Source organism: Balaenoptera borealis, assembly GCF_965194805.1.
Source record: "Balaenoptera borealis genome assembly, chromosome: 3".
NCBI lineage: Eukaryota > Metazoa > Chordata > Mammalia > Artiodactyla > Balaenopteridae > Balaenoptera > Balaenoptera borealis.
The window spans coordinates 8,462,886-8,607,064 of NC_138866.1; the positions used below are offsets into that span (position 1 = coordinate 8,462,886).

At 46.7% G+C, this 144,179-nt stretch overlaps 1 protein-coding gene and 1 long non-coding RNA gene across 3 annotated transcripts; both read right to left on the bottom strand.

The window, feature by feature from the left end:
- Window positions 1-5,634: 5,634 nt before the first annotated feature.
- Window positions 5,635-56,259, bottom strand: TUNAR (transmembrane neural differentiation associated intracellular calcium regulator). Of its 2 annotated transcripts, XM_082384641.1 has the most exons (3): window positions 56,120-56,259; window positions 55,521-55,844; window positions 5,636-8,615 (listed from the first exon to the last, which is right to left on the bottom strand). In XM_082384641.1, exons 2-3 carry the CDS (start codon window positions 55,530-55,532, stop codon window positions 8,430-8,432), a joined length of 198 nt encoding a protein of 65 aa, XP_082240767.1. In that variant the 5' UTR covers window positions 55,533-55,844; window positions 56,120-56,259; the 3' UTR covers window positions 5,636-8,429. The 2 variants fall into 2 exon arrangements, with proteins under 2 accessions (XP_082240768.1, XP_082240767.1); XM_082384642.1 differs by lacking the exon at window positions 55,521-55,844 and having other exon boundaries at window positions 5,635-8,615; window positions 56,120-56,207.
- An 81,345-nt stretch (window positions 56,260-137,604) lies between these two features.
- On the bottom strand, window positions 137,605-142,506 carry LOC309625316. The gene is made up of 2 exons (XR_014242457.1): window positions 138,176-142,506; window positions 137,605-137,883 (listed from the first exon to the last, which is right to left on the bottom strand). It is a non-coding gene; the product is annotated as an uncharacterized lncRNA (long non-coding RNA).
- Between the last annotated feature and the right edge of the window lie 1,673 nt (window positions 142,507-144,179).

The window sequence follows — 144,179 nt, forward strand, 5'->3', positions numbered from 1 at the left end:
CACACACACACACACACATACACACCTTTGTCTTCCTAATAATTATTTCTCTTTTCATTTTCTTTGTGAATAGAAAACAGAGCTAAAATTTCAAATTACTGATGGAGAGCTGACTGTGCCCATATTTTAATATGGAGTTACTTCCAAGTCCCTAATATTTAGTTTTTCAATTAAATAGACCTTTGCCATCATCCCAGGTGAAGCTACACTTAATTTCGTCAGTGAAAGGATTCTGAAACACCACTGAATCTGATTCTTTTATCCTTATTATTATTCCTTAGTGCAAAAAAAGATTTTAAACACACACCTTTTAATTGCTCTTATTAATAGCTAACAGAAGCTTACATTCCTTACTTCCCAAAATGCTATTACGTAAAAATGTAATCTACACACCTACACTGAGAGACCAGATTTATTAAATTCATGACATGAAAATGAAATATTCTTTCAGAAATATTGAGGGTCCGGTGCAAGATCAATAGTCAATCGGTGGCAGAGTTGGGGCTTGAACACAGATTTTCTGGTTTTGAGCCCCATTCCCATTTCTGGATGATATCCTGGTCCTCAAAAAAAGCGAGACGGTGGCCCCTGGTGAGGAGAGCGAGTGATGGACTTTGTGCACACACTTATTGCTCAAATACCCACAGGCCATGGAATCACCCACCGACTTTTCTGGGGGAAAGTGTGGGAAGAAAGAACTATCGCCCAGCTCGGGTGGCCAAGCCAACATCAAGCCAGAATATTGCATTGAAGCTGAGTTCACATGTCTCTTTAATACAGAGGCAGAATCTTTAGAGCTTTAGAACCCAAAGTTCTGCAGCAGAGTCTTCAGAATCGAAAACACTAACGTGGACTCTTTAGAACAGAAAACAAGGTACCAAGGAAAAAATATGGCCAACATTGTCAGGTAATGACCTCAGAGGCTGGGACAATAGGGACTCAGCTGGCAAGAAGGTGATACAACCAGGGGAAGGACAAGCGCATTGGGGCGTGTTGCCCGATTCCTGTTCAGAATTATAAATACAAGTCTCTGGGAACTGATCAAGGGGTTAGCTAAGCTAACATGTATGGACACTCCAGTGGAACCTACAAGTTTATTCTGGAATATACAAGTTTGCGAGGAAGTGTCTGAAGTCCACCTTTCCTGGGCTGGAGGTCCCAGAGGTTCAGTGACCTATAGGCATCTCAGCAGCTTTAATTTGTGGCTGGTCCACACCAGTGGGTCATCAGTCTGTGCTTTTGGCCTTTCATGATAGAAGCGTCTTCGTGATTAAGAGAAAGATGTCAGCTTACAGGTCAGGGAGATTTGAGGAGCAACCTTTGGATCTTGGCAGAATTAAGGCTGGCTCACCTCTGCTTGATCTAACTTTGATTCTTTTAGTCCCAATGAGACAGGTACTAGTTAAAAACATAGTCCTTTTATTGCTTACTAGCTACAGTGCTTAGAACTATTCAGCTGTCACTCTTTGGCTTCCTGCCCTTGGCTGGGGGTGGGACACTTTGACTCTCTGAACAGGACTTTGGGTTGTGCTATCCTGCAGCGATTAGGGGCAGGTGACAGAGTTGAACGTCTAGGCTTTGGAGCCAAGTTTCTGCATACCTGGCAGGCTGCTGTCCCAGATAGGGAGAGGTGTGTTAATCCTTTACTACCTTGCTGTAGAGACATCCGATCATGACTCTTACCTCATTCTGCATTCCCCATTATTGTCTAATAGAAATAGAGTAAATAAGCATACCTCTTAACAAAGAATCTTGTATGAAAAATTATATATTATGTGATCTTATTTCTCGTGGCAGCATGTAGCCCTTCTGTGAAAAGTATACACAGTTTTGTACAACTTGTTTACAAACAACAGAAAATATTAACAGTCTGTTCATTCCATCTGCTTCCCATGAGAGGAAAGAATCATTATGTAATGATGTCAGAGGGTATTCCAGCCCCCAAGGGGATCTTTCTGGAGGCGCCTCATATAGAAGTCCTTCCTTTAGCGGGTGGGGGCCAGAGGGTCTTCTAGGAGAGTCTCTCAGAAGAAAAAGCAAGAATCTGGCCTCTGGAACTTTCTCTTCCTAATGTGTGTCATTATAATAGCCAGTCTGGGCTCCCAAAGCAGCTATTAGGAAAGTGCTTAGATGGCCAATGAGATTGTTTCTATTAAAAACAGTGAAACATGGAGATGGGTGGGCTTTCTGGTGTTCTTCAGGCCGTTGATGGAAGAAGAGAGCCCTAAGTCTAAGCATGGGTGATGGCAACAGCGAGGGAAAGGAAGCAAGCTGGGGTTTAGAGGAGAGAGAGAGGGAAGAAAGAATGGAGGGAGGGAAAGAGGGAGAGAGAGAGAGAAGGAGGGTGAGAGGGAAATGTGGGAGAGAAAGAGACAGATAGAGAGGCAGACAAGAATTGTTCCTATATTAGATACACATAGGTGTTTGTTAGAAGGAATATGAAAGAAAGTTTTTTGTTTTTTTAAAAATAAATTTATTTATTTATTTATTTATTTTTAGCTGTGTTGGGTCTTCGTTTCTGTGCGAGGGCTTTCTCTAGTTGTGGCAAGTGGGGGCCACTCTTCATTGCGGCGCGCGGGCCTCTCACTCTCGCGGCCTCTCTTGTTGCGGAGCACAGGTTCCAGACGCGCAGGCTCAGTAGTTGTGGCTCACGGACCTAGTTGCTCCGTGGCATGCGGGATCTTCCCAGACCAGGGCTCGAACCCGTGTCCCCTGCATTGGCAGGCAGATTCTCAACCACTGCGCCACCAGGGAAGCCCTGAAAGAAAGTTTTGGCCCAGCGTTTCTTTAGTAAATGGTACTCATACGCAGTGTGTGATGCATGAAGTGAACTGTTGATAAGATCTATAACTTCAGTGTTTCTACGGGCTACTTTCCCCTGCACTGAGCGCAGAGCTCTAATAGCGAGCAGATGTGCCAGCCTATCCGTCCGTGATTTTGCCACGCAGCGATGTGCATGGCTTTCTGCTGGGAGCTGTATCTGCCTTCCGTCAGCTGACTTTCATAATGACCTGTGATGCAGACGTTGCGATCAGCTTTTTATAGATAAAGAAACCCAGGTTGAATAAAGATGAAGTGACCTGTACAAGACCAGCACAGCCACCAGAGTCCCAGGGGCTCAGAATCAGGTCCGAGCCCAGGGGGTCATCCTGGGTTCACCTGGATCAACATCTCCAAACATGCCTGATCATCTGGGAGACTCATTAAAAAGACCCCAGGCCAGGCTCCACTCCAGAGCTATTAACCAGAGATCTGGGGGAGAGGCCTGAGAATAAGCATTCTTAAAAAGGCATCCAAGTGATCCCCACCTTCATTTTAGTTTGGGAAACAATGACTTATGGGGATACCACCTCAGACCACTCTAAGGGGTGCTGGGGAAGGTAAGGGCAATGCTTGGGATTTTTTTTTTTTTGGAAGTATAGTTGATTTACAATGGTATGTTCCTTTCTGCTCTACAGCAGAGTGAATCAGTTATACATATACATATAGCCCCTCTTTTTTAGAGTATTTTCCCATATAGGTCATTACAGAGTGTTGAGTAGAGTTCCCTGTGCTATTCGGTAGGTCCTTATTAGTAATCTGTTTTATATACAGTAGCGCATATATGTCAATCCCAATCTCCCAATTTATCCCTCCCCCCCTGGTAAGCATAAGTTTGTTTTCTACATCTGTGACTCTATTTGTTTTGTAAATAAGTGCATTTGTACCATTTTTTTAGATTCCACATATAATGCTTGGGATATTTTAAAGAGCAAGGCTGAGTAGGTCGTAGAAAACACTGACAACCACCTAAAAAGGCCCAACAGTGAGAGAATGGGGAAATACGTGATGGTACAGCTAAACAACAGAATACCAAACGGCCCTTACAAGTGGTTTGTCTAAATAGATTGACGAATAGAGGCGCATATTCACAATTGTTAATGAAAAAATATATGGGGGCAATGTTGACAGCATGGCACCATTTGTGTGAATTGTAATATTTAACCTACTGTTTATAGGGAAATGTCTGGATGGCCATTGAGGATGGCCATCTAGAATGCTTTTGGATCTAGCAAGTAACAGAAATGAGGGAAGCTGTCCACTGTCACAGGGAACGTGGGGACAGTGAGCTAAAGAGTGGCCCTGCCTAAAGGCAACGGAATTTTAAAACTTCAAGGAAAATGATCTCACCAAACAGATATGCAGGCCACCTCGTCTATAATTTCTACGCTAAACGCTAGCAGTGGTTGCCTCTAGGTGGTGGTATTTGGGGATTCTTAATTCTACAGAAATTAATTATTTTAATTCTGTAGAATTTTTTTAACTGCAATTTTTTCAACTGTTACTATGCATGTGTGATTTATGAAAAAAGTAAGAAAGAAAGAGTAGTTCTGAGTTGCTTGTCCATCAGCCCCCTTTCGTTGTTGGCATAAAAGGCCTCTCTCCAGCCCCCTTGCAGGAGAGGGCACCTCAAAGCTGTGCACTTTGGGGTTAGGTTGTCACATTTCTGAGGACGAGGCAGGGGCAGAGCCCCGGATTCTCTGAGAGGCCATTTGCTTTGCACAGAAATCCCAGAACAAGCAATGGGAAAGGTCTTGTGGTCCAACACCCAATAACCAACAGCCCTTTGCATGAAAATAAATCTCTGTGCATTTTCCTTTCCCCGGCTACCTTTGAGACCCCTGGACTACAGAGCTATGTGATTTTGGGACTTCATCTTGTCTGGGCCTCAGTTGGTTATTGGTTACTAAAAAGAAAAAAACAAAACAAAACATAGAAAAAGGGTCTCTCTGCCCTGTCCTCACCCCAACCTATAGAATCACAGGGGCCTCAAGCCCCTCTTCTGCCTTCCCACAGTCCGGGTGCCTCACACTGAACTTCAAAGTCTTTGAGGAATCCTGTCCCCAGCCCCCTGAAACTCAGGCCCCCTGGAGATCTTTATTTCGGGCTTTAAGTATCATTCTTTGGCTGTCAAGGTGAAGGCAGCAACTTCTGGAACCACTGACGTCATGGTCCCCAGGCCTTTGCTAAGTCAACTCACCTTTCCAGGCCACGCTTTTTCCATGAGTTAAATGAGGTTAAAATACCTACCTGATGGGATTGGGGGCTATTAGCGCCCCTCGTTGATAGATGAGGAAAACCGAGGCACACAGAGCTGGTGTGAATTGCCTGCCATCACCTAGATCACATGAGGCAGAGATGGGATTCAAGCCCAGGCTGTTTCTGGCCGTCGGCAAGCGCCTTGCAGCCCCAAACCACCAGGGCACACTGCGCCATGCGCGCCTGGCTCTCCCCTGCCAGAGGCTGGGCTTTCTGAGTCGCTTTCTGGGGTAGAAGTTAAAGGCAACGATTCAGCCACACCGACCAGGCCAGCTGCCTTGTGACGAAGGAGAGGCAGGCGTGGTGGGAAGCTGTGTGCTGGGACTGGACTAGCCAGACGGCTCCAGCAGAGCTCAGACCCACAGTCTGGACCACACGAGGTACAGACGGCACACAGATGCGGAGCCAGGTCTAATTCTACTGGCTTCTAGCTGTGCGACCTTGGAAAATCAATTAGCTGTTTTGAGCCTTTCTCTTTATCTTGTAAGATGGGGGTAGGCGCGCATACCTCACGGTGTTGATGTGGGGGTCCCGTATGCTGGCCTCATGTCATTTAGGTCGTTGCTATTGGTGCCAAGGCTGGGCTCGGCGTGCTTAGACACTCAAGATCCAGGGCCACGGGCTGCTTTCCTGTCACATCCCCTCAAGATGCCTTGGGATCCTGGGGGAAGCTGCGAGTTTGCCCAGTGCGTGTTCTCGGGCTTTCCTAAATTAGAACAGAAATGAAGGCCTCTCTCTGCAAGAGAACAGTGCTGCCACTTTCGTTGGCAGTCACTGAACGGGCAGCTTTATTTCCAGGCTGTGGATTAGGACAATCTAGAGGAACCACCGGGGAGCTGTTGAGATGATTGGAAAGGCAGTTCTTCCCCTCAATAAATTTCAAATTAGTACACTTGAAAACTCACTAGGGCTTCTACAGTCCAAACGAAACAGTTTCAGTTGAACAGAGTCACGTTCAGTTTTGTGTGCTTTTTTTTTTTAATGAAACAAAAATATGTATAGGTAAAGGAATGACACGGAGTTTGAAAAATACCAGGACGCTGCAGGGGGAAAAAGGACGTTGGTAGTTTTTTTTTTTTTTTTCCATTGCACCTTTATTGTTTACTCCGTTCACTGTTAAGAATTCTTATACAGTCTTTCTAGAACCACACAGAACCTGTGAGACGGCTCCCTCCCCTGATAGTCCATTATATTTCTAACCAGCCTCTTGGCCCTCGTCCTTACATGTATGACATTCTGCCAGGGTGCAAGGAGTTCCCAGGGGTTGTTTATTTTTATGAGGGAGGGATGGAGGGGTGCAGAACTGCCCTCAGCAAAGCCATGGTTTGCATCTGACCCCCGAGGGCCCTTTCCTGGGCCATCCCCACCTCTCCATTCCCTCTTTTCCTAGCATTTGACTGACCCTCACTGGGCTAGAGAATCAGACAGATCAGGGGTTTGCATCCTGACTCACCACCAGGAGCCACCTGATCTCAGGGAAGCTTCCCAATCTCTCTGAGCTCTCCTTTCGTCTTCTATAATGTGGGATAAAGACTCCCTAGCTCACTTACTGGGAAGATTCAGTGACTTAAAGAAATATAGGGTCTGGCACAGCGCCTGGCACATGTGTTCCCTGAATGCACATCAACTTTGTTTCTTCTGGTGGGGAAGAGAAGACACCTGATGGGAGCCAGGTGCTCAGGGCATTTGCTTTATAAAAGGGCCTGGTCCCTAACAGAGTCCAAGAAATGACTCTCTAATGGTAGAATTTCAGACACCACAACAGAGGGATGGAGAGATCTGGCGGTGGAGATCTCCTGGGCATCATTCGAATCCAACTAGGCAGACTGCTGCTTCTTTTGCCCACGGGCAAGGCTGACACTAGCAGAAGGAATTCTAACCCTCTTTTTTTAAGGCCGTGCCGCTGCAGCCAGTGAAAGGCCCATTTCGGGGAGCAGAACAGGGCAAATTCACATTTATTCAACTGTTCCTGCCAGGGAGGAAGTAGCTTCATGTGGGTGTAAACCAGGACCTTTAAGAAATGCAGCAATCTTTTAGGGTGATCGTTGCATACCCTTCTAGTGCCCTTGAAAAAGTCACCTGTCTCAGGGGTGTCCTCACAGCCTGAAACACCCAGGTGAGCTCCTACAGTGGGGATTCCATGTGCCATTTACGCCCCACCTACTTTGGAAAGGATCCCAGGCGGCTCACTAAGGAAGGAATTATGCACCTAAAGCTGAGCTCTCCCCCTTGTCCTTCCCATCTTTCATAGTATGTGGCCATTAAAATCAAATGTGCTCAACAAATGGTCACAAGAATGAAATAATAATGTTGCCAATGAGAAGCTGAATACTCCATCCTAGAGTCGATCTGCAGATGTAGCCGCACTCTTCCTCCATGGTAGTCCTTGTAAAAAAATTTTTAAAGCTGATCTATCACTCAGCCCTTGCTCATGCATAATTCTCAGTAAGGATATGGTGCATCCGAGGTCCACATGCCCACGATCGTTTTATATCTCCGATATAACAACAAAAAGCCGCTCAACAGACAATCTTAAAACATGCACCAACCAAGATCACGGCTGGTATTACGGAAAAACGTCCTCCAGACCGAGAAGAGCTAGAGGGAGAGAGAAGGTAAACAATACAAGATGAGAGAATTAGGACCAGAGTGATTACACAACAGAACATCTGCAGTCTAGGGGTTTAAGCAGGTAAAACCAAAGAAAGCTCTATGGATCCAGGAGCGCCTCTCCAAATATTCGGTTCATGCTGAAAAATAGAGCACATTTATTAAAAATATATATTTATAAACCTTGATATGAACAGATACACACGTCAAGCCAATGAAAAAAGAAAAATAAGTTATCTCCCCGGTATCAAATAGACACTTTTGATGAATGGGATGCTTGTCAAAGGATTGTCCCTGTGGTTTTTTGTACCAAATAGCTCATCGAGTTAAGGAGGAACTGCGTGTCCTGGGAGACACACCGTGAGCTGCGTCCACTGTGAGCTGCGTCCGCCCTGTTCCTCTTTTCGAACATGTGACATCCGTCAGCGACCTGGGATAATGAATCTCTGCACCCATCCGCTCCCAGACGGCGTCAGAGGCGAGTCTTCCAAGCGTTCTTTCGGGTCCCCTGCCGACGACGTTGAGTTCCTTGCTGTGTGAATGAGTTTTGTTGGATTCATTGTGCTTTAGTGTCTGATCGGTTTATTTTGGTGACCCTTTATCAAGTTCGAAGGTACATTTGATTGAACGGTGTGTGTAGGTCAACGCTGCTTGTTTGCGCAGTGTCCCGTCACTGACCTGCCGACGTACAGGACTCCCGTCTTTTGGCCACGCCAAGGCCTGAGGACCCTCTGGGCCATTCACAGAGTGGTGTATATGTATACAAATATGATGACGACGAGGTTCAGAATGGTCCCGATAATCCCCAGCATTGCCAAGACACTCTCTTCTTTGCTCTCTTTTTCTTGGCCTCCTCTGTCTTCATCATTGCCACTCGTGATTACCATCTTGGTTGCAAATGTCTTTATCTTCCTCCCCAGGCTAACCTGTAATTGGAAAGAAGCAGCACAAAAGATGATGGTTTATAAGCATCCTCTCCATAGCCAGGCAGATTGGGCAGGGCAGTGATTTCCTGTCTGGGGACTAGATCTCAGGTGGGGGTGAAATATCTCCCATGGAGCCAATCTTGGGACCCATTGCTCTTGGCCGTGGAGAAATGGCAGAGCATGACTGATCAATTTCAAGGATGAATGTCCTGACACTGGCATAAAGAGATCAGCCCTGGAGTCCAGCCTGGGCGCCACCCACTCTACTGAGGTTTTGTTTTAGCCCTTTTCCTTGAAGCAGACAGCTGCACAGTAGTCTGACTGAAACATGTGGGCTCTCCCACAGCGACGGCAATTTGACACACGTTCACATATCGGATCCCACCCTAGAAAAGTGCTGTCCGGCATATGCACGAAGTGTGTAGGAGGGCGTCACAGTCACACCGTGCTCTAAGCACCGGCTGCCCTGTGAGCAGGGGTGACTGCACCTAGGGAAGGTGATTAACTGAGACCAGACTGGATGGAAAGGAGGTGGGGAGAACATCATAAGGAACCTGCATCACCTCCAGCAGGAGCATAAATTGGTATAATCATTCTGGAAAGTTCCTTGGCATTACCTAGAGAAGCGAAGAGACATATATTCTACAACTGGGCTGAGCACCTGATCTCCTAGATGCCCACCCTAGAGAAACCCCTGCACCTGTGCACCTGGAGACGGGGACAGGAACACTTCTGTGAGCTTCATATGTGACAGAAGAGGACCGGAAGTTACCCAAACAGGCATCAAGAGTTGAAGAGACCAACACATGGCCCGTACAATGGGCATGTCCACAAAAAAGAATATTATATGCACTGAGGCTACACGTGACGGTGTGGATGAGGCCCCAACACTTCAGGTAGTGTGAAAAAGCATATTGCACAGGATACACACAGCATGTGTCAATTCATAAAGGCTCAAAACAGGCCAAACCAAACCTATATATTTAGAGACATACACTTTGATGTTTTTAAAAAACAAGAGAATGATTAACGCAAAATTCAGGAGAGTGGCTTCTTATAGGTAAGGACAGAGTGGAAAGCCATTGGGAGGAGCACCAAAGGCCTTCAATATACTGGTCATTTTCCATTTTTTAGGCTGGATGGGGGGTACACGGGGGTTCATTTTTATCCTTTTCCTTTCAACTGTTTCAGAGATTCTCTGGAATGTATGATATATTTTGTAATAACTAAAATCTTTTCTTTTTATTCTTTAAAATAATAAATGTGGCCATCCAGGGGGCCTAGTGGGCAGCTGAAGCCTTCTTTTCCACTGATTACTAATCCAAACAATATGTAAGAAATGACCAATGTATGTGAGGTATCAACAGCTTGTCTGTTTGATGGGATGTGACACAGACCAGGCCAGGGCCCCTGGCTGTGTCTCTTCCAATAGAGAGCTGTGTCTTTAGAGCTGGAAGGCTATTCATGCTCTAGAGTTGTGACAGTTAATTTTACATGTCAACCTGACTGGGTCACAGGGTGCCAAGACATTTGCCAAACATGATTCTGGGTGTGTCTGTGAGGGTGTTTCTGGATGAGATTAACATTTGAATTGGTAGACTGAGTAAAGCAGATTGCCCTCCCCAGTGTGGGTGGGCCTCATCTCATCAGTTGAAGGCCTGAATAGCAGAAAAGGGCTGAGTAAGAGGGAACTCCTCCTGCCTGACTGCCTTTGAGGTGGGACATCAGCTTTTTCCCGCTTTCGAATCCAAACTGAAACCTAGGTTCTTCCCAGGTCTTGAGCCTGCAGGCCTTCAGACTGAAAGGAAACCATCAGTTCTCCTGAGTCTCCTGGTTGCTGACTCACCCTGCAGATCCTGAGACTTGCTGGCCTCCATAATGACATAAGCCAATTTCTTATAATAAACCTCTATCTATCTATCTATCATCTATTATCTACCTATCTATCAACTATCTATATATCCATCTATCATCCTTCTGTTATCTATCTATGTATCTATTATCTAGCTATATATCCATCTATCATCCTTCTGTTATCTATCTACCTACCTATTATCTATCTATGTATCTATCTATCATCTTTCTGCTATCTATGTATTGGTGTATCTATCTATCTCTTATTGGTTCTGTTTCTCTGGAGAACCCTGACTAATCAGTTCAGGAGTCAGAGGATATCTCAGGACAAATATGTGAGAAGAATCACAAAAAGGAGTCCGGGAAGGTGAGGAGTGTGGCTGCAAGGTGAAATGTCTGCATGTCTCTTCCTCTGGGCACGGGAACCCCTGAAAGGGCCAGGTCATGCCTTGTGGATCAAGTCTGGATTCGGAACACAGTGTATGTGGATAGATGTCTGTATGGAGGAGAGACAGACAATAAGTGAAGACTAGGGGAATTAATGCAACAGGAATGTATGAACAAATGAATGTCTTAACCGGAAGTTTCATTTCCTTCACAACTTTGGTTTACTTGGTAGGCTCAGAGGGGGTTCCTACCCCCCCTGAAGTGATTGGAGCCAGACTTCATCTTTTCAGAGCTATCCACTCTGTCCTAGACAATGAAATGAAACTTCTTGGAATAACTCCTGTATGTAGGATGTAATTTCTAATTACAAATTGCTTTTAAAATTAAAAAAAAAAGCTTTGGCTAGGCAAACCTTCTAACTGGAACTGTTTGTCTTTCTTTCTTTTTCTCCCTAGTACAGTATTTAATGATGTATAATACACATAAAGAAAAGTGCACAGAGTTTAAGTGTACAGCTTGATAAGTGTTCATGTCTGTTAGCTGTCACCAAGATCAAGAAACAGAACCTTCCAGTACCCCAGGAGGCCCTATGGCCCCCTATTCCACTCACAATCTCTTTCTTCCTTCTTCTCAAAGCCATCATCCTGACTTCTAACATCCTAGGCTAGTTTTGCCTGTTTATGAATTTTATAGAAATAGAACCATACAGCATGTCCTCTTTTGACTCTCTTCTCCTCCAACGTTATGGTTGGTGAGATTCACCCATGTTGTGTGTAGCTGTGGCTCATTCTCAGTGTGAACAGTATCCATTATATAAACAGACTCACATATTTCTGCATTTATTTTACTGCTGATGGGCATTTGGGTTGCTTTCAGTTTGAAGCCATTATGCTGCTATGAACATTCTTGTACATTTCTGTTGGCAAACACACGTATGCATTTCCCCCAATGTTTTAAATGAAAATTTTCAACACACAGCAAAGTCTAAAAACAATTTATAGTGAGTACCCATACACTCAGCAACTAAATTTCACCATTAGCACGTTACTATACTTGCTTTATCAGACACCTATCCATGCATCCATCCGTCCATCTTTTGGGGGGTATATTTCAAGGTAGACTTCGAATATAATTACACTTCCCCTTAGATACTGCAGCATGCATGTATTAACTAGAGTTCAATATTTGTTTGCAATGCTTTCTTTCGATGTAAAATTTATGTGTGTGCAATTTCCTATTGGCTGCATACATCCAAGAGAAGAATTGCTGGGATATAGGGTATGCATGTGACAGTGCTTGTATCTGCTTGCTTGTTTGTGAGTGCTAGATTGGTCCCTTCTTTTATTTTGGTGATTCCATGGCCTAGCCTTTGCATGAAGTCACAGGAAGGCATAGGTACATCCACTCCTTTCTCTGCCCTGGGCAGACATCTACCCAAGCACCAGTTATCTGTTTCATGGGTCTCTTGTTTCTTGGAGTTTCCTTAGCTAGACTTCAAGCCCTGAGAGGGCAAGCTTTTGGATCTCCACCTCTTAAGCACAGAGCTTGGCAGAGACCAGGCATTTGGGTAAAGCATGCTGAATGAATGAGTGGGTACTGCAGAGGGATCTGGCATCCCCCCCTGCCCATCTTTGCAGGGCAGGGAAAAGATCACCAAGGTCGGTCTAAAGAGACACAATGAGTGCTGCCCTTAAAACCAAAGACCCATCACTGTAGTCACTCAAGCAAAACAAAGTGCCCGTCATGGAGGCTGCTTGGTTTCAAGGCTGAATTTAGCCTCTTCCCTGAGTTAACCCGAAATATCTCTGACTTAGGAGGAAGTGGAAGAGAATAATCAGGTCGACTGTGTTTACTTTCTGAGGTCTCTGCAGCAAACCAAGAGCCCAGAAGACGTCTTCTCTGACTCACAAAAGAGTTGCATCTCCAGAGTTTGCTTCCGAGGTGCTTGAGTTATCAGCCTGAATTTCCCCAGAGAAACCGTGTTGGGAGTGCAGCTAGATTCCCATGGGAGCTACAGGGGGCTTCCTCGCAAAGAAGTGGTTGGAACATTGTTTTCTTTGGGAAAAGTTGTCTGGCCAGGGAGTGGAGGAGAATGAAAGAGGTTGGAGATTAGCTTGGAAACCAGACCAGTGATAGAGATGGGAGGGGAAAATAAAACCAAAATAAAACAGAAAGCAAAGGCTGGGGCTGGGCAATGTCTGACATGAAGCCTGCTACACAGGTATAAATTCATCCATTCACTCACTCACTCATTCCTTCCTGCCAGGGGGCAGTGGGAATTAACTGCTAACGGGAAAGGTGTTTCTTTTGGGGGTGATAAAAATGTTCTAAACTTAGATTTTGGTGATGGTTGCCCAACTCTGTGAATATACTAAAACCACTGAATTGTACACTTTGAAAAGGTGAATTTTGTGGTTTGTAGATCATATCTCAATAAAGATGTTTATTTTAAAAAGAGAGCATCTGCAATAATAGCTGAAATATAAATTATCTAGAAATAAATCTAACAACAATGTGTAAATGTGTAAAATCTTTATAAAGAAAATTAAGAGTAGTTTACAAACAGACATAAAGGTACATCTACGTAAAAAGGTAGATATACATCTTCAAGGAGTGTGAGATTCAATATCCGGAAAACATGAGTTCTTCCTAAGGTGACCCATATAGATTTACTGCAGTCAAAATTTCTACAGGGTCTTTGGTGCTACTTGGCAGGCTGATTCTAAAATGTATATCAAAGTACAAAGAGATAATAATAGCCAAATTATTTACTAAAAAAGAATAAGGTAGGGGAACTTGCTTTATAAGACATCACAAATTACTCTACAGCTTTAGTAGTCAACCTTTAGACAAATAAGATAAAAGAACGGAAGTGGATCTACACATACATGGACACTGCTCATCAGTGGGGGAAAATGCGCCTTTGGATAAACAGCGCTGGAATAACTGAGTATCCATACGGAAAAGTAAATAAAATCAAACCAGTATTTCATCACTTCCAGTTGGATTATAGGCAACCGTGAAAAGGAAAATTTAAGAACTTTTTTTTTTTTAAAGGAACTCCTTTATTTATTTATTTTTGGCTGCGTTGGGTCTTCGTTTCTGCGCGAGGGCTTTCTCTAGTTGCGGCGAGCGGGGGCCACTCTTCATCGCGGTGCGCGGGCCTCTCACTATCGCGGCCTCTCTTGTTGCGGAGCACAGGCTCCAGACGCGCAGGCTCAGCAGTTGTGGCTCATGGGCTTAGTTGCTCCGTGGCATGTGGGATCTTCCCAGACCAGGGCTCGAACCCGTGTCCCCTGCATTGGCAGGCAGATTCTCAACCACTCCGCCACCAGGGAAGCCCAAAAACTTTTATAAGACAATATAATGAATATCTTTATGACTTTGGTGTAGAGAAGGATACCTTAATAAGACATAAAAGCTCCCCATGCGGAGCTTATAAGAGTTGTCTTACAAAAGTTCTTAAGTTTTCCTTTTCACGGTTGTCTATAATCCAACCGGAAGTGGTGAAATACTGGTTTGACTTTATTTTTCCATATAGATACTCAATTATTCCAGCAGGATATATGTATATGTATAGCTCATTCATTTTGTTGTAAAGCAGAAACTAACACACCATTGTAAAGCAATTATACTGCAATAGAGATGTTAAAAAAAAAACAAGATCTATGCATATGCATATTTGCCATACTGATTTGTATAATAGATTGAAAAAAAAAGAAACAATCATAATGCACAACAAGGATTGGTTAAATAAATGATGGTAATAAAAGAGGGAAAAAGAAGATATAAAATCTCAAACTATAAAGGAAAATATTAATGAATTCAGTAACATTAAATTTACTACTTCTGTTTATCAAAAAATGTCATAAAAAATAGAGTTAAGCGACAATCTGGAATATATGTGTGTGTGTGTATGTACTATGTGTCTATCATATGTATGCTATATACACTATATATATCATACATATCATGTTAGTGTCAAGTCAGTAAGAAAATGATACATTTCCAGTAGAAAACTGGGCAAAAACCATGTCCAGGCACTTCTCAAAAGAATAAATAACCACAAAGAAGCTAAACTTCAGTAAGCAGAGAAACACAAACTAAAACACAATGAGTTACCATGCAACAGCCATCAGATCGACAAGAGCTAAAAAATTCGAGATCACCACTCAATACTCACAAGGCTGTAAAGCAAAAGGGACTCTTATACACCAGCTGCAGGAGTACAACTTGGTCTCTGTCACTTTGGAAACCAGGATACTATCATCTTATAAAGATGAACATACTCAGACCCTGGTGACCACCATCCCACCTGCGGGCACACACCTGGATACACCTGCACCGCTGTCCCAGGGTATGCAGCCAAGAATGTTGACCAACAGCAATGTCAGTGTTAGCGACATGCTGGAAACCACACAAATGTCCATCCATGGTGGCCTGTCATCTACCCATACACTGGAATTCTACATGGCATGAAAAGGAATGAAATGCTGCAGCCTGCAAAAATGAATCACGAATACAATGTTGCATGAAAAAAATGTGTCGCCAAAAACTACATAAAGGATGTTTCCATTTGTATGAAGTTCAGAAACGGGGAAAACCTAACAATGTGTTGTTTAGAGATATAAGTGTGATAAAATTACAAAGAAAAGCGAGAGAATAATAAACCCAAAAGCCAGGGGAGCAATTACTACTAAGTGCAGAGGGGAAGTGGATGGGATCAGGATGGGGTGTTCCGGGAACCCTTGAGGTACTGGTAATATTTCTTAAGTGGGGTGGTGGGTACATGGGTGATTGTTCTTTATACCTTATATTTTCTAAATAGGCTTTTGTTATCTATCCAATAATTAATACATCAATTAATGAATAAATAATTATTTCAACTGAATACTCAATAATAAAACAACGCTTACAATAAAAACAAATTTATAATTTATTAAGATGACTTTAAAAAAAAGATCCACAGGGTTCTAAAGACTAGGGGTATTGAGTGTCATGCTAAGTGCCAAGAGGAACCCTGTGCTCTGTAGGCAGGAAGGGGGCCACCCTCTCTGCAAAGGCAGAGCATCCCTAGAGCGCGATGGACAACGCGGTTTTGGACACGGCTCTCAGCAAACTGGTCCTCCGCTGGGCTGCTTCCGATAAACACACTTGAGAGTTTTTAGTAGTTGGCCTACTTAGTATGTCTTGGACAATCAGCCCCGTGCGTCTAGGGTGCTGGATATGGCCTGGGTGTAGAGGCTGCTGGGCCGGCAGGGAGAGCCCTGAACACAAGTCAGGGCTCAGTGTGGTTCCTGGAGACACAGCGGCTCAGGGCGGCCAGGTACCCAGGTCGCTGTGCAGTGCACACGCCCAGCGCCCGTGCCCTTCCTGCAGCATCAGTGTGTCACTTTCCCTCTGGAAAGTTAACCTCTCAATGGACGCTGTCAATCAAGGTACCAAGGAGATGGGCCTGGAACCAGGCTAAGCCCATTTGAGGCTTTCTCTGGAACTCAGTCTTTGGTGGGGTGATAGAAGGTGGGGCAACCCTAGATGCTGACCATCGTGGCCACGGCACGGAATGAGATTCTACTAACTGCTGCCGCCTGGGGGCCTGGAGCCAGCCTGACTTCTGGCCTTTTTTTTTTTGTTTTTAATTTTTATTGGAGTAGAGTTGATTTACAGTGCTGTGTTAGTTTCTGCTGTACAGCAAAATGAATCAGTTATACATATACATATATCCACTCTTTTTTAGACTTTTTTCCCATATAGGCCATTACAGAGTATTGAGTAGAGTTCCCTGTGCTATACAGAAGGTCCTTATTAGTTATCTATTTTACATATAGTAGTGTGCACAGCAAGTCTTATACATATGAACGAGTTCCGTTCCGAGAGCACGTTTGTAAGTCCAATTTGTTCGTTAAGTCCAACAAAGTTAGCCTAGGTACCCAACTAACACAATCGGCTATATAGTACTGTACTGTAATAGGTTTATAATACTTTTCACACAAATAATACATTAAAAAACCCCACAAAAATAAAGAAAACATTCTTACAGTACAGTACCTTGAAAAGTACAGTAGTATCAGCTACATCACCACTGCTTTTATACTTGCTTCCAGACGTCCTGGGCTTGAAATAAAGATACTGTACTACTGTACTCTATACAGTACTGTACGGTAAAGTACACAAAAGCACAACCACATGTAGAGGATGCACGCACGTGACAGTGTACGCCAGACACGTGAACTAACTAACGTATTGGACACACGAACGCACATTCGAATCTTTGAAAGTTCGCAACTTGAAGGTTCGTATGAAGAGGACTTACTGTATATGTCAACCCCAATCTCCCAATTTATCCCTCCCCTCCTTTTCCCCCCAGTAACCATAAGTTTATTTTCTACATCTGTAACTCTATTTCTGTTTTGTAGATAAGTTCATTTTTTAAAGTTGGGTTCACCATTTCCTTCCATCCCATGAATTACCTCAAATTCCTGCAAAAATAGTGTGTTTTTGCTTAAGGCAGAACCCGTTTCTTACCAATACCTGCTGTTTACAAACAAAGACCCTTCACTCGTACAGAAGTGTCATTCAAGTTTATTTTGTTTGCTTCCTCATTTGACCTTTGAATTCCCCCTAGAAGAACTCCACTAAGTGTTCACAGGGCCTCGACTTGAATCCCTCTTGTCACTCTGGAATTTACCACCTGTCAGGACAGCTTATTCTACCTGCTGACAGCTCAGTCAGGAAAGTTCTTCTTTGCTTTAGAATAAAATATTCTCGCTGTAGCTCCCACCCCGTGAAACTACTTCCATCACTAGGAACCAGCAAAAATAAGTCCTTGTCATCTTCTGCAAGGCAACACCTCAGGTTTTGAAAAACTGATACTCAGTGGGAAGAAATGACAACTCTGGCCTCAAATACATCTGACATCCAATCTCGGCTCCGTGGTTTACCAGCTGGGTGACTTGGGCAAGCTGCTTCACCTCTCTCAGACTCAGTTTCCTTATCTGTAAAGTGGGGGTAATACTCAGCTTGTAGGATTAAATAGGACGGTTGTGAACTGCCTAGCTCAAGGACTGGCAACGACTATGGTTAAATGATGATGATGTTGATGGTGATCGAGGCTCGTGCTCATGCCCCAATGAGCCCCCTTTTCTCCAGCTAAGCACCCCCCGTCCCCCGCTTGTTTACACAGTCCCTCCTAATCATGATCCTTCTCTTGGAAAGGCACATCCTAAAATCACAGCATTTACAAGAAAAGCATTACTCCAGGAAAGGTTTTCCCAGCCCAGATGGGCCAGGGCTATCTCCTTCCTCATTCTGAGGCAGCACACCCATTAATGCTGCCCAGAACCACGCTGGCTGTGGGGCCACCGCACCGTGCTGCGGATTCGTGATGCTGCAAAGCCACGTGGACCTCACTTCCTGTTAGAGGGAAGTGAGTGTTTTGAACCCAAGCCAGGACTGAGTATTAGGACTGCATTACGTTTCAGCATCTTGGCTCCTAGATGACCTCTTCTCCCCAACCAGTCATTCTCCGCCAGCTTCAGACCATCCAAAAACTGGAGGTGCACACCCTCCGTGCTATTGCCTAGATGACTCACTTCCCAGTTTTCGACCAGGTTTCCAGGTTAGCGCTAATTCATTCATTAGCATCAGCAGCTGTTTGCCTTCTCCTCCTGCCCGTATTTCTCCATCTTTTCTATAAGATGCCAGGAAGTCCAGTTAGGACTTCTAGGTCTACCAGGCCAGTGACCTTGCCAGAGGAGGACGTGGCTGAGAGATGCAGTCCTAGGGACCCACGCTGGGTCCTGGCCCCCTCTGTCCCCTCGACTCACTTGTAGGGTCTCCTTCTCTACACCAATTTCTCAGAGCCTTTTATTGAGTCACAGACCTTCCTTCATCTGCCACTTGGCGATCAATAGCCAATAAGAAATGAAAAAACCCACAGGATTATGACCCACTGAAACATTGCACAGCAGTTAAAAATGATGATGAAAAGACCAAGTGGCCTAAAGGCAGATGCCCAGGCTAGGAGAAGGGGAAAACACAGGGCATTAAAATTCAGGTCTACTTAGGATTGCAAATAATAGTTTTAAAACCTCACTAGTATAGGAAAAAAATGCATGAGGAAGAATATTTGGGAATTTTCTGTAATGTAGTTGATTATGTTATTTTACTTTTATATTCCCTTTTATACTCAAAACACATGTATACGTACATAAAACCATGAAGACTCCAAGTGCTTCTGTCTTTCTACAGCCCTTAGAGAACCTTACCACCCAGGTGACAAGGACAAAGCATTTGATGCTGGTGGGCAAGCAGCCACCTCTGTGACAGTATCTCTCTGCTGGGGGCAAGGAAGGAGGGAAGGGGCTGGAATTCCAGCTGGGAAAGGGGCGTGGGTGTGTGTGAGAAGACAAATGATAAAGGTTCTGACAGCATTGCTATTACAACAGAGATATTCAGGCTGAATGGAATTGGCTTCAGTACCCTTTAATTCTAGTAGAAACTCATTTTTCAAAATAATGCCAGTCTTGGGACTAAATCTGTGCTCCCTGACATGATGAAAGGTACCACACATTGAAGACAAGGAGTGAAGGGACTATTTCATCCAAATTCTTTCCATGACTCGCTGACTGCCTTCTCAGGAGTGGCTCTGGCTCAACTGTAGTTCCTAATTTCTGCATCTCTGGGACAGTTAGATATCGTGGGGTGAGGAAATTTCATTCCAATTCTATTTAACAAGGATGAGCCTCTGCCTGGAAATTCAGAAACGCTGGGTGACAAATCCACTGGATGATGCTTGAGAATTAAGGAAGGAACGACTTCTCCCTGGAGAAGAGGCCTCAGTGGTCACTTAAATCACAGCATCCCCGGGCTTCCCTGGTGGCGCAGTGGTTGAGAATCTGCCTGCCGGTGCAGGGGACGCGGGTTCGAGCCCTGCTCTGGGAAGATCCCACATGCCGCGGAGCAACTGGGCCCGTGAGCCGCAACTACTGAGCCTGCGCGTCTGGAGCCTGTGCTCCGCAACAAGAGAGGCCGCGATAGTGAGAGGCCCGCGCACCGGGATGAAGAGTGGTCCCTGCTTGCCGCAACTAGAGAAAGCCCTCGCACAGAAACGAAGACCCAACACAGCCATAAATAAATAAATAAATAAATAATAAAAATAAAGGAATTCCTTTAAAAAAAAAGAAACACAGCATCCCCTGGGGAACCTGAAGGCCAGACTTCCCATGAGTATGCCCTGAGCATCCACATAGAGCAACGGGCATGCCCCAATGCAAGGCAAAGCCTTTGGCCCCCAAGCACCTCATGACCCAAGGAGGGGAAAACACAAACATCACTATTGTGATGTGAGGCCAGGGCATGGCGGGGGGCGGGGCGGGGGGCACAGAATGGCGGAGTCCTGATTTACTTGGGAGGGAAGATGGGAAGGAGCTAAGCTGAGACCTAAAAGGCTAGCAGGACTAACTCGGCCCGTAGTAGGAGAAAACTAGGTGTTAGGAGATTGACAAGTGCAAAAAACCCATGAATGTGTGGAAGGCTGCACACAGAGGCTGGCCGATGAAGCATCACGGTGAGTGTGGTGAGAGCTGACGCCGTGGGGGGAAGAAGAGGCCAGACAGGGGCTCTTGTAAACCACTCAGAGAGTGCTGGAATTTATTCAGTGCACCGTGCAACAGGTACATGGAAATTCATTTCATGTTTATTATCTCAACTATACATACACACTATTTATATAGCAGATACTCCATAATAAACTAAAAAACCCATTTAGCTCCTAAAAGCAGACAACAGTAAGTAAAAGTTGGTAACTTGATCTCCAAGATGAAATGTTTGGGCCAGGTGGACGCCAGCTCTGCCAACATTCCACAGTGAAGCCTCGATCCTTGCCTTCTGAGGCCTCAGGAAATCAGCTGGGAGCCACTCTCCGAATGACAGGCACCTTGCACCCAGGCAGGGTCCTCTGCAGAAGCTGGGCAAGAGTTCTCCAAAGGACCAGCTCTTCCCCATGTGCCCATGCCCAGCCTAGGTGGCCACAGAACGGTCTGAGTTTCATTAGATGCTACTCAAGGGAGATGGCAGCCTGGACATCCCTGGTGAATGTACCCCCATGAGCTCCAAAGAACCACTGAAGAGAGAACATTTGTAAAGCATTTAACCTGCTCAGCAAAGGTTTGCAATTGTTATTATTATTATTATCGAGTTCAAGCTTGTACTGCTCACCACATGACAGGCTAATAAATGAGAGACCAGTTGTTGGGGCAAGGAATAGCGACTTTACTGAGAAAGCTGGCAGACTCCTGTCCCAAAGAACCATCTTGCCTGAGTTAGAATTCAGGCTTCTTTTATACTAAAAGGGGAAGGAGTAAAGTCAAAAATTTCCTGGTTCCGGTCAGCCTTCGAAGGAGATGTGTTAATGTATTCCTTCCTGCAGTCATTCACAGGTGGGCCTAGTCAGGAGGTTTCCTGTGAGCTAAACAAAGATATTTTAGCTTAACGGTCATTATCTGGGAGGCAGAGTTCCCAGAGACGGGCCATTAGATATAATTTAAGCTTATAGGCAACATCCCTTTAGTGATTAACTTGTAATAAAATACAGAGATTCTTCCCTATTACATTATTATTATTATTATTAACAAGCTTAGCGTTGTCCCTTACTGTCAAGATATTGCTGGATCTAGCTTTGCACATGAGGCCTGTCATGATGTGACCAGTAACTACTTCTCCGGCTACCCATGGTGATAACAATCAGAGCTGCTAATTAGTAAGTACAAGGTATGGGCCAAGCTCTATATTGTCATCCAGCCTGTCAGCCACTCGACAAATATTTATTGAGCACCTGCTATATGCCAGGCCCTATTCTAGAGCATTGGGATACAGCAGCAGCAGCACAGACAAAAAGAAGTGCTAGTCCCCTTTAAGAGATAAGGAATTGAGACTAAAAATAGTTACTGAACACCTACAAGTACCAGGCACTGCCCTAGGTACTAGGGATGTTGCAGCGAATAAAACAAAAAACTCATCAAAAACTGAGTCAGGATTAAGCCCAGTCGCCGACGTGCTTCTCACCTGCTGCCTCCCTCTCATGCCCCTCGCTCTGGGCTGGCAGTCCCCACCCCCCATGTCCTTGCCGTGTCCTCTAACCGCAGCGCATCCGCTCACTCTCTCTTCCTGGCTTGGACAACCGCCACTCATCCTTCCAGGCTCAGCTCACTTGACTGCATCTCCAAGGACCCCTTCCTGACGTCGGGAGGCCCACTGCAGACTGTGTCTGAGAACCTCCAGCCCTACTCTGTAACCATCCCTTTTTCTGGGTCCTTCCCCACTAAACTGTGAGCTCCTTAGGCAGGGGACGGGCCTGGGTCTGATTCATCTCCGTGTCCCCCAGCCCTCGCGCCTGCCCTGGAATGCCAATGGTACTCAGTGTACTGAGACAGCAAGTGAGTGAATGAAAAGATGGACCTCAAGGTAGCCTGGGAAGCTCCAGCTTCCAGGTGAGGGGAGGAAAAGTCAGGGGGGACAGCTGAATGGGTGACAGGGACAGTCCAGCCCAGCGCACCCAGTTGGACCTCACTATAAAGAGACACGCCATGAGGAGAATCTGTGTTAAAAGAGCAGGCCATCTTTCCCAACTCTCCAGGCAGAGGCTGGTCGATGTGTGCGTGGGGGGACGCATGGTGGGGAGAGCGAGGGGTCATCAGCCCTGAGGCCAGGTCAGGGAGACCAGCCCTGCTCCAGCAGCTCCTGGAATCTTCCTTCTCTTGTCCACCATCTACACATGGCGACACCACTTGCACTCAGAGTGAGCGCTGGACAGACCGGGACCAGCTTCCTACCTGCTCCCACCTGGGGAAGAACCTGGGCAAATCTCCCTGGGCTCAGCCTGTCCAAGGGACCAAGGAGAAGTGGGCCCAGATGATAAGATATGGGGGCCCTCGGTCGATGTGCTTATTTTCTTTTCCACCTTGAAGTCCGATGAAAGGGAGGCTGTGTGGGGTAAGAAAAGTTTAAATACTGATATAAAGAGAAAAAAACAGCTCCCTGCACTAACAAACACTTAGGGGTAAATTAATCAGTATTTCTCTTGCTCAGAGGACAATACATTTTTTAGTTGTGGGGAAAATTAATTATACTAGCCTAGACTTCCCCGAGGAACACGTCATCCGGTAGCTCTGGGGTGAGACTGCTTAAACCCAGCAGTGGAAATGAGACACAGCTCCCCCAGAAACATCACATCCGCCTGCCTGCTACTTCTGCTGGGCCAGGTACCTTACTTGACAGCAGACCCCACCTCCAATTCCTGAGAGCAGCAGGATGTAGGGGAAGAGGCTGGGACTCTGGGGAGCTGGATGTGAGCTGCAGCTGGTCCCCCAGGGAGCTGTATCACCTTAAATACAGCATCCTCTGTCTCCACTCCGCATCTATAATTGACTCGAGATGGACACAAACCTCGACTTTCAAGAAACAAATATTTGGGCTTCCCTGGTGGCACAGTGGTTAAGAGTCCGCCTGCCAATGCAGGGGACGCAGGTTCAAGCCCTGGTCAGGGAAGATCCCACATGCCGCGGAGCAACTAAGCCCATGTGCCGTCTGCTGAAGCGTAAATCACTCAGTGCTGGAGGGAGAGGCACAGATGCTAAGGGGTCCGTCCTTGGTTACAAGGAGCTCCAGAATTGAAGGGAACTTATGGAACATTCTGTCCAACGTCCTCAGCCAGGGCTGGAGTCCTAAGGAGAAGGGCTCAGGCCCCGCAGGGTTCCCAGACTGGGCTGCCCCTCGGCTCCCCTACCCCTCTGCAGACCCTCCCCGCCCTGCTTCTCAGTAGCAACCAGGACCCAGGGCTACCATCTCTCAGGGGCTGAGTCTCAGGGCCCTGGGTTCTGGTCACTTTATTTAAAAAAAAAAATTATTAATTAATTTTACCTGTTTATTTTTACTTTTATTATTATTATTTTATTGGCCGCACACATGGCTTGTGGGATCTTAGTTCCCTGACCAGGGATTGAACCCAGGCCCTCAGCAGGGAAAGTGCTAAAAGCTTGGAGTCCTAACCACTGGGCCGCCAGGGAACTCCCCCGGTCACTTCAGATTCCTCATTTGCGGGCTGACCCCGGGCCTGGTCGGCACACCCCTGCGCTGCGCTTCTTAAGGCCAGGACTCTGCCTGAGCACAAGCTCCCACTTCCTGTCTGAGAAGCCCGCTTGGTGACCCCAGGCCTGGGCCACTGACTTTCGTGTCCGTCTCCATCCTCCAGGGAAAGAGTGTTTTGCTCTAGAACATGCCTAGTGGCTGGAGCTCTGCTCCTGAGGCCGGGGGGTCAGGCTACCACCTGCCTGAGTCCTGCCTGGGCCCACCTGCCCCTTGGCACGGCCCGTCTTATGGCATGAGCCCCACTGCCCAGTGCCCCACAGACCCCCGATGTCAACTGCTTACCAGGCCTCAGTGCATCTGCCAGACTGACTTTTCCCAGCTCCCCAGAGAGGCAGGTCCGGGCCTAAGCCAAGCACCCAGGCCAGGCGGCCTGCCTCCAGGTGTGTCAGACAGGGCCCCAGATCTATCCTCAGGGAACTCACAGAACCCACGTTACATGCAAATGAGCTGCCAAACACGTTCACACCCCACGCCGTCTGCCAAAGCCCTCTTCGCCAGCTGTGGTGAGTCACAGATGACCACAAAGCCTCTGAGACTCTCTCCCCTGGACGGGCAGGCGTCCTTGTCCCCTCCCCTGGGGTGACAGCACACAGTGGCAGTGACCCTGTGCCAGTTTCTGGGTCCGGCCTTAAGAGATGGACAGTTCCACCTCCTGGCCTTTGGAACGCTCCACTCTGGGGGAAGACCGGGGCCCTGTGAGAAGTTCAACTACCCGAGGACCGCCTGCTGTGAAGAAGCGCAAGCCTGGCCCGTGCAGAGGAACGAGGAGAGAGAGGCCTAATGGTCCCAGCTGTGCCAGCCCAGGTACCAAAGCCTTCAAAGCCAAGTGATGCCAACACAAGAGTCCCCACGTGGGAACAGCCCAGCCAAGCCCGCTCCACCCACAGAGCCTCGAGAGACAATAACAACTTCTATTTCAAGCCACGAAGTTCAGGCTGGTTATTCAGCAATAGGTAACACTGGCTAAAAGAAGCTCTTGTTTGCAATCCTTCAGGAAAAGGAGGTTTTTCTTCTTCAAGCAACAGCAAGTAATTCCAGTGGAATTTGATAAACAGGCAGACAGAGCCTTCTGGGGGAAGAGCAAAGCTCATGAACATCAATTTTCTCATCTGTAAAATGGGAGCCATAATTCCCTGGGGATTCGGATGAGACCTGTGTGAGCAGGAAAATGGACCAAGCTGACTGCATCTGTGATTTGCGTCCAATGTGTGTCATTGCGTGTGTGAGGAGGGCATTCATTCTGGAATCCGTGCACCTCAGTTCAAACAGATCCAGAGACCCAGCAGGGTCTCTAGGTATCGAGTCTGGTTGCCCCTCACCTGGACAATTCTGCTTGGCTAAGCCATCATCTCTTACTTCGTGGTAGCTCAGGGACCTTGGACACACTAAGGGCAGTCAGCAGAGCCTGGGGTGACGGAGCCCTTCCTAGGGGCTAGGCAGTGTTCTGGGCACTTTACATCCACTGACAATTTTAACCCTCACAACAACCAAAGAGGACGAGGTGCTATCATCATGTTTTATCAGTGAGCAAATTCGGGCCAGTGAGAGGAAGGGATGTCCCCAGGCAGGTCTCATGGCTGGCAGGTGTAAGAGAGCCGGACTTAACCCTCACATCTGGCCCCAAGCCCACGCTCCCAAGTGCCCTGTTCTATCGCTTCCTAGCAAAGGGCCACAAGACCCCCACCCTTCTTTCATCTCTGAGCCTCAGTTTCCTGGTGTACAAAATGCAGTGATAACACGTACCTGCTAAGTGTTATATGGATTAAATGAGAACTCATCCTCGGTGCCCAGCACACCTCTCTCCCTCTCCGCACCGCCACGCTTTATGGGTGAAGGTTGCAAATAAAGGGTATTTACTGAGAAAATGTATGTTCCTTTCTCTCCCCCAAAAATCCCACCAGGGAAAGGACAATCCTTTTAAGGAAATCCAACTTGAAGATCTTGATCAGATGAGAAACAGAAGAAGCTGAAGTGGTTGCAGAGGAATGTGGACCCCTCCCTGCTAGACGATACGGAGGCATCAGTCTCTATTCTTTGCCCCACGGTCCAAGCTCAGAAGTTTAACTAGACTATGATGGGATGTGGCCAGAAAGTCCTTTTAAGAAGTGGGTTCCCCACCCCGGCACTTGGGTGTCCGCATTTCTAAATGCCCCTGGGGAGATCCCACGGTTTCTGAAGGGCACAGCATAGAACGCCTGTAATTGAGATTTCTTAGCGCTCAGGTCTTGCTGAGCAAACAGCTCTGCCGGCTAGCTGTGGATCAACAGCCTGTATTTCATCAATATTTTTCTTTGGAGGGCTGTACCTATCAACATTTCACTTTCTCAGGAGCATTTGCATTTTAATGTGATTTTTTTGACACGACCAGACAGCTGGGTGGGTTTTACCATCTACCGAGATACCAAAATCCCATCTCTGCATATGGATCTCTCCAATGGTGTTTGTGTCCTGTCTGGAAATAGCATCCATCTGAATGATAGGTTTTTTGAAGAAACTGCTACTGATAGGCAGAGAGAAGTCAGGGTTACAATTTTGATCCAGTACTTGTCCAAAATTAATGGGGATTTTTTTTTTTAAATGGATTTTGCTATCAGGTGTCATCCTCTCCAAGATATACATAATGCAGCTCCTGCCTACCTGTCCAAATTCCTCCCACTCTCCCTCTCAGTCATTCCTGTACCAACTACACTAGCACCCTCCACCTTTTTTTGCAAATACCACCCCAGGGCCTTTGCACTTGCTGTTTCCCCTCTGTCAGAACACACTTTGCCCAAACTTTTGAGCTGACTTGCTCTCATAGTATTCAGGTTTTGCTCAGATATCGTGCCACCAGAGAAGTCTTCCTGGCCACCCTGTCTGTAAACATCCTCACTCTTTACTCTTCATTCACATGCCTACTTCATTTTCCTCCAGGTAATGATCACTACTTGAAAATAAAGTATTTTTCATTTCTCCTCCTCCTCACTTTGAAGATTAGCCACGTGAGGGCAATCTTGTCCTCCACTGGAGCCCCAGTGCCAAGAACAATGTCAAGTGTCCTGAAGAGACTCAATAAGTTGTTTTAAACAAATGCATAAGTGCCCATTTTCCAGAAGAGGAAGTTGTGGCTCACTGGGGGTAAGTGATCTGTCCATGACTGCAGGAGCCAGAGGCATCAACCCTTACACTGTCGTGAGCCCAAAGCTATTGGATTAATTCCTACATTCTACATTTGCATAATTTCTATTTCCTGACTCAGTCCAAGCACACCGGCTCCCTTGACATCTCCGCTACCATCTACATGGAGCTTGGCGCCCAGAAGATGCTCAGAAAACGTTTGCGGAAACAGGTCTGAATGCGTGAGCAGAACCCCCTTCCCCGGATTCACGTGGGGTGGGGTGGGGGAATGGGAACATTAAGGTTCTTCCCATCTGACCACTCGCTGAACACTCAGTCCCTCTTCTCTAATAATTTCCCCACATTTGCCCAGATTTGCCCAGATTTCTGTTGGAGCATCTCAGGGCTGCAGGAATCACTGCCTCCCATGAGCAATCGCTCTTGTCAGCGCCAGTCAGAAAGTTCTTCCACCAGCCAGACAACAGCTCGTGCTCATTTCTCTGCGAAGCACACGCCTTCTGGAGCTATTCCTTGGATCGCTTCCTACTCATCTCAAACGTTATGTTAGAAAATAAAAGAGAGAATCAATAGATGATCACTGAAGATAAAAGGCTGGGGAAAAAACATTCTTAAAAAAAGAGATAAAGAAGGCCAAAAAAAAAAAAAAAAGGAAAAAAAGGAATTAAAGGTACTTGTAAATCATGTGCCCTCAGTCCTGTCTCATGGCACATAAATGGGCCAGACTTCCCTCCACGGGCCTGTTTGTCCATAAAGTGGGGATGGGGGCCAGGTGGGTTTGCCCGTTCTAAAGGCATGTGTTTCCCTTCTGCTGCTGCTGTTTGTTAACGCTGACAGTACTTAGAAATCCAGCACCACTCGCCCTTCTGAAACTAGCACTGCCTGGGACCTTTAGTCAGCTTGTCATTCATGGTAACAGTTACCATGGATTAAGTGCTGACCTGTCCGGGCCACCCGCTCACTCCCCAGCACAGCCCCGTGCACGCAGCGGCCACTGCGCCTTCATCCAACAAGCTTACGGCTACCAAAGGGGGGGGGAGGGGGAGGGGGAGGGATAAACCAGGAGTTAGGGATAAGCAGATGCAAACTACCATCTATAAAACAGATAAACAACAAGGTCCTACTGTATGACACAGGGAACTAGGTTCAATATCCTATAGTAAACCATAATGGAAAAGAATATGAAAAAGAACATATATACATGTGTATAACTGAATCACTTTGCTGTACACCAGAAACTAACACGAAATTGTAAATCAACTATACTCCAATTAAAAAAAAAAGAAAAAAAAAAAAGAAAAGAAACCCAAGCCTCCAAGTGGCAAAGTCCTCCGCTGCCCTGGGCTGTGCCCGCTGGGTCCTGGCGACCCTGGAAGAGGCCTTGCCCTTCTGTACCTCTGGACCCCGGCTCTTGCTCTATCCTTAGCCATGTCCTGCTGTCCTCGCCTAATAAAAAAATTCAACTCACACTGGGCACAGAGGCTGAGACTCATGCTGAGGGCAAAGACTGTACCTTCCTCACCCCTTGTAATTAGCACAGTTTTATGCTTACAGAAGGTTTTATATACATTTGCTGAATAAATGAAAACCACCAAGGAACAGCGAAAATCTCCCAGTAAGTGCCTCCATCTCGGATCCCGTGTGATTTGAGGACCTCCCTGAAGCTCATGGACTGTTGTGAATTTCCTTTAAGTGATTTTACTGTTTCCTTTCTGCAAGTCAGAACATTCAAAGGAGAAAGTTCTCAATAGCAGAAGATGAGGGTAAATGAACTAAAATACATGTGGTTAATTTTATTCCACATTTTCCTAATTCTGCACCTTATCTGGAGTCATAAACCTCTTTGAATTCTTCCCTATGCAGGTAGAAAGCCCTGGGGGACCTAGGTCCCTCTAGGGGGCGCTGTTCCACAGGCTGGTACATGGGGGGGGTCCCTACGTGGCATCCCCAATGGGAGGGTCTCCTGTCCTGAGAGGGAGGAGCCTGGGTATTTTCTGGGGGTTTGGGGGACACTGGGAGTAGATTCTGCAGCCCTCACCTTTGGGCAAAGGACACTGGGCCAGGGAGAAGCAACCAGCCCAGGACTGATCTGCATGTTCCCTGACAACCACGGAACTTGGGAACTTGGAAGTTTGGAAGGAACTCAAGCAGGCCTCCTACTGGGGCAACAAAGACAAGCGGATGGGAAATCTGACACCAGTCAAAGGAAATGAGAGAAAAGGAGAAAAAAAACGAGGGTTTACACCTGTGTGGGGTGTGGGAAGAGTGTTGACTGGGCACCGGGTCTGTGATTGGCCAGCCGTGTGACTTCAGGCAGGCCACTCCCCCTTTGCAGGTCTGACTGTCCCCATCTTTAAATTAGGTGGGGTGGGCAAGATACCAGACAATCTCCAGGGTTGCTTCCAGCTCCTGCATCCCATTATCCAATAGTCTAAGTGGAGAAATATATGAGAGAGTAGATTGAGATCAGAAAGCCAGGCATGTATTGAAGCTACCAGGATCTGCCAGCAGAAATAAGTCTTCCTCCTTCGCAAAGAAGCTGGGCCAACTGCTTTCCCTGGTATCGCACACAGCACGCTGCTTCTCACTGATGCTCCTTGACTACCCTCAGCCTCTCCTGCTACACTCTGCAGAATGAGAAACGTGTCTTACTCCTTTCTGGATTGCCAGCACCTAGCACAGTGCTTGGCACACCGTGGGCATGCCGTAACGCCTGCCAGACAGACGGGTGGGGCCCTGGCAGATCTCTCCAGGATGGCTCACAACACCCTCTCTGGTGGAGACTGCTAACTGTCTCACCAAATCCATGTTCCACTTTTCCCTGGCCCACAGCCAGGCTTCATTTCCCATCTGCCTTGCAGGTAGGTGTGGTCACGTGATTGAGGTCTTGCCAAAGGGATGTGAGCAAAGTGACGTATGCCGGGGCTTTGGGAGGCCGAGCAGCCGAGCTGCTCTCTTTGTCCTCCCTCCAGCCTGGATGGTGACAAGGTCCTAGAGGATGGCGGAGACCCAAGATGGGGAAGCTGGGTCCCTGTGTCACTGCGTGGAGGACAGCTGTCCACCCACCAGGCACACCCACCCCACCGGGCTATTTACGCACGAGAAATAAACTTCTATTGTGTCTGAACCAGTACATTTTGGGGTCATTTGTTACAGTCCTTCTGCTTGCCCTAACTAACATTATCTTTGCCCTTTTAAAAATGGAAAAGAGGGGGCTTCCCTGGTGGCACAGTGGTTGAGAATCTGCCTGCCAATGCAGGGGACACGGGTTCGAGCCCTGGTCTGGGAAGATCCCACAGGCCGCGGAGCAACTAGGCCCGTGAGCCACAACTACTGAGCCTGCGCGTCTGGAGCCTGTGCTCCGCAACAAGAGAGGCTGCGATAGTGAGAGGCCCACGCACTGCAATGAAGAGTGGTCCCTGCTTGCCACAACTAGAGAAAGCCCTCGCACAGAAACGAAGACCCAACACAGCCAAAAATAAAAAATAAAAAAAAAAAAAGAATAATAAGAAAAACCAAATGACATTCAAAAAAAAATGGAAAAGAAAACTGTTGAATTGCAAAAGGGGAAGGTGACAGAAAAGCTGATGTCTTTGCAATTTTTTCTTTCTAGGGCTTTGAGGATCAAATCTCCTGTCCTCTTACTGACACACTGATGCCACCCTTCTCCCACAACCGACTATTAGCAGAAAATTCCAGTGCTCCAATGGTCAGCAAAGTGAATGAGTCTGGGCCTAAAATCTACCTAAAATCAATCGAGTCTTTTGGAAAACAGGTAATGAAGGCCTAGTAGATACAAAGCACTGGGATGGATGCCCTAAATTTGCTGTCTATTTTTCCAAACCCTAAATCAGTCAGCGTGATCTGAGAAGCACAAGTTCAATCAGCACAGTCAGAGGCAGCAGAAGAGAATAACTGACATTGAGAGAGTCCCAGAACCTCCAAGACGTATGGAAGCCAGAGGGCACGGTATCCAGACATGAAAGATCTAGGCCTTTTTACGGGGTGGGGTGGATAGCCACGTATGAAGAGAAAGTAACACCCAGCTACTGAGAAGCAGCGTTTCAGAGAAGAGCAGATCAGAAATCAGAGCGTTGGGATTTACCAGCTGTGTGCCCTTCCTCCCTGTGTGACCTTGGCCAGTTATTCAATCTTTCGGAGTCTGATCACTTATTAGCCAAGGAAGACACTCACAACAGCCGCTAGACTTTTCTCAACTCCGGATAAACAGGCACATAAGCAAATGAGCAACACGAGAGAAAGATCCAGATAAACAAACACAAAAAACTGACCTTAGAGGAGAGAGAAATAACTCACAGATTAAAGCAAATAAACAAACAAAAAGCTCTAATGACTATCCCCACCACTCAGTATATTAATGGCTGTAAAACAAAAACCGATTTCCTACTAGGAAAAGGAGCAATCAGAGAATAAGTAAAAGCTCTTAAGAATTAAAAATATCAGGGCCAAAGTGTTTTTTAGAAATAATTTTTTAAAAAGATGGACAGGAAAATGAAGCCAACAAAATCTAGAACAAATTTCTAGGAGAAAGGCAAAGAAATAAGAAAATACGAGAAAAAAAGGGAAAAGTACCTAGACCCATTCTGGAAGGTTTAAAAACCAACAAATAAGGGGTTCAGAAATGCGGAATGGAAACAAATTGATTTTTAAAAAATCAAGTATATTAGAATCTCCCAGAGCTAAAGGACCAAGTCTTCAGATTATAGGGATCTGTTAACTGTCCAGAAGAATGAATGAATGAAGGGTATCCTCATATAATGCATAAATGCCAAGGATGAAGAAAGAGTCCTAAAATCTGCCAGGAAAGAAAAACAGGAAAATAGAAAAACTACAAGGAACCTAGAATCAGACTTCTCATGGGCAACATGGAAAGCTCTCAAATCTTCAAGATTCTTTAGGAAAATCATTGTGAACCTGGAAGTCTGCCCTCAGTGTGAGTATAAGATACAGACATTTTCAGACAGTTTACTTTCCATGTATCTTTTCTTAGGAGGCTCCAACCCAGGAAAGCAGCAAAGGGGAGCCCAGAAAGATCTCTAGGGAGCAGGTGTGCAGAGGAAGCAGCAACGTTTGGTTCAGGAACAGAGAGGGTCCTGAGAGGATAAAAACGAAAACAAAAAACTGGGAGGGGCTCAACAGAACAGGTGGTATGAGAAAAGGGAGAGTGTGAAAAAAACGAAGATATGACAAAGGCAGATAAAGCAAGAAGGAAAAAAGAAAGGCAACTAGAAATTCCAGGGGGGAGGAAAAAACAAAAAACAAAACCCTTCATAATAAGGTCATGATCCAAACATGAAGCAAACGAAAATATGGCATGATTTTAAGCAATGGATGGAGTACAAGCAAAGAGAATCCATTTGAATCTGTTAACGGGACATTCTGCCTTGAGTGATCCAGGGGTTGTGACGCTGATCTCCGGAGGGAGAAATGTCATCCCAGCACATGGTTTAACCCAGCATCAGATACTTCTGATAGAGCAATAATTGTATCAATGTTGCCTGCTGTTTCTGATTTTTAGAGTCAATCTACAGACAAAGCATATGGCAGAGAATATAGGACAGGAGGTAAATATAAACACCCCAATGTAATATCCACCCTGTAAGGTGTGTGATTCTGAATCTGAGAGGGAAGGCAGGAAAAATGGCAAGACACTGATAACCTCATCTTCCAAAATGCAGAGATAGAAGCACTGTGAAAAGATGATGGGCAAAGACATTTATTTAAAAGATGAAAAAGTAACTGATTGAAGCACTTTAATAAAAATAGGTTAAGAATAGTCGGAGGAGGAGTCAAACCTTCTTTTTCACTTTAGCTGACATCCACAGCTATGGCCTAAAGGTGATGAATCCACTGCCTGGATGTGAATCCTGGCTCACGCAGACATGGGAACGGTCGAGGTGAGGATTAAATGAGTTTATATAAGTAGCATCCCCAGAACAGCGCTTGCCACAAAATAAGCAAGCAAAATATATCAGGTATTTTATTGTATCCCTGCCTACACAATTTGATTTGTTACAATGTACATGTATTGATTTTAAAAATTTTCAAATGTTAAATTAAAAGATATGCCAAGCAGAGCTATTTGAAGGAACAAATGCAAAAGTGAACTCGAATCAGGGCATGAAGTGTAAAGTACTATTTTAGAGGCTGCTTAATAAGCAGGGCAAGGCAGCTCCTGCTGGGAGCTACTGGGTGGCCCGGAAAATATGGGAGGGGAGCTTTGGTGAGGAAGGCTCCCCAGAGAGAAGTCTGGAAGGAGATTCTGTTCTTTACGCTCCTAAACTGTTTGCAAACTGTAGAGCTCTCTACTGCTGCATTAGGTCGACATAAAGTAGTAGTATTTTTTTTTGCAAGTAATACAGCACAAAACAAGTCTGTACACCTTTGGGGGGGCCTGGGGACTTTAAAGAACTATTTGCAAGTGGGATTCAAACAGCTGCTCTGGTGCTTACATTATCTGCAGAGCTAGGCAAACGCTGCAGAGGTCTTTCTGTTTTCATGAAAAGAGAGACAGCGGAGGCTCGAATGGCCTCCGGAGTTCAGGTGGGCGTGATGCAGGCCCTGGCTTGACTCTAGCCTGCCCCAGCCCCTTCTCAAAAGTCCCGGCTTTACTATGAACCAAACAGGGCAGAAGGTACCTCATCCCAAAAGATGTGGCTGGAATGAACCTTGTTGCCCAAGACAGTCTCCAGTGGGCTCAGAGTGAGGCCTGCACACTTCCCTGAATTAGATGGATCAGTCCAACCTGTATTTCTCGGCTCTGCCTCTGTCTCCCATGAAACCCAAATACTTAGGCCCTGACACTCTGCCTGGCTTTCATGAGCCTGGGCTCTGAGTTAGGGAAGCAGAGGCTGGGGTGGTGCAGGGGGGGACCCGCACACGTGTGGAGCCAAAGAGAAGACCGGCTTTGAATGCCATCACTGGCATGTGAATGCCTCACTGGCAGCATGACCTTGAGAACATTTCCTAATCTCACTGAGCTTTTGCTTTCTCAATGAGTCATGAATTTATTTAACAGATAGTTTACTAAGCACCTACCTGGGGCCAGGTACCACGCTAGGTGCACAAGGCACGATGTAGGCATGCAAGGATTAGCAAGTAAAAGACACTTGGGGGTGGATGCTGTGATGGGAAAGCCCTGTGCACTAGAGGAGCCAGTGATGTGGGACCACAGGCTGAGGTGGGAGCGGCCAAGGTCAGGGAGAAGGGGCTGCCCGAGGTGGCACCTGAGCCAAGATGGGAAGGAGCGGCAAAAGCAAAGAAGTGCTCCAGAGGACAAAAGAGCAGGTGTGGGGGCTCAAAGGAAGGAAAAATGGACGTGAAAGAAGTTCTGAAGGTTTAGGGCACAGAGTGGTAATGGTGAGGGAAGATTCCAGAAAACTCTGCCAGGAAGAGCAGAGGCTGAGTCCCTGATGGTGCCTTGTAAGGATTCGAGATCATTGCTAACATGCGATGGTAATTCCCACTTTGTGGAAATGTTGGGAGGTTTAGTGAACTGTGACCCTGGGGTGAGGGTGGACCCCTGGGACCTCGTGTGAGCCTGTACTGGGAGCCACCCAGTAAAGCACAGTTGACTGGTTGACTTGACCATCCCACTGCCTGGATTTTGGCTTGCCTCGTCCTGCAGCAACTCTCCACTCCCCTGACCTTCCCCCCCACCACAACATGAACACACACGCACCGAATACAGGTCCACACGCGTGCTCTACTGGAACCCAGCTCTGTGGACCCCGAGCCAGGCTGGGGTCCCAGCACTTCTCCCAGCAGGTCAGACCTGCATGCACATCTGTCTTTCCCGCCCCAGGCCTGGCGTCCCGCCCCTCCCACTGGCCCATGCCAGGTCCCCGCACGTTTTGCCTAGAGCTCTCCCCTCCCCAGTTCTTCCTGCTTGGACTGCCCTCCTTCACATGGCTGATTGCTACTCCTCCTTTAAGACACAGCTCAGAGGTTCCCCTCCCCAGGAAGCCTCTCTAATGAGCCTCTTCTGGCTTCAATGCTGGTCCACGCTCCCTGCTCTTACCTGGCCGACAGTATTTGTCACATCCTCTAGAGACACCACTGTCTGACCTGACTCCCAGAGCGGTGAGTCTGCCTGATCAGTCTCTGCCCTCGGCTCCAACCCAGCACCAGCAGAGAGGAGCTACTGGGCAGGGGTTACGGGTGGATGAATGGTCCACCCAATGGGGATGCCACAGAGCGCCCCAGCGACTCCAACAGAGCCCTTGGAATGAGGACACTTCGGGCGCCTGGATCCTCCCATCCTGCCCATAACGACCTCTGGACCTTGGCTGTATACCCTTGCAGTCCCATCAGCGGCTTGCTGAGGGGCCCGGCAGGCAGGATCCTCTTTTTAGACCTCTTGAAGCTCCACAGGCAGAGAGAAGCAGGTCAACTGGTGGAAAAGCTTGTTCTTTCAGGCACAGCATGGCCTTAGGGATTTTTTAAAAAATGTAAAAACCTAACCATCTATATAGACCCACAGCTCAGCACCTGCAGAGGGTCACGGGCCTGATTCCAAACCTCCTTCCTCTGTCGACTGGGAACAGTTTATACCAAGAAAAGAAAAATGTTTTAATGAGCACAAAGGCCACCAGAGGCCCCACAAGCCCCGTCCCTCTCCAGCCTCCAGCCCGATCGTCACGAAGCGGCACCGCCTCTCTCCCTCCTCTGCTCTCTGGCTGCCCGGAGTTAGACGGGGCCGGGGGTCTGGGGAGCCCAGAGTCCGCTGGGCTCCAACAGGCATGGCTGTCTAATCTGTCCAATTCATTTAGGGGTCCCCAACCCCTTGCACAGATGCGGCACATAGCGGGTGTTCAACGACAGCTCATTAGCGGGAACTGTATCGTCTTGTCCCCAAGGAGAGGAGCTCTGACAAAATGGCATTTGTTTCACCCCAAAAGGACACCAAGTCCAAGGAGATGGGCTCTTTTCCCTGAAACACTCTCCCGTCCCACTGGCCCTTTCTCCAGTGCCCACGGCCACTGACCCAGCTTGGGACCACCCGGCACTGGCTGCCCCTCTTCCCTCTTCCAGAAAACTGCTGCTTCCCTTGAGCAGAGTTTGCCCAGACTGTGCGTGGCAAAATCGGCTCTCTGCTTTCAATCAGCAGGAGCCAGGCTGTCTGCGGACCAGGCACTGTGCTAGACCCACCACAAGCATCATGTCTGCAAGGCTGGGCCTTGGGCTGAACGATGAGTCAGGCCCAGCGGGGCAGGGCCCGGGCCCAGCAGTGGAGCCACGATCAGTCCAGGTCTCGCATCTCAGCCCTGGAGGCAGGGTCCGTGGAAGCTTTCAAAAGTACTGCTGCCCAGGCCACACCTCAGATTAGCTGAATCCCAATGCAAAGCGAGGGGGCCCAGGCATTTCCAAATGCTCCCTGGGAAAAATATCCTCAAAGGCAGCGGGGGTTGGGGACTCAGCACTTGGCACGTTGCCTTGGGCAACAGGTCTCCTCAACTGCGCCCTTGGACTAGGCATCTGGCACTCTGCTGGCTGCTGGCGGAGCCTGTGGTCTTTCAGAAGCATCCCTTGCCCTCAGGGAGCATTCAAGCAACTTGGGGGCTCAAGGCCACACGGAGGGTGAGGACAGATCCAAACCATCAGAGCCGTAAGAGTTGGTAGAGCATGGCCCTTGCCCTGCTGGCCCTGGGCCACTTGGATTCTTCTCTGCAGCAAACTTTTTTCCTTAAACGGCCAGGCAGCCTATATTTTCAGGTTTGCCAACCCCACGCCCGCCCAGGTTGCCCCAGGCTCCCGTTTCCTAAGACCCTGAATTCCCATCCTACAAACCTAAACGTCCCAGGCTGCCTTCTGTGCTACCAATAGGACAGACTGCTGCTGCCCAGACCCCCGTGCTGCCCTCACCCCTGTCCCCCCCTCCTCTTGGGTCTCCTCTAGCTCTTGGCAGAAGGCCTCTTACAGAATTCTCTAAAGGGTCCCGGCCTGTGCTCCTCTCTCTGGTCTCCTCTAGCGACATAATGTTCCCACCTCATGGACCACAGTTGCTGCAGACTTGACAGATCTAGAGCATAACTCATCTGCCATGTTTCCACTTGCAAATGCAACAAGTTTCTACAGGGGACCAAACCCACCGTCCTTTCCTATGATCTGTTCCCACCGGGGCCACGTTACCACCCGTCCCTGCGAGGAGCCATCTTTGACTACGCGCTGTTCTTCAGTCAAGTCCTGCCACTTCCTCCTCAAACATCCCCTGGATTATAACCAGAGTTGACATTTTTCGAGCGTGTGGTTTTAATAAACATACACGAGGCCATCGAATCCCGCAGCAGCCCTGCAGTGCACATGGAGTGAAGAGATGCGCCCTGGGGTATCTCGGGGGCCCCAAGTGCCTGCCACAGGGTGACTGAATTTGTAAATACATGGCAGCTCCCACGAATCCAAAGCTGTGCTGAAGGGACAACAGAGATGGCCAGACGTCCCTGCCCTGGAGATGTCTGTGAGCTGGTAGGGGAAAGAACCAGACTAGCTCGAATGTCTAAGCTCTGTGCCACCTCCCCACACACAGCTGCCCCTTGGCCGCCCTGAAGTCAGAATGATACCCAGACCGAGCAAGGCGCCAGGTGCTGTCTGGAGCCCCAGGGAAGGATGCTACAGCCAGCCGGGGGCGACCCTGCTCCCCCAAACACGCAATGTGCCCATGCTGCCACCCACTCACTGCGTCCAGGCTCTGGCAGCATCCCAAACAGATGCCAAAGCGGCACAACGCATCCCCACGAGCGCTGAGCTGGCAGCAGCTGAGTTTTCGCCCCATCCTGGCACAGGGGCCAGAGGGATCCAGGGGCTCCCTGAAGGTATGTGCTGAGTCAGCCTGAGAAGGGGACAGGTAAGACCCGCCACGGGCCGGAGAGAAGTGACTACTCATAGAACCTTCTGGTTGAGGACATGACATGGTCCACTAGAGACCCCGCCACCCAGGCAGTCTCTCAGTGGAATGGGTTGAACTGTGTCCCCCAAAAGATATGTTCAAGTCCTAACCACTGGTACCTGTGACCTTATTTGGGTCTCTGCAGATGTAAGCACGTTAAGATAAGGCCATACTGGATCAGGGTGGGTCCTAAGGGACATTTGGATACAGAGAAACAGGACACACAGGGAGAATGTCATGTGAAGATGTAGGCAGAGATCGGAACGATGCAGCTATAAGCCACTGAACACCAAAGATTGCCAGCAACCACGAGAAGCCTGGAAGAGGCAAGGTTTTCCCCTAGAACCTTCAGAAGGAGCGTGGCCACGCTGACACCTTGATTTCGGACTTCTGGCCTCCAGATTACATTTCTGTTGTTTTGAGCCACGCAGCTTGTGTTACTGTTACTGCAGCCCAGGAAACTAAGCACTCGGCAAGGACACATGACAAAGGAGAGCCCAGATCAGAAAAACCCTCTCACTTGCAGGTGTACTGCATAATCACAGGGCTATGAACTTGGTAAGAAGTCATCCATCGGGGTGAGACTTGGCAGTACAGAGACCCTGGTCCACATTCCCGCTCTACCCGTGTGACCCTAGGCACGCTCCCAAGGTAGTCTGAGCCTTTTTCCTCATCTGTCATTTCGGGCCATTAAGCCCCGCCCACCCACAGAGCTGCTAAATTCGACTGTGCCCTGACTGGCTTTATAAACAAAATCATTGTATGAATTACAACGAGACTCTCAGGGAAGAGGGTGGAAGTTGTTCTAAAAGGCAGCGGTTTTCTCCAAGAAGGGAATTAACATTCAAAGTCGAGGTTACTCTCAAGGCTGCCCCCCAGGGAGGCGAAACCTTGGTGTAGCTTTTACACCAGAATGCATTTGCAGTAATCAGCCCATTTGCGTCTCTCTGCATACGCCAAACATTTGCTTTATTTAAAAGTGTTTTCCAGCACAGATTTCTAATTTGCAAATGTTGGTTCAACCTCCACGTTACCAACAGGCTGTCTTTTTAAATCGCAGACTGGCTGGCGTGGCTTTCCTGCACCCCAGGCTCGGCTGGCTCTGACTGCACAGTCTGGCCAGGGCTCTCCACACGCTCCCAGACCTGCATCCACACTCCTGTGTCCATCCCCTGCCTGGGGCGCCTCCTTCCCTCCTCTGGCCAATGCTTCCTTCTTGCTCTTCAAGGCCCAAGTAAACACTTCTCTGGGGAAGTTTCCAGAGTCGCTCTGTTAGTCTCTGAGCAGTTCGTTCCTTCTGCTAGTTCACCCATATCACAGGCTTGCCTCTGTTACAGATGGGACCCCATCCATCTCCCTCACCCAAAAGGACCCTTTTTTAGGAGTCAACAACCTGGAATCAAATCCCGCTCCTTTTCTTGCTGTCTGTGCCACTCTGGACAAGGCCCTGAGCTTCATTTTCTCCATCTCACAAGGTGGAGGCAATGGGAGGCTCGGGATTAAATAGTGCTGTCAGGCTCTGAGCCCAGTGCCAGCACACGCCAGTGTTTTGTTACGATGGTTAAGTGACCTCTGTGGGCTCCTTAATGCCCTTGGGTCCTCAGTGTGGGTCCACAGACCAGATCAGGCCTATGACCAAGGTCTTAGTTCTCTTAGGCAAAATGAAAACAAATCAAGAACAATGCATGGTGATTGGCTAATTAGACTTAAATAAATGAATTAACGAAAAATAATTACTCTTTGAAAATTCCAGGAGTAGGGTTTTCCTATTTTTTCTTAATATTTATCATATGATGGTGGTAACAGAGGGCAGATTGGAATTTGGCAATCTCATGCCAATTCCTCCATTAAACAAATTTTCCCACCTGTGTATACCAGAAGGCTGGCAACTGCAACCCTAAACCATGAAATGGGGTAGTGAAATGCCACCCCTGCACGCCCATCCGGCGGAACCTTCCCAATTACAGGTGAGGAGAGTCAGCTCTCCCCACGTGACCCCACCCACCCAGGCACAGCTGCTTAGAACAGAAGACCCCACCCAAGCCAGGCCACTTAGCTTTTCTCCTGGGAATCTAGGCCCCCAAGGAGATGGAGTGAGTTGTGAGGTCACGCAGACATAAGGCTGAGGCTGTCATTCTGGGGTGATCATTACTGAGCCGTATGCTCAGAGGAGCAGGAAGAGAAAGCCAGAGTTGAGAGACGGGGGGAGAAGGGAGGAACCAGATGGTGAGACCTGGGGCTCCAGACAGCGGGGAAGGGAGACGTCCTGACAGCTGATGATGATTTTTCTGTGACCGTTTCTCCTTTGTGAAGCCAGACTTCACTTCTGGCTTTAGTTTTCATGAAATGTTGATTCCTTATCCACAATCTCCTAGTGATTATAATAATTCACGTGTTGATTTTTCTGTCTTTCTGCCCCTCTGGGTTCCACGAGGACAGACACCAGGTAGGACTTGTTGGCACACAACAGCTACTCAATGAAAAGTCTCTGGATGGATGGAAGGATGATTATAAGCCTGCTTGGGGAGGGGGTGTTGATTCTTGCCACCCCATGTGCCAATCAAGATGCAGGACCTCCAGGGCTTCCCTGGTGGCGCAGTGGTTAAGAATCTGCCTGCCAGAAGACCTAAATAGACATTTCTCCAAAGAAGATATACAGATTGCCAACAAACACATGAAAGGATGCTCAACATCACTAATCATCAGAGAAATGCAAATCAAAACTACACTGAGGTATCACCTCACACCACTCAGAATGGCCATCATAAAAAATCTACAAACAATAAATATTGGAGAGGGTGTGGAGAAAAGGAAACCCTCCTGCACTGTTGGTGGGAATGTAAATTGATACAGCCACTATGGAGAACAGTATGGAAGTTCCTTAAAAAACTAAAAATAGAACTACCATATGACCCAGCAATCCCACTACTGGGCATATACCCTGAGAAAACCATAATTCAAAAAGAGTCATGTATCACAATGTTCCCTGCAGCACTATTTACAATAGCCAGGACATGGAAGCAACCTAAGTGTCCATCAACAGATGAATGGATAAAGAAGATACAGCACATATATACAATTGAAGATTACTCAGCCATAAAAAGAAACGAAACTGAGTTATTTGTAGTGAGGTGGATGGACCTAGAGTCTGTCATACAGAGTGAAGTAAGTCAGAAAGAGAAAAACAAATACCGTATGCTAACACATATATATGGAATCTAAAAAAAAAAAAAAATGGCCCTGAAGAACCTAGGGGCAGGACAGGGATAAAGATGCAGACGTAGAGAATGGACTTGAGGACATGGGGAGGGGGAAGGGTAAGCTGGGACCAAGTGAGAGAGTGGCATGGACAGATATACACTACCAAATGTAAAACAGATAGCTAGTGGGAAGCAGCTGCATAGCACAGGGAGATCAGCTTGGTGCTTTGCGACCACCTAGAGGGGTGGGATAGGGAGGGTGGGAGGGAGACGCAAGAGGGAGGAGATATGTGGATATATGTATATGTATAGCTGATTCACTTTGTTACACAGCAGAAACTAACACACCATTGTAAAGCAATTATACTCCAATAAAGATGTTAAAAAAAAAAAAAAAAGAATCCACCTGCCGATGCAGGGGACACGGGTTCGAGCCCTGGTCCGGGAAGATCCCACATGCCATGGAGCAACTAAGCCCGTGCGCCACAACTACTGAAGCCCGCACACCAAGAGCCCGTGCTCCGAAATAAGAGAAGCCACCACAATGAGAAGCCTGCACACCGCAATGAAGAGTAGCCCCCGCTCACCGCAACTAAAGAAAGCCCGTGCACAGCAACGAAGACCCAATGCAGCCAAAAATAAAAAATAAATAAATTTATAAAAAAAAAGATGCAGGACCTCCGGCAACAACCCCGAGAGAAGTCATCTCTCTGTGCTGCCACCTCTTTAAAGCTTTCAAGGAAACAAGAAGTGAGAAAGCCAGAAACCAGAACCAGACAGGGGTGACTGCTCGTGGGCTTATGGGGAAGAAGCCCCTGCTTAAGTCCCTTCTCACAAGGAAGGCCCATCCCCGGTGAAGCGCCAGTGGAAAGAAGAGGCGCAGAGTCAGGGGGGACATTCCGTTCCCAGTTCTGGTTCTAGCCCAGGGGATACAGACGAGAACCTAGAGGTTCACGGTCCAGGAGAGGAGAACGGCCCGCAGAGTGGGGACTGGAATCGAGAGTGAAGGAGTCCCAGAGGAAACCGTAATTCAAAAGACACGCGCACCCCAGTGTTCACTGCAGCACTATTTACAATAGCCAGGGCATAGAAGCAACCTAAATGCCCATCGACAGACGAATGGATAAAGAAGATGTGGTGCATATATACAATGGAATATTACTCAGCCATAAAAAGAAACGAAATTGGGTCATTTGTAGAGACGTGGATGGACCTAGAGACTGTCATACAGAGTGAAGTAAGTCAGAAAGAGAAAAACAAATATTGTATATTAACGCATATATGTGGAATCTAGAAAAATGGTACAGAAGAACTGCTTTGCAAGGCAGAAATAGAGACACAGATGTAGAGAACAAACGTATGGACACCAAGGAGGGAAAGTGGTGGGGGGGGATGAATTGGGAGATTGGGATTGACACGTATACACTGATGTGTATAAAATAGATAACTAATTAAAAAAAAAAAGAATGTGGGGCTTCCCTGGTGGCGCAGTGGTTAGGAATCTGCCGGCCAATGCAGGGGACATGGGTTCCAGTTCTGGTCTGGGAGGATCCCACATGCTGTGGAGCAACTAAGCCCCTGAGCCACAACTACTGAGCCCATGTGCCATAACTACTGAAGCCCACGTGCCTAGAGCCCGTGCTCCGCAACAAGAGAAGCCACCGCAATGAGAAGCCCGCGCACCGCAACGAAGAGCAGCCCCCGCTCGCCGCAACTAGAGAAAGCCCGCGCGCAGCGACAAAGACCCAACGCAGCCAAAAATAAATAAATAAAACAAATAACTTTTAAAAAAGAATGTGCATTAAAAACAAAAGAGAGAGAGAGAGAAGTAGTACCGGTGGAGGGAGGAGAGGAAAGGAGAGGACGGGGAGGGAATGGAGGGCAGGGAGGGTAGGTGCAGGCAGGCCTGACTTTTCCATCAGATGCAGGGGGCACAGGGCTCAGGACTCACAGAAACGTTTCCATTTCTTTTAAAATCAGAAGAAAAAAATGAACTTTTACTTAGAAGAAAATGCTTTGATATATAACGTTAAAATATTCACCTTGGTATCAACTCAGTCATGAGATACAACTTTTAATACTTGTTGATGCAGAAATGTTCACGGAGGCAAAAGTGCCAAAGGGCCCAAGAAAGTGAGCAGAGACCAGAGTGCAGGGGAGGGAGGCGAGGGCACGAAAGGGGAGGCGAGGTGGGGCATACACGGGGTCTGCACCAGCACCGCTCTGAACCGAAAAGCAGACATGGGGCTCGTAGCAGCTTTGTTTGCTTCTTCGCGGAGCACACCTGCAAGGTGGACGGGAGTGTGCCGGGGTTTAGGGAGCTCCGGTTTTCCGCAGAGCAAGGTGGTCAGTGTTTATAAATGTCAGGGGGGTGACCGGATGTGCTCAGGATCCTATCGCCTGGGTCACACCCTACTCCGCCGCCTACCAAAGTCCACCCCCTGTACAAGCCACCAATGCTCTCCATGGTGGCTTAAAACGTGCCCCAAATTCTGCAACGCACTTCCCATCAATGTGGGCTCCAATGTGGGCAGCCTTGGTGATTTGTTTCTAAGGGACAGAATATGCCGGAAGTGATGTTGTATGATTTCCAAGGCTTGGCCATAAAAGGCGATACAGACGGCCCTCCCACACCTCCCTCCCTCTTGGGACATGTGCACTGGAGCCCTGAGCCACGATGTAGGAAGTCCAGCTGGCCTGGCCCACCTTGCTGGAGAGACCACGTGGAAAGGCCGCACAGAGATCCGAGGAGCCCCAGCTGCACAGCCCCCCACACCCCTAGGCTGTGTGCGTCCTCCTGGGCCAGGTACCAGGCATGGAAGTGAGGAAGCTTCTGGATGATTCCAGCCACAGCCACAACCTGACTGATCTCACAGGCCTTCAGCAAGAACCATCGAGCTGAGCCCAGGCGGCCCCTGGACTTAAAGGATGACTAGTGTTTGAAGTCACCATTTGGAGGTGTTTTATATGCAGCAATAAATACTCTCTAAGCCTTAGTTTCCCCATCTGTAAAATGGGAATAAGAAAAGTAACTGCTTTATTGAGCTCTTGCTCAGATTAAATAAAATAGTCCATGGAAAGTATTTATTCAGCACAAAGTCTCCACCCAGAGTAAGCACCTAGTATATAAAAGCTATGGGGCTTCCCTGGTGGCGCAGGGGTTGAGAATCTGCCTGCCAGTGCAGGAGACATGGGTTCGAGCCCTGGTCTGGGAAGATCCCACATGCCGCGGAGCGGCTGGGCCCGTGAGCCACAATTACTGAGCCTGCGCGTCTGGAGCCTGTGCTCCGCAACAAGAGAGGCCGCGATAGTGAGAGGCCCGCGCACCGCGATGAAGAGTGGCCCCCACTTGCCGCAACTAGAGAAAGCCCTCGCACAGAAACGAAGACCCAACGCAGCCAAAAATAAATAAATAAAAATTAAAGGGCTCTATTGAAGAAAAAAAAAAAAAAGCTATGATTATCACTAATTGTTATTATTACGGCCATTGTACAGAAGAGAAAACAAGGTCCAAAAACGCGAAAGCAAATTGTCCGAGAATCGCACAGTGAGTTAGATGCTCCATGGCTTGACTCCGAAAACAGGTTCAACTAAAACACGCATGCCCCCTGGAAGAGGCTGTGACAGTAATCAAAATCTCATTGAAGAACTGCCATTCCCATCTGGGAGGGGTTAGGTCCTTGACCAGAAAAACAGAGGGACTGAGGTCAGACACTCAAAATGTCTTCAGAATAATCACCCTGCCTACCTGCGTGGCACCCGTACATTTTCTAAAACATTTAGCCTCCCTCCACATGAGGATAATATTTTTTAGCTCTGCTCTACTCTTCCATTAAAAATAAGTGTAAATAAGGTGGTGAAACCTATGAAACCTGCCAGCAGGTAGATTACCTCTGTCCCGAACTGCCATAACATACGGGCCTCCCAAGATTATTTATCTAAAACATACATTTACCAAGTTTGGGGGTAATAACCTGGGAAAGTTTGCAAACAATTCCTTCATGTTCCTGAGGGCTGTGACGGACGCACTTCACGAACGGGAACTGTACTTATATATCTGCCTAATAAAGCCTTGAAGGTTTTACTGTTCTGAAGTCAGCCGGCAGGACTGACATCAGCTTCTCACGCATTTGGGAGAACCTCCTTGATAAGGCGAAACACAGCCAGGAGAGCCGGGTTGTTCCAGAAGCTCATCAAACAGATCCCCTTCCACACAGCACCCCTCACTCAGCCACTAAGAGGCCTGGAGCCACTCCTAGCACTAAGCAAGCTCTGTCCCTGGTGCTGGGGATGCAGGAACAGACAGCTGGGAGGAGACAGAGACACCGATGCAGATGCCAATGGCGGTTTGGGCTAGACTCGGGTACATCCAAGGAGCTTGGAGAGTCTGGGTGGCAGGCTTTCCTGGATAACTGGTGGGGCTTTTCATGATACCCTGAGCTCCAAACGGACCTCAGCGTCAGTTCTTCCCATGCCCAGACGCTGAGAAGCATTCTGATTTGCTCTGATACTGTTCTCTCCTTGCATCAAACATCCACACAAGCTTCAGAAACGAGCAAGTGAAGAAAGGGCCAGAGATCTAGGGGTATTCCCAGCCCCCTCCAATTCTGGTTGCCCAGGACCCTGGCTCTGGGCCTGGCTTCCAAGAGGAAGGGCAAAGGAACAAGGAGAAAGCCACATCCTCTGTGACTGGTTGGGGACAAAGCAGTGTGAGTACAAACTGTCCATTTCCACATGGACTTCCGCCAACACTGGGCACTGGCCAGCTTCAAAGATCATGACCAACTCCAGAATGACTTGATGCCCTGCTGGGTTCCAATCCCACTGTGTGACCTTGGGCCAGTTGCTTCTCCTCCCTGGGCCTCAATTTTTTGACCTATCAATGGGGCCATTGAGAGGGTGGAGCTGCATCCCTTTCCCGAGCCCACATTCTGGGGTGGTGAGCTCTCCAGCAGGCGGCAGCTCTTCAAACCGCCCGGGATGCTTTGCCCTTGGCATGATTTTGCAGTCAACCTCTCCTAAAGAAGGCTCTTTTCCAGGGCCAAACTCCCCAGAAACAGCTAAGAATTTGCCCACTGGACTATGGAACACGCCTTTTCTCTCCCTCTCCTTCTCTTAGCAGTGAGAAGGTAGAGGACCCCTGGGACCCTCTTCCTTGGGTCCACCCCACTGGCTCTGCAGAAGTCACCCATCCCACCGAGCATGTTGATTTCAAAGTTAACGATCAGAATGGCATGGGCTTTGGTTCCTGAAACTGACCCCTTTCCAGCCCATTGAGCCCGTTGCTGGGGGAAGCTGGGGGAAGCTCAGGGAAGCTGGCCGGCGAACGCATGCCTTGGATTCGCTCAGCTGTGTTTGTAGGTCTGGGAGCATTGTTTTTAGGCCAGGAGCAGCCTGAATGCGTTTGCAGGGGTGCAGGGAGACCCACGGCTCAGTGAATCAGGCTGGGACACCGCCTGCTCCATTTCCCGTTGGCCGGAGTCCACGACGGCTGGGCAGCAAGTGCTACAGCCAGTGGCCACCTCGCTTCCCCTCCGAGTCCGGCAGGGTCAGTGGAGCTGGGGTCTGGGCAGCGGGGCCTGGAGGATCACTCAACAGAAACAGAGCAGTAGACACAGGGCATCAGAGAAACAGGGCCTGGAGGTCACGCCCCAGACAATCACGCTTATCCTGCACAGACGACGCCTTCTTTTTATACACCTTTTAATACATTTATACCTTTTACACACCTTCACCATAATACAGACATTACAGGGGAGCAGGAAGCAGGACCACCAGCTGTCTTGTTAAAGCCCACACCCTCACGCAAGCACTTCCCATGGCTCCCCATCACCTGTGAGACACGGCACCCTCCTTAACCTGGCACTCCAGGCCCACTCCCACTGGGACAGGACTGACGCACCTGTGCTCCAGCAGCCCGACGCTACAGCCCTACACCACCTGCTCACCTACCCCTGATGGTCCAGCCTCTGCACATTTGCTCACACTCTCCCTCCTGCCTGGAATGGCTTTCGCCCTCATCTCTGCTTGACAAATTCCTACTCATCTCTCAAGGCTCATGCCCCCACCCTCCCCCATCCAAAGCCATCGTTCCCACCTTTGCCTTCTCGGGGCACGTCAACCACTCTAATTAGCTACAGGGTAGTTACGCGTTTCCCCGACTGTCTCTGAGTCCATTGAAGACAGAGAGCATCTTTTTTTCCCTGTATCCCCACACCATCCTACCTGGTGGCCTCTCAGTGACGGCCTGGTCCACGTGTCCACTGCAGGAACCTGTGAGATGGATGCTACGAGTGAAAGTGGTTCTTTCCACGAGATTCAAGGAGAAGCACCTACCATGCGCAGGACCCAGTAGGGTCTGAGGTTTTCATGGCCTTTTTCATGCGATACGCTGCCGGGCAGGCTGGCTTCAAGGGACCCTGAACTAGTGCCATGTGTTGACTTGTCTAAGACACTCTTTACGTCTTAAATCTCTACACCAGGTTACGCGGTCAGGTCTCCTTGGAGGCGAATCTTATGAGATGGTCCATCTCTCCCTCCTACTCGGCACACACTCAATATTTCTGAGATCGGTTTGCTTCACCCGGGCCCCAGGAGAGCCACTCCTGAAAAACAGGCCAGAGCTCCTCTTCCCCGGTGGGAGAAGACAGAGGCCAGAGGACTATGGTCCAGGCCTCCCTGTTCCATCTTTATGAAAGCAAGAGCCGGAGTTGGAGACGAAACCAAGCAGACCCCAGAGCCGCTGCGTCTCCCGTGTACGGCAGGCCTGCAATGATGCTTGGACATAGCTGCTGCCCTGGGAATGTTTGTGGAAGGAAGAGGAGGGATGGCAGGGCCCCCGGGGTTAACTGTGGCTGAAGAAACATCCAGCCTAAGGGAGGGGATCAGGGTCTTTCTAGAAGATTCCTCTGAAAGACATCTCCAGGCCCACTTCAATGATCCCGTCCAGTGATGACTCACCCCATAATATGGTGCTCTGAATTAAAGGACTGCTCCTAAAACAGCATGTATTTGGTGGAGGGCCTGGAAGCTGAGACTGGCCCCAGGGAGCGTGAGAGCATCTGTCTGTACAGGGTTTCAAAGCAGTGGGGGGGACAGAGAAGAGCAGCTCCTTGGGGCTGTTCCCCACCTGCTGAGCCCCCTTCCTTGTCAGTCCCCAGGTCCCATGGGCTCACGGAGAGTGACCAGGCTCTCGGGCAGCTGTGTGGGTTTCAGGAACGGCACGAAGCCGGTGTGGCTAGAAGGGGAGAAGCAAGGGGAGGTGGCAGGAGTGGAGGTCGGACCCAGGGCCAGATTGTGCAGGGCCCTGGAGGCCTTGCCAAAGTCGTTGGCCATTGCTCTCAGGGACACTGGCGAGCTCTGAGCAGAAAAGGTCATGGTCCTTTAGAAGGCTCCCTCTGGGGGCCACTGGAAAGCAAACTGTAGAGGGCAGCAGGGAAGCAGAAAGAGCAGGAGAGAAGAGAATGGCTTGGGTGGAGGTGGGGAGAGTGGCCAGCATGGGAGGGGGCGCCATATTGTGAGTATTTTGGAGCAAGAAGGGGGATGAGTGATTAACTACCTATAAGAATCAGTGGTTCTCGCATTTTTATTGCTCCTGAGATAAGAATTACTGGGAGGGTGCTAAAAATACCGACTCTGGGCCCCTACCCTCTGAGGTTCTGACTCAATAGGTCTGCCACAAGGCCCAGGAATCTGTATTTTAGCAAGCTCCCCGGATGCTTCCGTGGAAGTGGTACCTGGATCCCGCTTGGAAAAAACCCTGCATGGCTCAGTCCTTGCACTTCACAGCCAGTGGAGGGCCAGAGTGGGGCAGAGGCTTGTGCCCAGGTGCCCAGGTGAGACAGGGCTGACAAGCAGGCCCCCTCACTCCCAGGCTGGGCTCTCCCCACTGAGGGCAGTGGTGCCGTGCCAGGCCTACAGCAACAGGAGCCACGCGTGGATACACTGCAGCTGTCTGTGGTCCACCACTGCAGCCCCAATGCCTTGCAGCGCCTGGAACAGAGCTGGCGTTCAATGGATCTTTGTTCTGCTGTTGACAGTCCACCCCTGTCCGATGGAAGAATGACCCCAGTGATCACCAAAGTGATCGGGCAGGACCAGGGAGGCACACCCAATGGAGGAGAGGGCACCATGCCTGGACAGATGGACAGGGCAGCTCTCCAACTCCACAGGGATATCCCGGAGCAGGCTTATGACAACCTCAGCACCTACAGGAAATTTTCGGACCGATGTTGATCTTGTTGGTAAAACTGAGAAAAGTCTCAACACTCCCTTTTAGAGAACAAGTGTATTCTTCTACTCCTGCTTTCTGGGTGGAGAGCACGGGCTTCCATTTCTACCTTTAATGTTTAACACTGCAAAGCCGGGCTTACTTTTTCAGAAGTTTTCAATAAAGCCCTCTCAGCAAGTTAATGGGACTACATGCACTCATAAATCATTTTCAGCTCATGCATGATGCTCTCAAGGCATATTCACTTTATTGAAAAACAGAAGACTTGTCAATATTGATCATTAAAAGATGATGGCCATTATCATCGATCTTCTGAATGAAAAGGAATCAAGAATCTTTCGGGGGGTGGGGCGGGTCACACAGAGGCCAATGTAACTTGAGTGGTTTATCTGTGGCAGAACGAAATGGTCTTGGTCAGGATCCCAGACTATATTAGCAGACATAGGCTCAAAACCTGGGATGATGGAAAAACAGGAAGCCCTGGGCACTCCTTACGTGTGCTTCTGCTTGGGGACGCTAAATGAGGCATATAGAGTGGCTCACCACAGTTTGTTGAGAAACTGAAGCGAGAATACACAGAGCCTCCCAAACACCCCACCTGACCTGTGATTCTGGTTTCAACGATGTTGAGTGCAGAAGCATTCAGCCTAGCAAATACTAAGGCAAGCCCTCAAAGTCTACCAGAAGGGCTTGTAAAGGTGTAGGTTTTTAAACCCATATAGAGTCTCATTCACACTTGTCACAAGCCACATAAGAAGACAGCGTGAAACATATAAAATTCTTTAGTAAATTTAGTAAAATTTTGTGCTTCTAAATGCTGGAAATGGGTGTTAAATCATTTCTACTTACTAGGCCCCAAATAAGTGTTCACAGGAATCACAAATCAGAGGCCAGGGACTTCACTGCCCTCTTGCTTAACCGCCGATGCCTCTCTACGGCCACTTTTGCATTCTCTGCCATTGACTAGCCAAAGGTACTAAAAATCTGGCCCAGAACTGAAGCTACCAGGAATCTGTTCTCTCAAGGCTTGGGGGCAAAGGGTACAAACTCTATGGGTCTCACTAGGGACATGCAATGTAATTTCTCATTCACCATATCGAAAAATTGTGCTGGCTGCTAAGACGTTTTGGTATTTTACAGATGACAGGTGAATCACAATTGAGTCTTCCAACTCATTCTGTCTGCTTTTTCTCATTAATCACCTTTCATGAAACTCGAAGCTCTTGGCACAGAAGCCGTTCAGGAATCCAGAAGAGGTGGAGGGAAGGTCCTTTTTGTTAAGACATCACTCCTATGACATGGGCAAGGCCAGCATCAGTGCTGGAAGGAATTTAAACTGCTGGCGAAGACAGCCAGCTTGAGTATCATTACTAGAAGGTAAGGAAGGGTGATTCCAATGACTTCCCTTTATCTAACTCTGTAAATTGTGTGTTGCAGACAGGATTCTGGAATCTCCTGTCCTGGGTATGGATGAGACTCACCCAGATTTGTAGAGCTATCAGCAAAGACGGCAGCAGCTATACTAACGTGGGTGGACCTCCGCAGGCGCCACGAAATATCTGCTGTGACGGCATCTCTATTTGGGGGCTTGAAAAGTTCTTGAGACTGACCATTCCTCCTCTAAGTCCTGGAAATTCTTAAGAGCTGTAGGTGAACCTTTAAGTTCCTGTATATGTTCCTCCTACTTCTTTCTCTAGTTTGCTGTCTGGGGGAGGATTAACCCGTGTGGCATGCTGGAAGAGGAGTCACGCTCTTTCTGAAAGCTTCTGTTACATAACTTTTATTCTGTGTCCCTTTTCGCGAGGTGCAGGCTGGCAACGCCTTCCAAAACATCCCACGTGCCAGCTTGTGGTCACTTCCCGTAGAACTTAGGGTGACATGGCACCTAAGGAGTTATTTTAGCTTCCCCCGAAGAACTACCAACACTAACCCTTGTAGGGTAACACCTGGCTTATTTCTGAGTATCTTTCAAATCTAATACATTCGACATAGAGTTCAAAGAAATCCAGCATTTTGGATTCAGAAGTCTCTCAAGAGCCAAATCACCCCCATATGTTATATACATCAAATCTTTGGCATGCCCTCTCTGTGCCATAGTGTTATTTAAAAATTCGGGAAGAAGGACGCAATTTGGTTTCCAGACATGCTGCAGCATCAGTGGACATGAAGTGTGGCAGGTAAGGGAAGGATGCTTTCAACCCCAGCAGAATGCACTTGAAATCGTGCTTGTTTCTGCCATTCAATAACCGTGCGACTTTGAGCGACACACTTCAGCTCTCCAAGCTCAGGCTCCGAATCTAGAACAAGGGTTCGTAAGATCTACTTTGCAGAGCCGGGGGGACAAAATGTTTAAGGACTGGTGGTTCCTTTCTCCCGTTCTCTTTATCTGATGATGACTGCAGCTTCGCTAGGAAACCTGAGCTCTGACCACAGACTATTTAAAGTGTGACAAGCAAGCCTGCTCGGAGAACCCGGCAAAAACACCGCTGCCAAATCTACGAACTTCTCACCATTTTTCAGCTTCAGCTGAATTCAAGGCTCTAATTAAAGTACTTTCCATTTTCAAAACAACTGCAAACAGTAATTAAATACTTCCCCTCCTACCTTCCAGGAACAGCCTAAGACTACGGCGAAACCTCCATGTCCCCTGGACCTCGAGCTATACAGCTAGATGTGACATTTCTCCTACCCCGTTGACCCAAATTACATAGTGGCTCCTGTGGCTCCTGCCGCATGGACCCTAGAGAGGGTCCTGGCTCAGCCCTCTCCGTTGTGTGCCAAGATGCCACCCGCAAGGTGCCATGATGGGAAAGCTGGCATTATTGCCTTTAAGATGAAAAGTTCTTTCATCACACAGGATAGAGTCCCTGCTTAGAATAATCAATACACTTTTTTATAATAACCAGTTCTTTACTGTTTATACAGATGTTTAATTGAAAATGTTACGTAACCTTAAAGCACAGGGCACTCTGGAGCTATTAATAACCAGCTACATCCAGACTCCGAGGACTCTTAGAGTAGGAGGGGGTCTCCTGGCACTAATATATACACATGCACATGAACACGGGGAACATACAAATATACACACTCATTGCACAGAAGTAAATGAAGACCCCAAGAATGGAGATGACTTATCCAAGGTCACAAAGCCAATTCACAGCAGAGTCAAGAATAAATCCCAGGTCTCCTGGCCTCTGGAGGATGTTCCTTTTAGAGAAAAGGAACACGCCCCATAGGTACCTGCGTACATCCTTAACATTGCGCAAACGCTGCAGTATCCGAAGCGGGTTCTCACAATGCGGGGCTTGTCAGCTCTGATCAAAAGAGTTCCTGGTCTAGACTCCTGAGTTAGAAATGAGATGCCCACCAGGGAAACGTCTCATTGTTGTCATTCATTTGTGATACATACCCCTCCTGCTCTCCCAAGAGAAACATGAGGCACCTAGAATATACCTGAACATGACGCCATTATATATGGTGTGGAAGAGGTCAGCTTTAGCGATCTTCCACAAAAGAAGTGGGTTTAAGACAAAACAGAATCGAAAAGGGAGACTTTTTTTCTCAATTGCACACTTTCACGCCAGGAGGGTAAAAAAGAGCAAAAAATAAGAACTGATGAATTAAACACTGAATATGAGGAACAAGAGCAATATTTTTCTGTGTAATCAGGCTCTGGGTAGCAATAGTATGATATGTGACAGAAAAACTGTTCTCTCATAATTACATTATCATTTTCAAAAGTAACTTCATGAAGATTGTTTCTCTGCATTCATTTTTATTCAAAACCTCACCTGTTAGTCATGGGGAGCTAAAACACACAATGCTGGTAGATTAATATGTCCACACAAGATGCATTACTTGCCATTCACAGACCCCATGAGCTTGTCAAAAATGAAAGCTTTGCTCTGGTTCTGTAAATATCAAACAGTCATAAAACCCGCTGGGAGCTTAGTTTCTGGGAAAAAAAGGTGGGACATGCCCATTTCATTTGAGATTCAGTAACGCTTTAAAAGGTTCATTGATCCACATCTTTAAAAGACCTATAACAACCCCCTTAAGGGCCCATAGGTCAAGTGGACGAATTTAGCTGTAATCAACAGGCAAAGACTAAGTCAGGGTCTAAACATCCTAGTGGTCCCCCTTCCTTGTGACAGTTCCTCTATTACTGCTGAGAGAGGCTCCACCCTTCCCTAATATGATCAGCAAACAATGGAGAGAGGAGAGTCTAAAAATCACTTTATTTACTTGCTTTAATTGTTTAGGCTGAGAAGGTTTTACCTATGCAGCTATGACAGATTCTTTCTGAAAGGAACAGGCAGGCTCACCAGCTGGTCACTTTCGAGCCGGCTGGACATCTAGTTGATGCGCTGTATTTCATCAGTTCTTAGGGGTCAATGTCATCTCTCCAAATGAAATGCCTAACCTGTCCCATGAACCCAATCTGGCACGTTGGGACATTTTATAGCCACCATGCTTTAGCCCAATAAATAATCCACTAAAGCACTGCCCAGGCTTCACCTCCTTCGGGTGGAACCTGAATTTTGCAGCTCCCTCGAGCACCATATCCTCCTCTTGGAAATCAACAACCTATTCGACCAACAAGCTATCTGTCCAAATGTGTGGGTCTGATCAGCTCACACCCCCTAGCTCCGGCCTGTAACCCCCTCTTCTGCCACTCGAAGAATCATTTCACTGGAAGGGATCTGAGAGTTCATCCACTGTGACCCGTCATTTCACTGACAGGGAAACCGATGGCCTTTCCCTGCGCTGACACCAACACCATCCGAGTCCTGCAGACCACCAAGCTCAACACTTGGTGACTCAACCGAGTAAACAAGCCACTCAGACCAGGACCAATTGATTCCGCGTGGCTTCCCCTTTCAGGGTCGACCTAAACGCACTTAAGCAAACAGTTAAGAGCTACAAAACCAGAGAGTTGGGGGCAAGCTAAGGCCTCCTGCCTACAATAAACCCCCCCTCTCCTTTTCTTCTGGATTGAGATGTGGGAAGTTCTGCTGACATGGAGGGTCGGCAAATGTGAGCCAAGATAAAATTTCGGGCAGGGTTGGTTCCTACACAGTGGCCATCTGGGATCAGCCTGTTAAGTAACCATCTCTAAGACTTACACAACCAGGGGCAGGAGCTTTGATTAGTCCTCACCCTACAGAAAGGTTTACCACATGGTTCTGAGGCCGAGCATGTGCCGGGCACACACAGCATAGAAGAGGCACACAGGAGGATCTGAACTCTGCCCTTTCCCACCTTTCAGAGGCCTGGGAGAAACAGAATCCCAGGAAAGAGACCACCCAGGGGAACATATCCTCCTCCTACCTGAACAGAAGCGGCCGTGCACTTACAGATCACATAAGGGTGAGCAGCTATGTGATGGAGAGATGGACAAAAAAAAAAAAAAAAAATACGTGCTACCAGCAATTTATTTCATCCAAGCAGATACTCATCAGCACAAGTATTTTCACACACACACAGTAACTCCAGACGGAAGCAGTTAGTAGAAGAAATGGGACAGGTGTGTTTGTTACAAAAGGATCAGCTCGAGGGAGAGGTGGAAAGAGCACCCTGGTTTCCAATCCTGGTCTCCCTGGCTTGCGCTTCCTGGCCCTGTGACCTTGATTAAGTCATTCAACCGCCCTGGGCCTCAGTTTCCTCATCTGAGCCAGAGAAGAAGGGAAACGCACTTCCTCCGGTGGTTTGGAGACATACTACCCAGCACAGCCTGGACACCAGTTTCGAGGTCACTATATATGAGTCGACTCCCTCCACAAACGAAGAGTCTGAACCCAGGTGGCATATAGCATTATGGAGACCAAACAGGTCTCCTCCTGCCTGCGTGTCAAGCCCGCATCTGCCTCCCTGATGGCCCAGGAAAGCACCAGGTCTCGAAGGCGCCCGGGCAGTTCGGCCTCTAGGCAGGGTTTGGGGAACAGGGGAATCCAGGGGTTCAGTAAGAAACGCCGCAGGCTCTGGGTGGGGGCCGAGCAGGGGGCTCAGAGGCAGTCTCCGGGGCCGGGCGACGGGGCTTTGTTTCCGCGGCGGAGGGCCTGGCTTACCGAGCAGTGCATCCGGAGGCGGGCGGGGGGCGCGCGGGGCACGCAGCAGAGCCACAGCCTGGCCCGGGCCCGCGGTGCCTGAGCCGGGGGAAGGCGAAGAGGAGGAAGAGGAGAAAGAGAAGGCTGCCGCCGGCTCCTGCCTCATTCTCCCGGGCAGCGCCGATCCGCTGGCCGCCGCCAGCTGGGGCTGGCCGCCGGGCGCCGGACCCCGCGCGCGCGGCTCATGTCCCGGTCCGCCGCTCTCGAGGTGTGCGCGCAGCCGGGTAGTCTCCGGGCGGCGCCCCGGGGCTCCTCATGCCCCGCGCCGGGGCTCGGCAGGAGGACCTCGGGGAGGCAGCGCGGAGGAGAAGAGAGGAAGAGAGAGCGTGAGAGCGCGCAGAGCTGCGCCCCGCGGGTCCGGGGGTGGCAGGCACCCGGCAGGACCGCGCCGCCCCACCCACCGCGCCGCTGAGCCCCGCGCCGCGCGCCCGCCCGGTGGGGCGCAGAGCCCCAGAAACTTTAGCACATGGCCGGTCCGGCGGCCGTGGTGGCGGGAGCTGCCCCGCTCTTCCCGCTCTCCCTCCTCCCCGCCCCAGCCCCGGCCCCCGAGAGCAGCTTACCGGCGGCGACGGCGGCCGCGACAGCGGGGCGCCCACCCTGCCCCGCGCAAAGCTGTGCGCACCGGCTGGGAAGGAGGAAGGGGCTGGCTGCGTCGGGGTCCCTGCAAGGGAGGGGCACCTCGGCGGCGGCGAACCGCGCGGGTTAAGGCGTCCTGGGAGGAGGCGGCGGGCCAGCCTGGGTCCGCAGGCCCGGACGGGGGAGGGTCCGTGCGCCCCCCGCCCCCGCCCCGCAGCGCCGCTGCTGACGACGCGCCTGGGCTTCCCCGGCCCCGGGTCTGCGGAGCCCGCCCTGTTACCTAGCGACTCGCTCTGGGGAGCCTACGCTGACGCGCGCGACTAGCGGGGCTGCGGCAGCCGAGGGGAAGGGAGGGGAGGGGAGGGGAAGGGAGGGGAGGGGAGGGGAGGGGAGGGGAGGGGAAGGGAGGGGAGGGGAGGGGAGGGGAGGGGAGCTCCGGAGGTGGGGGGAGGGCGGGTGGCTGCAGCCGGAGCTCCTCCTTCCGCCTCCCCCTCTGCGTTGGGGAGGGGGCCCGGGGAAGACATCCTACAGCACGGCCCTGGAGTATGGGGGTGGGGGGAAGGCCCGCACCGAGCTGGGGGTGGGGGCTGATGGGGGAGGCGCGGAGATGCGCCTTCCCCTTAACTAGGGATGCAGCAGCAGGTGGCGGCGACGTGGCCCGTGGAGGCCCGGCGCCTACAGGCGCGCGGATATGGGCCCGGCCGGGGCGAGAGCGCGAGGAATGTGGCAGTGGGCGCGTGAATGTGTGTGACACGCTCCCACCCACGTGGCGTACTTGGGGACCCGAGGACGCGGGTGGAAGAGGCACCTCTTTCCTCTGGTCTCTCTCACTCCTTCCTGGACATTTTGCTCCTGCGCTGTCTCTTCATCATGGAAGCCCAGGTCGCTCAGCTCCCTTTTCTGAGCTCCTCCTTCCTTCCCCAAACCAGAAGGATGGACCAGGATGTCGGGGGCAGTTTCGTTGTGATCAAACCAACCCCAGTGTTGGCACCTCCCCAGCCTACCCCACTCCTGTATCCAGTTTCTCACATTGGGGGTGGACCCTTTAATCTGGCTCGGGATGCCTTCCTATTTTGGGATTTGGGGCCCCTCCAATTTCCCGCAATATGTATATAGAATGTGCCCTAAGTTACTTCACATCTTCTGTAAAATAGAGTGTTCATCCCCAAAGCTTGTAGCTAAATGCTAGCACCTAAGGTGCCCCACAAATGTGAACATGCATTAGCTGTAAAGCTACAGCCTGTCTCCTGATCCTTTAGGACCTCCCCCAAAATACACCCCAAAGCCCAGGAAAGTGGGGCAAGGCTCTGTGAAAGTCCTCATCGCAGGCAGGGACCACTTTTCTGGATGAGGGAGATGACTTGCCCAGGTCCCCTGGGAGCCTCAAAGCAAGCAGAGCCCAGGCCTCCTGATTTCCAAGCTCCCAAACACCACCACTGCCCCTCTTCAGCAGCTGGGTGCAGAGAGCCTCACTTCCCCACTCTTGGGAAGACCGCTCATTCCTGCCACCTCACCCCCTGGACCAAGCCCACACCCCTTCCTCACCCTACTGTCCTCTCTTCCTCTCTGGTGTGGATATGGGGAGAAAGAGGCAGAAGATGACCCCAAAGAGGAGAAGGGGAACCTCTTTGCCCAAGAAAGTTCCCACATCCTAGCAGTGGGTCTCACCAGGGCAGATCCCATCCCTGAGGATGCTTTGGGAAATACCAGGACCCGAGTGGGTTTTGTCAGCCCATTGACAGGACTCTTCCTCCGATGATGATGATGATCATGATGATGGTGATGATTATTACCATAATTATTATTCAGATGTCAGTAGCTCTTGTTGAAAAACCCTGCAAACCCATCCAAACAGAAACCTGTATCTTGAGAAACAGAGGCCCAAAGGCAGCACTTTTCTGAGAAAACCACTTTGCATCCCAGCCCATGTGCCAGGTGAGATCCAACATTTTCCGGTGAAATTGGGAGCAACGCTTGTGCCCAACCAGTTTTTACGGGTGGTGGCAGCCAGGCAGCTGGTCCACAGAAACTGCAGAAGGACTGTTTCCTGGTGCCATGTTGGCAGCCGGCTCTTTCTTCAGCCCAGATTTCCCAATATGCAGATATAAGTGGACATGTGATTTGGTCAGGGAACCCCGTGCTCACAATAAATAAAATCTCGGAGCTTGTATTCCACGCACAACCAGTATCTGGGCCCCACTATTTCAGCAAACAAGGCAGCCTGTGGGGAAATGTGATTTGACAATACAAACATCTCATTCACTGTGCACAAAGATTTGAAAAATATTGGCTTGCGTCAAAACCAAAGCCGGCATGTTCATCCTTTACAGTGCGTGTATGGGGGGTGGGGCAAGAGGGCAACAGGTGGGACTTCCTCTGCATCATATTGTTATTCCTCATGCTTTTCTTAATAGAGGTGGGGAATGTGTGAGCACGTTGAGATTAAGGAAACCCGTGAATCCCCAGGGCCACATCTTTCCAGGATGTCCATCTGCATGGCAGTGGAGGAACATCTCCCCAAATTTGTAAGGAGCGTTCACTGGAAGTTAGGCACAATACTAGTCACTAGGGGTGCAAAGATGAATTAGATAAACCCTCTGTCCTCTGAATCCTCCTTGAGACATTTATAGAGGGCTTAACTCATGCCGGGTACTCTAGGTACTGAGGGCTTTATCTACAAGTGCTAATTTTAACTGCCCTTCTCTGCGGGATGCTCAGAAACGTTATATAGGTTCCCTAAAGTCACATAGCTGGCAAATGAATGGACTTTGGAGTTGCAACCTGGTCTCCCTAACCCCAAAGGCCACGTTCCTAACCATTTCCCTATTTTGTCTGCCAGGCTAAAGAAAAATGGAGACAACAATAATATAGAAAATGCCTACCTGACATTTAGGATTACAAGTGAGATGTGTGTATAAAGTCACCAGGATTTGTTCCTGGAAGAGTCAACTGTCAATAAAAGCTACCTATTGTTACCATCATTAGACCCTCAATTTTATTTTGAATTCATAAGCTCTGTCTTATCAGGATTACCAAGTACTATTCTTGGAGGCATAGACAGAAGTGATAAAAGTGCAGACATCTGTCTACAGGACTGCAGCTGGCTGCACAGAGGAGGTGGCATTTGAGTTGGGTCTCCAGGCATGAGTAGATGTTGGGTATGTGGAGAGGACATGAGCAGGAATGGACTGATCAAGAGGAATGTATAGGGGAAATTCACAGAGCTATGAATAAGCAGCTCATGTGGGCAGGAGTTAAGACCCAAGACAGGAAAGCAAGAGGACGGACAGCAGCTGTGGAGACCACCGTTTCTGAGTGCCGGTCCCCTCCCTGAAGGCACAAGCAAGGACATCTTTTGAGCCAGGGCTATGGGGTGGTGAGTGGGGAGGGACAATATGGCAGAGAGCCAGAGAGAGGACCCAGCCTCCAGGCAACCACCAGGCAAAGGTTTACTGGCCGTGCTTGATGGGGGCACCTCCCATCACTCATAGGGGCAATGGGATCATGATCCCTGCCAACCTCAGTGCTTTGCAGGGCCACTGCGAGGGCCAGAGCCCACTGCATGGGTCCCTAAGTGCGAGAGCGGGCTTGGCAATGTGTAGTGGGTACATTGTATGCACAGGAGGCATAACCCATTCACTCATTCTCAGGATTTTTTTACAACTCATTCATTCATTTGTGCATTCATTCATTGAATATTATGACATTACATTTAATATTATGTTTATTGAGCATTTACTCTGTGCCCAGCACTCTGTTGGCTCTAGGCATTCAGCAGTGAACACACCGTGGTCCCTGTTCTCATTTTACTCACAGTCTAGTGGGGAGAGAGACCAGTCAGCAGGGTGGGGTGGCAAGACGGGGGCTCAGGGCTGTGGTGCCTGCAGGCCATGTGGTCGCACAGAAGAGGGGCTCTTCCCTGGATTCAGGGGATTGAGGAAGGTTTCCTTGGTGGGATGATCCCTCAGCCTCAAAGCTGGCAGCCTGAGACCTGATACCTGAGGTCTGCCAAAGCTGATACCTGGCAGACCTCATGACTGGAACCTGGGGCTTCTGCCTGGGTGGTCTGGTCCTGATGATTGCGGCCTCTGGGATAAGCAGCGTTGGTGCTAACGGGGCGGCTGAGGTAAAGGATAGGGCCTGTGGAGTGGGGAGAGGGTGTCTTAAAGGACAGGTAAAATGAAACACTGTTTTTGCCTAGAAAAAGAGGCTTTAGGTCTCAATCTTTCCTTTCCAACACCCATATTAACGTGGTTATCAAAATAAAATAACTCAGCCAACCACAGTTAAGAAGAGGTGAGAGACTTGGAATTAGGACAACTGAGGAGAGATGGGATCATGGGAGAAAAGGAAACAGATAACTTGGCAAGAGGGTATCATCACCTTAAAGAGCTGAAGGGCTTTCTTATAGGAGAGGGTTGCATTAGCTCCTACGTGTGGCCCCAAAACGTTGAACTAGGCCACCGGGGAGACGGTGTTTTCAGGACAAGGAAGGATAACACTTAGATCAATACCTGGCCCTCTGACTACTTTTGTAAATAAAGTTTTATTGGAACATATCCTGCCCATTCATTCATGTATCGTCTATGGTGCTTTCACGCTACAAGAGCAGACTTGAGTATTTGCTACAGAGATTGTATGGCCCACTAAGCCTAAATAATTTAGTATCTGGCTCTTTGCAGAACAGTTTGCCAACCCCCTGAATCAGAGCAACCCAGATATCAAGTGAGGTGCTTTGGGAGGGAGTGAGTTCCCCATCACTGGGGGTATTCAGCAAAAGCTAAAGTCCTATTAAGCAGTGATGTGGCTAAGAGTTTGAGTGACCTTTGAGATCATAAGGATCCAGCAGTTAATGACAATTATTCAAATTTCTTCAGTGCCTGCTGGTCACATAGTCACAACTATTGAAAAATAAATCTATCTTCAGAGCAGCCTCGGTCACGTCTACCGTGTTTCATCACTGGACCTGAAGTCCATCAAAAAGAGCAATGGCTTCCTCTGCCTGTTTAATATAAGGTAGATGATGGACAGATTCAGGCAATCTCAAGGGTGAACAGCTGGAGGAAATCTTTTTACACCCAAGCCTCTCTTACAAGGAAGACGCGGTCACATGTAAACTCATGGATGAATGACGGCATGGATCGTTTCTGGGCCACCAATGTACCCACGAGGCTCAGACGTTCCTCTGTGTTTCAAAGGGATTCGCTATGGAATAAGCTAATTTAGCTTTGTTAGGCTTCTGTTGGGGTCCCTGGGGACGTCATTCAGCAAACTTGGTGCCAGACCTTGAACTGGGCAGAGCACCTGCCCTTGAAGAGCTGGTGGCCTGGCCCCAGCTAGCTCGGCCAGAATGTGATGAGTATCTGATAGATCCCAAAGGCAAGGGAGAGACTTACTCGGCCAGGTGCATTTATCCAGCAAAGCAACATTGCTGCACAGCACTATTAACAGAAATTTGTTTTCTTTCCAAGTGGAATTGCAAAGAAAAGCCAAATGTTCTCTTTAGAGGGAAAAAACGTCTGTGGCCATTTCACTATCTTGTCCTCAGCTAGGTTGGATATAAACAGAGTCAATTTCCCCACCTCAGCTGTCTTGCAAAACCGTGATGGACACAAGAAAACATTTTCTCATGCAGTAATCCACAGCCTGTGTGCAGAAGCAAAGATTTTCCAACCAGAAAAGGAGAAATGCGCTTTATTACAATCCCCTCATGAAGCGCAGTGGCAAAGGCGAAATTGACTAAATACTGTTCCTAGCGTCCACATGAAGGACTGCTTCCCTGATCCTTACTGGCCGGGTCCAGTTTACACCGCGGTGAATTCCAGGCACTGATTTTCCTAAAGCCTTCCTTCCTCTGAGTCTCAAAGTAAAACAACAGCAGCAACAAGCTCATTTCACGTTTTTACATTTCGCATTTTTCTTACTGCTGCTTTTGTTTTCGGCTGACAGTTAGATAATCAAGATATCTAGTTGTAGGTTGCCTTTGGCAGGATTCCCAGCTGAGAGACAGACACCCCTAAGAGCTTTCTCCTGAGAAGAATTCAGATGTTATTCAAGCTCTGATGCATCCATTCTCAGACACTTAATCATACTCAAAACCCATTTGAACTGAAGTTTTCCTAGCTCTCCAGCTAGGGGGAATCTATTTTTTTTTTTTTTTTAAATGGGTCTTCTAACACCAGCATCCTGGTTTTTTGGTTGTTTTTTTTTTTAATTTAATTAATTAATTTATTTATTTATTTTTGCCTGTGTTGGGTCTTCGTTTCTGTGCGAGGGCTTTCTCTAGTTGCGGCAGACGGGGGCTACTCTTCATCGCGATGCGCGGGCCTCTCACTATCGTGGCCTCTCTTGTTACGGAGCACAGGCTCCAGACGCGCAGGCTCAGTAGTTGTGGCTCACGGGCCCAGTTGCTCCGCGGCATGTGGGATCCTCCCAGACCAGGGCTCGAACCCGTGTCTCCTGCATTGGCAGGCAGACTCTCAACCACTGCGCCACCAGGGAAGCCCCTAGGGGGAATCTTAGTGTTTACGGAGAATTTTAAAAGACCACAGAGAATGCTGAGGGCTTCCACCTGTCGAAAAGCAAAAGAAGTGCCACGGAAAAGGCTCTCAGTGTTCCATGCCTTCACGGGCATCCCTAAGCTGGCTACTCCTCTGCCTTGTCTTCCCCATCTGTTGTCTGTGACATGGATTGTCTAATCTCAATGCTGAGGCCTCATGTCCAACCTCACCTCTGTTCCAGGCCCCAGAGCCCACGAACCTCAACTTTACCCTGTTTTTACCATCTCCCTTAGCCATAGTTTGAATGGGAATGAAATCCTGAGTGAGGGTTGATTGGTGTGTGTGTGTGTGTGTGTGTGTGTGTGTGTGTGTGTGTATGACAATTTACAATGCAGGGAATGAGGTAATAATAGCCTGGTCCCCAGTTAACTGCAAATAAAATGATTCCTAGATATTTTATTCATAGTTACCTGGTGTCAGCATTCTTGGTTGCAGCTCCCAAGGTAAAATTGGAAAGTATTGTTAAATTAATCTCTCTGTGTACATTCAAGCACACATTACCTTATTCCAAGGATTACTATTAATGTAGTAATTTAGTTCTGCTGGGGAGATCTTCCCATAAAAGAGACATTTCCATATAATTACTAAAAATGTGAAGGTTGTTTAAGTCATTCATTCTTCCCTAGTTCAGCTATCCATAATGTTAATTGCTCTGAAAGCTTACAAATATCCTCCAGTGGACCATGGGAAGCCATGGTCATTAAGAGGTAACATGCCACAGAGCTGATCCATGATCAGAGACCTTGAACCTGCCCCGCTCCACCACACACACCCGGTTAACCATGTCATCTGCTAACGTTAAACACACCATCACAACGTCACCTCAGTCATGTGTAAGGAAGGAATCTCTTGCCTACAAAGAAGGCAGAGGGTTTCCCACCTTGTCTTTCCTATCAAGATCCTTGCTCAGACTTTTTATTTGTTCCAACAAATCGGCCAGGGCTGACTTGGCCTCTTTCAGACTCTGCATAAAACCAAGTCTTGTTCAAGGAAGCTGGTTTCCTTGCAGTAGGGTACCTCTAAATGAATAAAGAGGGAGGGGCTTTCTATTGCTTATGAAAAGGTATCTCATAAAACACACACATGCTGAATTGCTAGGGTGATTACGTGAATAACCCGTTTAGGAACGTGTCCAAAGATGTTTCATTGATTTAAGAAATCTTGCAAAAGGAATAATCAGGATACACGAATCTCTGCTGAAGTTTCTTCATCATGTTTACCACCACCGCCGCCACCACCACCAGCACCAGCAGCACCACCAGCAGCAGCAGCAGCAGCAGCAGCAGCACCACCACCACCACCACCAGCAGCAGCAGCAGCAGCAGCACCACCACCAGCACCACCAGCAGCAGCAGCAGCAGCAGCATTGCGAGTATTTACCAAACCTCTGTACTGTGCCAGGCACCTTCACGTGCATTATTTCAACCTAAAATTCACAGAAATGCTGCAACTACATCTCATTATCCCCATTTAACAGATGAAGAAACAATGGTCCCAAGATTTTTAATCTTTACAAATGTAAACTTAGCTGATGAATATTTCAAATTGTTAGAAGTCTTTAATTTAATGGTAACAGTATATTTCTATCTGACCAGCCAAAGCCTATAGCTAATAAAATGCAATGTGTTCTGTCACAGCAATGAACATAAATGCAGAGCTTTCAGGTAATAATTTCTCCCTTTTCCGAGTAACAAAACAAGCAGTGGCTGAAAGACTTACCTCTCTGCCTTCTAAATGGCTAGTATTTTAAACTACCGTTATTTTCAGAGCTTACCCACTCCAAACACTTAATCCCTGCACCTACTTTTGAACCAAGAAAAGATGTCCTTTCATCTCTTATCTGTTGTTTTCTAAACTGTTAAGGTTTAAGTGTCAATAACCTTGTTAAAACATCATTGTAATCCATTACATTTTTAGAAATCATTGAATATACAAGTCCAGAGGATACCTCTCTGTTCGATCCCAACCCACTCCAGTCTTCTGAGGTCCTTTCAAAGATCACTCACTAACTGTGTTTCATAGCAGCTTTTACATTAAAAGAGCAAGTCCTGCGGTTGGCTTGAGTAGGATGCAAAAGGTAGATGAAAGTGTAATCGGTAAAAATGAAAATGCGTTTATGATTTCTCCAACAATCAAATTGCTGCCATTTTAGAGCTGAATGACATCCTCTATTTGTGTGTGTGTGTGTGTGCGAGTGTGTATGTGCTTCATCAAATGGCTGGAGAAGTTATAAAGGAGGAGAGATGCAAATGATGGTAGAGAAAGCAGCAGGCAGCGATGGGTCTCTCGTGATGACTTTGAGTTAATACTCCTCTGAGGAAGACGGAACAAAAAAAGAAAAAAGATAAAGAAAGCACAAATACAGCAAAATCTGTCCTACAGAGTTAAAATCTGTGGGATCAGCCAAGTTTTTCCGGCAAAGCAGTGCAGAATATATGTTTACCCTGTTAATTTTAAGTATTACAACGGGACGGTGACTCATATCCAAAGGTTATAATCTGCATTGGGGGTTAAGTATGATGGAAGAGTGATAAAGAAAATGCAAATTTCTTTTTTTCCACAGTAACCTGGGAAAACACTGCTTTGAAAAACTAGCACAATATTGCCCTTCCTCCCCCTGACATAAGATAAACTAATTAATATGTATCACAAATCCAACCACAGGACTGGACCCAGGAATTTCTTTGGTGCAGCATTGTCGAGAAGCATGTGTAGTCAGGGCCAGCCCGAGGAACTGAGAGGCTTAAGGCATCTAGAGGGGATTTTTTTTTGCCCTTATTCTGGAGATGAATTTCTGGGAGCAGTTCATGGGGCCACATTGATTCTTTCACTAAGTGACAAACATGAACAGCTTGTAAACATTTATTGAGGGTTATTTTCCTTCTTGTGTGGTTGGTGGTGGTTGAAGTGGCAGCCGTGACTACCACTGATGGAACACCTACCTCTAGACTTGCAGGATGCTGGCACTCCACTTGTTTTACTTAATCCTTCTACCAGATCTGAGAGGTGGTTCATGTATTACCTTCCATCGTAGAGAAGAAAGCCAAAGATGGGAGGTATGAAGAACATACCTAAAGCCACTGCATTAGTTATCCATTGCTGTGTGAAAAATGACCACAGCACTCCATGACTTAAAACACACATTTATTATTTAACAGTTATGGTAGGTCAGAAATATGGGCATGGCTTACGTGGGTCCCCTGCTTCATGGTGTCTCACAAAACTGCAACAATGTATCCACCAGGTCTGAGGTCTCATCTGAAGGCTCAACTGGGGAAATATCCACTCCAGGCTTTTTTCCATATTGTTTGTAGCAGAATTTATTTATTTATTTATTTATGGTTACTTTCCATTTACAGTTATTACAAAATATTGGCTATATTCCCCATGTTGTACAGTACAACCTTGAGCCTGTCTTCCACCCAATAGCTTGTGCCTCCCACTCCTCCACCCACCTCCCCACCCCTACTGGTAACCACTAGTTTGTTCTCTATTTCCATGAGTCTACTTCTTCTTTGTTATATTCACTAGTTTGTTGTATTTTTAGATTCCACATATAAGTGATATCATACAGTATTTGTCTTTCTCTGTCGTATTTCACTTAGCATAATGCCCTCCAAGTCCGTCCATGTTGTTGCAAATCTCAAAATTTTGTTCTTTTTTATGGCTGAGTAGTGTTCCATTGTATACATGTACCACATCTTCTTTATCCATTCATCTGTTGATGGACACTCAGGTTACTTCCGTATCTTGGAAATTGTAAATAACACTGCTATGAACATTGGGGTCCACGTATCTTTTAGAATTAGTGTTTTTGGCTTTCTCAGATAAATACCCAGGAATGGAATCACTGGGTCAAAGGGTAGTTCTATTCTTAGTTTTTTGAGAAATCTCCATACTGTTTTTCACAGTGGCTGCACCAATTTACATTCTCACCAACAATGTAGGAGGGTTCCCTTTTCTCCACATCCTCAACAACATTTGTTATTTGTGTTCGTTTTGATGATAGCCATTCTGACTGGTATATGTGATATATCATTGTGGCTTTGATTTGCATTTCCCTGATGATTAGTGATGTTGAGCCTGTTAGCCATCTGCATTTTCTTTTTTGAAAAATGTCTATTCAGTTCTTCTGCCCATTTTTAACCAGGTTGTTTGTTTTTTTGATGTTGAGTTGTATGAGCTGTTTATATGTGTTGGATATTAATCCCTTTTACTGGTCATATCATTTGCATATATTTTCTCCCATTCAGTAGGTTGTCTTTTTGTTTTGTTGATGCTTTCCTTTGCTGTGAAGAAGCTTTTAAATTTAATGAGGTCTCATTTGTTTATTTTTGCTTTTATTTCCTTTACTTTAGGAGATGGATCCAAACAAATATTGCTGTGATTTATGTGAAAAATGTTCTGTTGTTGGCAGAATTTAGGTCCCTGAGGGAAGCTGGACTGAGACCCTCACCTCCTAGCCACCTATTGGCCAAAGGCCACCCTCATTCCTTGCCACATGGGCCCCTCCAACATTTCAACTGGCTTCATCAACACTTGCAGGTGGAGAAGGCAATAGAAAGAGTATGCTAGGGAGATGGAAACCACGATCTTCTGTAACCTAATCACAGAGATGACATCCTACTTCCTTTGCTGTACTCTGTTGGTTAAAACAAGTCACAAGCCCTGCCCTCACTCAAGAAGAGGAATTATTCAAGGGTGTGAATAGCAGGAGGTGGGGTTGTTGGAGACATCCTTGAGTTTGCTCACTATACCTACCCATGTAGTTCCAGTTGCCTTGCTGGCATCTAGTCTCCAGGCTTCTTCTCCTGCTGTTTCTTTCTCCTCACCAGATCTTTCTTATCCTTGGAGGCTCTGCTCCAGTCACACCTTCCTCCAAGAAACCATCTCTGGAAACTTCAGCCTTCCTTTTCCTCTTTGTTCCTGGTGAATTCCTCTAGCATTGATAGCAACAGACGTAGTGACTTTTAACTAGTTCTGTTGCAGACCATTTTTCATGTAAGCTGTTTGGTGGACTCCTAAGGCACACTTTCAAGGGGAACATACCCTTAAACCATGCACCTTGTAACCCCAGGATTCTGCAGAACTTCCTCAGAGCTGATGTTTTGGGGATACATGGAAGGCAAAATTCTGAACCAAAAGCCCTATGTATAACTAAAAATCCACTTCCCATATTTTGTATTAGACTTCATTTGAAGAAAGATTCCATGCTAAATAGATATCTGGAAGCCATTTGTCAAAGAAGTAATGTTACAAATGATAAGTTCCCAGATAGACCACCACTTATAATATTGTTTCTTTGGGAAAACACAGTTAAAAATCCAAATTTGATCCTACGTACAGTAGAGGATCCTCAAGAGTTGCTAAGGTGGAGGAAGGAAGGGCAGGGTAATTTATTATTTTAATCTATGTAAGAGAAAACACTTTTTAATATACCTTCTAGGATCCACCCAGCAATGTCCTTCTCTCCATTACTGTCATACCAACTTTATTTCAGGCACTCAGACTTCCTCACCTGAATGACTGCAACAGGTTCCCACCTGACCTTTTTGCTTCCAACTCTTCCTCCATGCTGTAGGCTGAGGGAACTTCCTAAACTGGAAGAGTAACCATGTCACTCCCCTACTTAAACCCCTTCAATGATGTCCCCCAGGACAATGGCAAAGCTCTTTGGTCACAAGGTCCACTGTGAACAGCTATCATTCATGGATGTCTAATATCTTTTGGAAAACCTGTCTACACTCTGACAGTTCCCACACATGAGGCCCACATTCCCATGGATGAATGAAAAACAACATCAACAGCAGCTAGGATGTAGGCGTGCGACCTGGGTTCTTCCAATCACATCTGCCCATGAGAACTGGATGTGGAAGTATTACATGAGGCATCAGGCTCCATCATAACCCAGGAGATGGTGTCTATCAGGCACGACAGAGCAGAATCTGATTCCTCTGGGGCAGCTTCTGGTATCCAGCCTGGGATGACTGGTGCTGAGTGGTGTGTATTTGCAATCATGGCGTTGGCTGGTGTGCTCGGTATTAGTCATGGCTACTTGGTTTCTGACTGCCTGGTGTCTTAACCCTGTGAGATGATGAAGGGAGTGGAGTCTATGACTTGCTGATAAGAACCCTGACCAATACAAGGCCTTTATTTTCCAGCCCTGACAGATTTTTTCAGCCTCCCTCTTGGCCCTTTCCCCACAACCTTCGTGCTATGATCTGACTACATTAAAAATATTTGGAGTCACCAAACACTTCATTCCTTCTCTGGCTCCTGGGCTTTTTCACATGATAGTCCCTGTGTCTGAGACATTCTTACCTGCCCCTTACTTACCTGGATTACTCCTATTCAGTTTTCAGGTTCTACGTGGGTATCACTTTCCCTGGAAATTCTTTCCTGACTCTCAAGTCTGTGTGAAAGGTCCCTCTTTGACCTGTACTTCCTCAACGGCAGCACATAAACTATTGCATTTTCATAGGCTATTAACTCATCTACATTTACCTTTAGGTTATGGGAAAATAACATGTTTATATTATTCAGCCTTTGCAGTGGTCAGCTACTGTTCTGCCTGTCTACACTTGCTCTTATTCTGGAAAATATTTTATCTAATTCAGTTAGTAAGAATGGGACTGCTATCTTCTTACTGATTCCAACCTCTCTGGTAATTAGTAGGGTGGAAACCTGATGCAAGCTGGGCTATTCAGAGTCCTCCATTAGGATTTTTGAACAAGGAAGGTGAAAAACTGGCCTTCAGATCCATTCAGTTTCCAAATTTTGAGATGTGGGTCTGGGGATTTTAGAGGCCATGCCCCTTGTGTTATTTATCTATTGCACAACAAAATACTACAAACCTAAACACATTAAAAGAGCACACATTTATTATTTCAGAGTTCCTGTGGTTCATGAATCTGGGCACAAATTTTCTGGATCTCATCTGAGAGCTATAATCAAGGTGTCCGTCAGTGCCCTAGTCTCATGTCTAGTTCAAATGGGGAAGAATCCCTTTCCAAGTCGGTATGGTTGTTGCAGAACTCGGGTCATTGTAGCCTGTAGGATTGGGGTCTTAGTTTGTTGGCTGTTGTTGGCCAGAGGCCACCTTCTCTTCCTCCCTGGTTGTTGGCTGAGGTTGCCCTCAATTCCTTGACACATGAGCCTTCCCAGCATGTCCCCTGACTTCATCTAAGCCAGCAAGGGAAAATATGCTAACAAGAAAGATGTTACAGTCCTATGTAATATAATCTCAGACATGACATCCCATCACCTTTGCCATATTCTGATAGTTAGAAGCAGGTCACAAGTCCTGCCCACATTCAAGGGGAGATTATACAAGGTTATGAGTGTTCAGAGGTTGGTATAATTGAGAATCATCTTAAATTCTGTCTGCCGCACACATTCTGAGTCAAAGAACTCATTTGGAATAGAGCAGAAAGAAGAAAGAAAGACTACCTGAGGTGTTACAAATCCTCATTCCAATTTTACCTTAGTCCCAGCTGTAATCCTACAAGTTACCGCATTATGATTACCATTTTCCCACATAACCAAGTGTGTTGTTGTCCGTTTTAAATGAAAAGGTTCTAACTAAAATATCGTTGTATTTTTAGAGCCTAGCACAGTACATGGAATATGAAACATGACCCTTAATAATGTTATATTGAGTTAAATTGAGAACCCTGCCACCTGTTCATTATTTTGGCAATTTTAAGCCACCAAAACATAGGATGTTGGAGCTTAGAGCCCTCTTGTTCAACTTGTTCATTTTACATTCTGAATAAATCAAGGTTGAGAGAGAACAAGTGAGTAATCTGTCCCTTATCACATAATTAGTCACATAGTGATAGAGCCAGAGCAGGGTTCTGAATCCCAACTCTGAGTCTGGCGTTACCAGAGGGAGGAGAAAACCAGACTCTAAGGTGAAAAGATGGGTAATTCAGGACCACACACAGTGGCTCACACATGCTGTTCCCTCTAAGCAGTTTAGCCTAGATTGGCCAATGGTTTCCTGAATCCATGCGGTAAGGACTGAAATAAAAATATCTGATGTACCAAGTAAGAACTTAGCTGCGTGAAATTATTAGTTTTGATGTGATTTACAGTTTCCCTATGTATGAGAATCATATATCACATCTTACTTATGGCTATGAGTACATAATTTTCCTTAATGTTTGTCAGACAAGGAATTTAGATTACTTGCTATTTTTTAACATAGTTTCAGTAATTCTTGATAATCAATTTGTTTCAGAAAGAAATCAGCATTCCTGCAGTTCAATGATCTAAAAATATGCTCTAGGAAAAAAATTATTTTATAGCCTAATGCAGAATGCATGTCTTTTTTGCTGAATAATGTTCTTTGTTTCTGCAGAGGCATGTGCATTCCCCACTGGTTTGGTTCACATAGTTAAAATAGTTGAAATGTTTTGCTTGCTCTTTTTAATACTTGAAGGGTGTCAGCATGCATTTTGACATAGCTGGAAATAGCCCACAAGGGGTTCTCTTTACAATATTTGAAAAAGGTGATCTCTCAAATTTGCTAGTTGTAGAAAATTGAACATAAATACTTTCAACTGAAAAATACTGCCTGACTTAAACATCTCTGATTCTGTGGTTTTAAGGCAGACTGAGTGGGAAAGTGTTTTGTAAACTTTAAAGCACTATACAAATGCTAGCTGCCCTTGTTAGAAATAATAGTATTATTGTGGTGGAATTTGTTATTAAGAGATGTAGAGTGATACCTTTTCTATTTGACACACACAGAAAGGGGAGCTGCGAACAGGGTAAAATTTTGGGCTTCAGTAGAATAAGTTAGGAGAGGACTGTTACAGAACTCACTGGGTGAGGCTCACATTTGAGTTAGCAACGGTTGGGTCCATCTTCCCCAGCAGATGTTGAACTCCTTGAAGTCAAGAACTGTGCTATTCATCTTTCTGTCAGCCCCTTCCCCATGCCAAGTACCAGAATCTCAACAAATTGTTCCTTCTTTTGCAGTGAATGCCTTTCCAAGCCAAGTCACCAAAACTAATTAGTTCTGTATGTTGTGAAAGGACCAAATTTGCTTTCTTCACCAAATTACATCTTGTAGCTTTCTTTCCTTTTTCTTTTGGTTTTCTGCAAGATATCGGAAGTTGTAAAACTCCAAAAGGATGCTAATTAGAAGTTAGTGTAACTCACGGAGAAAGCTCTTTAAAATGGCAGACGTGAAGATGAAACATTATAAAAGAATTTGCAAAATGGGTACTTATTTTACTATGTCATGTGGCATTAAATTAAATGCTTTTAATAGAACCACATCTTTCAAAAGCAGCTAGCCACTGCTAGCTGTTTTCATTGTACCTAAGTAAATTGAAATTATTGGTCTATCTTGCTGTTATCTGATATGACAGGTTCAACCTCACTTAATTTTGAAGGGGAGAAATGATCTGCATATATCCTGAGTTTTTATTCTTTCTCTTTCTCATCCAGTTGTCAGCTCTGTAGAAAGGAATCTCAAGAAGACCATGAGATTTGTTGGCTGTATCTTTTACTAGCAGTGTAAACTTGGGCAAGAGATTTATCTAAGTTTCAGTTCGTTCATCTGTAAAATGGAGATAATAGGCTTGCCTCAGAAGCTTCCTAAGAGAATTAAATAAATCTATGTGGAACACTTTGCAGTATGGCAAGGACCTACTTCTCTTCCTTCTCCCCTCCCTTCCTTCCTTCCTTCTTCCCTCCCTCCTTCCCCCCACCTTCCATTCTTCCCACTCTACCTTAAAATCATTTTCAATGTTTCAGCAAGATATAACCTCCTTAAAGGTGGAAGAAAGAATAAAAGAGGAGAAAAAAGAGAGAGAGAGAAAAGCAAGATGGAAGTAAACCCATAACTTTGCAGACCTCCTTAGTTTGCTTTTATTGGCAGCAATAGAGTAGGTTGGAGAAGAGTCAGAGAAGGGGGCACAGGTGGACTTCAACGGTGGTGTTGAGGGGAGACCAACTGGACTGCAGCCTTGGCTCAGCCCTGACTGTCCATGAGACTTTGGGCAAGTCACTTCCCCTCTTTGAGCCTTGGTTTCCTCACCTGTGAAATGGGAATAATAACTGCTGTCTCACAGAACATGAGGTAATGTATATGAAAGTCTTATATAAACCATAAGACTCTACAAAAGTACCAGTGACTATTTTATTGTTAGTTAATAATGAATCTAAAAGCACTTGGAAAATCTAAATCCTAGGCTCAAAAGGGGATATTCTCAACTTAATCCTTCCATTGTAAAGGTGCAGAACCATGGAATACCAGTGCATTGGCTAAGAGGTCTATTTTATATTCAGGTAATTGGGAAGGGCTGTCATTGAATTTCATCATTAATGAAACTGATGATTAGGAATGTAAGTTTCACTTTTTATTTCTTCAACCTATATTTATTGCGCATCTACTGTTGGCTGGATTTGGGACTGGGCCCTAGAGATGGAGTCAGGCCTCTGTCCCCTTACGCATCCTCCCCCAAACGGGTGGAAGAATATTTCCAGTAGAGGAAGGGCTAGGGACCAGTGGAAGTAGGGGGCTTCTAGGGGATCTGTAGGTGACAGGGTAGATTATGGTTAGGACATTACTTGTAAGTGAACTCATTCTATGTTGAATCTAGTAGGTTTCTTTTTCATATTATTTTCACTATCTTTGCTGTTGATTGTTGACTACTTGGGGAAAAAACCTACCACTCACCATTTTACTGGAAAAGTTCTGTTTTCATTATTAACCTCCGAGTCCTTTGTGTCTTTCTAAATGAGCTCTATAGACATTAACCCATAGAACTTCAGAACTGGGAAACGGCTTTAGAGAAAATATATTATGGTCTCCTCATTTTACAGAGAGGTGAGCCAAGACCCAAAGAGACTAGGTGACTCATTCAAGGTCACACAGTAAATTAGTAATGGCGTTGGGAATACAATCCAGGTTCATCTCTAGGACTCTTCCCGTGGCTCCCAACTGCTCCCAGCTCTGAAATATGTTCCTATCTTCCATACTGCTGACAGCCTTCCTCTCAAGTCACCATTGCCTGTTTTCTTTCCTTTTTTTTTCTTTTCTTCTTTTAAGAAATATATATTTTGTCTTTTAAAAAATTCTTTTATTCTTTTTTATTCTTTTATTATCTTTTAAATTTTATTCTTTATTTTAAAAAATTCTTTCATTACTTTTAAAAATAATTTTCAGGAGTACAACACAGTGATTCAATATTTATATAGGTTATACTGTATTTAAAGTTATTATAAAAGATTAACTGTATTCCCTGTGCTGTACAATATATCCTTATAGCTTATTTATTTTATACATAGTAGTTCATACCTCTTAATCCCGTACCCCTATCTTACTCCCCCTTCTCTCTCCCCACTGGTAACCACTAGTTTGTTCTCTGCATCTGTGAGTCTGTTTCTGTTTTGTTATATTCCATTCATTTGTTTTATTTTTCAGATTCCGCATATAAGTGATAACATACAGTATTTATCTTTGTCTGTCTGACTTATTTCACTAAACATAATACCCTCCAGGTCCATCCATGTTGTTGCAAATCATTGCCTGTTTTCTGAACTAATCATTCAGGATCCAAGGTTAAACTAATGATGCTCTGGGTACCTTTCTTCCAGAGAAGAAATCAGATGAGAGATTGAGTTTGGCATCACATTCTGGTTTGGTTATTTGGGGATGACACCTTGCTTGGTCTACTTTGTGGTACTCCAGAGCCCTGGAAAAAAATCTAAAACTAGTAAAATTTCCAGCTTCTTTTCTCCAGTGGGAAATGTTAGAAAGAACAGAGAGCTGGAAGCCTGAACACCAGGACCTGGCTCCAGCTATTCTCCCTAATTCTCCATATGACCATGGGCATATGTCACTATGCTTTTTCATTCTTTGATTTGGTCAGACAGTTACTCAGTTCATTTAGTCACTAAAGGTTAGGACCTCATGCTACGTACTGGGGATACACTCACATATAAAACATGGGCTCTGTCCTTGGGTAGGGCGGTCTCGTGCGGGGGTAGCAGACACACAGAATATACACACTGTGCTGCAGTACCTAGGCTCACAGGAGGCTTGATGAAATTGCACCAAACTTAGACTGGGAGGTGAGATCCAGGGGGGACGTCGCTAAAGAGGAGAGGTTGAAGGTAAGGAAGTCCTGAAGGATTATTAGGTAACAGGTGGATTCCAGAGGTAGAAAACAGCATTCATCCATCCATCCATCTATTCACCTCTTCATTCATTTTATTAACAGGTGTTAAGCATCTCCTACAGATCAAGGAATAAGGAGATGATAAGACATGTTCTCTGTCCCCAAGGAGCTCCCATGACCTTGAGCAAAGACTCCGGGACCACAGAAGAGCATCTGGCGTCAGGGAACAACAAGTAACTTGCTCTGGCTGGAGCAGAAGCCCCTGTAAAGAAGCAGCAGGAAGAGAAACTGGAGAAGTGGGCAGGGCCTTATACACCATGAAAGGCCTTAGGAACCATCATAGGAGGTTTGTGATGTACCTGAAGGACCTGGAGGACGGTTCCTGGGAAGGTCAGTGCGGAAGGAGGGGAAGGGCAGAGAGTACATCACCCAACTTGAGATTTTGGAAGATCTCTCTGGCTGAAGAATTAAGAATGAACGGCACTGGGGAAGGAGAGGGCAGAGCAAAGGGGACAAATTTGGAGACCGTTGCTGATATCAGGGGAGCTGTCATAGTGACATGGACAAGGGCAAGGGCAGAAGAGATAGAGGGGATGTCACTGAGCAGGAATCAAAAAATCTTATTTTAAGAAAGTTAAAAGGTAACAAGTCTCACCCATGGTCATGACCCTGAATTAACAGAATTATCCTAACAACCCATGAAACTCAGTCTCAGGAAATCCGGATGTGCACCAGCTCCACTACCGGCCAGAGTCACGTGCTCCCTTCTGCTGGGTGCATTTCTTCATCAGTCAGGCCTGAGACTTGAGCCGGACAGAATTAGGTGTACATTTTTCGGTGCTTTCCAGGCCTTTATTCACACCTCTGCTTGGTGTTCATCCCAGTCTCGTCATGGAGTCTGTGTGTGGTTACAGGTCTGTCTCCCCCACTAGGCTATGAGCACCTTGATACTAGGAACTGGCTTCAGCTCTGTGACCGTCTAGGCTCTGTGTGCTGACAGCTGGCTCCTGCAGCATCTGCTTTTTCCAAGGATGTTTAGGGTCTTATGATGGGAGCAATTTTAATAGTCTGGAGAAAACTGGAGAAAATTGACAAGTCCTGGAGTAATCAGAGAAGCCCTCTGAGGAGGGGGTGGGATGGATGGGGCGCAGCAATGCGGAAGGGATCTCTCTAGGAAAAAGAGAAGCCACCGCGTGGGGTCAGAGCAAGACTTCAGGGTGGCCCTGGCTGCCTATGGCCAACCGCTACCCTGATTGGTCACAGCATCCCAGGCGGGCTGGCGAATTGGTGAACAGCACCGCCCAGTGTAAACCATTAAGGTGGCAACCTACCTTGCTACGATGTATTCTGTGAGAGGAGAGAAAGGACAGAGGAGAAGTTAGAAAGAGAAGGAAGAGGTCACACTGCAGGCATGGATGGAACTTGATCATGGGGGCCCTGAAAGCCAAAGGGCAGGCAGGAGCACACGGTTCTCCATCCCTCCACCTCCCTGCTCCCCAAACCATCACGCAGGAGATCCAGTTCAGAGCTTGAGGGTGCCGGCTCCCTCTCCAATCCCAGGTCTAGCCCAAACCTTAGATAAGTTGCTCAACTTCTCTGTGCCTTGGTTTACTCATCTGTAATATGGGTCAGGAATAATAGTTCCATCATGCCCTGCTCTGTTGAGATGATGAAAGGAAATAATGCCTTTAAGACCCTAACACAGTGCCTGGTGTGCCGTAAGTGCTCAGAGCACAGGTTGGCTGTAAATACTGTTTCAGAGCGGCCTGCTGTGTCCTTGGTTTTCTGACCTGCCCGGTCTGTTTCTCTTTGAATATCTTTGCATGATTTCTTCATCCTCACCCACTGTTGGTCTCGTCAGAAGCCTGAGCTACTCTACAACCAGCAATGTGATTCTTGTCTTCTAAAAGACTCCTGTCAGTTTCATACATTTTGCATGATCCTCTCCCTGGGATAGTGGATTTTCAACAATAAACGCTATTTAGAATAGCATACTTTCCCCCTGCTACGTTTCCATGAGCCCTGTACGGCTGGGAGAAGGATCTGCCAGGGGTTTGCAGTGAGTATGCTTGGCTGTGGAAATCCTTGGGCTATAAATAGTGTGTGTGTGTTTTTAATATGATGGACTCATTTTCTCTGATCATAAAAATCCATGGCTTCTATTTATAGCCACAGTGTTGCTCTGCTAGTACTGAGGGATTTTAAAAATAAGCTTCAGGAAATAAGATGTGCTCAGTCAACTCTCTCAGTATGGAGGCAGCAGAAGGGGCCTGGAGATTTGGGACTGAGATTTAGGGTCCTGGCATTAACCCTATGCTGTCTCTAAGTCATCCTCCTTTCCAGGTTGCCTCAGGCCTTGTGCCTTCCACTTGCATTACATTTGCTCCAGTGAAGAGGTTCATTCATTCATTCATTGGGAACCTGCTCTGGGCCAGCCATGATTTCAGGAAATAAAGTGTTCCTAATATCAAGGTGCTCATAGCCTAGTGGGGGAGACAGACTTGTAAATACATACAGGATTCCATGATGAGAGCGTGATAAATGCCAAGCGCAGGTGTGAATAACGGCCAGGGAAGCACAGAAAAGGGTACACTTAATTCTGCCCAGGGCAGCAGAAGAGCCCCCTCTGGTAGGTTGAATAATGGCCCCCAAAGATATCCAGGTCCTGATCCCCAGAACGTGTGAATGTTACCTGTATGGCAAAAGAGATTTTGCAGATGTGATTAAGCTAAGGATCTTGAGATGGGGAGATGATCCTGGTTTGGGGGTGGGCCCAATGTCATTATAAGGGTCCTCATAAGAGGGAGGCGAGAGGGTCAGATAAAAGAAAGAGAGAGAGGAGAAGGAGAGGTCGCCGCAGGAGCTGGGAGAGATCTGAAGATGCTGTGTTGCTGGCTTTGAAGATGCAGGGAGGGGCCATGAGCCAAGGAATGCAGCTCTAGAAGCTGGAAAAGGCCAGGAAAAGGATTCTCCCTGGGAGTTTGGGGGGAAGTGAAGCCCAGCCAGTACCCTGGTTTCAGCCCAGTGAAACTGACTTCAGACCTGTGGCCTCCAGGACAGTAAGAGAATCAATCTGTATTGTTTCAAGCCATCAAGGTTGTGGTGATTTGATTTAGTGGCCATCGGAAACTAGTATACCACCCAAGGGAACACATCAGCTGAAGGGTTGCAACAAACAATTGGTGCTTAGGGCCACTTGGTATCCATTGCCTTCTGTTGGTACCTGCGCCCAGTTTTTGCTTAGTGACCCCTTCCTCAGCACAGCCCACGCTGCAGTGAGGCAGGTTCAGGTCCAGCCCTAGGGCCGCCCAGGGCTTAAGTCCAAACTTATTAGCATAATCCATCCCCCAGGTCATATAATTGCCTTCGGACTGAGCATATGACACGTGTTGATTCAACTGGATGTTAAAAGAGTTGCCTTCCTGCCACACTCCAGCTCTGGGTGAACAAGGAAGCAGGTAGCCCCAGAAGGAGCCTCTTGGAGCCATGTAGAAAGAATCATCCTGAGAAGGGTGCAAACTCCAAGCAAGTGGAACCTGAAGATGTTGAGATACGTAGAGTCCTGGTTGTCTCCCCTGAGCTGCTAGACTTTTAAGACGCACAAGCCAATTACATTTCTGCAATGGTTAATTTATGTGTCAAGCTGACTGGGCATCAGGGTGCCCAGATATTTGGTTAAACATGATTTCTGGGTATGTCTGTAAAGGTGCTTCCGGAAGAGATTAGCGTTTGAATTGGTGAACTGAGCAAAGCAGGTGGCCCTCCCCGCTGTGTGCCAGCACCATCCAATCCACTGGGGGCCTAAATAGAAGAAAAAGGCTGAGTAAGGGATAATTTGGTCATTCTGGCTGGCTGTCTTCGAGCTGGGACATGGATATTCAAGCTGGGTCATCAGTCTCCTCCTGCCTTTGGACTTGGACTCAGGCAGGAACTTACACCACTGGCTTTCCTGGGACTCCAGCTTGCCAACTGGAGATCTTAGAGTTCTCAGCCTCCTAAGCATGTGAGCCAATTCTTTACAGTAAATTTCGTGATATTTATCTCCTATTGGTTCGATTTCTCTAGAGAACCCAGACTAATACAATTTTATTATTAAAAATGGTTTGCATAGGAGTTATTGTTACCCGCCCCTAAAGTATCAGATAAAGAATGGAGAGGTTCTGCTGTGAGCAGAGAAAAGGGAGAAGACTGAATATGAAGTCAGAAACAGGTATTATGACTGCAGTGTGTGTATGGTGGAGACGGAAAAGGAAACCCAGAGACCTGAAGGCCAAGATCACAATGTCCACTGAGAGCCAGCTAAGGATTAGATCACAGCGCTGAGCGTCAGAGCTGAAAGGAGCTTGGCCAGTGTTGATTCCAAACCCTTTGTTTTACAGATAAGAGATAAGGATACTGATACAGGTAAGGATACAGATAAGAAGACTGAGACACAAAGAGAGGAGAGGCTTGCTCCAGGTCACCTTGTAAGTTATGGCGGACCCAGAACGAGAAGTCTCTTCTCTCTAGTTTCCCTGCCTGTTCCCCCAGGCTCTGCTCTGTCCCAACTCTGCTGTTGTGTGAGTGAGTGGTCAGCGTAGGGCCAGGTCAGCCACATATATACAGGTGCCCAGGACCCCCAGATGGGCAGTCTACACCCGGGGGTTCCAGGTGGTCCAGGCTCCAAGGAGAAATCCTTGTTATGCTTTCTCTCGGTATGTGGCTCAATGAGGAAGCAGAGAGGGTTACCCGGGACCATACATGGTCTTCTGTAACTGCAGGCAGTTCGGTGCAGAGGACAGAGCAGGAGAGTAGGAGTTCCACAGTTGGGTCCAGCCAAACCCTGCCTCTTGAAACTCCATGCCCCAAGAAGGTTGTTTAACCGACAGCCCTGCTGTTATCCATGTGATCTTCCTACCTTTCAAGGGTAACAAATAAGTAGAGATATTGGAGGCCAGGTGCTTTCGGAATCGTAAAATACCGGGCATCCGCTTAGACAGTCATCACTCAGATTATTCCTTCTCTGAGGGGTGCTCTGTAGAGGTTGATGGCCTTGACAACAGGCCCATACGGCACTCCAGGGATTGGGGCTCGGTCCCAGGGCCGGGCTGTAGTTCAATGCTTTGATCTAGAAATAAGCCGTCTAGGAACCTGCCTCAACCTGAGCATGGAGAAGTGTGCCAGGGACTGTGGAAATACTCATTCGAGTCTCACTGTGCTTCTCAGTGCAAAAAGAAAGTGAGCTGGGATGGAGAGTGGGGGAGATGTCTTTAAAAAGAAGAGAAATTTCCCTCCCAGTAGCTCAATATAAGAATGTGCATCTTGGGCTTCCCTGGTGGCGCAGTGGTTGCGAATCTGCCTGTCAATGCAGGGCACACGGGTTCGAGCCCTGGTCTGGGAAGATCCCACATGCCGTGGAGCAACTGGGCTCGTGAGCCACAACTACTGAGCCTGCGTGTCTGGAGCCTGTGCTCCGCAACAAGAGAGGCCGCGATAGTGAGAGGCCCGCGCACCGCGATGAAGAGTGGCCCCCGCTTGCCGCAACTAGAGAAAGCCCTCGCACAGAAATGAAAACCCAACACAGCCTAAAATAAAATAAATAAATAAATTTAAAAACAAAAAACAGAAAACAAGGGTGGCTCTCCTACCCGCAATCCTGTTAATTCCTCCAGCACACCTTTCTCTACTCTGTTGAAAAAAAAAAAAAAAAAAAAGAATGTGCATCTTTTACGCAACAAAAGTGGAAGGTCAGCAAGTGGCATCAAAATATAAACCATAAAATGTAGAATGTTGTAGCGATGGAAGGGACTTTATAAATCACCTAACCACACTCATTTTACAAATTAAGAAACTGAGGCTCCCAAGAGGAAAACATCTTGCCCAAGACTGTGCAGCAAATTCATAGCACTGCCAGGGATGGAAACCAGCTTTTCTGACTCCTAGTTGTGTGCTTTTCACATAATACCACAAGGATGCCCACAATCAGGTCTTAGAGCTAGAATGTGCCAGCCTTCCTTAGCTGGGTATTTGTATTGACCAGAAAACACATGTTATTAGTGTATGAAATAGGATGATATTTATTTGTTATGCTTTGGAGACATATGAAAATCTTTGCATGAGATTTTAGAGCATTCAAGAGATTTCTTTCTAGACAACGGTGTGAATTTGTTGCTAAGGGGTGCATTTCAACAACTGCAAACTTTTAATTTTCAAGCCACCGTTACTTCCAGCTTTAGGTCCACGTTGAACATCTCCATTTCTTCTGTAACAGCCACAACACTCTACAAGTCAACATCTAGCCCACGAAAATGCAGGCTGCGCTATCCTGGGTTCAGTCAAACATGGCTTTGGAGTCAAATCTGGATTCAAATGCTAGATATCACTTTGCAACTTTGGCCAAGGGACTCCTTCTTTTTACTCTGGGGATCAGCTTCCTCTCTAATCTTCACTGCTTCTCCAGTTTGATGGAGAATTAGATGCAAAGTATGCAAGATACCTAGTTTATGGCTCAGTCCATGGTGATTGTTATTCTATTGGCGTTGCCATACTAACCACCATGATGGGCAGAAATGACAGACACTGGGAGAGGGAGAGAGGAGAGGCTTTTGACAGCCCTCAGCCTAGATAAGGACCTACTTCACAAGAGGAGTCCATTTTATTCAACTATTACTGAGGAATCACAAGTCGCCTGTGGAAGGGATGCTGGGATGAGAGAACCAAAATCATGGCTCTCAAGCAGCCCACAGTCCAGTGGGCATGCAGACATGTGCGAATTATCACACAGGGCAGAGAGAAATCCTGACAAATAGGCAAAAGAGCCCATAGGAGGAAGCGATGAATCCCAACGGTGGGATCATACCAGTGTAAACCTGATGAGAATGTTAATGATCAAATGGTACAACTTCAATTTTTGATGGAGTAGCCGATTCAATCCTAGGTGGAACCACATTGGGAGGGTTGCAGGATAGATTCCTCGAGTGTCACAGCCAGGAAGGATATTTGATAATGCAACCTAGGAAGGATTTTTCAATCATTGATTTCTGTGCCATAAGGATGACTCTTTTTTTAGCTAATAAGGAGCACTTTTAAAGTTGTGCTTTTCCTGCCAGACCCAGGGGTACATGAACTTTGCTTCCATGACATCAGCGTGTACTGTGCAGAAAAGGCTCCATGTTGGGAAAACAAACTAACTTGTGCTTTTCTCATTGAATGAATCTGCTCAGTCTCAGACTAGGAACGGGGCCAGACAGAGCTGTGGACCACAGATAGGGAAGACGCTATCCTAAACTGCGATCTTCTTTGAACAATTACAGATAAAAAGAAGAAAACATTCTCTGTTCTGTCATAGGAACGTCCTATGGCACTACGGTTGCCTACTGATATCTTCTTTCTCTGACTTCTTTATTTAAAAAATATATGATTTATGGAATATAACAAGGAACCCACCTTTAAAATATTCCTGCAATTCCCAGCCTTTCGTACTCTTCCAGCCTATGAGAAGTAAATAAAAGTTTTGCGGTTGTGTTCCCAGGAATGCTCCTCAAAGGGAGAAAATTCTTCTCCCATATGTCTTTTTTCTTCCATACTCTTGCCTGGAGCACAGATCTGGTGGCTGGAACTGCTGCATCCACATTGTAACCATGTAAAAAAAGGCTAAGAATAACATAGTGTCACTGGCCCTGAATGAATACAAGCCACCCCCTACTTTTGAACTTATCTTTTTTTGAGAACAATAAACCTATATTGTTTATATCACTGTTATTTGAGTTTTTCACGGCATCATCCAAATGCAAATCCCTGAGTGATAAACACTGATAATAGAAAGTGGTATGAACTGTGTGTCAGCATGGGATTCTGACGAGGATAGATGTAAAATGAAGAACCAAAGTCAACAAGAAGAGGGTCTGGATAGGGCCAGAAATTCTCAGCTACCCTAGGGCAAGAACTGCACCAGTTCCCAACTAGGAGAGGTTGGTGTTTTCAAGTGCAACGAAACAGACTTGTATTCCCCTTAATTTGATTTTTATTTGTTTGTTTTATCCGCTTTATTGATGTATAAATGACATATAAAATCGTGTACTTTTAACATATAAAACTGGATGAGTTTGGACATATGCACTCACTCTGATACCATCACCACAATCAAGGTAATAAACATCCAACGTCTCCAAAAGTTCCTCATGTGCCCTTTTTAAAATTTCTTGTGGCAAGGCCTTATTAGGTCTACCCTCTTAACAAATTTTTAAGTGCACAATACATATTGTTAACTGCGGTATGATGTTGTACAACAGATCCCTAGAGCTTACTCATGTTGTATAAGCTCAGCTTTATACCCATTGAACAACGTGGTTGTTTCCCCTCCTCCCATCCCCTGGCAACCACCATTCTAGTTTCTGCTTCTACGAGTTTCAAAAATTATTAAATATCCACAAATGCAGTAACGGCTTTGTTTTAGAAGAAAAAAAAAAGTAGCTTTATGTTAAATGTGCATGAAAGAAAACCTAGAAGGCAATCTGCTCATTTATACCACTTTCTTCTTCAGTGTCTCAGTTTAAGTTTAAGCTGAGAGCTCTTACCGTAGTCAGAGTCTGAAGTTTCACTCACCTTGGTCCCTTGGCATTGATTGCGGAGTACCGTGGAGACATGCCGTATTCTATAACTTCTCTGGCTTTTTAGTGTCCTAAGAATGACAGCATAGTTCAAGGCTCATTGAAGAACACTGATGCTCTGTCTGAATTTCCTATTTGGTTTAGCTCAACATTTTGGCTTTTTTCTTTAATTGAATTCCTGTTGGTGGAAGGTAGAAAGCTTCTCGTGGAAGTCGGCTCATGACTCCTAAGTCATCCTCCTGCATTAGTGTGGATCAGTCACACTAATCCAGCTTTTGTGTTTGCTAATCTGTTCTAAGGGATTGGTCAGTTAACGCAGTTAACTCTGTTGCCTGACTTGTGCCATCATTTTACGTGTCTCACAACAAGACGAAAACTTACTTATCTACAGACATTTCTGCAAAGGACACATATGAATGGCCAAAAGGTATATGAGAATCTGCTCAACATCACTAATCATCAGGGAAATGTAAATCAAAACCACAATGAGACATTAAATGACACCTGTTAGAATGGCCGTTATCAAAAAAAATAAAAATTAAAAATAAATAAATAAATAAAAGACAAGCACTAGTGGTGATGTGGAGAAATTGGAAGACTTGTACACTGTTGGTAGAAATGTAAAATGGTAGGGAAGTGGTGGACGACAGTATAGAGGTTCCCCAAAAAATTAAAAATAGAACAACCACGTGATTCAGCAATCCCACTCCTGGGCATATATCCAAAAGAATGGAAATCAAGATCTTGAAAAGCTATCTGTGCTCTCATGTTCATTTCAGAATTATCACAATAGCCATGATATAGAAACAACCCAAATGTCCATCAACAGATAAACGGATAAAGAAAATGTGGCACATCCGCACCATGGAGTATTATTCAGCCTTTAAGAAGAAGGAAATTCTTTTGCCACAACATGCGTGAAATTGGAAGACATTATGTTAAGTGAAATTAGCCAGTCACAGAAGGACAAATAGTGCGTGACTCCACTTACATGGGGTACCAAAATAGTCAGACTCATTGAAGCAGGGACTAGAATGGTACTTGCCTGGGGATGGGAGGAGGGGAAAGTGGGGAGTTGTTCAGTGGGCATAAAGTTGCAGATATTTGTAACATGAGGAAGTTCTAGAGACCTGCTGTGCAACACAGTGCCAACAGCTAACAATATGTATTGTGCACCTAAAAATGTGTTAAGAGGGTAGATCTCAGTTTACCGCACACATACAAAAGCAAAGGGACACAAAGAAACTTTTGGAGGTGATAGATATGTTTATAACCTTGATTGTGGTGATGGTATCACGGTGTATGCATATGTCCAAACTCATCAAATTGTAGACATTAAATATGAGCTGTGATTTTGTATATCATTTATGCCTCAACAAAGCTAGAAACTTTTTTTTTTTTTTTGGCCACGCCACGCGGTTTGTGGGATTTTAGTTTTCCCACCAGGAAAACTAACCCGATTGAACCCGAGCCCTCAGCAGTGAGAGCGTGGAGTCCTAACCACCGGACCACCAGGGAATTCCCAACAAAGCTGGAAAAAAGAAAATAAATACAAAATTATGTACACACACACTGTAGCCATTTAGGTTGTAGATTTGCATTCTCCCTCCCAGATCCTGTAAACACTTGATTGTTGCTTTCAAGATAATGAGGCAGTGGGACCTCCAGCCACAAATATTCACTTCACTCTCAGTAAATTTACCACTTGGAGCTCTACGCCCAGGCTTTTCTGCCCATAATAACTTTTGTTTTAACATTGTACCAGAAGGTAATCTTTTTGAAGACATTGCAAGTGACAATTAGGGATTCAATTTAGGATAAAATCCAACTCTACGTGGTACTGCCAAGTCAAATAACTCACATTAGGTAACAGCACCAGACAGGCAGAGACAACATTTTCACAAAAGGCAAGTTCTTTTCAAAGTCAGTTGTAAGCTGCAGCCCGATTTCAGGTCCATCAACATTTGAAAAGACACGATCTTGTAGCCGAGAAAATACGATGTAATAACTGTCATATGGAATTTACTAAAGTTAATTTTTCAGTAAACACAGTGTTAAATACATTTCAAAGTACAGGTGCAGCTCAAATCAATGATTTTCTTACTGCCTCTTTCTAACACTCAGAGGTTAAAGAATGCTTTCAGGTATCATTAGAGCCCATTCAGCCTCGGGAGACTTCCTGCTCCATCAGGCAGAGATGGGGGTGGGTTCTGGGGTCGCTGCATTACCAGCACTGAGGCTGCCACATAACTGGGGCTCAGTCACAGCAGATGGTTGTCAAACGACCTCCCTGGATCCTCATCAGGATCCTAATATTGGTAAGTCAGAACAGCTTTTGCCTAAAACAACATTTGAACTTGGCCTTCCTTGAAAGATGGGCGAGATGGTGTATTAGTCAGATGTGGCTGCTATAACAAAATTCCATAGACTGGGTGGCTTCTAGACAACAGAAACTCATTTCTCACAGTTCTGGAGGCTGGAAGTCTAGATTGCCAATGTGGCCAGGTTCTGGGGAGAGCCCCTTCCAGCTGTAGACCGCCCACTTTTTGATGTACCTTCACGTGGTGGAAAGAGGGAGAGAGAGCCCTCTTCTGTCTCCTCTTATAAGGGCACTGACCCCATCATGAGGGCTCCACCCTCATGACTTAATGACCGTCCAACAGCCTCACCCCCAAAACCCATTGCATTGGGGTTAGAGCTTCAACACGTGGATTTGGAGGGACACAAACATTCAGTCCATTGCAGTCAGGGAGTGGAGGTTGATCAGTGGAGGAAGGAGCATATGGGGAGAGGATAGAATTCTAGGAAAAAGAGCGAGAACAAAGCACAAAGATGGGGGCGCATCTAGGAATCCCGAACAATGAGGGCTGTCTTGCTGTGGCAGAAGTAGGAGGTAAGAGGTAAGGAGCCTTGACTCAGGAGGTTGGAGGGGGGCTGGCTAGAGTATCCTGGGCCTTCGCTGCCATGCTATGAAATTACAAATTTTTCCAACTCCATTTGGCAGAAATTAGAGAGTTATGAGGTATTTGACCTTTATCTTATGCCATTTAAAAATGCTTTTAAATAATCAGGTCAACATTAGCACTTGGGCCAAAATGATGACCCCTTTTTTTATTTCAAACTAGCCAACTAGGATATCACTTCAAACTTTATGTACAAATATGACATTTCCTGCTAAACAAACTCCAAGTCACAATGTAATTACTCCACGGCTGCCGTTGCCAGCATTCACGCCTCACTGTGATGTTGTGTACCTAGACAGTCTCACTTCCAGATTTTCGAAAGCCTCCCATTCTCCAATTCTGACAGTTCCTAAGTATGTTTTGTTATAAGAGGAGACATAATACAAGGATAAAATGGCTGGGCTATTTGGCAGACTACAACTCTTCTCTCATAATAAAACTTCTTCCAATCCCTTCAATTAAGAATGGTGTGGGCTGAGTTCTAGCCCCCAGAAGACACGTTCAAGTCCTAATCCTTGGTACCTGTAAATGTGACCTTATTTGAGATAGGGTCTTTGTGGATATAATCAAGTTAAGATGAGGTCAAACTGGATTAGGTGAGTGTCCTTGTAAGAAGAGGGAAATTTGCACACAGAGACCCGGAAACAGGGAAGAAGTCGTGTGAAGGCAGAGACTGAAGCGATGTGCCTACAAGTCCAGAAACACCCAGGATTGCAGGCAACACCAACGAAGTGAAGAAAAAGGCAGAGAACAGGTTCTCCCCAGAGCCGTCAGAAGGAACCAACCCTGTCGACATCTTGATTTTGGGCTTCTGGCCTCCTGAACTGGGACGAAGTATACTTCTCTTGTTTGGAGTCACCCATTTGTTATGGCAGCCACAGGAAACACTGAGAAGAGGGGACCTGCCTCAGATCCTGGAGCTGGTTTGTCACAGTGCCCGTCTTAGATGTCTTCTCTGATGCCTGGGTCCCTAATCCAGCTTAAAGGTAAGCACGTGTTCACCTCTTAGGCTGCATTTTACTAAGCTTTGTACCAAAGGAACGAGCAGGAGAGAGTGAGTTATTGAGGTTGGTGCCCAGTTTTCTAGAAACAAACACCATTCTTCCCTATCAAATCACTGTGGTCTTCTTATCCACCTAATGAATTTCTGTCACATACGAAGGATGTTCCCCAAAATGTAAACTGCTATGCCTCATGAGCCCAAACACAGGTTGGTGCATTCTACTTGCCTTCATCTGCCCAGTCCCTGTTCAGCTAGAATTCCTAAAAGAATAATGAGAAAATAATTGTGCACTTTAGTTCTGTTTTTTAAAGAAATGAATTAATAAATAAGGCAAAATCCTGTCATACATTCAACTCCCTATAGATCTGTTATCTGACGTCTTGGTCCATAATTCAAAATCTCTTTAATGAGCGAATTTTTTCAGCTACAGGATTATATTTAGTATTTCAAGGACTTCTCTGAATAGTAATATTTAGGATAAGCTCCGTTGATCAAATTTCCCTGGGATTTTTCAGAAGATTCAAAACACCTCACCCAGCTGACACCAATATAAAGAGTAAAACCCAAGCCATGTTTCTGAATTCCCAAACCGTGATCCTGGACCCTTTACATCATCCTGTGGGAACGTAAGTGGCGGGGGCAGCAGGAAGGAGAGGCAGAGCCCTGGAGGAGAAGAGGATGAGATTTGGAGTCAGAGATCTGCACACTCAGATCCTGGTTTTGCTGTGTATCGCGTGGGACTCTGGTAATTGAATTAAGCTCTCTCATTTTTCCCCTTTGCACCTTGCAAAGCGAGTGGTGGTTCAATGAAACAATACACACATCTTGAGTAGTTCTGAGAGGGAAAGAAACCTACTAAACTGGAAGAGAGAAATATATTTAGTTCGAATGGGTTCAGTTAGTCCAAAAGGTGAAAAATCATGTGATGCGTAACATGTGTGTTTGGAAACACTTTATGTGTGATGGTGGCAGGAAGATCAAGTGCTGAGCTGGGGATGAAGTGATGTCATGGTCAGTAAGATGTAAGGGAACTTAGGCAAGAAAGGAAGATGAGGAGGCGCAAATCCCTGTAACCTCGTGAGTGACGGGAGCCAGGGACTCAGGGGATGTCAGCCAAGGTACTGAAGGGTCTGCTTAAGACCAGGTGTGTGGGTAACCACCCTGGTGTCCCTGCGTGTGGGATCCATCCTCATGCAAAGAAGTAAACAGTGACACAGATAGAGAGGAACACATGGTCTCAGGAGATCCCCCTTGGAACGGGCATTGGAGCAGAGCTTGAGCGGCATTTGATAGAAGATGAAAAGGGACATTGTTTGGGGAAGGGAGATCATTGAGAGACAAACAGACTGGTACACACATGCACTCAGAGTGAGAGAGAGTTGGACTGCGTGTCTGAGAGCCTCGTGAACTTGCCTGTTCATTCTCCCATGGGATGGTTTCAAACTGGGGGAAAAAAAAAGAAAAGCTACATGCTCCTAAACTTGCATTGCCTCCTGTGCCCTGCTTATTCTGTTCCTGCAGTGGGTCTTGGGCAGAGTTCATGGTCTTTATGGCTTATGAGCTTGTGTGGTTGTTGTGGTTTGGGGTAGTTGCAGTGTTTTGCTGGCTCAATTACTCTCATCCCCCTTGCAGTAACCAAGAAAGACTGAGCCCATCCAAAGGAGGCAGAAGAGGGGAAAAGGCAATCAACACATATAAACTATCTTTCTTATAATAGGCACTCAATAAATGTCAACTTTATCCACTCCTAGGGTTTTATCAAAAAAGGTAAAAATTGCTCATCATGAATATGCACAGAAACTTTAGATCCTCAGCACCAGGTATGTAAAAATTAGAGTTGCATGTTTTTTAAACAGTGGTTAAAACAACTCTGTGATGTACTGCCCTGATATTTTAAATAACATAAGATGTGGACCTAACTATTCCAGTCAGAAAGTGGAAAGGAACCTGGGCGAAGATGCAGAAGGCCCAGACCCTGGATCTGACTGCTGGAATCCTGACTTGGTGTCACCAAAGGATGCTAGGTCCTCCCCCTCCTGCCTACCAATCAGCCATGAGGATGAAATCCCTGTTCGCCCATTGTCCTGAGTTTGGCAGATCATTGTACAATCTGCTCTGTCCTTTGTGGAGGGACCTGATGGACAGAAGGCAAAATTCCTTGATAAGTAAAACAGAAACAAAAATACTATGCTTTCTTAAATTAGAAAAAAATACCAAACATTTAAAAAATTACTATTTTTCTTTCCTTAAACTTGCCAAGAATTAAAAACAGATTTATAAAGGCTACTAGACAAAAAAAAAAAATCATTAGAAGAGTATCAAAGGATACAGGGAGTCCAGAAATAAACATATGAATTTAGTACGAGAATGTTTCATCTCAGTGGAGGAAAAAAGGAGTATTTAATGAATAAGATGGATAATTGGCAAAACATCTTTAAAAAGGTCCCAGTGTTCTTCCTTATACCAAAATAAATTCCAGATGGAAAAAGATGGACATATAAGAGATAGAATCACAAAATGACTGCTGTGATAGCATCAATAAAAATAAAACAACACTAGCTTATCCCTGCATTGGGTACAGTGTGTGGTGTATTTGAGGCATCCAATAAACATTTGTAGAATCGATATGCAATGTGCCAGGTTCTCCATAAAGTGCTTTGTATGTCTTATCTCATTTAATCCTTCTGTCAGGACTACGAGATAGGGAATAATAGCTTCTATATTTTGCTGATGAGAAACAGAGACACAAAGAGGTTAGATAAGTCCCCAAGGGCCACCCAGCTAATAAGTGTGAAAATGATGTTTAAACACTGAAATTCTGACTCCAGAGTCCTTGCTTGCTTTTTTCCCCATGTGTGTGTATGTGTGTGTGTGTGTGTGTGTGTGTGTGTGTGTGTGTGTGTATGTGCGTGCACATGTGCGTTTTTCTGATAGATTACATTTTTAAACTTTTTATTATGGAAAAAGCTTACATGCCTACAGAAATAAAAAGAATAGTACAATGAGTCTCCAAGGACGTACCACCCATTCGAAAGAGCCGTCATAACCAATCCCACTTCATTTGTAGCCCCACCCATTTCTGTCCTCCTTGGGTGACTTGGAAACAGATCCCAGACTGCACATCACTTCAGGTGAAAGTATTTCTGCCTCTGGTTCTAAAAGACAGAAACATTTTTCCTCAAACAGAACCACAGTTCCATCATCACTCTAAAAAAATAATTTCTTAATAGCAAATATTCAATCAGTTTTCCAACTTGCCTGTCTGTCCCACTTTTGGGGAGGGGTCCATGTATTGAGGTTGTTTGACAGGGCTCTCAAGTCTCTTTCAACCCACTAGTTCCCCACCTTCAACTCTTTTTTCTGCATCCTTGCAATTTCTCTGATGAAGAGTCAGGGTCTCTGGTCCTGCAGTTTCCCACAGTCTGGATTCTGCCAACTACATCCCCTGGCGTCATTGAACACGTTCCTGCAGCCACTGTGTTTCCTGCAAACTGGCAGTTCAGTTCAGTTGAGTCTGTATGGCTTAGTCTGTACTGATGAGCGAATATTTTTTAAATGTGTGGGGTGGAGAGAAAAGCCTTCCAAGAATGCCCCAAAAAAAGAAAGAAAAGAAAGAAAAACATAACCCAAAAGCTGTTTAGAAAATGGTTAGATTTTTCTGCCTAAATATTTAGACTTTCCTTCCTTTATGACAGTCTTCCCTTCTCTCTCCCAAGAGATCATAAGACATTCAATAAATGGGGGAAAATATCTGCAATGCTCACAATGGTTAATATCCATAATCTACAGGGAAACTCCAGCAAATTATTAAGAATAAAATAAAGAGCCTGCGGCAGCCATAAGACTGTGTCCTCGGCTCTCCTGCTGGTGGGAGGAGTGGTGTAACTGATAGACAGCTCTGGCTGTGCTCTGAATTCACCACTTCATCTGCTCCCAGGACGCACTTCCCAGGGCTTCTTGCCTACCCATGAATTTAGCTGGCAGAGGTGCTAGTGCAGCCCCTTCCAGTATGAAGGAAACTCCTCTGAGGGCGGCTTTGGCTTGATGACCCCAATGGCCTGGCTGAAACTTTCTAAAAACTTTCTTGAATCTTAGACTCTGCCTCCCAGCCCTCCTTTCTTCCCCTCTCCTTCATGGAGTCAGCCCTGGTTTGGCATCTGACGGCTCCTCCCCATTCCCCCCACAATAACTCTCTTGAATGTCTAATCCCATCTTGACATCTGCTTCTTGGAGGACCCAAACTGACACACACCCCACGTTTCAACTATCAGATGGGAACAATGAAAATAAGAGAGAATTGGTACTGAGGGTGTGTTGAAGTTGGCATGCCCATCAACTATCATGGGGGTGGAGCAGATAAACAGGACAAACTTTTCCGAAGGACAATTTAGCAAAATGTCTCAACATTCTAAACGTTTAACCTCTTTAACCCAATGATTCTGTGTCTAAGAATTTAGTTTAAAAAGTTAAAGGAGAAAATATATATCCATCTCAACAAGATGAGAAAAAGCATTCCATAAAGTTCTATAGCTATTTATGATTTTTAAAAAACTCTTAGCAAAATAGAAATAGAAAACGATTTCCTTAGGACTTCCCTGGCAGTCCTGTGGTTAAGACTTCAAGTTTCCAATGCAAGGGGCACGGGTTCAATCCCTGGCCCGGGAACTCAGATCCCACATGCCATGCAGCCAAAAAGTAAAACAAAAAAATTATTAAAAAAAAAAAAAGAAAAGGATTTTCTTAGCATGAAGAAGAGGTTTCTTTTTTAAAAAGTGCCTGGGGACAAGGATTGTATCTGTCATCTGCATGAACCTGGCCCTAGCCCATATGCTACCTGGCACATGGTCAGTATCTGAAAAATATATATTGAATGAATGAATGAATGGATGAATGAATAAATACATAAATAAATAAATGAATGGACGAAGTACCCCCAACTCTGTTTTCAACCCCATCTTCCTATTCTCCTTCCCACACCACCTACTTCAGCCAAACAGAGTGACTTTTGGTCGCTGCTGCTGACATATGGTCGCACTTGATGGAACATCTGTGAGCTGAGCTGGGAGTTTGACTCACATCCTTTGTGATTATTACCGCAACCCAGAAGAGAGAAGAGAATTCCCCATTTTACAGATGAGAAAAGTGAGGCTCACAGAGGCCAATAACTTGCCCGTGAATGTGCAGTCAGTGAGAGTCAGCATTTGGATTTAAACCCACATGTCTGTCTTGAAGGTCTGTATTCCCTCCTCCTTCTCACACACAGCCTTTCTGTGGCAGCACTAGGATATCTGAAGACCCCGTACTTAAACCTAAAGCCCCTGATACCTGGCCACTTGTTCTGAAAAATGACAGTGTCCAGCCCGCTTCTCCCTGGAACTAAACGTGCATTATTCTTCCATGTGCCTAGTGTCTGTCGGGAATTCCACTGGCCACATCACGTCTGCCCTGTGCAAGATGCTCCAGCCACCCTTGCAATTCTAACCAGTGTGAGCACCACCCATTGGAGCTGGGGGACAAGGATGTGGGGACATCGTGTGACAGTGAGCACGTGTGACTTCAGCAGGCTCATCCAGAGACATGGCCTCGGGGCCTCTGTTCCCCACAGCCACCTGGAAATGCTTTAATTGGGGCCCAAGCCACAGACGACATCTTCTTTACAGGCCCACAAATAAGATGCCGGGTCCTCTGAGAACAGGCAGTCCAGAGCACGGTTTGTCCTCTGCCGATGTTGATTTCAGCCATTAAACTTCAGTCACTGTAATAGTCCTGATAATATCTGTGGGAGAAAAAAAAAATCTAATTTGCAGAATTGTAGAGGTTAGAGAGCCCTTCTGGCTTTGTTAGTCATATCCTAACCCAATTCCCTTTTTTTTTAATATTGATAGATTAATTTTTTAAAAAGTTATCCAAAGGGCTAAGTGCTTTGCCCAGGTGATACACCTGGCCTGAAACACAGCTTTGAGTGGGAAGCCAGGAGTCCAGTCTCCCCATCTCATGCACTTTCCACTCTGCCCAGATCCCTGCGGAAATGACTGCCCATTAGGGCAGCTTCCTACCCTAAGAGTCCAGAGTAGTGGTTAGGATTATGTTCTGGTCTAACCCTAGCTCTGCCACGTGCCACAGGTATGGTCTTGGGCAAGTTAAAAATCTTCCCTTGCCAGGACTTCCCTGGTGGTCCAGTGGTAAAGAATCCGCCTTCCGATGCAGAGGACATGGGTTCGATCCCTGGTCAGGGAACTAAGATCCCACATGCCACGGGGCAACTAAGCCTGCATGCCACAAACTACAGAGCCCATGCGCCCTGGAGCCCGTGCGCCACAACTAGAGAGAGAAAATCCGCAGGCCACAACTAGAGAGAAGCCCGTGTGCCACACAAAGAGCCCGTGCCGCAATGAAAGATCCCGCATGCCACAACTAAGACTCAATACAGCCAAAAAAATAAAGAAAATAAATAAATAAATATAAAAAAAATGTTCCCTTGCCTCAGTTTTCTCATCTGCAAAATAAAGATGATAAAACATGATACACACCTACGGGGGTTATCGTGAAGGTCAAATACATTAACATATACAAGTAAAGTTGTTAACACATTGAGCGCTTGGTGTGTGATAGGAACTATGTAAATATTTGCTATTACTGTTATCATTATTATGTATCTATGAGTTACTAACCCTAGGTATAGGAAATAAACAGTTGTATCTTTTCAGGGGTGAAGTTAAAATGATTTGTACCAGTTTATAATAACTCCTCAATGAAGGAACAGATGAATAAATGAATGCACAGATGGATGATCGGATAAGTCAAAATACCTCAGAAGGATAGCTAATGGCTTTGATATTTCTCCACATGACATATCTATTTGACAGAGAATTCCTTCATCTTAGGGTGTTAATGGTGTGACTTTAGACACTGTGGTTTCCCAACAGGGTGGACGTTTAGGGGAGGCGGAGTGGCTGGGCTTCCCAGGGGATTTGATCTCCATATTAAAATAATCTTCTTAGCTACAAAGGCATCAGGCCCTCCCATGTTCCAATGCAGGCTAATTGGGGCCTGAGTTGCAGAAGGGACTCTCAGCTATGATCGATATGCATTTAAGCTCCTAAGGTAGCTTGTCAGCTGACGGGGAGGTAGAGTACAGACGTGAAAGTTAATGACACAGAAAGACAGAAATGGATGGGAAAGGTACAATTATCTCTTGCTTTAGCATATTCTGCCCTGCCAGGAGCACAGTTAAATCCATACCATCTTAGGAGATAAGATGAGGTTTGCCTTGGAAAGGCATCCATTCTGTCACCATCCAGCAAGCACCTACTACATGCTAGGTGCTGTGCCTGAGGTTGGGAATGCCAAGGTGACCCAGATGCAGCCCCTCTTTTCCACGACCCAGTAGAGAAGTGACCCAACATTTCAGAGTGCTGCAGGAGAGAGAGCCTGCGCTGTGAACTGGATTCTTACCAATGCAAGAGGGTGGAGGGGGCTCTCTTGGACCTTCCTTGAGGGGGTCAGAGAAAACTGTAGGGGGAGGGGACATTTGAACTGTAGTTCCACAGATAAAGAAGAGCTTACTGTTAAAAAAGCTGGAAGGTCCCTAACAGAAGCAACAGCATGTGCAAAGGCAGGGAGGCATGAAGGGAACCTGGCACTTGTGTCACAGCCATAACAGCGGTGAATGCATGTCAGGGATGGGTAGGAGGTGGGGAGGAGAGAAGTACAAAGGAACTTACACTCTATCCTGCCAGCTCTTGGAGGGTCATGAGCAGGGCCGGATCGTGACGCAATTAGCTGATCCTCTCATTTTTAAAGAGGAAGATAAACGAGGACCTGGATGTGAAATGACTCCCCCAGGGGCACGGAGCAAGATCATGTACGTGCCAGAACCCAACTCTCCAAGCTCCCCCTTCAGTTCCTTGCCATCCTGATCTATTGCTCCCTCTAAACCTAGGAAATTTTAAAAAAGAAGATAAAACGAAGCTCCATTCAGAGAGAGGCCACACCAGGACAAGGAATTCTGTTTAGGGCTATTTGGGATGGAATCCCTCTTCCACTTGACAACTCAGAGACTCAGTTTACTCATGTGTAAATTAGACAAGATTATATTTTCTACCCGTGACTAAATGAGATACACGTTGTGAAAATACCCAGCATCGTGCTTGGAAAGTAGTGGGGGGATCAGCGAACATTCACCATAACCGTTGATGGGATAAGACCCTTATTGGTGCCCTTGGTGAATGGGAATCTCATATCAATTCATAAAATCAATCTGTAGGCCAGGGCTATTTTCTTGGAGAATCTTTAGGAGAAATGCTCAGGTCTCCCGCATTAGTGGTTTCCTTTAACCCACCCATCTTCTCTTGGCCAAATTAGTACGGGGCCCCCTGGGGTGACTCTGCTCATGGAAACCTCCCTGCACAGCACTGCATTGGTATGCTAAGCAGCTTTGGTTCTCTGAAATGACTGCCCACAAGTTACTTGGGCACTAATTTTCATGTCGTGTTTATTGCATTTTGAAATGGTTCTTTTGTTTTTGGCATAGCAGAAGTGCTGGAGGAGGAACTTGGGGAGGAGTGTAATCTATCTGAATTTGAGGGTAGCAAACAGCCTGAAGCCAAGCCCTGAGCTGTGTCTGAGCTGAGAACATGTGTGTGTCTTTGAAGCTGTGACTACACTGGGGTGAAGGAAGTGGGAACCGCTCTGCAGGGTGTGCACGTCCATAGCTCACTGCGTTGTTTCAACCAAGAGTGCCAGATGGCACCAGACTGCCAAACCAAACCAGAGAGGGAAGAAGAGGCCCTTAGTGCAACTGTGTAGTTAAGGTGCAGGAGGCTATGCGTCATCTTATAACGACCAAGTACTGGTGAGTCTCCCTGTTCATGGGACAGTGAAATGCAAAGGACTTTTTGATGTCTTCTTCTTCTTTGCCTCTTGGCAGTGGTGCCCTGGTTGTTCATTTTAATTCCTTAAAATTCTCTCCTTTCCTGATTTCCAAGCACCACACTCCTGTGGGTCCCTGGCTCCTCTCTGACCACTTTCTATGCCCTAAAACTCGGGATTCCCCAAAGGGGTGGACGTGCAACCCCTTCTCTTTTCTGTCTACTCTCTCCTTCTTAGGAGTCTGTCACTCATGTCATGTAGTCTCCATGAGCATGAACCCGAAGCTCTGTTCAGTTTCAACCTCACTTCCAGGATCACTTTTTTTTTTTAAACTTTCATTAGGAATTCTTTACTTTTATAGCCAGCATTTACCTGAAACGCAAACACTTTGCAACTGGACTTACTATCATTCCTCTGCAAATTGTTTTCTCCTCCTATGCAAAGAGCCTGAAACTTGAAACTGGAGGATCTTTACTTAACAAACCATGCGAATTTGACACATTCATGTAAATTCTCAAAACCTCAGTTTCCTAAAACGGGGCTGATAATACCTACTTCAAAATGCAATCATGAAGCTTAAATGAGAAGAGGTATGGGGAGGTGTCTTGGAAATGCCAACATGCTGTTTACTCTTGGGCCACTTTGATGACTACTCTTACCAGCCAAGGGCCAGGTCCAGGCAAGTGGCTCCCTTGCACTAAGTGAAAAATATGAAGGGGGCTAGAAAAAAGTCTTAATCAAGATAAATACCATTTTAACGCAATATTTTTAAAAATCCAAAATAATGCAAAACCCCAAGATGAACAAAATATTAAAAACTTTAAATGAAGACAGGATCTCACCCTGCCTCGCATGACCAGCCTCACTCACCTCATCCTAATTTCACTCCTGCATCGACCTCAGCAGCACCTGGGCCTCCTCCCTGTCCCCAGACCCCCCCCGTATGCAATCAGTTACGATGCCCATCAGTTCTGCCTTTGTCACCCTCTGACATGTGTCTTGTGTCTGTCCTGTGTCCTTGGATCCCAGGAAGACTTCAGTAGGCTCCCAGCTGGTCCCTCAATTCCACTCCTGCTCCTACCTGAATTCTCTTTTAATGTTACTGCCACCCCTCACTATAAAAGCTTTCACCAGCTACCACCTTGTGCCTGGCCAGGGATAGATTTGGTAAATAAGCACTTGATTATAATGTGACTTCCACTGGGCAGGGACTTGGCTGTCTTAGTCACCATGGGTCTTTCATTTTTAGAACATCTCTGGAACAAAGCAGGTGCTCAACTGATGTTTGTAAAATGAATGAATAAAAAAGTAAAGTCCTTAGCACAGTGCCCTAATTGATAAAGTTGTTTCCCACAGGGGTGCGGCTTAGAATTTCTGCAACTCCCATGCAGGTACACTGGAATGGAACCATTAAGTAAACAAATGGCAGATGGTAAGAGGCAGATCTCTGACTGTTGGAGACGGAAGTTAGAGGTAAACAAGGGAAGAAAGCTAGAATGATCCATGTGGAATGGATTAGAGTTGGAGCCAACAGAATGAACTCCTATTTATAGATATGTGTATATACACAGGTTAGTAAACACATGTATATTTCCTTTATCTGTCAGCTAAGAGGATCTTGAAGCAGCAGATATTCCAACAGCACACAGCAGTCAGATCGTGGTTTCTAATACCATTCTCCAGTAAAAGTAACCAGGGCTCCTTGGAGACATGGCTGATGCTAGGACTAGGGCTGGACATATGTAAGATGAGCCTGGAGCATCTTACAGTGACAGAAAGTAAGGATGTGCTCACAAAGCTCACGACGATGGGGGTATACCAAAGGGACACAGGAGCCAAGCGAAAGAGGCAAAGCTGGAACAATCTGAACAACAAAATAAATACTGAGTGTTGGATTATAACCCAAAGTATAAAATCAATATCCATGGGTCCATACTGATATAAACACATGACTGAATAAATAAATGGGAGAGAATAGTCAAATCTTCCATGCAGAAAAATGCAAATAATTTATGTAGATCCTCCACCTCTTAAAGGCGGGCTGTGCATAGTAACTTCCTTCCAAAGATGACAGTATGGAAAGTGTTGGGGGGAAGGAGAGTAACTTTACAGTGGAGAAACCTGACAAGCATGACCTCAGCCTGGTGATCAAGGTCAACATCAATAGTGATATCATGTTGATAGCGTGAACCACTTATAAATGTGATAAGAATGGCAGTTTATCTCTGTGGTAGTCTTCCCCCAAAATAATAATTCCAGTTAACTATGAGAAAAACATTAGAAAAACACAAAATGAGGGATATTCTATAGAATACTTAGCCAGTACTCCTCAAACGAACAAGGTCATCAAAAACAAGGAAAGTGGACTTCCCTGGAGGCGCAGTGGTTAAGAATCCGCCTGCCAATGCAGGGGACATGTGTTTGAGCCCTGGTCCAGGAAGATCCCACATGCCACAGAGCAACTAAGCCCGTGCGCCACAACTACTGAGCCTGAGCTCTAGAGCCCACAAGGCACAACTACTGAAGCCCGCGTCCCTGGACTCCGTGCTCCACAACAAGAAAAGCCACAGTGAGAAGCCCGCGCACCGTAATGAAGAGTAGCTCCCACTCACCGCAACTAGAGAAAGCCCACACACAGCAAAACACACCAAACGCAGCCAAAATAAAAATTAATTAATTATTAAAAAAAACAAGGAAAGTCTGGGGACCTGTCACAGACCAGAGGAACTTAAGGAGACATGATGACAAAAGGTAATGCGGTGTCCTGGATGGGATCAGGACATCAGGTAAAAACTAAGGAGATGAAGGACAGTCAGTACCTGACTTACGATAGCGCCACCTACGATTTTTTGACTTTACACTGGTGTGAAAGCAATATGCCTTCAGTAGAAGCCATACTTCAAATTTTGAACTTTGATTTTTTTTCCCAGGCTTGTGATACGCAGTACAATCCTCTCTCATGGTGCTGGGTAGCGGTAGTGAACAGAGCTCCCGGTCAGCCGCATGATCACGAGGGTAAGCAACTGATACACTGACAACCATTCTGCACCCAAACATTCTGTTTTTCACTTCCAGTGCAGTATTCGATAAATTACATGAGATAGTCAACACTTTATTATAAACTAGGCTTTGTGTTAGATGATTCTGGTCAACTGTAGGCTAATGTGAGTGTTCTGAGCATGTTAAGGTAGGCTGGGCTAAACTGTGATGTTCAGTAGGTTAGTGTATTAAATGCATCTTTGACCTATGATATTTCCAACTTATGATGTTTCCAATTTACAATCATTTTATCAGGACTAACGCCATTGTAAGTTGAGGAAGATCTGTATAGGCTTGAGTTTATATTAAAGTATCAAGACTGGTTATTTGTGACAAACATATCATAGTTATGTAAGAGGCTAATAAAAAGGGAAACTGGGCAAGGGGTATATAGAAACTCTCTGTATTATTGTAACTTTTTGGTAAGTCTAAAACTATTCTAAAATAAAAATGCTATTCTGAAAAGGTAGGAACTTGTTAAAAACAATAGTACAGTTTTGCACATGCTAAATTGTCAAGAAGTACATAAATACTACAATAAGTATGTCATTTTACCTTGAAAAAAATTTCTCTGCATTATGGTTGCTTATAGGTAATGTTGGTGACAGTTGAGATGGACACATACACAGCTCATTTAAGACAATTTGGTAATTGACTGTGATAAGGGAAGTGCCTTCATCCCTCAACTATCGCTGTTAAAGAAAAAATGATTCTGACACTTGTTAAATGGTAGGGAAGATTTTGTTCAAAATATTTCCATGGGAGAGAGAGATCAGGCTCAACTCCAGACACAGCAAGACAAGGGGGGATTTACAGCCAATGAGCAGAGTGAGGGGGGGCCAGTGGATGGAAAAATACCAAAAGGAAACATCAAGGGTAGGGGGATTCTTACTAAACTACAAAACCAACTTAGTGAGATTCTTGCTGAAAACAGGCCAGAGTGATTAATTATCAAGGATGGGGGATTCTCTCTAAACTGACTTAGCAGGATTCTTGCTAAAACTGGACTTGGCAAGGACAGACCCAAGAGACCTAGGTCGAGGCTATGTCAAGAAGAGGGCTCAGAGCAGCCCAGCTAATGTTTGGTCAAGGAGAGGGTCTCTGCCAGTGCCTGGCTTGGCCTCATGCAGGGTAGGCTGTCCCAGGTAGAGTTTGCTTGGTTACAATAAAAAGCAGTCAACCAGCCCCAATAACGGGCCATTGACTGTACTCAGCGCCTTCCATATTTATCGGACAGAGCTGCAGGAAGCACAGCAGGGCCTCTGGCTTCCTCCAGCTCCTTCTCCCTGGGGTCTCACGATCTCCCAGCTTGGCTTCTCTCTCAGCCTGTTTCTCCTCTCCTCTCCTCTCCACAGACCACCTTCTGTCATTCATGATCTCTGCCCAGCTGGGCAAGAGGCCAACTCCAACTGGGCAAGATGCCAACACAACTAGACTCCCCCATACCTTCTTGGTGAATGGCTACCACATCTGATCTCTGTGGCATAGTTCCTCTCATGAGGGTCTAATTGGCTCAGCCCAGCCCACAAATGAGCCATCCTTTTTTTTTTTTTTTTAACTTATTTTATTGGAGTATAGTTGATGAGCCATCCTTGAGTCATTTCCATGATTGGTCCAATCTGTTGTGGGGTCAGGGTCACGTGACTTCTTTCTGCAAATGAAATGAGCAAAGCCAGTTAGGTCAGAAGGGAAAGTTGGGAATGGGAGGTAAACCGATTGGCCTTCTGATAGACAGCCCCTTGACCTATGTTCCCTTCAGGAACATTACTGTGAATGCTGGGAAGAAAGAGTGTTCTTGGGGTTGACTTTTGCTTCTCCGAGTCAGGAGTCTATGGCTGTAATAGACAGACATTTCTTCTGTCTATTACTTTCTTGTGCTGAAATGCCAAGATGTCGGGGTAGGAGTGAGGATTCTGATTCTGAATCTTGGGCAGCCTCTGATGTAATGCTACGTGCTAGGAGCTTGAAGACCTCCTGCTGTCCCTGCTCTGACATCCCAGCTGTGTGTGGGCCCTGGCCCGGTCACTTACTCACCTGACTGAACTGTACTCCAATAGGCTGCATTGAGATAGGACAGCTTTTGGAGACACCAGTTGATCCAGTCCACAGGCAATGAACGTTTACCCCCTGCCTGCTGTGTGAGAAGGAAGGCTCTCTCCCCCCAGCACTTGGCTACCAGGTACAGAGAGTAAAAGGAGGGGCTGGCATTACCTGATTTCTTAGGCTTCTCCCGTGACTCACATTAACTGTTTTACAGCTGTCAACGCCCAAGAGCTGGATTAGTGCTACTGTGAAAAAGAGAGCTAGAGAACAGGAGAGTGCGTTCAAGAGAACGTACGTGACAAGGCTGCTTTCAAGGAGGAAAATGGAAAAGCCAAGAATGTGGTTGTCACTAGAGAGGGACAGGAGCCAGTCTGTGAGGGGTGGAGGCGTAAATCTCTCCCACTTAGAAGCTCCTCCCTGAGTTCTCTCTAGTGGGAAAAGACTGAAGGGCTGGAGAGAGAGGTTTTGGGAAAAGAGTTGACAGAGCCCCATCTCCAAATGGACCTGTGCTCTCTTGGCTGGAGCCACACACACCAAGTTCAAGGCTGGCTCTATAACCCAAGGCAGGCTGCTTAGACTGTTCTAAGTCTTAGCTTCCTCAGCTGCAAAATGGGAGATAAAATCCCTTTCTCCCAGGGCCACTGTGAAAAGCGTATGATAGTAGACATAAAGGTAACACCCTCGGTCCCTGATACATAGCAGCTATTTATTAAATGTGAACTTCCTTCCTCTCAAGCCGGGAGGCCCATTAATTCCGAGAATCTCAGAACTGATGAAACATAGTGCCCACCCATTTACTCTTTCAGGTAAAGAAACTAAGGCTCAGAAGGGGAAGGCACTTGCTTGAGCACGGGACATGGCTTTGTTGCCGACTGCATGATTGGGTTCCCTTAATCACAAGTCCTATGGGACAGGCTCATGGGATGCCTGCGCCTGCGGGTGAAAGCTAGCACTTCAAAGTGGCTCAAGCCCACACAATCAGTGACCTACTCCCTCACCGAAAGCTAGCAGACACAGCAAAATGCCGAGCTGTAGTTTGAAGTTTGGGGTTCACAGGAAAGAGCGTGAACTTCCAGAAGCCCACGGTGAACACTGATGCTTGTAAGGGTAAACCAGAGCCGCGGTGGCTCATACAGGGCCTGAACGCGGCCCTAGCAGACCCGCCTGGGTAACGGGGGCCCGGGGGAGCACCGAGTTCCGAGGCTGCCTTCACGGGGAAAACGTTCAGTCACTGAGTGGCCCCCTCTTGTATCTGCCTGCTCAGCACCCATTCCCTCCTCTTTTTTTTTTTTTTTAACATCTTTATTGGAGTATAATTGCTTTACAATGGTGTGTCAGTTTCTGCTTTATAACAAAGTGAATCAGTTATACATATACATATGTTCCCATATCTCTTCCCTCTTGCATCTCCCTCCCTCCCACCCTCCCCATCCCACCCCTCTAGGTGGTCACAAAGCACCGAGCTGATCTCCCTGGGCTATGTGGCTGCTTCCCACTAGCTGTCTATTTTACGTTTGGTAGTGTATATATGTCCATGCCACTCTCTCACCCTGTCACATCTCACCCCACCCCCTCCCCATATCCTCAAGTCCATTCTCTAGTAGGTCTGTGTCTTTATTCCCGTCTTGCCACTAGGTTCTTCATGACCTTTTTTTTTTTTTTCCCCTTAGATTCCGTATATACGTGTTAGCATACTGTATTTGTTTTTCTCTTTCTGACTTACTTCACTCTGTATGACAGACTCTAACTCCATCCACCTCCTTTTTGGTGTCGGCCCCCCAAAATATCCTTTGGAAACCACCCCTCCTCATTTTTAATCCACGATTTATCTTTTCGGACCTGCATCCATCCACCATCCTCCACTTCTAAGGTGGGCCTCGCACCATGCCTGGCCGGCCAATCAGAGCAGTGTGTGCTGCCCTGCCCATAGTGATTGGTTCAGGGATGAGCACGTGACTGGGGCCAGACCAATCAGAGCCAATGAAACCTAACAGGTGTGTGCGCTACTGGGAAAAAGACCCTCTCTCGTTGCCCGAGTTACAACATGGGGTGTAAGCCTGGAGTTGCCACCACCAGCGGGAAGCCGGCCTGACAGGAGAACCCACACTGGAATGCAGAGAGAGGGTCCATGTAGATAGAGCCCTCCCCCCACTTGGCCTGGGTAACCAAAGTTTCGGAGAGAAACACCCCTGATATCCCAGCTCTTGGTGGCTCTGGACGTGGAACTGGAATCTGTCTTTGGGGGGGACTCCAGCTTTGTTGCAGAAGCTACCATATTGAACAGTGCATTTGGCCATGCAGAGATAAGGCCAGATTTTACCCAGTGTTCTTGGAGTAGCCCTGAACAAACCATAGCAGTCACTTCACTCTAAGATGTCATGTGTTCTGTGTACAGAAGTTGAAGACTGTTATTACTGTGGCCAGGGGGATCATGGGCTGGGAGGTGCAATGCCCAGAACCCCATTCACGGAAGGACTTGTTGCCCAAATGCTGGGTGTGCTGCCTGCACACAGCCTGCCCCCAGCAACCCCCCAGCGATGCCTCAGCTGCAGCGAGCGCCTAGCTCAGGGGCATGGGCGCTCAGTGGGCCTGCATCGCATCTCTCCTTCTTCCTCCGCCCACTCCCGCTTCCTTTCCCTCCCTCCCATGGGAGTCGATCCCAGGGGTGCTCTTTAATCAACAGCCCGCACGCTAAACTTCTCTGAGACGGCTGCCCAGAGCCCCGGCCTGCTTTGTCCCGCCCCAGTCTCTGATGAAGGCTGTGAGCTGAGCCCAAGCCCGTTTGCGAAATGCAGATGATGCCAGTGAGTGATGAGAGCGCCAGCCCAGCCTTAATACACATTCTCTTATTTGGTGAATGTTCCCTCTCCAGGGAGCCAGCGGGGCCATTAGGGCTTTCATTACAACATCTACAAGATGAAGGGCCCCCGCCAGGAGCCTACATCTGAGCGGGAGGGAATGAGCCTGGAGCAGAGAAAGCAGGGGCATGGTAGGAAGAGTGGAGGGACCCAGGAGGGGAGCAGAGTGTCAGGGCAGAGTCTGTGGGTCTGACTTCATCTCTGGAGAGAGAGGGAGGGAGGAATTGCTGAGCACCTGTTTGTGGGAGGCATGGGGCAAGGGCCCACCCCATATAGCATCTCTTCTATTTTTGTCTTCGCGGCTACACAAGGAGACCCATATAGCCATCTTCCTTTAGGTGATGAAAAGCTGAGGCTCAGAGAGGTTAAGTAACTTGTCCAAGGCCACACAGTCTGCTTGGAATAAGAATATCTGCTTTCCTGCTCCAGGGGCTGAAAGCCAGGCCTCTGCCATCTTGGTCCCCAAATTTCTACCAGCCACCAGGCAGGTAAGCTAGGGAGGCCACTCTGCAGCCTCTGCTGTCTTCAATGCACAGGGAAGATGTACACTCTGACCTGGGGACTGACCACTTTCTTTCAAAATTTGTCAAGAAGCCCTGTACCTTATAAAGGCATCTGACTCAGTACTCTGTGTGCAAACTCCACTTCACGGACAGAGATCATGGAGGGGAAGGCGCTGAATGAAAGTTTCAAGCAACCAACCGCTACCTCCAGACCTCCAGCTGCAGGCACTGTTATTGCCCTCATTTTACCGGTGTGAAGTCGAGCGCTGTGTGGCACAACTGAAACCATGACCCAGCCTGTGTGATACCAGAGTCTGCTCTAGCCCCTGCCTCGTGTGGCCTCAGACAGCTCAGTCCTCAGCACGGCGGAGACGGGCCAGGTGTGTTTGTTTGATGAATGACTGAATGAATGCTTGGATGACACCCTGTTGACCAAGAGCTCCTGGGGCAGGGAACAGAGCCCTTTGCACACGTGTCTCTACAGCTGGCCTCACGCAGGAGGTGTTCAGTAATAACAGTGGGATGACTTACAGGACTGCATGGGTAGACGGATGACTGTTCTGGGATCTCTGCCCAAGCACGAGCTTTGGTTTTCCAGTTGTCTCCCTTCACTAGCGACAAGGGGATCTAGCCTGGCCATTTTCCTCCATGAACTTGCGAAGACCAGACCGCTGTGAGGCCCAGGTGTCCCTGATTAGAGAGCTGGTGGGTCCCCAGGTCGAGTGGCTGGAACTGGGTGCAGGAGGGCTTGGCTCGCAGGGTCCCCTCCTCAAGTGGGACAGGAGGGGGTGAATAGCCACAGCTCCCTGAAGGTGGGCAGGAACCACGGAGCTGGTAAAGGGGGCAGCAGCTCTCTTGCTATTGCTTTGGAGGCATCCATCCCTGGTAACATGGGCCCATCAGATTGTCACCTGCCTGTGACTTGCTTCCTTGCACTTCTGCCATGGCGGTAAGTATATTGCCTGGGCTGGCCTGCTGGTCCCAGAAGAGGAGAGAGACATAGAACAGAGCCAAGGCCCAGCTAGCCATAGCTGGTCATAGGCACATGAAGGACAACAGGACAATGGCAGAACCACCTAGCTGAGCCCAGCTTGGTCAGAGCCAACATTCAGCCAAAAACTCATGAGAAACTCTAAATTTTTAGGTTGCTTTAAGCCATTGAATTTGGGAATGGTTTATTATATGATTCAGATGACCTTGGACAAGTTACTTAACCTACTTGTGCCTCACTTTCCCATTTGTAAAATGGGGGAATTAGTAAAACTGCTCCGTGGAATTTTTCTGAGGATCAGATGAGTTAACATCTGGAAAACACTTAGAAAGACACCTGGCTCATAGCAAGAGCTGTGTAAATATTTGTCTAGTAAAATACACATCTTGGTGTTTATTTGAATAATGCCTGTCTCCTCCATGTGACTGTAAGCTCCATGAGATTAAGGTCCACACTTGTTTGCTCATAATGTCCCAATCACTAGTATAATGCTTGGCCCATAGGAGGCATTTAGTAAATACCTGTTGAATTGATAATAGATTTTCCCCATCCCTAACACACATAGGAATTGTAAGATCAAATACTGAATTTCCTTTTTTTTAAAAAAAAAATCTACATTTAATGAGCACTTACTAAATGATAGGCACCACATGAAACAACATATACCTGTCAGTCTGCTAGGGCTGCCATAACAAAATAGCACAGACCTAGTGTCTAAACAGCTAACATTTATTTTCTTGTAGTTCTGGAGGCTGGAATTCTGAGATTAGGTGGCAGCAAAATCAAGTTCTGTTACAGACTCTTTTCTTGGCTTGCAGACAGCCTCCTTCTCACTGTGTGCTCACATGGGGTAGGGAGGGAGAGAGAGAGAGAGATAAAGAGAGAGAATGAAAGAGAGATATCTCTGGTGTTTCTTCTTATAAGGGCACGAATCCCATCATGAGGACCCCACCCTCATGACCTCATTTAATCGTAATTATCTCCCAAAGGCCTCAACTCCAAATACCACCACATTAGAGGTTAGGGCTTCAACATATGAATTTGTGGCAGGGTACAGGGTGCAGGGTGGATGACACAATTCAATCTGTAGCAACATCTGAAATAGGTAGACTTATTATCTTCATGGTAGAGGTAAGGAAACTGAGGTTCAGGAAGGTTAAATAACTTGCCTGCAGTCACACAGCTAGGAAGTAGCAGATTTGATCTCAAGTCTGAGATTGGAGTTCCCATGTTCTTCTTCCACCCTGCACACCTTAGTGTTTGTAGGTGGCACATCTCAGCTAGGATTATGAAGGATAATGGAAAGAGTTGCAGGTATCAAGAAAGGGTCAAGTTTCTGAAATTGCAGGCTTGGCCCCGAAACAGGAAGCCAGTCCTCAGAAAGGAATCTTTAATTAGATGAGATCAACTTCCTCTCTCAGGAGTGTCTGGCTGGTGCTGTCACTGCCAGAGGAAGCCCAGTGTCAGCATGTCCTCCTGAGGTGTGGTGGCCTCTCCCCCAGTCGCCAGCATGCACTTTCCGAAGGTAGTTTATTGGAGTTTGCTCCCTGAGGGCCACTTCCTGAGCAAAACACAGAGGCAGCAGTGAGATGCTTATGTGGAGGTTTTCTTCCTTGGGCAGGCGTTGGAAGGGCTGGGCAGCCCTTCTGAGTAAGCAGCTCTGGGTGGCCTGGGACTTCAGGGGCAGGGGTGCTCAGAGTTGCTAAGTCAGGCTGTCCCTGTCTCTGCCTTGCTGGACCCTCTGTGGGAACAAAATAGGAAATGGCACCCTGTGGCTTCCCTGCCCTCTTCAGCAGCCCTCTCTTACCCTTTGGTGGCATCACACTCTGTCCTGGGGTCCTTGAAAGGCGAGGGAGCTGGGGGACATGGATCATGGCACCAAGAGCCAGGGGTCTAGGAATCTGGTGTCAGCTGCAGCCTACCAGCTGTGCAATCTCTGTGAGCCTTAGTTTCCCCCTGTGGAAAATTAAGAACTGTAAGTGCTCTGGGAGTTATAATTCAGTGTCCTAAATAATAATAAAAATATCGATTTTTTTTATTCAACACCTTCTACATCCTAGGTCTAGGACAAAGTGCTTTATATATACGATCTCTTGTAGACATTACAAAGACTCCATGAGGAATTGTAGGATTGATTCACTTTTTTTTTTTTTTTAAAGAAACGAGGAAACAATCTCAGGGAGGTTAAAGTTGCTTTCAGTGACAATTGATTAAACTTTTGGGCATCCACTCAGCATCCATTTCCACCTTCGTCCTTCCTAATAGAACCACAGTCTTACCCAGGTAACCCTCTGGCCCCACGTGCTTCGGGGTAAGGTGGCCACATCCCTGGATTCAGGTCCCATTATCTCTGAGACAAGTAGCACGTGGCATTCAAGGGCAATGCCATTGGGCTTGCTGCTTGTGTGGGGTTCTTCTGGGCTGATGCCATTGCCCAGATGTGGCCCCAATTTCTGCTGGCAACCGTCTGGCCAGCATGAGGGAGCCCCCGTTAGGGTGGAGCCAGCGCTCCTCAGAGAGATGAAAGAGGCTGGGTTTCTGATGACATTGTTGGGCTGTTAAACCAACCCCTCCCAAGGCCTGCCCTCCCTCTAGACTTCCTGTTTTGTCAGATAATCGATTTCCTTTATTTTTTTTCAATGTAGTTGGACATCATTCAAATCATCCTGATGGATACTGTGAATAAATGGCAGATATGGTGTAAATTGGGGTCAATCCAACTCCAAACCCATGCTTTTTGTAATCAGTCCCTGAATGATAAAGATTTCTTGTCTGTTTCATTAAATTATGGAACAAGCATTTATTGAGTGACTGCTAAGTAGGTAAACTTTTTACAAACAGGAGATTATTTCATTCAACAAAAACCTGAGAAGGCAGATTGAACTGATAAAATTTTTCCCGCAAAGGAGCAAAGATTCAGAGAGGTTAAGAGACAGAGGTCGAGGTCACGTAGCTAGTAAGTGGCCAAAAGTGACTTCAAACTCAGACATCTCTGAGTCCAGAGCCCATTTTTCCTCTCAGCATTGTGTACCATTTCCCAAAATCTTGTGACCTCCAAGCTTTACCTGTCTCAGGTGAGATCATCAGCAAGCAACATACTCAGACCAGTTCCCATCCTAGTTTCTTTTCCTATTTTTAAAAATTGAAGTATAGCTGGTTTACAATGTTGTGTTGGTTTCAGGTATACAGCAAAGTGATTCAATTATACATATGTATTTATCTATTCTTTTTCAGATTCTTTTCCCTTATAGAAATAGACTCACGGACAGAGAAAACAAACTTATGGTTACCAAAGGGGAAGGGGGGGGAGGGATAAATTAGGAGCTTGGGATTAACAGATACACACTACTACATATAAAATAGATAACCCATCCTAGTTTTAACTTTCCCTGTATACACTCTAGAAAATTGCCCATAATACACTAGGATTATCACTAGGCTCTTGTCTTTAATCCTCAGGTCAGGTGAGAAAGACCACCTGGAAATAAGGAGAGGCGGCAGGACCACGTCTCCCATTTCCTCAGAAAAGGAGGAAGTTCTACCAGTAATTCCCTCCCTAGTGGAAGTGCTAAGGCGGTACCCTGCCTAATCTCTCATCCTTGATTTACTTCTTCCCTGGAGGAATTATATTCAGCAACACAAATGTATTGAGCAGCTCTTATGTGTCACACCCAGTACTAAGTGCTGAGGGTGGACCAATGAAGAACATGAAGTCCTAGCTGTAGGAACCATCCCTTCTCTAGGGATGTTGGTTGGAGCCTGGCATTTGTTGGGCTACATTTTTCGGTTGCACAGGGCTTGTGTTTAGGGGCTGTTTCTCAGGCATCAGCCCCTTGTGTTCTCTCATCATGCCATCTTCCAGCAGGGCATCTCAGAGGATCATGGAGACTGAGAAACATTTGTATATTTTTTGAGATACTTTAAAAAATTAACTTTTATGACATAGTCACAAACTTATGCTGGATCTGAAATATATACATGTAGCAAACCAATGCCTTCAAAGTCAAAAATACAATGCTATCTAATTGCCGTATTCATCAAATAAGTACATGATTTATTAAAAATGTATTTATTCACTCTCTGTATTCATTGTGCCAGTTCAAAGTTGTATTGGTCATTAAAAGAGTGTGGTACAGGTACATGAATAGAAAAGCAGATGAATGTAAAGAAAGAGGTCAAAAGACATACAGGAATTTAGGATACGATAAAAGTTGCATTTTAAATCGGTGGTGCAAAATGAATTTTTCAATAAACAGTGTGAAGCTGCCGAAAGGTCATCTGGGGGAAAAATTACATTCCTAACAAAGTAAAATTTTCTAAGATCTACATTTAAAAAAAGAATACCATAAATGTACTAGAAGAATATATTGGGATTTTTTTTATAATGTCAGAGAGGAGAAAAACCCATTTAAGTATGACACAAAATGTAGAAGTTTATACAAGAAAAACTATTGCAGTACTCTTTCTTTTTGTAGTGGCAAAACACTAGAAACTATCTGTCAATTTCTATCAGTGGAAACCTGCCTTGGAACTGAAGTTTTCACCAGATGGACCCTTAGGTTCTTCCTCCTGTGAAGGGTGGGCCCTAAGTTTACCCTGTTTGTCTCCCAGGGTTGTTGGATCTGGGGCAGGATTGTCCCAACCGAATGGTTCAGTGTGGGCTGTGTGGGGCATCAGGGAATAACCTAGGGACCCCAAAGTAGGTCCTCAAAGGGAAGCCTGTCCTACAAAACTCCCATTCAGAAGGGCAGAGTGACAGGAAAACAAGCAGAAATGTCAGTGTAGACCCCTGGCCATGGAAGGCTCTGGAGAGAGCTTGCTTCACATAACCGGGAGCCACTGGGGCACCAGAATATTCGTGCTCTAAACCAGCCCTTCCCTCCCAAGTGAAAGGAGCTCTCAGCCTAAGCCAGCACCATTGTCGCTCCAGAGGCCATCTCCTGATACAGCAGCTTGCAAGTTGCAATTTCATTGCCAAAGCAACACCTGGTAATGAAAAAGGAGATCGAAGGGAGAAGGAAAAGACTCTTAAAAGTCTGCCACTCTGAAGCCAATTTAATATTCTTTTCCAGAGCCAGGATGGCATGTGGATGCAACAAAGTGGGAAAGCTGCAGCTTCCAAGAGCTGGACCTGGGCACTCAGACTGCCCAGCGGGTACCCTCCCAGAGGTGGATAACCTTAGCGCCATCTGGACCTGTTGAATGCGGCTGGCAGGTGCTGACCTCCAGAAGGCGCCAGGCAAGGCTGACCTTCCTAATGAGAAGGAGCTGTGACTTCCTGATGGCCTCTGCACACCTGCTCTCCAGAGACCAACCACAGTAGCATCATGTCCTTTCAAAGAGGAAGAAGCAGGACAGTTGAGTAAGTGATGGACTTGAGGTGACTGAGCCGGCTGTGAACCTGGATCTCTGGGACCCTGGAGAGGTAGTGACCCCAGGGCTCTGCGCTGCCCCGCTCTGTAGTCAGCAGAGAATCTTTAAGCCGTGCACAGGGCTGCAGTTTGCATGGATTTTGCTGCAGCACAGCTCAGGAGGAGCAGGTGGCCCCATTAGGTGTGGTCCATGCGAGTGGGTGTGGCTTTCCTCAGCATGCATCATTATCGGAGTGGGCGTGCCTGTCCTGGGCCCATATCACACATAGTTTAGAACCTAAGAGTGCAGAGATGCTCTTCAAGTTGCCCCCAGTGGCCACCTGCATTATCAGAGGGGAGGAGCCATCCCTGGGAGAGGCAGCTATGGCCCCCAGGGGTGACCAGAGGGTGGGATTTAATCTCCCATAACTCCACCCTCTATTTCCCCCATTCATTGCTATGGACGATTGATGGTTTTCAGTCCCATATAAAGTGCTACGGAAACACCTCAAACCCACATCCCTGCCCACAAGCCCCTCATCCACTCCTGCTCAGGTGCAGTTATAGGTGGGGTGTCTACCACATGTACCCCTGCAGCATATACTCATGCTGGCTCTCAGCTCTTAGGCAAGTTGCTTAACATTGTGGGTTGAATTGTGTCCCCCCCGCCCCCAAAAAAGATATGCTGAAGTCCTAACCCCCAGTACCTCAGAATGTGACCTTATTGAAATTAGTTAAGATGAGGTCATACTGAGCGAGCCCTAATCCAGTATGACTGGTGTCCTTATAAGAAAAGGAGAAGGGTCACAGAGAGGAGAATTCCACGTGAAGACAGCGAGGCACAGGGAGAGACGTACACAGTGAAGATAGATGGAGGTGGAGATGGGAGTGGTGCAGCTGCAAGCCACAACATGCTAAGGACCTACAAAAGCTTAGGGAGGCGCATGGAACAGACTCTCCAAGCCCTTCAGGAGGAACCCACCTTGCCAACACCGTGATCTTGGATTTCTGGCCTCCAGAGCTGGGACAGAACACACTTCTGTTGTTTTCAGTCACCCAGTTGGTGGCGATTTGTTACGGCTGCCGTAGGAGATGAATACACTTGGCCACGCTGCAGATGGCTAACACAGAGCTTGAATCGTGTATCTCTCTTGCTCAGAATCCTTCAGTGGTTCCCCATCACCTTCAAGGTCAATGGCAGCTACTTGGTGTGATTCACAAAGCCTTCACGATCCGGTCCTGCCTGCCTATCTCTCTGGCCTCCTCCCCAGCCCTCCCTGCCACCGGCCTTCCGGCCCAGCCACAGCAATGCCCTGCCACCCCTGCCTTCTCCAGGGAACTCCTATTCATTCTTCAAAACCCAGCCCAAATGTCGTCTCCTCAGGAAAGACTTCCAAGATCTATCTGGATGGAGAGAACTAGTTGCTCACTCTTCAGTTTTGGAGAGCACCCTGAAATACCTCTGTGACAGCAGGTACCCATGAGAACATAAGCTCCACGAGGGTGGGCGTTTCTGTTTCATTCACTGTTGTGTCCTCAGAGCCTAGATAACAGGCTCTCACTAAATATTTGCTGAATAAGTGTATGAATTAACGCAGGAATGAATGGGTGAATGCAGTGTGCTGTAATTACACTCGCTGGAGGGTCTCCCTGTGAACTGAGCTTCCTGGTATGGGGAATATATCTTATCTGTTCCGTGAGTCTGTGGATAACAGGGAGAAACAGGTTTCTTTTCTGCATCTGTGACCGGAACAGACGAGGTTTGAGAGACACAGGGCTAATGGTGATAAAGTGAAGCCAGGCATACGCACCAAAATAGTAAAAAGGCATTTTCACCCCTTCATGTCAGCCAACTGCTACTGCTTTAAAGAGAGCACAGAAAACAAAGAAGCTTTGACCCAAGCAATTCTGCAGGAGCAGCGTGTCCCCGGGTACCAGAAACAATAGATATTAAATGTCATTGGGAATGTAGGACGGAGAGCAGGGGGTCACCTCGCCCTACCTCAGGTGAGGAAACAGACCCAGGGAGGGAAGGAGTCTGTGGTGGGAATCACGGTCAGGTAGCCATGGAACTGTCATGCTATCATTTGTCTGCTGTTTTTATTGGAATGTTAACTGCTTCGTATTTGATCCCAGCACATAGAAAGTGGAACACCGCCCTCAGAGACTGCTCAGCCCAAATGTGCTGTCGCAGAGATGAAAAACAAAGCTCACTTACCAGAGGGGAAGGGAGAGGGATGAGATAATAAACAAAGAGCCGCACAAGAGGCAGAGCTTGCTGAGAGCAATGCGGGGAATTTAAATGGCCACTTTACATCAGTAGCTAGGACGGCACCTCCACGCAGGTGACATTTCAGCTGAATGACAAGGAGCCTGCCAGCTGATGAGCTGTGGGAAGAACATTCAGGGCAGAGTAGACAGTAAGTGCAAAGATCTTGGAGTCAAACCAGGATGGTGTCATCCCTGAAAGAGAAAAGAAGGCAAGATGGAAATACCAACCAGAGACGCTTGCACAGCACCCTGCCTTAGCTCAGCTTCCCTAGAGACGGAGCTGGAGATGGAGATCCTTGTGTGAGTAATTTAAAGAGGGAATATTCTCAGGAGAAACCTGAAAGGAGGTGAGGAGTGTGGGATGTGGAAGGAGGCGAAGTGGTTTAGGGAGAGTCTAGCCTCAACTGGATCCCACAGGGAACTCTGGTACTTAAGCTGCACCCCAGAGACTGTCCTGCAGAGGCAGGGGCTGGGCGGTTACACCCCACATCAAGCAGTCATTGGCCATGGGTCACTCCTGCGGATTTTAGCTATAGATATTAGGCATTTCTAGGCAAAGCAGCTCTCAGCAACCAGGGCCAGATCTTGGATCCCCCAGAAAGGATCCAAGTCTGCGCTGTTAGCAGTCGACACCTACAACAGCTGGGAATGGGTGCAGCTGCCCCTCGACGAAATCTGGGGGAGGGGGTCACCAGCTCTACACAGTGCATGGATTTCACACCTTAAAGTGTTCAAGGTACTTGGACACCGATCGTCCCATTTGATATTTACAGTCACCTGTGTATAAATCACCGCTATTTTGCAGATTACAAAACTGACGCTTAGAGAAGTTAAAGCACTCGCCAAGCTCACTCTGCTAGGAAGTCAGAAGGCTGGGCCTAGGACCTGGGTTTTCTGATTATCCGAGGGCTCTGCCCACTCCTTCAGACCGCTTCTGATCCCTAGGTAAATGCCAAGCCAGGTGAGGCAGATAACAGGTGCTATTTGTTTCGTGTCTTGCTGCACAGTATAAACAATTCATAACATCGATGTTAATACACTCCCTGGAGAGGAGTGATTCCTGATAGCCAGCGACCTTGTGGCAACGTCCTTCGAGCATCTGATTGGAGCCTGGCCTGCATCCCTGGTTAGTTCAGAAGACCTGTACTTAGCAGAAGAGCTCACCACGTTTCCTATCTGAATGGCTGCAAGTCAGCTCAGCAGAGACCTGGTGGGACTCAGGGTTTTAGGTGCACAGACTAAGTGCTCCTAAAGCTCGAGGTTAAAACCACAAGGCTGATGCTGTGCCCTTCTGGGCCCTCGTCTGCTTATGTTGGGAATCCCCCTGAGATGCAGCCTATAGCCCACATTTGTGCAGCCCTCACATGCCTGGTGAGCAGTGGGTCCATAGGAGTGAGATTTGAGCCCCCAGCTTCTTTCACACTAGACATTTTTGATAGAAATTTTCGTAAAAGTTGCTGAACAAAATTATCTCTTTGTAATGATTTAGGGATTGTTATTCTGAGTGCCATTTATTGTTTGGGGGCTGAATCTAGTATTTCTTTCAGGAATAGAGGCTGCTTGCCCTTAAACTAAATAACTCCTGTATTCTGCCTGTTATGGTTGAATATGTGCTCCCCCCCAATTCATATGTTGAAGTCCCAACCCCCCAGTACTTCAGAATGTGACCTTATTTGGAAAAGGGGTCTTTGCAGATGAAATTAGTTAAGATGAGGTCAGGCTGGGGTAGGGAGAGCCTGTAATCCAATATCACTGGTGTCCTTATAAAAAGGGGGAAATTCAGAGACAGACGCATACATAGGGAGAACACCATGTGGAGATAATGTAGAGATCAGGATGGTGCTTCTACAGCCAAAGATTGCTAATAAACCACCAGAAGCTAGACAAGAAGCATTGAACAGATCCTTCTCTCACAGCCCTCAGAAGGAACCAACCCTGACGACACTTTCATCTTGGACTTCTGGCCTCCAGAACTGAGACAGCACATTTCTGTTGTTTAAGATGCTCGGTTTATAGTACTTAGCTTTGACAGCCCTAGCAAACGAATACACTGCTCCTCTCTAGTGTTATGTATAGATTTAGTTTTTAATCTTTGTTCAATGCCTTTTCTTAGCAATCTTACACCTGAATATAATAGTTTTATCCTTTATTAATCCAATTGTAATTCAACTTCTAATCAAATAGAAGCTGAAAAACTAATCAAGCTAGTTAGACATGTGGGTAAAATGGGACCCAGTAAGATTCTGAGTAGGGTTTAATGCTTGAGTTTTGTAACAACTATTTTGTTTATGCCCAGACTTTTCCCTGAGGCTTTCAGATTTCTGTACCAGAAAGCCAAGGGACCCTGAAGCCTGGCCTTTAGATAAACAAGTTTTCATGGGTGAGGAAGGGAATTAACATGTCAGGGCTTAGGTTATCTCATTAAATCTCATTAAATCATTATAACCAAGTGATAAGTTAAGTTTTTCATCTCCACTTTATGCTCAAGGAAGGACAATGGCATAGAGTGAAGAAACTTGCCCCAAATTGTACAACCAATAAATAGTAGAGCCAAGATTTGAACCCAAGTCTTTATGACTTTGAATCTTGATTCAAGTCACTAGGTGACTTCTAGTAATTAAACCCACTAGCCTCACATGTTGGTGTCTCCTAATGGTCATACTTAACATGGTTCTTTGTGTGGACAGAACTGGAATGTGACAGTGGGAAAAGGCCATCAGCCCAAGAGCTTTTGCTTCTCCATAATGGAAAAGAGGCATTCATCTTGAACAAAAAACAACAACAAAAAAATCCTCTTCGTTAGACGTCAGCCTGTTTGGCTCTGTATGCAGTTGCCTCCTTGCTTAGTTGCTGCTATTTTGCTATGGACCAGAAAGCCACATCAAACCACCTTGCTATCATTGTGTGTTAAGTAAGAGTCAATAAGGCCTTAATAAAGGACTTCGCCTTTCTGGGTTTATACCATTTTGAGAATTTGATGAGTGATATGCACCCCCATCCCCAATTCACATAAAATCATAACTACAAAAATGTTTAATATAACTTCACATATTCTCTGTTGTTTTTACAGCCAATCACTATCCGTGGCACCAGGTTAAAAATCCCTGACTTTAAAGGGGACCAAAAAAAAAAAAAAATCCCTTGAATAGTTTTTAAGAATATTGGTCACCTTATCCCAAGGCCAGTCCATTAAAATATGAACTTTGTGTTGCAATCCGATCAAGAAAAGAGATTATGGAATAAGATGGAAGAGAAGGGGCAGATAATAAAGAGGAGGAAGGGGGGAGGGGTGGGAAGGGGGGAGGGGTGGGAAGGGGGGGAGGGGGAGGAGAGGAGACCTGGCACAGAGTGACTGACAAGTGCTGGGACGAAATGACCTGGAGGGTGAGACAGGGTCCTGACAACTTGGACTGACTTGGAGTCAGATGCCCAGCTCCTGTCACAGTGACTTAGATGCAATTTGCTGTTGAAGAAATCCTCCACCTCCAGTCCCTCGGGGATGTCTGCCAGCCCAAAACACAGCTGTGAGGCTGCGCATCTGCCTGGCCAGCCACCAGGGACACTTGGAAAGGACACTAGTTTTGTCTTCATGGAGAAAATAACACTAACCTGACAATGAGAAGAGCTGCTGCTTACTAGCTGTATGACCCTGAGCAAATCCCTGTACTTCTCTCAGTCTCGGTTTACTCTTCTGAAAAATGGGAGCCATTACCCCTGTCTGGCCTGCCTCTTGGGGCTGTGATGAGGTGCAGGTACTTTACAGACTGAAGACACCAGGTTGACATAAAGAAGACCATTAGTCAGTGGGCTGATGGTTCATGGGCCTCCATAGACCTAGTGTCCAGAGTCATGGCACCAGCACCTGGGACCCATTCTCCTCCAGGGCAGGAGGCAACTGGGCTAGAGGGCCTGGAATAATCTTCCACTTTGTTCTGAATCATTCTCAAATACAATTGATTCTGTCTGTCCACTTCCATCTGCCCCAGAGTTGAGAGATGGCCTCTCTCTTCTCCCACCAGCTGTCTGTCCTGCCTTCCATCGGCTCACTTCCACCCGGCACCAGCAAGAGCTTGCCAAATGCTTGCGGCACTGACTGACCTCCCAGAGACTGTGCCGATATGACGCCATACTTAGTACCTGTTGTGCCCAATCTCTAGAAGGCATCTCTGGGGATAAGTGGGGTTATGTTTCTCATCAGGCAAAGCCACTGCCTTCAACCTATTTTGTGAATGTTTACTACGTGGTAGGTGCTCTCTGGAGACGCTAAGGAAAGACGGGGTAGTCTCTGCCATTCAGGGGTGGAGAAGGAACCAGCGACTGTTGAGTGTCTTACATGGGCTGAACACTGTATGCAAACTTTTCTAATCCCTGAAGCAATCTAGTGAGGTCACATAATCCCCATTTACAGACAAGGGACACAAGGCACAGAGAACATAAGTGATTTTCTCAAGATGTGCAGCTGCTAAGAAAGGGAGTCAGCTTTGGTCTCCCTGGATCCAAACCCCATGCACTTTTCTCTGTACTGAGTTAGCTCACAGTCAGGAGGGGAGGGGAGGGGAGGGGAGAGAGGTTTGTAATAACATCAATAACAATAGCTCACAATTTTTGTGCATGTGTTATGCACCAGACACTGTGCTAAGTGTGCTAAGCAAGCTTCACATGGTCACAACTCTTCCAATATTCACAGTACCACCACGTGGTTTCTATTTATAGCTCCACTTTACTGAGGAGATAACTTAGACACAGAAGGTTAAACAAAGTTACCCAGTTTGCACAGAGGGAAAGTGACAAATCCAGGATACAAATGCTGACAGTCCAGGGCTACGCTTTCCTCATCAAATGGCTAATCGCTCTGTAAAGTGGTGAGACTCAATACAAAGAAGTTCAATGCAAGATTCTCCCTGTAATGGTTAATCCCATGTGTCACCTTGACTGGGCCATAAGTCCCTGTATATTTGGTCAAACATTATCCTAGGAGTGCATGTGAGGGGGTTTCTGGATGAGATTAGCATTTGAATCAGCAGTCTGAGCAAAGCAGATTGCCCTCCCCAGTGTGGGTGGGCCTCATCTAATCATTTGAAGGCATGAATAGAAGAAAAAGGCTGAGTAAGAGGGAACTCCTCCTGCCTGACTGCCTTTGAGCTGGGACATGAGCTTTCTCCTGCTTTTGAATGGGAACTGAAACATGGGCTCTTCCTGGGTCTTGAGCCTGCTGGCCTTCAGACTGGGACTATACCATTGGCCCTCCTGGGTCGCCAGCTGGCCACTGCAGATCTTGGGATTTGTCTGGCTCCGTAATCAAATAAGCCAATTTTTATAATAAATCTACCTACCTATCTATCTCCTGTTGGTTCTGTTTCCATGGGGAGCACTGATTAATACACACTTTCTCTCTGATGCCACAGGCAGCAGCCTCGAGGCTGCATTGCTTGTCCCTGACTCATCCCCAGCTCACCCCTATAAGGGCAGGTTCCTCACTGGTGGGAAAAACTGAGGACCTTTCCACAATCTCTGATTTCAGGTCTCCCAGCTCTTCTGGCCTCAGCCAATCAAGTGACATTTATTGTCCTCCTTGGATGTCTGCTGATTTTGAACTCAATTTAGCAGGCAGGCAAGAGAAGGAGAAAATGCAGCTCCCTGCTCTTGAGGACTGGCTGATGAAAAGAGGAGACAGAACACCCCGAGTGGAGGCAGGGGAGGGTTGAGTGAGGAGCAGGGTGGAGTTTACCCATCTCAAAAGTCCAACTGGTGCCAGTTGGTATTAGTTATGATGGGGAAGAGCCACTCTTGCATCCTTCTGATGGGGAAAGGCCAGGGGGAGGGATTTTACCTGGGTCAGAGGCAGGAGATACAGCAACCTGGAAGGACTGACTTTCCACTGCAAACGGTGGTCCCTGGTCTGAAGAGCAGATGCAGTGACAGCAAGTGTGAGCTCACACAGCAAAAGGCTGGGGGGTGATAGTGTCAGAGTGAAAAATGGCCCTCATTGCAGCTGAGCATTCAGTGCTCTCCAAAGGTAAACCAGTCCTTGGCCATGTTTGGAACGAGACAGAGACAAGGCCACCTTGCAAAGCCCAGATTGTAAGTATAGGGAAGGCCCCCTCCGAGGAAGGCCAGAGATCCCCTCAGCCCTGGCCCTTTCTGCATCCCTCTCCTGTCAGGAAACTAGACAGAGGCCAGCAGCTGCCTCAGCCAGCCAAGGGAGAAAGGACCAGGCTGGTGCTGTTGAGAAGGGCTGGTGCTCCGTGGAGGGAACATGGCCTGCCCCAGCCAGACCGGCTCCAGCTCCTCTCTCTGAGTCCTGGGAAGGCCTTAACTTGGGCTGTCCAGGCCTATTTGAGGCCCCTGTTTTCTTTGAATTGCATAGAATCCCAGAGATGTAACACCCCAAGCCCCCACTGCAAGATGGAGAAACCAAGATGGATGAACCCCTGACAAAGTGAGGAACCCTCCTCTGTATTTTAATCCATTGTGGCATTCATCATGCTGGATGGACCGCCTGCTTACCACATCCTTCAGAGAGCCCACTGTCTCTGCCCATCTCTGAATTGCCAGGCACTAGCAAAGAGCCCGGCACAGAGCTGGTGCTTCGTAGGTTATGTGTTGAGGGAATGAATGAGTTGGTAAGTGAATGAATGAAAGTCTAAATGCTGGGGCACGGGGTGCCCTGGGCTTGTACAAGTGAGGAAGGGCAAGCTAGCCATTCTGTAGCCGTTAGATTATTGATGCTGGCTTGAGAGTGGCAGAATAAATAAACTCTTGGCTTAGCCTGGAGTGTTCTGCTGCCTTCTGAGTTGCCTGGGCATGAATGGCTTAGAAGCCAGATCTTCCAGTGGTTTTCTTGTTTCCTCTCCTGGACTTGCTGGAAACGTGGGTCCCTCCATGCCTGTATCCATTAAAGCCCTCTGATGACCCCCTTGGCTTCAGATGGTCCAAATTGCTCCAGCCACCTCCATAGGAACCAAAAAGCAACTGGTTACCAGGAGCTTTCTGACACTGTTTGCTTTTGAAAAGAATTTGGTATGCTGCCAACCTATTTGCAAATGGGCCCAGACATTCATCCATACACAGGCATTTTCAGAGGGCCAGCCGCATGCTCAGCACCATGCAGGGATCTGGGGATCAGGGGTGAAAGACCCAGGTCCAGCCCTCAAGGAGCTCACCTCCAAGTGGAGAAGACAAATTATTATCATGTGGGGAATGTGTGTAGGATGGGACTTGTGATGGGGCATGTGAGAATCCAGACAAAGAGCGATTGTCCCAGCCTGTGGGAGAAGAGAGGATGCACCCATAGGAGGAGACACTTAGAGAGCAAATAGGCATCATCTGACAGATGAAGACATGGAAGGGCCTCCTGGCTAAAGGGCTCAGCATCTCGTGGATGCTCAGAGCCACGAGAGGACCTTTGGGGACCTGCCAGGGTCAGTCTGTGTGTGCAATCAGGGATAACTGCGTGCAGTAAGAAGGGAAGGGCGGATGGTCAAAAACTAGGCAGGGTCCAGAGCTGGGGCATCTTCAGTGGCATAAGAAGCATTTTGGACCTTTAGTCTATAGGTTGCAAAGTGCCCTCAAAGAGTTTTAAGCAGAGAAGTAGTGAGGTCAGAGTTATGTTTTAGAAGGATCTCCCTGCCTGTGATGTTGAGCTTGAAAGGCTCAGGGCAGTGTCTGACTTGTAACAGGTTCTCAGAAAATTGGTTCATCTGATACCTTCCAGCCCCTCCCCTCAGCCTTCTTGGTCCTAGTTTTATCCTCTCCTTTCCCCTGATACCCTGCGCCCCTTCACACATTTACTCCCAACTTCTGCAGTAGCCTTTCCCATCCTGCCTGCTCCAGGCTCACTGAGCCTTTCCAGGTGAGTGACAGGGAAGGATGGAGAGGAGGAGCTTTAGATGCTGTATCTGGGAAGTTAATAAGGCTGTGATCTAGACTAGCGGGAGAGGAGCCAACCGATTTGAGAGACAGAGACTAATAGATGCGGTTCCACACTAATACATTTCCTTGAATCCACCCCCAATGAACCACTAGCTCAGAAAATAAGGGCTATCTGGAGAGTTGGCCCAGCGGGATCATTGTGCACACAAAGTCTTTCTGGTGGAAGAGGACCAATTGCTCAAATCTGCTCTAATGAAACAGAACATTTCCTAGTAAAGAAAGGAGAAAAATCCAGGAGAACAGCCTTTGATTTTGTGCTGAATTCACAGTCAAAATGCTCGCAGAATGGAGAGAGGCAACCACTGAGCCCTTGGGGAGAAGGCTTGAAATTGCCAGAAAAGCAGAAACCATCCAAGAGGCTTGGCAGTGGCAGTGATGACGTGGGGAACTCAGATGTTCTGTCCCTCGCCAGGCGCTCAGACTGCAAACTGTCCCAGCGATGCTCTCAGCACAGTCATGGGGGACAAACCAGGAGAACCGCCACACGTTGTGTCCACCCAACAGGTCTCTGGGGGTGTCGCATGCTGGCCCATGCGACAAGGTTTTCGCCCTCCTGCTAAGTTGACCTTAGTGCTTCTAAGCTACAAGATTACATGTGCAGAGCATGGGGTGCATAGTAAGCACCAATAAATGAAATAATTTCCCCCAGGCCTCCTGCACTGAAGGTTAAAGTGCGATGCGCCAGGCTGCAGGGCACGTGAAATTTGTCCTTTGTCTCTGCTTGGATGGGTCCTGGCTGAAAAGAATTATCCTCCAGTTCATCAGTTGTGCTCTGAAAGGTCAGCCTCTGCTAGAGTTCAGAGAACATGGTGAGCACACTTGTCACATCCCCCTAACCTTAACCCTAACCCTGACCCTGACCCTGACCCTGACCCTGACCCTGACCCTGACCCTGACCCTAACCCTAACCCTAATCCTAACCCTAACCTTAGAGGTCTCTGAGCCCTGAGGCTTTCCCTGGACCAAAATTCTTCCTTTGAATCTGTGATTGCTGGTCTTGTGGCCTTGAGAACCCAGGGAGACCTAGATGGTAGAGAAAGTCCTCTGACTGGGAGAACAATGGCTGGTCATACCACAGGGGTGGGCAGAAACTTGTCAACCAGAACTGGGCAGGTGGCTCCACTGGCCAGGCCATCTGTCCTTGCAAACAAGACTGCAGAGGCAGGGTGGGGTAGGGGAGCAAGGCAGGGACATTTGGGTGGTATAACTCGGTCTCTAACTTGGGCATGTGACTGCCTCTCTTGGAACCTGTTTCCTCATCTGCAAGGTAGTGGTAAGGGCACTCTCCTCACTGGGTCATTGTGAGAAGGAGCTGGGATCATGGGCATGAAGGGCCTATAGAGTATTTGGGACCCAGAATCTGCTCAGGAGATATTGGTTCCATTAGTTTATCTCCCCGACTTTGCTCCTTCCTAAGGAACCACCCCCAAGCTCAAGTCCTCTTTGCAAGGAGCCAACCTCTGATGAGTTTCCCATGCCCTTTGGGGGTGCCAGACTCCTTCCTTGTTGATGCTCCTAACCGCCTCCAGTGACTTGTCCTGTCTGTGTCTCACACGTGGGGTTTAGACTCACTGTCACTACTAAGATGACCGCCCATCAATGCATCCTCCCCTCCAGGTAACTTCTGGGGAAACAGTGGCTCCCACATCCCTTATCTTCATCAAGCGCTGAAGGAGTAGGGGCACACACTGGAGCAGTATCCACAACGTGACCCCAGCCTCATCCTGTTATTCATCCCTACCAAACCTAACCTCTCATTGCCCCCTGACCCACCCCATGCTCGCCTGTCTCCATGCCTTTGTTCTTGTAATGCACTGCCCCACAAATGCACACGCACACACACATGCACACACACACATACACACACACCTGTGAAATTTCTCATCTCTATCTCAAAGGCTCTTCTGCCCCGTGACCCTCAGCCAGCACCGTGGTTGCAAATCTTTCGAGCCCTGAAGCCACATCTCTTTTAGTCAACTCTGTTCATAGGTTTTTGAAAGACTTCAGGAAGAATTTCTTTCTTCTCCAGCCACATGAAATGTCTTTCTCCTTGTACCCTGTATTAGTCTGCTAGGACTGCCAGAATAAAATACCACAGACTAGTAAATTAAACAACAGAAATTTATTTTCTCATAGTTCTGGCTATGAAGTTTGACTGGAAGTCCAAGATCAAGGTGTCGGCAGGGTTGGTTTCCTCTGAGGTCTCTTCCCTTGGCTTGAAGATGGCTGTCTTCTTCTTTGTCCTTACTTGGCCTTTCCTCTGTGCACACGCATCCCTGGTGTCTCTCTGTGTGTCCAAATTTCCTCTTCTTATAAGGACACCAATCATTTTGGAGTAGGGTCCACTCTAAAGGCCTCGTTTTAACTTAATCACATCTTTGAAAGTCCATCTCCAAATATGATCACATTCTGAGGCCCTGGGGGTTAAGCCTTCAACATATGAATTTTGGAGGGCGGATACAATTCAGTCCATAATATAACACTACATGGATTTGTGATTCTTAGAACCCTTGGTCTTGAATTAGCATCAGCTGTATGCTTATTCCATCTCCTCTAGCAGACTGCACTGTCCCAGAAGACAGAACAAAAATCCAACTCATATCTTATGTCTCTGTTTTTTCAGTACCAATAAATGCTCCACTTCCCAAATCTCAATTTCAGGCATACCATGTATGACGGTTAATTTTATGTATCAGCTTGACTGGGCCATGGGGATCCCAGACATTTGGTCAAACATGATTCTGTGTGTGTCTATGAGGGCCTTTTTAGATGAGATTAGCATTGAATGGGTAGATTGAGTAAAGCAGATTGCCCTCCCCAGTGTGGGTGGGCCTCATTCAACTCATTGAAGGCTGGTAAAGAACAGAAAAGCTGATCCTCCCGAGAGTAAGAGGGAAGTTTGCCTGCCTGACAGCCTTCCGTCTGGGCCTTCAGCCTTGAACTTGGACTGGAGCTACACCATCAGCAGTCCTGGGACTCTAGCTGACTGTGGATCTTGAGACTTCTCCATGAGCCAATTCACTGTAATATGATATGATGTGATCTATATTCTATTATCATTCATCATAATATTTTATGATATATATGTGTATATCTCCTATTGGTTCTGTTTCTCTGGAGAACCCAAACTAACACACCAAGCTTGGACCACCCACCACCTCCCTTCTTCCCGCTCACTTGTTCTGAGACCATCACTCCCGCACCTCACTGACCCGCTAGGACCCCCCCCCCTTGCCCCTCCCATCTTTCACTGTCCCTTCCCCTCCTGTCCTCATATTCTTACTTCCCCACCTTAGAATCCAAGGTTCCTCACTATAATGACTCCCTTGGATTCTCAGTTCTCTCTACTCACACTCTCCTGCCAAAACTCCAGCCCTGCGTAAATTCAACTCTCTGCCTATCCCTGTACATTATTAGAAAACGTAACTGGGGGATAAAAAACAAAACTAACAACAAAACACTAACTGTGCTGAGTCCTATCACTTTAAATTTTGATCATAAACCTCAAGGCTGCCTTTGGAACTGTCCAGCGATCCTATTATACATCCACAGCCAACTCATGGTCCCCTTCCAAGACACCATTTCACGTCTTTTTCTTCTTCTCCAACACCCTACCCCATCCACAGCCATTATAGACTGAAAATATGTGTCTTCCACCAAAATCCACATATTGAAGCCCTAAACCCCAGTGTGATGGCATTTGGTATTTGGAGATGGGACCTAAACCCCAGTGTGATGGCATTTGGTATTTGGAGATGGGACCTTTGGGAGGTAATTGGGGCTAGATGAGGTGATGATGGTGGGGTCTTTATAACTGGATTAGTGCCCTTATAATAAGAGATACCAGAGCTCAATCGCTCTCTCAGCACAGAGGAAAGACCATGTGAGGACACAGCAAGAAGGTGGCTGTCTGCACACCAGGAAGTGAGTCTCACCGGGAATCAAATCAGCTGGCACCTTGATCATGGACTTCCCAGCCTCCAGAACTGTGAGAACTAAATGGCTTTTGTTTAGGTCACCCAGTCTATGGTATTTTGGTATGGCAGTTGGAGCAGACTAAGACAACAGATGCTTTCTTCTCTTATTTTTTTAACAGCTTTATTGAGATATAATTCACATACCATACAATCCAGCCATTTAAAGTCTAAAATGCAGTGGTTTTTAGTATAATCACAGAATTGTGCAACCATCACCACAATCAATTTTAGAGCATTTTCATCACCCCAAAAAGAAACTTTATACCTATTATAGTCACTTCCCATTTCCCCTCCAACCCCCATCTCAGCCCTAGGCAACCACTAATCCACTTTCTGTCTCCATAGATTTGCCTATTCTGGACACTTCATATAAGTGAAATTATATAATTTGTGGTCTCTGGTGGTGGCTGGCTTCTTTCACTTAGCATAATGTTTTCAAGGGTCATCCATGTTGTGGCATGTATCAATACTTCATTTCTTTTTATTGTTGAAAAATAGTCCCTTATATGGATATACCACATGATTTTTTTTTCATTTTGCCATGCATCAGTTAATGGACATTTGGGTTCACTTTTTGGCTCTTATAAATAATGCTTGAACATTCATGTACAAGTTTTGAGTGGACATATGTTTTCATTTCTCTTGGGTATATACGTAGAAGTGGGTTTCACTTACTATTACCCTGAGAAACTAACATAAGAGCAATAAGAAAAAAACTACTGAATCTTCCCACCTCAAAAATCAACCAACCTGTTTGCATTCATCTTGTTACCATGGAAGAATTGGTCCCAGACTCATCAAAGGTGGTCCTTTCCAGCACACACCAGGGTTCCAAGCAGTTTCCTACTCAAGGACTTTGTTTCTTCCAGCATCATTGTCTCTCTTATGTCACCACTTTTTCCTTCTCTACTGGACCGTCCCCATCAGCACACAACCATGCTGGAATATCTCACAAATTAAGAACAGTTCTCTAGACCCTACATTCGCTTCTAGACACACCCCTGTTTCTATGCTCCCATTTATACGAAAATCACTCAGGAGTGATCTGCTACTACCTCTGCTTCCTTACCTTTTTCCCACTAGCATTATTTGAGTTGAGCTATCTTGCCCTAAGACTCTCATCTTATTCCTTTCACTCTAGTTACATTGATCTATTTTCTGCTGCTTGAATGCATCAAGCTAATTCTCACCCCAAGGCCTTTGCACCTACTCTCCACTCTGCCTGGAGTGCTCTTCATATGACTTGTGTCATTACTTTGTCTCTGCTCAGAGGTCACCTCCACAGTGATATCTTTCCTGGTCGGTCTCTCCAGAATAGCGCCCTAGAATCACCACTCTCCCTCTAAGTGCTTACATGGCTTTATTTTTTTTTTCTTATAGTGTTCTCTAAATCCTTGACATTATCTGTTTACTTGTTTATTAGTTTATCAGCACATCGCTTTCCCTAGAAGTTCACGAAAGCAAAGCCTTTATCTAGTTCATCACAATGTTCCCAGTGCTTAGACGAGTACCTCACATATAATAGATATTCAGTAAAGTTATTTGTTGAAGAATGAATATGTGGCTGTGTTATTCACAGCAGAGCCTGTTGCTACCCACTATATTTTTGTTCGACTGGGACGACTACAGAACATGGTGAAATCAGAACTCCAGGAAAAACCAACAGTTCTAGGGTCTGTCACTAACTGTGATCACGGGTGAGACACACTCCTGGTACGAGCCTCTGTTTTTCCATTTGTCGAATGAAAATGTCAATTTAGATACTCTCTGCTCCCTTCCAGCTTGGATGTCAATGAACAAAATTGAATTGAGCCACTCTAACGGCATTTCAGAATCAGCAGGAGAGGTTCAAAGGAAGGGATTCAGCAATGCCCTTCAAATGACCCCACATCGTCCTAGCTGTCTTGACACCTGTGGAGGCAGCTCTCATTAATGGGAACAGCGCCTTGGGTGGGCACCCTGTGTCAGTGTGGCATTGAACTCAGTGGTACCAAGGGAGAATTATAATGACTCCAGCCCTTCTAGATGTAAAGAGTCACACATACCCAGCTTTTCCTGCTGGCTTATCCTATTAGTCTTGAAGATCACGAACTGATTCACGTTGCTGCCAAGAAAGCTTTTGCCCTATAAATATGGCTCAGGAATGCAGGTCAATCAGCTATGTGTCACATCTTCAGAAAAAAAAAATACAGTGCTTGGTTAGAGTTTAAATTCTGCAATTGCATTCCACATGTCACTTAAATTTATTTGCTATGATATCACCACCAGACTGCTATTAAAATGGGAAGGGATCGTCCATCAGCCTTATAGGGATCACCTTCAAGAAAAGCCACAGAAAAATGTCCTGGTTCTCCTCATTAAAAACTAAGTCCTGAGCTTTTCCCTGTTCCTGCTGACTTTTCAAGTCCTACTGCTTGTCAAGGGAGTCTTTCAAAAGGATGGACTCCAGAAGGGCTAGCGCTTACATATGTAGAGAACTCTTCTGTTTGCAATGCACAAGTTCACTCATTATCTTCTGGCCCTAACTTTTGATGTGGGGTATCCCTGAGCCCTGAGGAAATGTCTGACTTTGAGTTTCAGTTTTGTGTCTTCTTTACTGTGCGGCCTTGGGAAAATCACTTCCCTACCCTGGGCTTCAGTTTCCCCATCTATAATATAAAAATATTCACTGAGTTCCAATTAGGCATCCTCAGACTCCAAGAGATATTTGAAGGTTGAAATTGAGATTCAAGTGCTGTTTCCATATTTCAAGATACCACCTACATTTGCCCATGATCAGGCCACACAAGTTAATAAAAATGTCAAGCTTCTTTGCTTTGGGATGGAACAATATCAACTCAGGTGGTAGTTTAGATTCTCACACATGGTTTAGAAGCTCTTATTGGCTGCAAGTGATATTACAGGATATCCTGGATATGATTTTATTGCCTACATGTGTCTGATTAATAGAATGGAGAGAAAGAATTAACTGCTTTAGACCTGCAGGCTTACAGTAAACATCTGCCAAAGGAAAAGGTGGGTGAAGAAAGAATGTGGTGTTTCATTGTTGGTGCTGAAAATGAGGCGCCCCCCCATCTCCACTCCCTAGGTGATCTCTGAGATTCCCTTTCTAGCTCTAAATTCTGTGATTCCAACATTCGTATTCATTTGAGGATGCATTTTTATCCCTTAGGGAAACATATTGGAGAGGATATTGCTGTCTGTTTGCTTTTTAAAATAGCCCCTTTTACAAGAAAGTTACCCCTAGGCACAAGCATAAAGAGAAGGCAGTTCATTACAGTCTGTACTACAGACACAGCAATGTCGAGGTCCTGAAGACAAATCAGTATGCCACCAGTTTAAAGAGATATGTCTCGTATCATGCCCACAAGTTCAACAGTCATTGTGCTGAGCAAAGACAAAAGACAGATTCTACCAGAGGCCACACTCTGCCTTCAAGGATGTACGGATGAAACTACGAAACATGTTGACAATAGGGCCCTAACCTCAGAGACTGAGTAATGTGATCTTTGGCCAGTCACTGACTTTCCCTGGACCTCAGTTTCCCCGTCTGCAGTATGTGGGAGGTGTCCTACAGCGGATGCTGTGTGCATCCCACCAGATCCCCTCTGCTTCTGCAGAGTCTCCATCTCCCCCCCGAGTGCTGGCTGCTAACGGTTCATAGTTGCCCCCTCTCTGGAGAACTGCCTTCAGCTGAAAGGAGCCACTTCTTCTGGAAGGTTGTATCACAAGCCCCTCGCTCCCTGGAGTGGGGCAGCCAATAACACACTGACACTATGGCATAAAAGTCCAGCCTTTGCTTCAAGCTGGGACCAGCTCTGTGGTACAATTCACATCCCTGAGCTCCCCGTGGACCAGATGGAAGTTAGACGTCAGTGGAGGACACATCCTTGCCTTGCTCCCTCCCCTGACCTGTTCCTCTTCCCTCAATCCCTTTCTCCTAAGACATCTACTTCATTATACCGTGTGTCCCGGAAGCCCTGTCTCAGGCTCTGCTTCCAGGAGACCAGAAGTAAGGCACTAATGCTTAAAAAAAAATCCTTACACGTGGCTGATTCTTCAAATATTCTAGATGAGGCCCTTCTGGAGCTGGCTGGACTTCTCCAGAAGCATTTTGTCACCATCCTTTCTCAACAGGAGATTTTATTCCTTGGCCATAATTCTCTCCTCTTGAAATCCTGCAGTTCAGTCTAACCAGCCGGTTAAAATCACTATGGCCTCTACCCCCTCAGGATCCTCTGTATTTGCTTCCTGTGTTTATCCCATTAATCTTCCGGGTCAACACTCCAGCAGGTACAACTTGCTCCCTGACCCTCCAAAACCTGTTTCTCTAGGGATGCGCTCATCCCTGGTGAAGTGGAGAGAATGTTGCCCCTGTCAGCACACGGTCAGGCCAGATCTGTGTGTCCTGCTCCTGTTTCAACCTCGGTTTCATCCTCTTTATAAAACAAGGGGTGTGTGTCAAATCAATATTTATGAAAGTGTGCTACAAGGATCACATGCCTGCAAATCCTCTGAAAAGCTGTGGTGTAAGATCACTTTTGCTTAATTTCAGTTCGTTTATTCCCAAGGGAGGCTTTTATGGCTACAGAAAACTCATTTTGAGACAATTCACTTGATTCTCCGTGACCTTAGGGCCCAATCACAGAAGATCCTGAATGTGAGGCTAAGGAATTTGGACTTCATTCTTTTTTTTTTTTTTTTTTAATGTTTAGTTTCATCACTTTTAAAATTATTTTATTTATTTATTTATTTATTTATTTATTTATTTATTTATTTATTTATTTTATGGCTGTGTTGGGTCTTCGTTTCTGTGCGACGGCTTTCTCTAGTTGCGGCAAGTGGGGGCCACTCTTCATCGCAGTGCGCGGGCCTCTCACTATCGCGGCCTCTCTTGTTGCGGAGCACAGGCTCCAGACGCGCAGGCTCAGTAGTTGTGGCTCACGGACCTAGTTGCTCCGCGGCATGTGGGATCTTCCCACACTAGGGCTCGAACCCGTGTCCCCTGCATTAGCAGGCAGATTCTCAACCACTGAGCCACCAGGGAAGCCCTGGACTTCATTCTTTAGGTCACGTTTCCCCACACTGTATTCCCTGAAACACCTTTTCCACAAAAGAAAGAGGAAGAAGGTTTCCAAACAAGCTTGGAAACAGGGAGTCACTGTCCCTTTCTGGGAGTTTCACAGGAACATTTGTACTGGAAGGGCTCTGAGAGGTCCAGATGCGTGGACGCTCGCTTTGTGTTGCTCTGCCCAGAATTCCCAATATAATTTGGGCACAGAACCTTTGTTCCAAGAAACACCATCCTGCGGGAACTATGGGGCCCTGGAACACCGTTTTGGAAACTGCTCTGTGGGGAGACACATTCGAAGGTTTCCAGCCTGGTAGGACACACTGAGATGTGTGTTTTAAAACGATCCACTGAAAGCTGTTGCAAAGAAGCTGGAGAAGCTGAGGCTGCAGGCTGGGAGACCAGTGATGGAGTTGTAATGGTCCATGCGACGGATGCTGGGACCTGAGCCAGGACGGGGTGGCAGAGGAAGCCGGGAGGAAGAGGCAGATGCAGGGACGCAGAGAGGCAGCAGGATCAACCCCTGGGAGCCCGGTGCTGTGCCCCTCACTGCCTGTGGGGTTTCCGGTTCTCCGTGAGGGGCTTCGTTCTGACTGCCCCCTTTTCTGGCTCAGCTCTGCTGGCCCCTGCGCTGCCGTGCAGCAACAAGCCTGCCCTGAGGGTCTGTTCTCTGCGGGGACGATGAGAGCCATGCAGCCTGACCTCTGGTTCTGCCCTGACACTAGCATCCCGGGGCCACTGTCCCGTGTCATTGGCCTCTGATCCCTCACCTCGTCTCCTCGCCTTAACGCTCTGTCTGCCTGCAGACCTGACCAAGACAGTCTCTGGGCTCAGGATCCAGCCTGACGCCCTGACTCTCCATCAGCCATGCGGACACCCACCTGCCTGCTGGATTCGCTTCTGAGTGTTCAGCTTCTAGTCTACCAAGTACCACCCTCTCTTAAGGAATCCTGCCAGCAACACTTGAAGGAGATCATCCTTTTTCCATTTTATGGATTAGAAGGGGCAGTTAACATACCTCAAGGTCCCACGGCCAGTGAGTAAGGGGACCAGTACTTACACCCCACCTTAGTTCCGGGTCCTGCGCTCTCTTACAACAATTCCAAGGTGCAATTAAGTCGATCAATCTCTCTGCCTTCCTCTGTCTCTTTGTCTGTCTGTCTGTCTCTGTTTCTCTTTTTCATCCCAAAGAGCTGCGCAATCTCCTGGGTCTCCCTTTACATCCTTGATGGAGCCATAGGTATTCGAAGAGACCCACACTCCTCTCAGAGTCTGTCTTGGGGAGGCTTTCAGAATGCTTGACTCTCTTAAGCCAAAGCCCCGAGACTCCTGCCAGGTGAAATTAAGTAAATGCTGAGTGTTTCAAAACATTCAAAAATTGCTCCTCTTCCCAAGATTTTAATAACTCCCCGGGATGGGACGGAGCTGCTGCACCCCATGCAGATGTATGCAGGGTGATTACTGGGCAGGCCTGGCTCGGTCCCAGGGTCTGGCCTCAGCAGGGATCGCTGCTTTTCAGCCAGGCGGCAAATGCTCCCTGGGCCTACGGCAGGCTTGCACAGCACACTCAGGAGAAGGAGGGGCAGAGAACCAAGCTCCCAATACAGGTGCAACTTTCCACTGCTTGAGGTGTGCACATAGGACTCCACCAAGAATGCAAGACCATTCACCAAAAACATTGACGGAATCTGTTTGAAGAATGCTCTGAGGTTACCAAGAACAGGATGAGGAGGGATCAGGGGAACCTTGGAGGTCTCAGCAGAAGAAATGGAGAGCCAGTGTGGAAGTGGGGAAGGCTGAGGGGTGCTGTGTGTCTGGTGCAGGGCGTGGGAGGCGGAGAGCCTGAAATTGCCAGAGTGGAGAATGGATGGTGTGTGATAACCGCATGCTGTATCACCTGCTGACCACTTTTTAAATATCAAAACCCAGGCTAGCTGGACCATCACTTCTGCTCTCATCCACTGCTGCCTGAGTGTAGGAAACCACAGAAAAGCAGTTCTCCCAAGCAAATCTGAGCTACGTATTTGGGGATCCCTTAGCGAGTGCAGGAGAGTGCGCTGGAGTGGGTACCTGGCTATAGATGTGACTGTGACCACATAGGCAGTTCACGGTAGAGCCAGCATCCCTACCTGGGTCTCCTGACTCCCAATTACATGTTCTTTTCAGGGTACCATGCCATCTGCTATTCTTAGGTCTTGGAAGCTGGCTAAGTCTCCCAAGCCCCGCTAGTTCTTCTTCAGTTTTGCAAAATAGCAGAGTCTCTAGGAGGTAAATGAAATCCCCGTGGTTACGGATCGTGCGTTCCTACACCAGGACACTGTACCAGCCAGGCCCCCACCTATCGTCATCATCACTTACTCGTTCTCACCTGCAATTGGGGTTCATGATGATGTTGCCTTCCTCTAGCCCCTTTCAAAATACTGCTGCCCCATCATTTCGGTCATGGAAATGCCTAGTTTAATGGCCAGTGGAAGCGGTAGGTCTGTACCCTTTGGGAGTCAGATGAATTGGAGAAACCCCCTGGTTAGTGGCCTTAACTTTCAGCTGGGTCACTGTATGTCCAGCATTGAAAGCCAACACCAAGTGGTTTCAACAGACACTTACTGAGCATCTATTATGTGCCAGATGTTGCCCTTGAGATAAAGGGATGAGGACCTCCCAGACATGGAAAACTACTAAATGCAATGTGATAAAGTCAAAAATAAACATAAGTTCCAAGTGTTAAGAGAACCCAGAGGAAAGCAAAAATGACTGCGTGGGGCTGACAGGCTGTGACAGGGATCTGGTCGAGAAATGCTGGCGGCCTGAGCTGTCCATGGTGCTGTAAATGGAGAGAAGCAGAAAATTTGAAAGCCATGAAGGTGGACTGGATAGGCCTTGAAGATGTGCTAACTGTGGAGGTAAAAAGGGTGGCTGGTCGATGGGGGCAGGTCCATTCCCTGGGAGAGGAAACCCAGCGGGGGAAGACTGGGGACAGCAGAGGGCTTTATGCCACTCTCCCATCAAGCACATTTTATTAGAATAACGTCTGCACCACTATTTGAAATGACCTACTCCCTTCTCAGTCTGTCAAAGCCCCACCCTTTCGGAGTCCGGCTCAAGTCTCACCTTCTCTGGGAAGCTTTCCTTAAGCACAGTGGGACCGTCCTTCCTTGGTAGGGGTCCTCCCGGTGCTCTGCTTCCCCATCAGTAGCAGCATGTGGTCTTGCCTGCCTGGGGACAGGGCAAGCCGCATGCAGGGCTGTCTTCTCCCAGGGGCCTGTTTTTCTCCCCGGGGCCTGTTTTTCTCCCCCTCATGCCCCTCCCAGTGCCCAATGCTGCATGCAGCCCATAATAGAATGAATAAATGAGTGTTACATTAAACCAAATTGCAGGGCTTCTGCTTAGCTAGGGCAAGGAGTAGCAGCAATTTCTAGAGCCCTCACCTGAAGCTTCTAGAAGGAACCAACCTGCAAGATGCGACAGACAGGCAGTAACTCCTTTCTCTGATGCACAAACCAAACCAAGCTTGGGGGAGGGAGCCTGGTTCCATGTCCGCCTCTCCACCGTCTGCCTCCAAGGTCTTCACTCTGTGAACAGGGCTGGCCTCTAAGAGGAGGTGACAGGCGGCTGACTCGGGCCACCCATGTGCACAGTCTCAAACCTACTTCTGCGGCAGGCGGGATTTGTAGTCTGGATTCAGGCCTCAGGGAGCAGCCCTGGGCCGATCTGGAGCAGTGAGGCTCGTCTTCCTGCATCCTCACCTTGGTTTTCCCCGCCCTGTCAATGAGACCGTGCCTCCCTGTCTCTGAACACCCATCCGCCCCCATCAGCTTCCTCTTTCCAGTGTCTGCAGAGCCCACACCCCTTGTTCATCACCCTCATGTCTGCAGCCATCATCAGCTTTGAACTCTGCTTCTCACATAGTGTTACCGGCCATGCCATTCAGCAAGAAACCTCAGAGCAACCTTTATGAAGCCAAGCCCGGGGCCAGGCATCCCACGAGAGTGGGAGGCCGTATGGCACCCATCAGGACTGCTGTGCCCATCATGGGGTCTGGCCCGTAGGAGGTGCTCAGCGGATACTTGTTGAATGAATGCTGGGTGCCTGAATGACAGTCCCTGTCTTGAGGCAGCCCAGGATCTGGCAGAAGAGGTGCTAGACAGGGGGCGCTAATTTGGGATCTGTGGTGAGACCACATGATCCACAAATTCTGCTACATATGAGCTGGGTGACTCTGGTTTCCCTGTGCCTCGGTTTGCTCATCTGTGAAATCCAGATAGTTATGATAGCAGCTTCATAGTGTTGAAAGGATTAAATGAGATGACAGAGGAAAAGTGTATAGCATAGTGGCTGGCACAGAGCAAGTGCTCAAGAGACTCACTGAGAGTCAACGTATAAGTGAATGAATGAATGGAGGAATGAATGATGTCTAATGCGGGACGGAGTGCTACAGGAACACGGAAGATGTGGGGAGCTCAGTGGAGGGGAGGTGTTTGGCGAGTGGGCAGAGCACTCCAGGTTGAGGGCGCAGTCCAAGCAGAGGCAGTGAGATGGGAACATGCAGGACCACGTGGGGAACAGGTGGCTTGGGCTGGACCAGGAAGGAGAACAGTGGGAGACGATGCTGAAAGGAAAGTTTGGGGCCTTAACTGCCAGGCTGGGAGCCTGGCAAAGGAGAACTTAGCCATGAGAGAGGGGAAATAATGCCCAGAGCAGGAAGCAGGTGATGCCCAGAGGGCTACAAAGAGAGCCAGACACCAGCTCTACCTCCTTCTGTTTTATCCAGGCCTTGTGCAAGCAAAGGCACTCTGATGAAGATGCACTAGGGCCACGGGGAGAAAGCCTCCAAGGCCTTTACTGTTGGCACATCGACAAGCATTACTAGATTTACTGGCTCCTAGAACATCTGTAAAACAGAGGATTTCAATGTCCATCTCATCCAACGCTCCTATTCTATAGATAAGGAACTGGAGGCCCAGAGAAGAGAATAGCTCTTGGACCACTGTCCGCTGGGACCTGGATATTTCCCTTTAACCTGACCTCAGTATCAGCAATTTAAACCCATTTTATCAGCCATTCCAACACCAATGATAAAGAACAGATATTTCATCCTTGCTAGGCAAGGTGAAGTTACCTACCCAGGGTGCTATAACTAATGACTGGTGTAGGCTGTCTTCAAGGCAGCATGTCATGAGACATTCATTCACTCATTGAGTCACTCATTCATTCATTCATTCATTCATTCACCAAGTGTTGATTATGCATCTTTTCTGTGCTGCACACTGTTCTGGGTACCACCAACTGCAGGTTTGGCATCAGACTGCAGGCTGATTCTGGCCCTGCCTCTCCCATCTGTGTGTCCTTGGGCAAATCACCTCGTTGCTCTGAGCCTCAGCTTTCCCATCTGTAAAGTGAGGACCCAGTGCAGAATTCTTGGAACTGCATTCAGTATTAAACAAATCACGTGTGTGAGGTGCCCACCCCATGGGAAGAGGCCCTGATCCCAGGTGCCAGCCCAGTACATGCTACAACACGCCTCACTCACATACATTTTTTTGCTGTCCACCTGAGCTCTGAGGGAGATCCCATGTTCTGGGGACTTAATTGTTTCCATCTGATAAACACCATGGGCCATAAAAGCTGACAGTGGCAACTGGCAGTCTGACATTTTGAGATGTCGCATCGCCTTTTGGAAGCATTTTTCCCTGCTCTGCGAGATGGGAAGCCCAGCCCACGCTGTGGGCAGAGAGGAGTGAGCTGTGACAGCAGAGGGAATGCAGCGACTGCTAAAGCGCTGTCACTTTCCATCCACTGCCATGTTCAAGTATCAGAGCGTTTGGTTGAAAATGCCAAACAATCTCTTCCACAATTCATCAAAGGCCGTGGTGGTTTGGGGAATAATTAGAAGAGATGCTGAAAGCAATTGCAAATATATTCATGCGATGATGGAACTGGGACTCCTGCAGGTCACGCTTTCTCCTTTCCTTCCACCTCATCATGTGTTGGAGCGCTTAGGGCCCAACTTCAAGGCGCTTAACCCACTGGGGCCACAGTTTCTTTACCTGGGAATAAGAAATCTATCTGGGCTTATTATGATGGTTCAATGATGGGGTAAGTTTTAAGTTTTTGTGTTGGAAGAATCCTTGAAGTCATGGTTAGACCCACCTGGGGAGCTATTTTTAAAATACCTTTGCCTGGTACCTCTGAATAGCTTTATTTAGTTGGTCTGTACTGGGGCCTGAGCGCTGGGCTTTTTGAAAATTTTCCAGGTGATTGAAATCTGCAGCCAGTGTTGAGAATCCTGACATTGAATCTGCCTACTCATACTTTTTAAGCACGGCAGTGACATAATCGTATTTATGCCTTGAAGGGATTTCTCTGGGGTCAGTGTGGAGACTGGGTGGTAGGCAGGTACAAGGCTGGATTCAGGGAGACTGACTGGAACCTTCCTGCTGTACATATGGGCCATGCACCGGCAGCACAGGCCCCTCTCAGGATATGTCCTGCACTACTGGTGAATGAGCGCCTGCATTTTAACAAGGCCCCAAGTGATGTCTGCATGCGTTACATGGTGGGCAGGGCTGGGTCAGAAGAATATGCGCCGCGAGGGTCCAGGCTGCAGACGATGGTGATCGCACCCCGGGCAGGAGAGTGGGTGTCATAATAGGAGGGACCACATAGGAGTGGAATTGAGAGGGTATGATGGCGCAGCTTCCTGTGGGGATTTAGAGAGACGAGTTGAGAACAAGCATACATTTCTTATTTGGACCCTAGCGGGGAGGATGGGATCTCTGTCTGCAGGTCTGTGGGGAAAGGCTGATGAGTTTTGTTCTTTAATTCAACTGTTTTTGCACAGCACCTTACACCGCTAATTGTCTTGTATCTTTCAGGCATTATGTTGTAAGTAGCATCTACTAAATGTCCTCACTCTGGTATAGTCAGACAATGAGCTTTTCATTACAAGTTTTCACATTTGGAATCAGGCTTGGGGAAGTTAAGTGCTGGCCTCTGGTCACACACCTTGGAATTGGCAGAATGAAGCCTGAGCGTGGATCTTCTGACCTCAAATCCTGTGTTCTTTTCCAAGCCTCTTCCAAGCATGTTGTTTGTTTTGTTCTGTTGTGCCCATTGGTCTTTGTTGTGATTGTTCGTATACTGCATACGTGTCCACCTACGTCAACATAATTGGGTCTCTCATTAATCATGTGTCCTTTCAAAGACAACAAGCCATATTGACTCCTGGTGTTGAATTTCAGCTGAAAGAAACATTGCTATCCAGGAGCCCTGTCATTGGTTCTGAAAAGATACATAATTTTTTTCTTTACTTTATTTATTTTTATTTTTATTTTTTTTAACATCTTTATTGAAGTATAATTGCTTTACATTCTTGTGTTAGTTTCTGCTATATAACAAAGTGAATAAGCTATATGCATACACATACCCCCATATCCCCTCCCTCTTGCGTCTCCCTCCCTATCCCACCCCTCTAGGTGATCACAAAGCACCGAGCTGATCTCCCTGTGCTATGCGGCTGCTTCCCACTAGCTATCTATGTTACATAATTTTTAAATGCTGTTAATAATAATAAAATTATAATTAAGGGCTTCCCTGGTGGCGCAGTGGTTGGGAATCCGCCTGCCAATGCAGGGGACACGGGTTCGAGCCCTGGTCTGGGAAGATCCCACATGCCGCGGAACTAAGCCCCTGAGCCACAACTACTAAGCCTGCGCGTCTGGAGCCTGTGCTCCGCAACAAGAGAGGCCGCGATAGTGAGAGGCCCGCGCACCGCGATGAAGAGTGGCCCCCGCTTGCCGCAACTAGAGAAAGCCCTCGCGCAGAAACGAAGACCCAACACAGCCAAAAATTAAAAAAAAAAAAAAAATTATAATTAAGATAGTACAAACAGTTAAGCCAAGGCATCAATTCTGTGTTCTGCAAGCCTGGTGAAAGTGGACAGTAGGATCCTGGAGAAAGGACACCTGGGTCCTAATCCTATCTCTGCCACCCACCACTGTGCTACTTGGGAGAACCATTTCTCTTCTGATTTCTGTTTTCTCACCTGTGAAGTGATAGTACCCCAGCTCTAAATCCATGTGTGTTTCTATTAGAAGCTGGTTGTAAATTACTTTCTTATTTTTTACACACATTTATTAAACAAAACATAGTATACAAAATCACGTATTGGAGATAAAACCTGTACCTAAAGTAAGTGGGTATGCCATGAGCCAAAATACAATTCTAAGTGCTCACAAAGAGGCCAATTTATTTGGAGATACTGAAGAAGCCATGAAGAATGCATTGGGCTCCAATGGGCAAAAGTAGGCCTGGGCCAGGGGAAGAGGCAACTTCACTTACTCATTCATTGATCAGTACTAAGTACCATCCTGTGCTGGGGACACAAAGGTAAATAAAACATCAACTTTGACCTTCAAAGAGTTCCTATTCTGTTGCAGGAGACAGAACTGTTAGAAGATAAGCACTATCATGGAAATATGATCAAGTCTGATGAAGGTGGCAGATGAAAGAAGAGCCACATCTCTTTGAGGGGTGGAGAAAATGAACACAGAAAAGGTCAAATTTGAATTGACATTTGAGAATGAGTTGGAGGTTGCCAAATGAAGGAGGGAAAGTATTATAAGCAGAGGGAACAGCATGAACAAAGGCACAGAGGTATTAAAGGGTCAGATCTGGGAAACAAATGATGAGAGGTTCAATGAGATTAGGACACAGAGGACATGATGGGAATTAAGGAGAGATGCTGATGGACAGGCAGGAAGCTACTCTATTTTAAAGAGTCTTGCATGCTCTGGAAGGGGTTTGCCAAGGGCATGAGATGACTAGATCCATGACCTTAAGAGGTCACTCCAGCAAAATGATAGAGGGAGGATTATACCAAGGTAAGAAAACTATAAGAAAACCTGGCTGAGAGGCTGAAGAAAGAGTCCGTGAGAGAAAGTAAGACAGCTGAACCAGTGCCCCTGGCATGAAGAGGCAAAAATGGGGTGATTGACCTTTCAGAACCATAGACAGCTTCTTTTATTCCAGTCTCCTTTTGCCAGAATATTTTATATTTTATTCAATTGTTTTAAGAATAGCTACCATTTATGGAGTGCCAGGAAACTTGCATATATTATTCCTTTTAATCCCAAATAATAATTCTAAAAGGCAGCAGTTATTGGCCCTCGCTTGCTGGTGAAAAAAAAAAAAAGCATCTCACTGAGGAATCATGCAGTATCACACAACTGATAAGCAACACAGCCAGAATTTTATCCTGCTATTGACCATCACATTAGGCTACTACCACCAAATATCCTCCAATTCTGAAGTGTTAATTAGTTTTCCCACTTTCGTTAATTAAAAGTATATAGGAAGGTAGAGTGTTGGTTCCCACAGGCTGGCGGTGGGATAAATGGGGAGATTTTATTCAAGGATATAAACTTCCAGTTACAAGATGAATAAGTTCTGGGGATCTAATATACAGCATGGCAATTATAGTTAACAGTACTGTATTATATACTTGAAAGTTGCTAAGAGAATAGATTTTAAATGTTATCACCACAAAAAGAAATGATAGTTATGTGACATGATGGTAGTTATATGATGTTAACTGATGATATGTTGGTAATCATATAAATGTATCAAACCAACACGTTTTATACAATGTTATATGCCAATTCTACCTCAATAAAACTGGACAAAGAATATGGCATATAGGGTTTCCCTGGTGGGGCAGTGGTTGAGAGTCTGCCTGCTAATGCAGGGAACACGGGTTCGGGCCCTGGTCTGGGAGGATCCCACATGCCGCGGAGCAACTGGGCCCGTGAGCCACAACTGCTGAGCCTGCGCGTCTGGAGCCTGTGCCCCGCAACGGGAGGGGCCGCGATAGTGAGAGGCCCGCGCACCGCGATGAAGAGTGGCCCCCGCACCACGATGAAGAGTGGCCCCCGCTTGCCGCAACTAGAGAAAGCCCTCGCACGAAACGAAGACCCAACACAGCTAAAAATAAATAAATAAATAAATAAAGTAGCTATTAATTAAAAAAAAAAAAAGAATATGGCTAATAATATCTACAATGGAATTTAAGATTGTTTGTTAATAAATGGATTATTTCTGAGGAAAAAATTAAGTTATTACCAAAACAAGTGTATAGGAATTCTAATTGGCCACCCGGAACTGCCACGCTGCACTGTTTATATTTATAGCCTCAACCAAAGTGAGTTGGCATTCCTTCTTAGCTGGGTTGCTTTATTGTGAGTAACTACCAGGATATCTATGGTTTTTTGAAATATTGGGATAGATTTGAACACCATTAAATCCTCCTTCAAGGGCCCCTAGGCATCTGGGGTCCTTAGATTGAGAACCGGGACATTGGAAGGCAAAGAAGACATAGCATGGAACTCTGGCACTCTTATTAAGGTTTATAAATTGGTCTTCTCTGGAAAGCTGAAAAACAGTCAGCCCTATCACCCCCTTTTCCCGTCTTGGGTACATTTCCTTCCATTTCCCCAAAGTCAAGCCTGTGATTATTTTCAATTCCAATATGAGCTTGCCCCTGCGTGTGGAATGAAAATGGGTTGGATGTCAAATAAATGCCTGATAAAGTTCCTGCCTCATAAACCAGAGGAATGTTCAGAGAACTTTCAACACAAATGAGAATTCTATTATGGTATGTTTGGGGACATCATTTGTTTCTTTGGTCAGAGTTCAGGCCCTTACCACTTCTCCCCGGGATTTTGCAGCCATTTCCAAGTTGTCTCCCTTCATTCTGTCCTGCACACAGCATCAGATTAATATTCAGTAGAGCAACTCTATTAGAGTTACTTCCTTGCTTCAAGACCCTCAATGACTCCCCATATAGTTTACAGTCTTTGCTGAGTATTGAGGGCCCTTCGCAATTTAGCTATAGCCTGTCATTCTAACCTCATACCCTGCTGTATCTCTCCACAAGCATTATGGTCCGGCCACATGAGTCTGATTGCTATTCCACAAATCTATTGCCCAGGAAGTGCAAATTGCCTTAGCCTCACCTTCTCATCAAGACAATCCCATAAGGCAAGTGATGGACAAGGCAATAGCTTCCTGGACCATTGCTCAGGGTATTTCATTGCCGTAATGTCCTTTGCCCATATAGGCACTTGTAATAGTTATCTATTGCATAACAAATTAACATGAAGTTAGCAGCTTAATACATCACACATTTACTATCTCAGTTTCTGTGGATCAGGAATCAGCACAGCCTAGCTGGGACCTTTGTTCAGGATCTCTCACAAGACTATAATTGAGGTGTTAGACCTGACTGGGGTCTAATCTGAAGGCTCAACTGAGGAAGGGTCCACTTCCAAGCTCACCTATATGCTTGCTGACAGGATTCAGTTCCTTTAGGGTTGTTGGGCTCAAGGACTCAGTTACTAGGTGCCTATTGGCCAGAGGTTGCCTCCAGTTCTTTGCCACATGGATCTCCCCAAAATGGCAACATGTTTCATCAAAATCATCAGTAAAGGGAGTCAGCAAAACAGAAGTCAGAATCTTTTGTAATCTGATCATGGAAGTGACTTCCCCTCCACACTGTGGTTTTCTATTCATTAGAAGCAAATTACTTAAGGGAAGAGGATTACACAAGGCTGTGGTTGCCAGAAGGTGGGGTCATTGGGAGTTATCTTAAGAAGCTGCCTACCTGTTGAAGTTCTACCAACTCTTTAAAACTTGAGCCAAATCCTACCTCTCAGAGATCTTTCCATATGTCTTATTAGAATAATTCTCTCTCGCTCTGTTAAGATCAACTCCCACTTTGCTTTATTTTTCCTTCTAGAGGAACACTTGCCTTAACACCTGCATCAGAGACACTTAGAGATGCCTGTCTTTTCCACAATCTTAGGGCCCCTGGAGCCCAGGAACCATGTCTTTTCTCTGTCTTTGCATTTTACACAGCTTAACAGAACAGAGGAGATGCTCAGGAAATGTTTCTTGAAGGGAATTGGCCAACTCTTCTGCTCCTTTAGAATTAGCTTTTAGCCTTCTATAGCAAACATAGAAAGTAATCCACCAAGAGGACATTGATCTTGGGTGGCAAGGGAATATATGCTTTTCTCAGATTTTACAAAATCCAGCATTTGACATGCTAAGAAATAGTAATTTATCATGAACTGGAGCAGAGAAGCAAGTTTCTCTGCAAACATTCATGTTGACAATACATAAAACTCAACAAGTTAATAATAATAAGAGTCATAAATAATATTTTTAAACTTTGTTCTCATAGAATTTTATTTATTTATTTATTTATTTATTTATTTATTTATTTATGGCTGTGTTGGGTCTTCGTTTCTGTGCGAGGTCTTTCTCTAGTTGCGGCAAGCGGGGGCCACTCTTCATCGCGGTGCGCGGGCCTCTCACTGTCGTGGGCTCTCTCGTTGCGGAGCACAGGCTCCAGACGCGCAGGCTCAGTAGTTGTGGCTCACGGGCCTAGTTGCTCCGCGGCATGTGGGATCTTCCCACACTAGGGCTCGAACCCGTGTTCCCTGCATTCTAAGCCCCTCAGCTTAGAATTTGAAAGATCATTCTTGACTACGTGGAAAGGAGACTGGGGGGAGGGGAAGGGCAACGGTGGCATCGGGGGGACCTCTCTCACCTGAAATGTCGGAGTCTGGAAGAAGATGGTCTTGAAGGTAACTTTGGACGCTGAAATCCTCTTTTTCTACAGAGATAGACATAGTTGAGTCCTTTAGAGTGAACAGAGGTTATCGGAAACATATCACAACCAGGGGAAAGAAAAGCTTCCACAAGCCAGCGTCTAAAAATACCATTATTTCACCGGGCCTGCCTGTCCCACACTTACTCAGCGAGTCTGACAGGGTGTCAAGGAGCTGGTGTCAGTTCCTGTCTGCAGCTCCAGTTAAGAAGAGGCTGGAGGAGGTAAGCAAGAAAGGAAGATGTCACTCACCTTGCTTGATGGGCATCCTGCTGGGACGACTCTATCCCAGCAAAGTGTCCGAAGGCAGGAGGAATTAGAGTCAGATGCCTGACTGGAGTCAGCCCAGATTTTCCTGAGAGGGAGTGGCTTTGACTGCCTCCAGAAAACAGTCCCAGTATGGCCTTTTTGGAACCCGCCTGCCATTTTTTTTTTTTTTGGCCATGCCGCACAGCTTGCAGGATCTTAGTTCCCCTACCAGGGATCAAACCAGGGCCCCCCCTGGCAGTGAAAACCTGGAATCTTAACCACTGGACCACCAGGGAATTCCCCCTGCCTGCCCTTAGAATGCCAAGGGCTCAGGAAGCAACATTCTCTATCATTCATCCCAGGTGCCCCATATTCGGGAGGGCTCAGTTCTGCTCACGAGACAGGGTGGCAGTGAAGGGGACATCTGTGAGAAGGGGGCATGGTCCTTAATTTGCAAGGTCACCAGATGCAGACGGCAGGAAGGCTGTTCCAGGGAGAGGAAATAGCATCAGTAGTACCCCCAAGCTGGGAACCGTAGTGACCTAATGCATTCGTTCTGGAACAGGGTTCGAGTGTTGCGTTTTCAGTCACTGGGGCTCCTCTAATGTCGGAGGAGACGGAGTGTGCAAGGGGTCTTGATGGCACAGTGATGAGGCTGGTAGGACCCATTACACCAGGGATCTCCTAGTCCTTGCATACATTAAATATTGGAAACATTCACCTCGAAAACCACCTGGCTCGGCAATTGTAACAAATGTACATGCCTCTGGTTTTAACTAACAACTGAATGCCTTCTGGGGTGGCCACTGGACCGGCCACATAGCTGAGGACGGATGAGTCCAAGCGCATGTCCAGCTCTTGGAGTCTGGGCTAGTCCTAGGACTGGTGCTGCTGTCCATAGTGGGAGAGGTCGTGGGTTGCAGGGTGCAGCAGGAAGCTCAGGGAAACTCTCTACTTTCTGCTCAATTTT